Raw genomic sequence first — 144,179 nt, 5'->3', positions numbered from 1 at the left:
TCTGCCTGAGCATCACTGAATAACACCAGAGTGTTTGTATAATGGCAGGAAGGGAAGCTAAAAACTGAAACCTAAGATGAAATTTGAAGAGATAATTATGGTTGAAGAATTTGTGTTTTATTACTGGGCTTACATCTGGGAGTGTCCTATTGCACTCTCATATTAATACAATCTTGACAATCTGAGAACAACTGGGGAAAAAAAAACCCCTATCATTCTGTACAAATGTGAATCAGCACAATTGTGTTTTCTCAACTGGCAAGTGGTTTAAACTTCCTCTTTCATCTCCTATTGTTTTTAGAAAATTGTCTTGTGATTGTTCTTCAGCTACACAAAATAAGCCACTCCCTGGATAGGCCCAGCATATGCTTTGATTTCATTAGCAATTTGAAACAAAAAGCAAGGGACCTAGCAGTAGGATTAGATATGTACCAGGAGATATGATACCATCTCCCTGGCACAAAGGGCCTTTTTCCATTTTAAGCAATGCTGAACTTTGATTAAATGCAGTTAGCCAAGACACAGTCTCTTGGCTCAAGGAGCAAGGCTTGTCCTCCATTCCTCCCTTGGCAGTACATACTTGGTACAAGATGAGACTGAGCCACCCTCTGCTACTTGCCTTGCAAATTCCATTGCAGTGAACTGGAGATGGTATCTGTGAGTTACGAGTCTCTGAGCAGATCCTGGGCCTCAGGTGTGCCTCAGATCCATGCACTCTGACACTGAGCCCCAGAGCAGGAGCTCCAAGTGTGAATGTGACAAAGAGAGCCTCCCAAGGAGCTCTGCTCACCCTGGTGCAGCTCCCACTCTGAAAGATGACACATATTGGTTGGTGCACCAATTGAAATGCCCACCACCACCACTCCCTCCATTCTCTTTCACTGATAAGTGGAACTAACTTAGAGAAAGAGATAAAAATTATATAGGAAGAAGTCTCTCATGTGGTCTGCTACCAGCACCAGCTTACAGTAACACCCTGCTTGAAGTTTTTTGCCTTATGACAAGCAAATGCATTCATCTTCATTTGATGACAGGGAATTGGTGCATTTTCAATTTTCTTCAGTAGTAGAAATGAGTTGGCTAAATACTTTAAATAAAAGAGAGATGAGCATTCAGATCATCTAGCTAGGATTTGTATCTCTACCATGCCTGGCAAGTCAGTCCAAGCAAGAAATGCCCCTCCTAACGGTCATCAGATTACACCAGGAAACTAGAAACATCCCAGGAGTAAATTCATGAGTGCTAACCAGATCAAGCTCATAAAATTACAGCTGACTCATTTGGGGTCACTAAAATTGTCCCGATACTGAAGATAATTCATAGGAAGGAGAGGGATGGAGCAGCACTAATTCTGCAGGGGAGGTCCCACAGGGGAGAATGGTGGAAGCAGCAAACAGTGGAGGCAGGAGGGGATCTGTGGGGTAGCACCTGTGCTTGGCTGCATTTTCTCTCTTCCCCCAGCATCTGCTTCTGGCCTTTGACAGAGACAGGACACAGGGAAGAGGGAGATGAGGAAAGAAACTGAGGCAGAATCTTCAGACACATCAGCAATCAGTAACTATCATGCAAATTACTTCTGTTGGTTTTGTTCCTGTTGAATTTAAAACTGTTAACTGGCTATAAATGGATCAAATATATCTATTACTTCTAAACTAGGGGGAAAAGGCTGAAAATTTAAAGCAGAAGAACTTCCCTTGAATAAGCTAAGGGAGAAGTGATTTCATGGCTATTAACATCAGAGTAGTCAACTGCACAGAATTCACATTTCATTGTGGAAAAAAAAAACAGATAAACAACCTCCTTCCATTGTTTGCAGTAATCACAGACTGCTAAATAATTTCATGTCATTATTTTAGTTGTGCAACAAATAAAGGAAATACCAAATGAAGTCTAAAGCTCCTTCTGAGAGTTTTGTTCTTGTATTTAAAAATCTATCCTTTTTAAAACCCATTTAAGGCAAATCCACGGTTTATACATGAGGTATGTGAAAAATGGACAGGCATATTTTGCCAGAAAAAAGTGTATCCCAAGTGCTTCCCATAGAAATGGTGCTCATTTATGAATTTGTTTTGAGACTCAATGCCATAGAGAAGTGAAGTTGTGTAAAATCTGTTGAATCAAATTGTATTCTGCTGGCCAGTAAAACTGAAACTTTCAAACATGTAAGACTGAGAAATCCTGGACAATTAAATCTGTATTATTTGGTAAAATTCTCACCTCAAGCTTGGTAATCTCATTTTAAATAGATTGGTGGTTAGGGTGCCTAGAAAGAAAAGAAAGTGAAACAAATTTTTAATTTGATTCATTCATTCTTATAACACATATTATAATATATATCCTAAAGTTCAGGTTCTGTTCAAATGCAAAAGAAAAATAATCTCAGCCTACAGGAGCTAATTAATGAAATGAACAGAGAAAGTCTAGCAGACCTGAGCTCTGCTTGCTCACCTTTAACATCCTCAATATATGCTGTGGCTGGGAGGGTATCACTATAGTTTATACATCTACAACAAGATAATGGCTCTGCTTGCTTTGTACAACTTGGTATTCATCCCTTACTGCTGACACAGATTAAATGAGAATATATTCAAATAGATCCTTTGTTGGTTTGGGGTTTTTTTTCCAAAACCACATAGAAACTGTGAGGTTAAAATAGATGTTTTACCCTTGATCTCCTACGCCCAAATTTAGAACCAATTTTAAAGCAACACTTTAAAGATAATCCAGAAAATTCTTGGAAAGTCTCATATGATGTTGATGCCAACTGGTGGCAAACATCTCATGGTTCATGAGTGCAGCACCTGAGCACAGTGAAGTGCAGCATGGCTGCTGAGCTGTGTGTTTCTCAGTGTGTGTGTAGGGAATGAGCAGGCAGAAGAGAGAATGTATCTCTTAAAGCTGCTTAGGTCCTATGTGTTCATCCTTCATCCTCTGCAATGTCACAAGATGTCCTGCACACACTGTGGAAATTCACAGAATCACTGGGTTGGAAGAGACCTTCAAGGTCACTGAGTCCAACCCAGCCCCAACACCCCAACTAAACCCTGGCACTGAGTGCCACATCCAGGCTTTGTTAAACACACCCAGGGATGGGGACTTCACCATCTCCATGGGCAAACCATTCCAGAACTTTATCACCTTTCCATGAAAAACTTTTACCTAATATCCAACCTAAATTTCCCTTGATGCAGCTTGAGCCAGCTTGAGTTCAGACAATAGTGTAAAACACCTGAAGCAGAGATAGGTCTGGGCAACCCGAACATTTGCAGTTTGATGGGATAACCCTGTGGTACCTTTGCCTTGTTCTTACTGAAATCGTGTGACTGCATTCCCCAAGAACCACTCTGAGAAGACAAGGGAAGGAATTACATGTCAAGCTGTGTCTTCCCCACAGATTCCATGTCTAAGTAGAACACTGAAGAGCCACTGAGTGCACAATTACTACACGACCATCACAGAGCCAGGCAGACAGGATGCTAAATGCAGAACAGTGCAGCCTTGACAGGAAAATGCTCTTCCCAGCTGAATTTAACTAAGTGGCCTACAGAGCATGTTTCCCATCACTAAAGTCACTCATTTGGTGATCTCTCAGGTATAATGAAGAGCTGTGTGTCTCAGTGACTTGAGCCATGGAAGTGGGAACTTCAAAGAAAAGAGTCACACTGGAAAGAAGGGGTGTAAGGCAACTCAAAAGACACATAAATGGGGAAGAATGTAGCCAGGAAAAGGGAATATACAATGGAGGAAGAAAGAATTGAGAGATATGATAAAGAAACAAGATACACCAAAGAGCGAGCTCAGCAGTAGAGGGGAGGAGGGTGACTGAGAAATGCTGCTTTAGTCATTCCGAAACTGTCAAGTGGTCATCTGGCTTCATCTGGAGAGAACCAGCAGGGCCACGGGGGAGCAGATTCACAAAACTGCCTGAGGAAGTGGTAGTGTCAATCCCCTATCACCCAAAATTTGGCTGTCAGCATACTCGCTCTGGTTGTGTGGGAGCTGTTGCCTTTTCTGGCTGATGATATCTGAACCAACATTTCTGGAAGTGCCTTGCCCTGGAGCATTCGGGGGTGTACCGGGCAGGGAGGGAAGGAGGGAGGGATGCAGCAGCCTCTCACACAGTGCTATTTCACTCTGTAAGAAATACATTCATTCAGCATGGGTGACAGATGAGGGAGTAAGGGGAAAATTACTCCATTACCTGATGCTGACAAGATGGATGTTGAAGTTGCTGAATAGTAGGTATTCAAGAATTTCTGCAAAGTGACAGAGCAACAAAAGGATAGACTGATGACAATCAAAGGAGCCCAGGCTCCATCCCATTTCTCTTAGAAGGTGCTGTTTCTCATTAGACAGAATGGGAAAGAAACTTCTGTAATCCAGAGCAACTTACTTAACTACAGGGTTACTGAATAAAAAATGCTTACAGAAAAATAGTTTGAAATGCTTGGAACAAAATGAGAATATCACCCGACAAATGTTGGTAAAGATAAACTGTAATTTAATAATTTCCAGGATTTTTTCTTATTATTCCCATCATTATAATTTTTATTGTCTAGCTTTATGAACAAACCAAAAATAGATTTATTGTGCAGATCCAAAAAAGAGAAAGGAACAGAAACAGTGGTCTTCAGCTGTGAGATACTGGAATTTCCTGGAGAATTTGGTTATCAGCAAAGAGCAGCCAAAATCAAAGGCAAGAAAGCTGAAAAAAAAGGAAAAAATAGATGCAAAGAGGAAGAGCTAACCCCACCCTCTTCTTTCTAGCACCACAGGCATACAGAGTCCGTGACATGTGATTTCCTCTACTCTGTTATGGGAGTAGGAGGATTCACTTGATTTCTACCACACCTGCTTCTTATCTACCATCTTCCAACTACATTTAAGACTTAGAATTACCAGAATTCAGATTTTCTCTTTTGGCAACATTCTCTTGTCCCTCCCTCATTTCACTCTGAATGTGCTGGGGTTACAGGGTTTGCTTTGATCCCTAACCAGATCTGAAAATATCTGCACAAGGACTGTTCAAGCTGTGAGCATGCCCCTAGGTTAAGCAGGTTCTTCAGCACTGCTCAGTTATTCCCTCTATTTCTCCCACAAAATAAAACCAAACTCACTCGGCAGATGCAATCATGATGTCATTCATTCATCTCAGTCTTCATCCATACATAAGTTCAAAATCATTCAGCCTAAGAAACTGTAATAGTAAAACCATTCAAAGACTTTGCAGTGAAATATCACTCAGAAAATACCTCAGTTGTTAACTTTAGGATCTTCTTTGCAGTTTTCAGTTTCTAATGTGGTTAAGACTACATCAATATTTCTAAACACAGTTTGGTCTTGAGCTGCACTGACATACAGGAGTTCTGTTGAGTTTTTATACACTTTAGTTTACCTGAAATGTACTCAAATTCTGTTGAGCCAGTCATGACTCTTAAAGTTCTCTGTCTAATAACCAAGAACACTTCAACGAAGCGACAGATGAACATGTTGAGGACCCAACCCCATTCAGACTTATGCTCATGAGCAGCCCAAGAGGGCTGTGTGAGAGTGTGGATCTTTACATCTTTAATACTGTGAAGCTTCTGTGTGCAACTTAAAAACAGCTCTGTTTCTGAATATAGCAAATATAAACTATATTACCTATTGCTTTAAATAACTGCTTGGTTCTTTTACACCACCAGCAGAAAATGGGTATTTTTCTAGTTATTTATCCTTAATATGTTTTAATGTCCTCTCTTGAAACATATCCCAGGGTGGTTTAACAGCACATTGTTGGTGTGATCAGTAACAATTACACAGCTGAGGATTGCTTTGAGCCCCTTGCAGTGTCCTATATTAGTGTTTCTTTCGTGGTGACCACTTAGGAAACATGACATTCATGTTGAGTTTTCAGCATAGCTCAAATAAGTCTTTATGATTCCTTAAATTTAAATTAAAATTCAGTTAATTATGCCTATGAAATCTTATGGTATCTGCACAGTTTTGCTTATGAATTGCATAATTAACCTGTAGGTAGGTAGGTAGATAAATGATAGATAAATAGATAGATAGATAGATAGATAGAGCATTTATCCACAATCACCACACACTATCACAATCTTAATTATTAATCTTTTACATTTGCATGGTACTTTCCATCCATAAGCACCTTGAAAGCTGTATACAAAGAAATTCAGTGAAAGCTCTAGGATCCTGAGGCAAGAGCTGCCCATCACAGGAATCATTCTGCAGATCAGGAGAAAAACCCTTGGCCACTTGCACCAAGACAAGCCCTGCCACAGAGGGCAAGAACCACAGGCTGACTGGAATTCTTAGAGAAGCAGACAGGAACTCTAACACTGAGAAAGCTGAAACTTCTGCATTTGTCTTACTTGGAAGAATGCAGTATTGAGATATCCTACAAATATTTTTCATACAGAATAACAGACATCTCATTTCATGCCTCAATTTGGTTTAAGAACACAGAAATCTTTAAATTGGTTGCACACCTTTCCCAGTCTTTGCCATGTCACTTCCACACTGCCCCCTTTATGCTAAGAATAGTTTTATTTTCCTGGTCTCTCTTATCTGTGCTGTTCTGCCATCTTTTGCTCATTCAAATCCTTCCTTACAAAGACTTAAGCAGCACTAAAAACAATGGTAAAATATATGTGGCTCACTATTTACTTTTGAATAAGTTCTCTCCCACTTCCCCAGAAGACAAATTGTAAAACAAGTTTTGTTCCTTTTTTTTTTTTACTGCATTGGGCCAAGTAGTTTGTCATCTTCTAATAAATGCATTTTTAGGCTTGTGTAACAGCTAAAATATACATATCTATTTGGTATCCAGAAACATCAGCTATTAGTCAATTAAATCAAAGTAACTTTAAAGTGGTCAACTTGATAGGAACTCACCCAGTCATTTACAAAACATGTTCTTCAGCCTCTCCATTGTAATAAATTCTTCAAAATACCACAATAGATACCACAATAATAGAATGGTTCTAATTTTAATACAGAGACATATCATAATCAGAAGACAGGTCCTGCTCAAGCACAGAGATGTTACACTCTGCTGACATTCACTTCCTTTGAGGCAGTCAGCAGAAAACTGCCCAAAACTCCCACTTTCATGTCATAGCCATGACATTGTAGCATAATCAGACAATAGCAAAAAAATTATACATAAATACATAAATAATTATTGTCATTGCTGTCTCCTCACTCTTGTTTACATTTTAATGAACTCTTCTAGTAATAACAGTTTCCTCCATTTCCAGAAAGCCAGCACTCCATAAATATTGAGTTGTACTCAATCTGCTGATGTACCAATTTTCTATAAACAAAGAAAATCCAAACTTATCACTAGGCCTAGCTGTTGAAAAAGGTTAGTGTAACTAAATAACAAAACAGGAGTGTTGTTTACTTGTTAATGCTCCACTAATGAAAAGAAGCTGTTATGGCTTTGATTAATATAGACCATACTGGACAATTCTGGCATAACTTTCCTTGAAGAGTGACTATTGATTTCCTTTTCATTCTACACTTGGATACCACATATCTGGAATCCAGCCCAGGTTTCATAACTGCTACTATCTCCACATTAACAGCCTGTGCAAGATTAGAAATAGCTTTTGAAGATATATGCAGGGGTGAGGCAATCCAAGAATTTTCTCCATTTCCACAGGTTGAGCTTTTCCATCTGTCTTTGCAACAACTTTTAAGGAATTAAAGGTGTTTGTAGGCATGACCAAATTCATCAATTGCAATTAAGGAGTTATTGTTAATGAGTTACCATTGTTTAATCTTTTAACATTGCTTTGTTTTTTCTCTTCTCTTTCTAATATCTGGTGTAGACAGGGTAATTACCAGATACTAAGGGATCATGACTCAAATAGATGCCAGTAAAAATCTTTGTAGTACTCCCCTCTCTCTCATGGTCTCCCTAATGATACTCCCTATCATTATTCTGTGTTCTTTGTGCATCTTCCTTGCTGATCTATACACACAAGGCACACAGCTTGTCCAAGATGTGTGGGTTAGGTAAGCAGCTTTCAACTATGAACATGAATGTGTTCAAAAGAGGCCACAGGAATTTGCAAACAAGACAAATTACTTTTAAATAAACATTTTTTTAATTCAGTGTAGTGTATTTATTGCCTGGCACATGTGAGACAGCAAAATGTATTCTGGTCATTTCTAGAAACATGGAGCATAGTAAGTGACATGGTATTTATGTCTCAGACAAGTCTTCTTTGAGAACTGGTTTATTTTTCCATTTTACTTTCTTAAGTCACAGAATAGGTACTTTAAAATCCTGTGTCTGGAACTCATAAGAGGCCCAGCCATGTGGTACCAGGTTAATAACCAAAGAACTGCAAAAAAATTAGGAGTTTATCTGAACTAGGGGTTCATCAATTGCAACAACTAAGATTAGGACCTGGCTCATAGAATTATTATGGAACAATAACATAGTGCCAAAATTAAAGAGACAATTGTACTGTCAAAATTGATCAGAAAATATTCTTTCAGCCATTAGGAAATATTAATGCCGTGTAAAAAACTCCAGTCTAATTTATCAATGGAAGAAAATGAAAGCCCTTCCTTTTCTGTCAACTGTCAGCAACTGGCACAGTCAAAGGCAATGAGATGGCCATTCTTATAGAAATCTAGATATGGATCCCCTTTTAATAAACATAATACTGTTAATGTTTCTTTAAGTCTAAATAAATGTAGAAGTCAAATGACCCAATACATTAATAATAAGTTGCTCAGGACAAAAACAATGTTATGTAATTTTTTTACACCTGTTGCTACCACAGTCTGCTAGGTACTCAATGCCATGAGAAAACTTTTTCTCATTCTGTTGGATGAAAACACGAGAAAGTTAAGGCATTATTCAAAAGACAGACTGTTACACAGCATCTTTATTGTTTTGCTATTGTCATGAACTCCAGAAGGACAAGATGGTTGACATGGGACAATGACAAACAGAAGAAAAGCCTGGCAAGTGACAGGCTGAAGGGGAATCTGAAGAGTGATCTGCTGTTGTAAAGTGAGCAATCATCAGTTTGAGAAGCCAGAAGGAACATTATGCAAAGAAAAGAAAGTTACTTCCCCTCCACCCACCCCCCCAGGGCTACTGGTCCTCTGTGCTACAGCTCTCTGCTCAGATGTGGAGCAAGGTGGGAATTCAACAACCATAACACTCAGGGACCTGGAAATTGTGATTTGTGCATATAAAATGAAAGAACTAAAGCTGTCACCGAATAACAGAAAATCAAGTACAAGGTAAGGAAATTTCAGGTCCATAAAAAATTCCTGCTTGGAAAAGTATCAAGAAAACTTTGCAGCTCACTATTAGAAAATGTTCTCCAACACAGAGCAGGAGTGGAATGGAGTGACCTGCAGGCACTGGAGCTCCTTTGGGACCATTTACACAACTCTCTGTCTGAAAGGAGGAGAAATAGAAACAAAAGGTCCTTGCCTTTCCTTTGCTTTTTCCCCCAAGTAGTAATGATCTTAGTGCATACAGGTTTTCTACTCTCATTATTCAAGGTGCAGAAAAAGAGAGAAACAGAAGCAAAGGCCCACTCCCAGCTTCCAGTGACACTGGATAAAACAAGTAGCAGTATTTGCTTCATAGTCCTGGAAACACCAAGCCACAGTCTAGATTTGGTTTCTCCCAAAGTTCTTTACATAAATATAAAACATATCAGCCTAGTGGGACTATGGACCAGGCTTTTCTTTCTCTAATCCATTTTCAGGAAAAACTAAGAAAACTTGCTGAACTGAGTTACTGAGATGTTTTCTAGTGTGGAAATCAAAGGTCACAGGAATGGGCTGTATTTTATTGAAAATGCACCCTGTTAATAATGAGATCCAATCTCTATGCACAAACTAGATTATGATGTTCTTGATGACCAGTTACATCCACTTGAAAGATTGGAAAATTTGGTTCTTGTATTTGCACTGGATATTACAGTGAGCACTACAGACAAACAAATAATAGGATGCTTAGACAGCATATGTTTTAGACAGGCAAAACCCATGCCATGCATTTTCAATAGTGCTTAGTGATTAACCAAGTCGTTAGGGTTGTGGTATTAAAGTCTTTACATCAACGTTGGATATCTTAGCATGTAACTAGAGGATAGTGCTTTCCTGCAGGTATTGCTTGATGAAAGCCTTGGCCTTTGCCGTGCAGGTCAGAGCATTCCTGCCAGCCCAAAGAATGTGCATAACAAGGGCAGTAACAGAATACTTAAAGGACAGAACAAAGATGGCCACTGGCAAAAGCAGCAATTAATAAATAATAGTTTGCAACACTTTAACGTAGCCCTTCACATGTCCAGTGTGATAACTAATTAATCATAGCAACAACTTTGTACTCCACGTGCCTTTCATCCAGCACCTCAAAGTGCCTTGCAAATGTTAATTAAGACATAAGCTGCACTTTGAGGAATAGCACCATGGCACTGGCCCCAGTCAAGGTTAATTCGCTCTTCAACAGCAGAGCTTGTGAAATCTGGTCGACTTTCCCAATGAAACATAAAATGTGCAAATCTTCCTGGCACAAATCTGAAGATGTTTCTCCATTCAAATATAAGCTATTCCATTGTATTGCTGACAATATGGCATTCTCCACTCCTCCATGTTTTACTCCAGTATAACCTCACATAACACAGCATGCTTTAAATGGAAGAGAAGATTAACTTTTCACAAGAAAATTAGATAACTGGTATTTTAGCCTGAACATCTGGCACATTTTTAGCTAAACTGTTTCTTTCAAAAGCTGTAGGGGTTTGGGGTTTGGGTTTTTTTCAGTGTATTCACTTACTACAAGCATTTGACTAACTTTAGCTCAACAGCTGAGATGAAAGTTAATTTCTTTGCTGCAACGACTAGACTCAGGCTGCCCAAAATGACTGGAGGTCTGCATATTTTGGAGTTATTCTAATTCCTCTATTTAGCATTGTGACTTTACATGACATTTTGTATACATTCAACCATTCTTTGCTCATACAATCAATCTTCTGGATTCAGAGGGGTGTGTGCTTGAATAAGATAGACAGGATTTATTCAACATCCCCTTTTGAAAATCATAATAGATTGCTCTTTAAATTCTTTGAGTGTGCTCATACTGTTGCACACATCCTGACCACAGAGCTGCTGAGTTTGGGCCCCAAAACTTTTGGGCCCCTATGATAAGAGTTTGAAAAAGCCAGCTAGTTTCCCTCTGTTACACGGGTTAAGCAGAAATCAATTAACAGCTGGAAAGCTTTTTACCAACTGTCACAACTTCTTTTTTCTGGTCTTAAAATTTCATAATATCATATCCAGAAAACCTTAAATTTACCCTAGAAATCTCTATTTAACCTCTAGAATAATAAAGGAAGGACACCTTCCATCATTCAGGTTTTGAATCAAAAACATCTTTCTAGAGATATTTTAAATCCACATGCACACATTTAACTTGATAGAAGGAAACACTGAGGAGAAGCAATACCAAACTAATCTAATCACTAACACATTAACATCACAAAATGGGATCCCTACTGTTCTGCCTTTAAACATTTACCACTTATTTTGGGAACCACTGCCCATCTTCATGCCCTAGAAAAATACTAGCAGTGCAGGACAGAAAGACAACAAATAATCCTTACTTTTATAATGAAAAATATGCACAACAGAGTCAAGTTTCACCTTTAAGGCTGAAGAAGGGAAAAAAGAAAGAAAGGAGGGGAAAAAAGGGTGTGAGAGAGAAAAGTACAAGAGCTATCATTGAACAGGTGTCTGCATAATAACAACATGAGTAGAACTAATAAAGTTAATTTCAGTGAGCCTTGAAGCCAGTTGCAGGCTATTAAGAAAAACAGTGGGTTAGCATTTCTGGGAGCAGGTTTACTAATAGTATTACACAAATAAGAAGTAATTTCTTTACATCTTGAATGGTCATAATAAGCTAGGGCTTACAGCTTTATTTTATCAATTAAGTGATTAAGACAATCCCAACAGCAACGTAAACTGACACACTTTGACTCTGTGTGTGTGTCTATACATGTGTAGCAAATGCTTATTAATTATGCAAAACATCTACCTGTGTTACCCTAATTGGTCCAGGACTATAAAAGGAAGATGATGTAAACTGGAAAAAGATTAAAAACCTTTGCCTAATGACCAGTATCATGTTTCAATCCATCTGAGGAATCGGAGGGATACCCTTACTGCTAAGAAAGAGGAAAGAGTTGACAAATCAAACTGTTGCTGGGATCATGAAACGAGCAGAATTCTGCTGCTCTTTAATCAAGATATATTTCAACTTCTCATTATTTCTCCCATCCAGGGACCTGAGAAGGAATTCTCTAGCTACCACTTGTCTTAGAAGAGAAGGAGGGCAGGTTCCAAGGGCACAGAGAACCTTTTGACACCATTTTCTTTTGGGAGTTCACACGTGATTTTTACTAAAAGTAAGAGCAATACTTTTAGCTTTGAGATATTAAGAAACTTATGAATGAATGCAACTTCCATCTAAACACATTTGGTGTGCTGGTACAGTATTTCTTTGAATTCTTAAGGGTACACAAACAGCAGCCTCCTGACTTCAGCAAAATGCTGCCTTTACTCCATTGAATTCAATGTTTTCTTCCATACCTACATAATTCAGATTCTTTTAGACTAAACATAAAGACTGTACTCTCCAAAACTTACTGTAGCTGGAGATAGTAAATGTTTGTATTAAAACAACCTATTCTTCCATATATCTTTCATTTCACCAGAAACTCTGAAACTCAACAAAGAACCATGACTACATCAGTTTGTGACACACTGCTTTTGTAGCTACAATTTTTTCTTTTAAACCCATACTAGATACCCATTGTCAAGGTCAGGGATATTAAAAGTGATTTGTTAGATGCAAAATACTGTTTATTATAGTCTAAAGAGCAAGCCAGCATGAAGTAATAAATTAGCGCCAGATGAAAAATTGCCAGAATTCTCTATTATACATACGTTTCCCTGGAAAGGATCCCAGATTTTTTTTCCTGATAGGCTCTTTTACCAAAGACTCCCTGACTTATGGAGTGTGAGCAAAAGTTATAGCTCATAAAAGGGTCAGTGAGGAGCACTAAGGGGCTCTGAAAACAACAACAACAAACAAAACTCCTGTATAAACTGAGTGTGGTTACAGCCTAAATAGTACAAACTGATGAACTGCAATAAAATGCTAAGAAAAACTTACGGAGTTTACCCACATAATTGCACTGGGTCAGATACTTGTAGCATCATCAGAAATCTGAAATCTGCATGAAGGAAAAAACCTGAATTATTCTCCTCTTCCCCACAGTTCTGCTCCGTGTTGTTTTACAGACAGGAGTCATCTCAAAGAAACAGGTAAATTGTTGAATTATGCATTTCATTCTTAACATGAACTGTAGTGATTTGGGAAGTACATAACTTGATACTATGAAAAAAAAAGCACTATTGATACCAGCAGGAAGGCTGGACTGCAATAGCAGATTGTTTCCAGTGCCAAGGTAAATGTTGCCAGGTATACTGCAAACTGTTATCTGTTATTTTCTTCAAAGGAAAATAACATATTTCAATTTTTATCTTTTTTTTTTTGTAACTGTGAGAACAAGAGAAATGGAAACGTCAACCTCTTTCTCGCTCTCCCATGCATGATTATTGATTTCACCACAATATGCTGAGAAAGCAGGGTGGGACCATTGATCATGGAAGGGAGCATTAACAGCAGGGGCATAAGGAAGTGCTTAAACCAAGCAGCTGGCTGTGGCTGGGAATCTGGAGAGAGAAAAGGATGACTGGAAGTTTTCATTGTTCAGGTTGCAAATGCCATGCAGGTCCAGGTCTGTTGGCTAGCTGCATCATCACAAATAAGCCAAAAGGTGCCTTCAAAAGCAGTCTGCCAGCAATAAAGCAACAAAGAGACCCCCACCAGAATGGTCAATGCTGAAAATAAAAGTCATGTTATAAATGTTTACATGATGTAAGTTTGGAGTGCAGAGTCCAATAATTCTATCTGGCTCTTCTCTCTCACTTCCGTTCTTGGCAGCTAGATAACAAGTTCAGCCAAGCAACTCACTTAAAATGTACTGACATGAATCCCCATAGTGTAAATAACATATCTTACCTATGAAGGGTGATTATGTTCCTTTTATTCTTGAAAATACTATCTTCCTAGTCTTTTCATGGAAATTGTTTGCATTCCTCATACAGTTTATAGTCTATAATCACAATACTGACTATTGCTGTTAATGACTAGAATGACATGGGTGCAAATCTAAGCCATGGGGCTGACACCCCAGAGCAGAGAGGAAGTTTGAATCTGAACATTTCATCTCCAGTCTGTCTCTATGGGAAATGAATTCACAAAGCAATAATAATACCATAAACAGCACTTAACGTGTTAGGGCTGATCCTGTCAACCCCAACTCCTCCAGCACAAAAACTCTTGGCAGATCTCACACACTGCTAAAGCCTCACTGAAACTCTCTAAATGGACCTTATGTGGGATTTAAAATCACATCACTGCCAAAGGGTGACATTAACCACTGCAGTTACCACTGGAATCAGTCACCGTGCTGGCACAATCAATACATGTGCTGCACAAGCAGATCTGCACATCACCTCTGCAAGCACACTAGTCATCAGATTTTTGTCATCCTCCCTTTGGGGATTTTATCACTAAGGCAGGTAAATCTCATGAGCACAGAAGCCATGAAACAGATTTGGGTCATCTTCTGCAGCAGAACAACTGCTGTTGTTTGTTCTGCAGGATCGAGCCCTTCTTATGGACCCTTTGTGCAGCTGACAGTCCTGCTCAGGCTGGCTGTACGTCTGTCAGGGACTGGCCTGGAGGGTACAAACTGAGAAGGAAGCCAGCAAAGGCAAGTGCTGTGTTACTGCAGGAGCTGCAGACACGCTGAACAAGTTGGAACAGCACAGCTCAGCTAGCTGAGATCTGTCCCCTGTCCTCACACTGCTGGCACTGGCTGCAGTTTCATTCTCCAGCTGGCTACATGTGTGTCTTCCACAAGAGACCAGCATTATCCTCCTGAATACACTTACTTCGTGACCTCAGGATTTCTCTGCTGAGGTTTTCTTTTCTCTTAACACATCACAGAAATTCAAGTTTTGTCTGTATCTTAATGCATTTTCTGAATATTAATTTCTGCAGCAATTCTTTACCTTTTGCTCTTCTACAATCTCCAATGAAAACATTAAAAATAAGAGCATAATGTACAAATCTTCCAAAGAGTGAAGAATGCTTTCTGTGCATAGAACAAATTGGCATATGCAAATACCACATATGGATAAGATTACCTGCAGGGACGGGTACCATAAAGGTACTTGCATAGACAAGTATACAAACACATATACTGTACCAAATTCTGTCACACAAGGTTTGCACAAGAAATTCAGAGGTATGTCTGCTTTAATTTATTTATTGCAGTTACTATTAAACTACTGAATTTTTAATGTGTTTCTTCCCTCTATTTTTAAACTGAGCTTCCAGAGTTCTGCCATGAAAGGAAAATGACTGTTTAAAACTGTGGAAATTGCCTTAACGACACTTAGTTATTATCACCTTTCAATCTAGGCAAGAATTAAAAGCTTAAAAATTAAAAACAAAGAAAAAATCTAAACACTGAGACATTCTTTTCAAGTTGAAGGTGAAGAATGCCAAAAAGTAATACTCAATTGCAGCTGCCCTAGGAAACTTAGTTGAAGACAAGTCAGACTGAGTTGGTGTGGATTCTTTTCAGTGTGTCGAAGGAAAATCAGCAGTAAACATTGAGACCAACAGTGTGTGTGGTTCAGTAGTGTGGTTCTCAAAGGATCCTTGTCTCACACTGGTCCTCAACTGGAGCTTCAATAGCTGCATGCCCTGTTGGAAGTTATGGGAAATCATCATGGGCAGAGGAAGATAAAGAGCTCTCAGATGGAACCTCCTTGGCAGCCACAGGGTGGATGTGACACCAGCTGCTGAGGAAGAACTGCTCTCTTTGTCATACTTACCTGTTCTTTGTCACACTTAGCCCCTTATCTGCTCCAGGATACCAAGCAGAAAACTTGTAACTGCAAGACAACAAAGTTGACAGGAAGGAGAAATTAGTTTCTACATGTGAATGCTCATATACAAACACTCACAGCTGATCTCTTTCCTCCTGATATACTCCCAATGGAGATTTGGAGCATACATTACAGAATCCATATAATATGGGATGTATTTACTTGCTGCCTTAAGGCTTTCCTTAAGGTAACTTGAGAATAAAAGACTTTAAAGCTAACAAACTATACCATGAAAAAACCCAAACATCTCAAATGGGATAACCCATGTCAGCAAAGAGAGTAACAGCTGACTGTAAAGCACAAGTAATGCATATCATTGAGGATAATATACAGAAGATGTACTTACTAAAACATAACTTCATGCTGTCTATATAATTTGAACAGTTGGAAGCCTTTCCTAGCAGAACCATAGCAGACAGCCATTGAAACTGCTGCTGGAACACAGCAATACAGAAGATCAGCTTGGAACTCATCCTCTCACACACTGAGTGTTAAATGTGGCCTTTGTTTCCACAATCAGACAAACTCTCAGAAAAGCACCATTTGAACTGGCTGCTGAGCCATTACACTTTCCCTTCCCATCCCTCAGCAAAAAAGCAACACAGCTCAGGATAAATACATAAGTACTAGTTGTACAATCATATTGCCCATTACTTTTAATAATGCTACCTCCATTATTTGTAATAATGTTTTCATTTGTTTCTGCTGTCTGGCAACCTCTGGCAATTTTCAAAATTAAGTCCTCTCTTCATACAATGATGGAGAAACTGAAACACTGCAGCACTATAATATTGTTATAACTTCACTGCATCTGAAATGAATTCACCTAAACAGTGAAGATTTTTTTGGATGTATTTTCAGAGCTTGTATGTGAAGTGAGGTGGTTCCACAGTATGAACAGCAATTTATAAAATTTGCTTAGCTTTTCGTCCACAAATGTTTTGCCTCAAAGCAGGGTCAAATCTTCTAGCTTTATTTCACAGACAAGGGAAAAGACAGCAAACAAGTACCAACTCTGCAGAAGTGCTTGTACATGCACCCAGTACATGGAACCCTGTTCCATGACTTACTCACTGGGAATATATTCCTCCCATTCTCTGGGCATCTCTCCACCTTTTCAATAATTTCCTGGAATTTCTAAAGAAAGGGAAGCTGAAGGTCACCTGTGGTTTTGAGGAGATGGGCTAGAGGCTCACAAACAATCTGGTATCAGCTCACTGCTGGAAGGGAGCACTGCCACATGGTTCTTTCAAATCTTCTCTGGCAGCAGGAAGATACTGAAATGCAGAATACAGCCAGGAGTCATGAAGTCTAATGAAGAGCCAAAATGAATTCCTAGCCTTTTTCCACCTCAGTTCTCCAGATAGAATGAAGTGATTCCCAACAAGGAGCACAATCATTCCGAGTGTCAGAGCATGAATCAGCACATCAGTCCTCTCTGACCAAGGATCCTCCAATGGTTATCACACTATTCTCCAAGGCCTTTGCTCTGCTCATATTTTCCTTTGCCAACAAAATGAAAGCTTCCATGTTTCATTTGTAGGATCTGTCATAGCACCTCATTCAGGGCAAAGAAGTCTTGCACTAACTTATACTGCATATTTCAGTCCTGTACAGGCTCAAATTAGTTCAGACACTACAAGAAATCCTATAAAACTTATCCTTAAGCACCACTGGAACAACGTTAATATGCTGCCAGGTACAGTAACTGGGCACATGCTTCTCTCATGTTTCTGACAGTCAGTGTTCAGGACCATACTATCATACCATCTTGTGTTTTTTCATACATCCTTTTTGTCATTTTACAACTCTACCAAGAACCTGTCACTCAAGGCTTTGCAATAACTAAGTATAAGGTATTTTGTGACCTGTGTATCTTCTAAAGGACCTGAAGTAAATTAAAGCAGTAGATACAAGCATTTTGTAAATTAAAGATGCCACTTTAATTTACAAAAACATGTACGGATCTAAGGGTTAACTTGCATGAGGCTTGGGCAGCCTCAGCTTGAACATTGTGTGCAGTTCTGGCCACTGCAATATAAAAAAAAGACCAAACTATTAGAGAGCATCAAAAGATGGAGAAGGGCCTTGAGGGGAAGCCATATGAGGAGTGGCTGGGACCACTTGGTGTGTCCAGCCTGGAGAGGAGGAGACTGAGGGGGGACCTCATTGCAACCTACATCTTGCTCATGAGGGGAAGAGGAGGTGTAGACACTGATCTCTCCTCTCTGGTGACCAGTGACAGGACAAGGGAAAAGCCTGAAGTTGAGTCAAGGGAGTGTTAGGTTGGATATTAAATAAACGTTCTTGCCCCAGGGGGTGGTTGGGCTCTGGAACAGGCTCCCCAGGTCAGTGGTCACAGCACCAAGCCTGACAGAGCTCAAGGAGCATTTAGACAATACTCTTGGGCACCAGGAGTGACTCATGGGGATGGTCCTCTGCAGGGCCAGGAACTGGACTTGATAGTCCTTGTAGGCCCCTTACAACTCAGCTTATTCTCTAATTTTGTGATATACCCTAATTCCAGAGGAACCCTTAACTTTTACAATATTGTCTTGTTCCTTGAGCTCTGCTCAGCATGTACACTATTGCTAACATGAATCAGGATGCAAGAATTCCATGCCTGCCCGTCAAAGTCTCTTGACTTGGCAGATGTTCTCATGCATGACAGCAATCAGAAGATGCCATTCTTTCAAAATGCAGTCAGAGAGTATCCTCTGTTAAAGTGCTCATGTGAAAGAAGGAATTCAGAATTCACTGGACCAGAAAAGAAAGAGAAGCAAACAGAAGCTCACCTCCCTAGTCAGGTGGCCAAAGAGCTCACCTGGGAACTGTTTTGAACCGGGATGAAACCCTGACTTCTGGTGAATTCTTCAGTCACTAACTGATAGATTCATTCCCTTCCTTGCACTCCCTCCCACACTAAGTTGTATTCCTTAGAGGCAGTCGACACAGCTCTCCCAGGAGAAGATGACTGAAGACACTCCTGCTTGAGGAGGCTCTGAATATTGACTTCCTCATTAAACTGCTGGATTATTATATACAAAAGTGGCTAAAATCACTTTAAAAACCATATTATTTCTACTTAATTTTTAGAAAGAGTTGCAGCTTTAGAAAGTATTGCATCTTTAGAAAGAAAGCATCTATCCTTGGGAAGGTTGTTTAAACAATGAATCCACAGCTCCTGCCTTATATAGGCCCAGTGAACCACTTGCCTACATATCTCCAGATAAAGGTTCAGTGCCCTGCACTGTTCCTGAAGGTTATTACACTGTTTTCCATGTCCAAACTAGCTTGTGCAGCCTTGGTACCACTGTACAGCCCTGTGCTGCTGCACACAGGCACTGAGCCACCACTGCCTAGGAACCAGACTCCTACCTGATCTGCCCTCCAAGTCTGAAAGCTCTTGACAAAGGACACCAATCAACAGTTTCTCCCGTCTCACTAAGCACCCACATGGACACCAAACCCTGCATTTCCCTTCCAAATTGATCTGGCCATGATCCTCTGCACACTAATCAATTCCTCGATTCTGCCCGCTAGGCTGAAAAGATGACATGGCTGAATTTCAGTGAGCACATGGAAGAACTGGAAGGATCAAGCCTAGAATAAGAAAGTGTCTACCTGAAGAGTGTCTAGAGTTGGCTGAGAGGAGAGGGGGGCAGACAAACTCATCTCTCTTTAAGGTCAAACACAGCTTCATCACCCATCCATACAAACTGGGAACTCCTTTACCTCCTCAGAGCTGCAGTGCAGCATCTTGTAGAAGAAACCTGAGCCTTTCAGGGATGCAATACAACTCAAGTAGACTAAAAAACATGAAACCTTTCTGTGTGTGTAATGTGCAGCAGTCAAAGTCAGCTGTTAGGAAACCAGCATCCTTTTACAATCACAAATCAACTCTGTACAAAAGCTAGCACAAAGCTACCTGAGTCCAGCTGTGACTGACCAATGTGAAAACCTGGCACTGCTAGCTTTCATTTTTTTCAAATGTTGTGCTCCTGTAATGAAAAGATTAGGTATCTCTTTTAAAATAAACATAAAATTTTCACTAAAATTATGTGAATGGGGTGAAAAAACTTTGACAGAGAGAGCCAGAATTCTGCAAGAATAACTGGCAGACATTTTGCAGTTTTACAGTGGTTGTAGCCAGCACTTCTGCAACAAAGGGGAGTTTCAATTACTCTGGGGCACCAGGCACAGATTGAAACTCATATTTTCTTATCTATTTAAAGTTGCTCAAATAAGCATAAAGCAGTGGTGTAATCAGAGAAGCTATTTCCATTAATCTTTATTTAGATTTTTTTTTAAATAGGCCATAAAGTTAGTTTATAGAGATGATCTTTCTTTGCACGCAATCTCACAATGCACACAATACCTGTGGGTTTACCCAGGCAGTATTCCCACTGAATCCATAGGGATTTTTTTCCTGATTATAGAGTACAGATTATTGTCCAGTATTTTATATTAGTTATCTCTGAGATGAGTATTGCCAGCACTGGAGCAACTTTAAAGAGAGAAGCAAGACTATAGTAGCTTTCGCCTGAATTTTGCTAACTATGACATTTTAGAAGTCCAGAACCAACTGTTATTAAGGTCCCTGGGTACATGTTAGGGCAGCACAACTTTTGATATTCTACATTTAATTAGAACTTTAGCTGAAATGTATTGAGACAATAGTCAGGATAAAAGGTCTCCCTCTCCTTCATTCAAAAGAAATTATACTCTCCAACACATGTTAAAGAGAAAGTTATATTGTTGCAAATTCTAATTAGGGAAAAAATAGAAAAACAATTCAATTACCTCACAAGTATTCCTGTAAGTTACTCACACAGAGCCCATGAACGCTGTATCTTTATTACAAATAGTACAGACAGGCATTTATTCCTAGTATACTAACAATTGCAGTAGATGATGTAATGTACATAAAGCAGACTGCTAAGAGGAGACTCATTTGGGTGGTTTACCTGGAAATAGGAAAAAAAATTGCACTAACCCCAGATTCTCCCATTAACTTCAGCAGGTTTGGATCAGGCTCTGCTTGCCTGCCTGATTAGGGCTCCTCTGGCCTCCTGGCAGCCCACTTGCAGCTGGCCACCCTGCCAGGAGCTCTCCTGGCTGCTGACTCTGCTGCTCTGCCCCCAAGGAGGTGGGGGCTCTACCGCACAGAAACCAAGCACACCCTTTACTAAACAAAACACGTGTGACTCCACATGTGCAATCCAAAACGCCGTTCGGCTTTAGCAGTGTTTCCTTCGCCGTGTGGAAATGACTGCACGTTCCAGTCCAAGGCAAGCACAGATCTCCCGAAGCTGCAGCCCCGCGCCGGCCCTTGGCACAGGCCGGGAGCGGGAGCAGCCCTTTGTCCGGCGGGCTGGAATTGCCATCTAGCGGGAACCATGAGCAACTCTCCGCTTTCCTCACGGTGCAGCCTTTCGCAGCCAAGTCCTGCCCTCCCCATCCCACAAGAACTTGTGTTTTGGCAGGACAGAACTACCCAGAAGGTGTTTTCACTGCTTGACTCACCTGCACAGAGACCTATTTTTTCTGGGCCAGGGGGTGTCTATCACAACACAGCAGTGGTGATGCCCTTCTGTCCTCACAGACAAAGCTGTTCCTAATCTGAATAACCCTCACACTTTTCTGAGGTCTGAGAAACAAGCTATTCCTGTATGTCATTCCTAATGTGTGGTTTTCAAAACTCTGGAAAGACTTTAAAATACCCAAAGCCGAGACTGAGGCACTGGTAAGAAGATACTGCAGTGCTTGGGAATCATCATTAAATCTCAAGTACTTATAGGGAAAGAAAAAGCACAATTTTTCACTTATGAGTTATTAAATCTTTAGGACTAGCTCAACAAGTAGGCTAACCCCAATTTACAAACATATAATCAAAAAAATTTTCTTATTTTCCAAGTGTAAAGCACTGAGCCTACCAGCAAACTCATTAAGCAAAAGCAATTTCCATTTATAAGCGCTTAGATTCAGCTTTCCAAATACCTCATTTCTATTCTTCCAATTAGCATGCCACATATGGAAGATATTATACCAGCTACCCTTCACCTTTTGTCCTCAAAGCTATGAGAAGAACCAAGTGTTCCTTATTTCCTGATGAATCCTTAATTACCTGCAATATGACATATTCCTCCTTTTCCCTTTTTGATCTCCTAAAATCTAAAAGGCAAAGCCAACAAGGCACAATGTCTTACTCTGACCCTTCCATTTTATATATTTGCAGTAAGTGACTTTAAATAATAAACATTTGGGAACACATATTACCCATCTGCATTTCCTTTCAGTCTGTCAGTGTCTTCACAGACCTGCTGGTCTCTTTGCTAAGGGCTCAGCTGGGTTCATGTCCATGACCAGTTATTCTTCAAAGGGCAACAGAGATGTGCCAGACAGCAAACTGCTGACTGCCCATGTGATGCCAGACCCATCAGGTCCCAGACATCCAAGTGGTCACCAGGCACTGGAGCACAATCAGCACTTAGCTTGTGCCATGATTTCAGGTCTCACATCCCACGTGTTAACGTGGGCATCACAGGCTGACACACACAGGAGGGGAGGCACAAGGAAGTGCTGGAGTCATCAAATGGACCTGTGCCTAATCCCTGTTCTGAGAATGTTCCAGTACCACAACACTCCTGATAATAGCAAAGTATGTCAAATGACTTTTTTTATCTAACCAGCCCTACAAAATGCATATGCTGTTCATTCAGCATTGTATCCTACATCTACACAAGTTGCCAGATAAATCCAAGAAAAGATGCCTACTTGCAAAAGAAAAGCCATCTAGATGTGGCCTTTAGCTGTCAGCCTGGAGTTCCCATGTCAGTGTAGCTTAATCAGGGCTGAATTAGCATTTAAGATACACATTTTCTGTAAGTTTGGGATCTTGAAGTTACTATCTGGTCTATGCTGGCAAAGAACTCTTGCATAAAGTTGACAAAGCTCACATTTGTCTCTACATCTGTCAGGATTATCAAATGCTACTTTATACTTAGGACAGTGGGGACAATGGCACCAGTAAGACTTCACTCTGAAGGGCTTTGCTTCATAGTGGCTTTATTAAAGCAGAATAAAAATGCAGCCTCAGTGGATGAGTTGGGTCTGCATTTTGCTTAGGTAGTATTGTGGTATGCATCTGCCTGCTAGATTTAGAAAGTGTAAGAATACCATAAAGAGATTCATTTCCTCTTGATTTTTTGCTCTAACCTACTCTGGAATAGGATGCCACCAAAGCAGCTCAAGCAGATTCCCAGTAAGTGTGTCTATGGGCAAGGTAAATTGGTTATATCAGTGGCCTTGACTGCCAGGGACTGTCTCTCCAGACACACTTCTCTAAGTGCAATTAACACAGAAGTCCTGTGTGTTAAAGTCATACTTTATAGACGTGGCAAGTGAGGACAAAAAGAATGTGACCTGCTGATAAAACAATAACCTTATTGAAAGAAGTTCATTATCCCCAGATGATCTGACCTTATTTGTTAGTACTGCCTTTCTACTTCAGGCTCCTGAGCTCTCAGCTACAAGAAAAGCCCAATCACATGCTCAAATCCATGTTAAAGTATAAGAACAGTTAATAACTCAACACTTTCTGAATTATTATGTCCTTGGGGTGTGGAGTTGCTGCTTCAGTCAGTATTTTTATTTCTGTAGCTGTGATTCCATCTGGAAACAACACAGTTATCTCATATCCACCAAGACAGCGAGCTTCCACCTGCTTCCTGTCACCCTCCGGTATCTTGGATTTCCCTGAACTTCAGTGCTACAATTGAGAGGAAAAAAAAGAGAAACAGGAGTGGCCTGTTGCATAAGGGGTGCTCAGCTCCCCACAGGACTGGCAAGGGCTAGGGTGGCACCAGGCACCAATTGCCAGGACAATTTTGTGAACGATTGCTCCACAAGGCAGCTCTCAGCTGAGACTCTCCAGGCTGCCCTTGCTGGGCTAATTCACTACATTTACAGGCAATATGGCCATCCCACACCTAAGTGAGTGATGTGTGGTGCTCAAAGGATCCAGCCAGACATTTTGTGACAATCTGCTAATAGTTGTTAACATTCTCAAATAAAACAACCTCACATCTCAATGCCAATATTAGTTTAATTATTTACTGTGCTCATAGGGACTAACTTTATGCCATACAAACCAAACTGAAAAGCAGTACATACAGTGGTTGGGGGTTTTTTTCCAAAACATGGTTAATAAAATAGTAATAATGTATCAGAAAAACACAGACGCAACATAATAATTATCCTTCACGCTTGAATAGCACGTTTCATCTGAGAAACACAAGGTACTTGAAAGACTAAAATTAATTCTAATTAAACCTCGCAGCATCCTGTGTAGTTATATGACATTTACAGAGTGGTAGGTGAGACTCAGAGGTTTGGTAGGTTGCGCAGGATGATACAGTTTGTTATTGGTGAAGTGAGAAAAAAATCAAGATCCTGGCTCTGAGTTCTATTTTAACTGCTAAGCTACCTTTCCTCTTCTGTCCAGCACCAGATTTTCTGCTGTAGTAAAATGACAGGTGAGGCAAAGGGAGGAGAAACCTATTTATATTCCAAAATCTGAGATTTAATGACGAGCTAAATTGTTTTAATAACTGACTATTTTCTTCAGGCTCTATATATGCTTCTCCATTCCCTGGGTTTTAATCTCATACATAGTCTAAGCATGTTGAATCAAGCACTGTAAGGATAGAAATTACCTCTGGAAGGGAAAGAGGTTTTTGTCTGTCCACACAAGATGCATTTTCCAAATCTAGAAAAATTTCAAAATACACATAATAGCAGCAGCCATCACAAGTAGTGCTTTCCATTAGAAACACTTGCTAAAACATACATATTTAACTAACTATATTTTAATCAGAATTTTTCTTTTAATAATTATTCAGTTCTCAGGAAAGAAAGAGAGAAACTGAAGAATCCAGACAATAGAAAAGATAGTGGGAAATGAAAAAGAAAGAAGGTGCCAATCAGATAATTGCTTAGACTAAAGATAAACACTTCCTAAAGCATAAGAATAACATTTCACATTACAAGAGATGTAACATCTGCAAAAGAGAAGATTTTTTTGTCTAATTTCTTAGCTTATATTGTCATTAGTTATTTATACAATATAGTTATTATTTATACTCTATAGTTATTTAAAATATAAGGTAGGAAAAAAGATATTTTTTCAACTAGTGAATCTTGTTGAATATCCCTCAAATCTATTATTTGAAAAATATCAGCAAACTTAATAGTTACAGCAATTATTTGAAGGTCATCAAGGAAGAGATTTCATCTGCAAGAACCAACTACTCTGGATGTTTAGTTTCATCAATGTAATTCAAAATGTCATTGATTTTCACTAAGAATATTATACATAATGTGGATATTTGGGAAACGGGGAGAAAACTATTACTAACTTCCAAAGAAAATTCAATTTTCATGGTCCTATATCCTACATAATTCCCACTGGCCAAACAACTGAAGCTGACAGCATTTTCATGCAGTTTAACACTACTGGTCCTTTCTACATGAAGGAAAGCAAGACAGAAAATTACAAATCTGATTGGAACTACCCATAAAATGACAAGATCAAGGAAATTACAATAGACAGGACAAATCATTATGCTTAAAATTACTAAAATACATAATACAGTCTTAAGTCTACTTAAAAGTGTGTCTGCTGAATTTGCCTTTTTTCATAGAAAAATTACGTGTTCTGACGAGTTGGAAACCATCTATTATTTTTGTGTCACAGTATTTAAAAATCTGGTCTATAATAAGTCATTTCTGGAACTAAGATACACAGAATGAGGTACAGATCACAGAACAGCTGAGGCTGGAGGCAGTTTTGGAGCCCCCAGTCCAACGTCCTTGCTCAGCACAAATCTAGCTACAGCAGGCTGGTCAAGGCTCAGCTTTTGAACAGCCCAAGAGCAGTGAGTGCCATCTCTTTGGGTAGCCTGTTCCAGTGCTGGACCACCACCCTAGTGAATAAAAAATTCTCACATCTGGTTGAAACATCAGTTGTTATAATATGTGACCACTGACCTTGTGTTTTGTTGAGTCCCTCTGAGCAGAAAGAGGAATTAAACAATTCCTTGCTGAGGCTCTTTTTCACAATGACGTTATTAGTGTTTGGTATCTGAGCTCCTGCATCTTGTCCATGTAACCCACAAAAGTAAGGATGTTGTTTTTTTCTTTTTTCTTAAACTTCTTTGAGTTGCAGACTGGGTATTTCATGTGGCTTAGGAGCAAACTGTAATCAATTAAACTGAATAGCTGAAATGACCAACAGAAAAACCTTAGCATGCATTCTGGAATGAACAGGTCAACTAATGCACAAAAAAACCAGGTGGCAAAGTACTGCACCAAGAAGGGGTCACTGATATCAAATACCTTGCTGCTACAGAGCCCTCAGCTGCCACCCAGACCATCTTATAGGATTTCATTCTTTGCTGCTGTTGTTTGGGTGCCAGGTACCTGAGGTACACAGCAAAACTGTGACCCTGGAAGAACTCTGTGCTGGGATGGGGGAGGTGGGAGATGGAAGCTGCTCTATTGCAGCAGCAGATCACCTTGCTCACATCTACCAATCTTTTCCTGAGGAAAAAGTCTCTCAGATGAACTTCTACTTCCTAATTTAGCAATAAAACCTTCCTCTTTCTTTTACTCTACCAGCAATGTTCCCTGTTTGAAATATATTTTGCAATTTTGCCGAGTCTTTACATCACATGGGAGGGGGGGTGGGGATGTATTTATTTTTTGAAGTGTAGAGTTTTTAAGTCAAATCGTAGTGTTATGATGGTACAAGACACCATAAGGAGTAGGATAGGATACCATTCTACAAAGGTGAGAAAATTGCTTGTTTTCTGCCTGTGCTTGCTATGCCTGAACCCTTGCATGACAGAGCTAATCCTATTTAATAAGCAGACACTCATTTTATGAGAGTTCTGCTTCTACAATCCTCAGCTTCTCAGAGTCTATAATCCAATTTTTATTCACTTCAATCTACAAAATAATTGAAACTTCCACACACTGGTTTTTGGTTTGCTTTGTTTTTTTTTTTAATGGAGAGACAAGGAAAAAGAAGCACAAAAATTGAGTTAATTCCATTTGAAATATCCTAGTTTCACTGGCCAATGTTTCTTTTTCTTTTCAGTGTCAAAACTCAGAGGATCAGAAAGGAAATTGTGTGATAAGGTTCTGTTTTGTCACAAGGGCCTGCTTTATTACTTTCCATGTAGCCATTAACCTCTGAAGCAATGGATTGGCATGTCAATCATTTAATTGGAACAACAGGAGAAAAATGACTCTATGGTTAGCACAGAGCACTGAAAGGCAAAGAGAAAAGTTCCTGTTCATGTCTGACACATCAACAGACTATAAAAATCCAGGGTAAATTTCATCAGGGTGAGGCTAAGATCCACACAAGTTTTAATTCACGGAATCCTGCCCAAGACATCTAAACTCTCAGAGCTTCTAGGCACCAATAGTTCCTGTGAAGAAGACTGTGTTCCTGATTGTCCATATTGGCCATCATCATCCAAAGCCAGGCATTCAAATTTTCAAGATTTTCTTTGCAAATATAAAGGCCTCAGTCTTTAGGACTCAAAATGTGGGCTCAAAATATTTACCTGACTCTGGAGTGACTCTGGAGTCACTGTGATGCTAGGGTGCAAAATGTGTGACAGGATCAGGGGCCATTGGATAAGTAATCCAGCAATACAGGTAAATATGCTTCCTATAAACACCTGCTTGGCTCTCAGATGCTTTCAAATGAAAAACAAACAAGCAAACAAACAAACAAAACCAAAAACCCCCATGATAGTGTTATGAAATAAAAATAACCAAAGGCTCAATACAATAGGCATTTATAGATTCTATTTATGAAACAATACAATGTGAGGCCCAAGGAATACACTGAAGAGAGCAAGGTATATATTTATATAATCACATGTCTGCAACTTAGAATATTGTGCAAGAAAACATCTAGGAGGTTTTGATCTTTGTGCTGGTTTGGGCGGGGGCAGAGTTAATTTTCTCCACAGTGGTGTGGGGCTGTGTTTCAGGTGTGTGCTGAACACAGTGTGGACAATAGAGAGATGTTTTTCTTACTGCTGAGCAGGGCTTGCACAGAGCCAAGGACATTTCTGATTTCTGTACTGCCACACTAGCAAGTACTTTGCAGGTGCACAGGAGGAGACGCAGCTGGGACAGATGACCCAAACTGACCAAAGGGATATTCCAGACCATCTGACACCATGCTCAGTGTATAAAATGGGGGTAAAAGGAGGAAAGGGGGATGTTTGGGTGATGGAGTTTGTCTTCCCAAATCACAGTTGTGCAGGATGTGGCCCTGCTCACCTGGAGGTGGCTGAACACCTGTCTCCCATGGGAATCTGTCAATCAATTCCTTGTTTTGTTTTGCTTTTGTGTGCAGTTTTTGCTTTCCCTCTTAAACTGTCTTTACCTCAACCCAAAGTTTTCCAGCTCCCACTGTTCCAATCCTCTCTCAGATCCCTCTGGTAGGAGAGTGAGCGAGTGGCTGCATGGGCCTTGGCTGCTGGCTGGAGTTAAACCACAACCACCTTCTATTTTAACTGCTAGCATTTTACAAACAGCCACAGATCATCTGTTTCTAGTCGCTTTTGTACCAATTTCCACTTTCCTACTGTGTAAAACACTCTTCATTTAGTGTATTTCTTACAGCTACACCAACCTCAGATCAATGAGCTCTCAAATACTCTTGTAGTATCAAACACTGAGTTGTTGCCCATCCCTCCACACACCTACACACTGCATGGCCAAGAGTGTCTCATTTCTGCTGCAGGGCACAGTGGAGCAGTGGATAGAGAGACATAGTTACTCAGGGACTTACAAGACTTTTTTTCCAAGCCACCAAGGTGTTTAAAAACAACACTCCTGCTTAGAGGACAAAAAGCAAGAGGATGAACACAAGCAGACAAAGATGAAGCTCCACTAACAAATTGCCCAGGATTTGAAAAAATGATTGCCCTGTCCAGGCTGCTTGGATAGGAGCTCTCCCATTCTTTACAGGCCTAGACTCTTACTGTTATTTTTTTTTAATTCAGTGACAATGCAAAAAGACTTTTTGCTGGAGTTGAATTAGCATAAGTAGATTTGGGTTGGAGTTTTTTTAACATGAAAACCATTTGTTGCCCATTAAGATATCCAACAGCTTGTTTCTTTTTCAGCTTTTCTTAAAGCCAGATTTTGCAGCTTAATAGGATATCTCTGAATAAATGCCACAAACCTTAGTGCAGGGTTAGAGCACCCAGACACTGCAGCAACAAAGCACTCACTGTTGAAAAGCCTCCACTAGATTCCAAGAACTAGCTATCTAATATTACAATTTTGTTTTCAAATACTTAGTCTCACAGATCTGCTCTCCATATTTCCCAGCATAGCAACAGTTTTCCTTCAGAAAGTTCCAGTTTCAATTTATTTCTTCCCTTATCACAAGTCTGTCTAACTCTCCACTCTTGCCAGTGTTTCACCTTAGAAAATGTACTAGACAAGAACTATTTCAGCTCTTGAGTTCAGAACACTCCATGGTCCGCACAGGTCTTTTTAGAATCCCATCTTTGTTCACATCCTCTCCACTAGAACAGAAAAATGGTACATGCAATTTCCACACAAGATCATAATTTCCCGCCTAACTCATCAGATGACTCACTAGAATTTATTAGCACTTTACTGATACCAAGCTGGAAATATTTACAGGTGGCAAGAAAAAAATTGCAAGAGCACTAGGCATTAAGCTTAGTTTCACATTTAAGATATGGGATAATCTGGGATTACAAACTCAGAACCATCTTGTTGATCTTGTTTAGAAAGCTCATTGTCAGATCCTAGAGCAGACTTACCTGTTGGACCTTGAAGAAGACACTTCTGAAAACAAACAAATCTGGCACTGTTGCTGATCCCCTCTATCCCATCAATTCAGTGCACTGAAAATTTATGTGCAATGTAAGACATGTCACATGTACCCCAGCCCGTGTGAGGGCCTGAGCTAGAAATGCCTTCACAGGCATAAGGTCCATTACATTCCACTGGACAGTCACAATATGATGCACCAGAAACAGAGAATGAACCCTTAGCCCGTGGGTGCAGCATTTAATTGTCAAGAACAGCAAACTGAGCAATTTCAGTAAAAGAAACCAGCAGTGACAATGACAGTGTGTCCCTGGCAAGGCAGGCAGGAGAGCACTGCTGAGCACACTGCCCTTGCAGAGTCCCCCAGCCCTTCCACAGGGGCAGGGCCCCAATGTGTAGGGCAGGGTTTGGGGTTTCCAGCACAGGCACTGTAGGAGGAGCTGCCTTGGATTATGGTTATGCACAGAACCACAGGTGTGCAGAGGCCTTTCCCCTGCTGTCAGTACAGGTTTCACATCACATCAAGGCCAGGCACCCCGCCCCACGTCCTGCAGCAGCCCTGATTCACTGAGTGCAGTGAATTTACTGAGTGCAGTGAATTTACTAAGTGCAGTGAATTTATTGAGTGCAGTAAATCTCAGCTGCCATGCAGAACCAGCCACAGCATATCACAGGCAATGGTCCCCAGTTACACATAGAGAGTAGTTTTGCAGACTTCATTCCCAGATCCTGAAACACTGAATTAGGTTCAATGTGTGAGCTCCTGGATCTGAACTTTTATTCAGAAGCATTCCAACTCTGTCAGTTCTGTCTGTGTACCATAAGTTCACTGGTCATGCCTTGTCAGCCAAAAGTAGCTGATGGTTAAATATCTAGCATATAGAATACCAGAATGGATCCTGTCATTCAAAAATATTGCTACTTGTCCTCTTCATCTCTGTTCTGCTGGTTGTTTTTTGCCCTAGAATAGAACTGAACAGAAATGTAAAGAAAACCAGATAATTTGAGAATTTCACAGAGAAACCTGACATGTGTTTATAAGTGCCAGAGTGATCTTCTTTATCCTTGGAGGCATAGGAGAAAATGAGTTCTTATTTTCTTCTGGTGCTGGCCTCCCTGATTCATGTTACCTTTTCACCCCAGTTAACATTCTTGTTGCGAGGAGCATGCAAAAATCAAAGAAACAACCATGTACAACTAGGGCTAGTGCCCTGTTTTACAACACAAAGGAGACGGCTGTAGGCATTCTTCAGAAATTGAAAGGCTAGGAAAAATGGGTGTGTTGGGGTATATGAATTTTAACTTCATAATTACCCTGTTATTTAAAGCTAATGAATAATTACTACAGCAACTTTGCTGTCATACAGCATACACCTACTCACCCACAGCTCAAGATGAAACCAGAGAATCACATTTGGGGCCCCAATCCTCCAAACACATCTTACTGAGTTTAACGCCTGGTTTGCCAGCATCTCATGGCATTACTCTGCATTTACCCAATCAGGTCCTTCAGTGGCATTCACTGGTCTCAAAACAGTTTCAGATCAGAAATCACATCAGGGGTGTTATACTTCCAAATTATTTGCATTCATGTTTACATTCATCTTTCACTTCTTCCTTGGAATTACTTCTAGCACTTTTAAGTGCTGCTGACAAGGAAAGAACAAACCCGAATCCCTTCATTTAGCACATGTGATCCACAATAACTGAGGAATCCCAAAAATGAAAGTAAATCCAAGCAAGCTGTGATGAGAACTTTTACAGCTCTTGAAACACTAGAACTTAGAAAAATTAAGGCAGTAGAGGTCTATACTCTCCTCTGGACATCCTACAATAGAGCCAGAACTAAGAAAATTAAATAGGTCTCCTATAAGCAAGCTTTATCTGCATTTGCCATTAAGTAAAACAGATTTTCTGACTGCTGTGGGCTCCTGTATGGGGATCAGAGTAAAAACAATGTTTCAACAAAACAAAAACAAAAACAAAAACAAAAACAAAAATAAAAACAAAAAAAATATAGAAAATACTAACCTTTCTAATGCTTTCCCCCCTATTATCCCCTCTCCATGGAAAATACAGGAGAAAGGCTGATTCTGGCAAAGAGTGGTGCAAAAGCAGATGAAATCCCACTACAGCTCTGGGTTACCATGAAGAAATAAATGTTGTATTACCCTAATGGAAATCAGGTAGACTTTATTCAGCTGCCTTATCAACAGTGAAATCACTGTTTCATACACCACAAAACCAGAAACAGGCCTGCTTTAGGCAAATCTGGGGTTTTGTAGGGGGAAGGGTTGGGTTTTTGTTTCAGGTTGGTTGGTTTTTTTGTTTGTTTGAAAGTCAACCATGGAGGAGTGCAGGAGAAGAATGCAAGCTGTCTGATATAGCAAAGTGCTGAGCCTAGCTCACTTCTGAGTAGAGGGAATAGAATGTGGGCAGTGTCTCTCTTGTCAGAAGAGAGGAATAGGCCAGCCCTTCTCTTACCAGCACGGAAGAGGTGCAGAGAGACATCCCAAGGAGCAGAACCCAGCACACAGACCTAAATTCATCCCATCTCTTGTGGTTCCTGTCATAACAATTCCAGAGTTCTGGCAAAATATGCCTATTTGTACATTATCACACAAGATAATCAGGGTGATCTATTGTTATTACCACTAAAATTGAAATGTGGATATTAACTAGGACAACCTATACTATACAATTAGGACTAATTTCTAACGTCCACCATTTAAAATCTGTGTCCAGTACTCATCCTTCTCCTCATCAGTACTGATTTGATGATACTTTTCAGCTAGAGTTACTATCTGTTGGTACAATGTAAAAGAAAAATGATCAGCAATATATACACTGTACCAACATAATGCAGAGTCAGTTAAAAAATACGAGATTATATCGTGTTCCCAGTCAATCTCAGAAGTATTTTGATATTTCTAATGTAACAAGCGCTACAGAAGAGTTGCACAAAATAGCCATTATGGACCTCAAAGCAGCCTGCATCACCTGCAGGCCATCATTTCCAAGGTGGTTCACTCATTTTTAGCAATATTTCTAGAATCACCTTGACACAGATGTCAAATTTTACACAAAAAATAATGACATATGATCCCCATTTTAACACTGAGAAAGAGACCTGAGATTTCCAATGACCAGAAAGAGAATAAACAAAAACTGGGCAAAGTTCCTGGACTACATTACTGCCATTAACACAATTCCCTTCAACAACCAAATGTAGATCCAAACCTCCTCAGCTCTATTTCTCTAACAATGTAAAGTACAGGCTAAATGCATGTAAATGTGTGCCATCTTTGGAACTAAAACCAAGCATGATTTGCTTTGGACATTGAATTTATTTGGTTCTCATACAACCCCAGCCATAAGAAAACTTTACCCTCAGAAGTAATTTCTTACCTGAAAGGGAAACTTACTATTATTTTGAACACCAGAAGTACGTTTCACACTAAACAGAGTACATGAAGACAGGAAATACATGCATAATGTTAGTTCAACTGTCTGTTGAAATCTTTATTTTCTTAACCTCTGTGAGGTTAAGTTCTCCACAATAACCTGACTGTTCACTGCTTTGCAGGTCTGAGCCCCAGGACAGGATTAGCCAGAATCAGCTGGACAGACACAGGCCTAAACCACTAAGGAATTATATGTATATGGTATTTCCAGAATGCACAGCAATAATTCTAAGTGGAAACATTTGTTCTAGCTGTCCTCCCCTGACAGCTTCAGAAAGAGCATGAGCTGTACCTCATCATCAGTTCCCAGCTATACAGACTAAAATAAACCAAATCCCCTCTTTGTGGGGAACCAAGCAACTGAAAATTCAGGAAAGGATTGAAGTCCCAGCCCTTTAAATAATATCACTTGTGATATGCTGAGGACGGCAGACAAGTGCTAGCATGGAGATAGGCAAGAAGTCAGCCTAAGCCAAGCAACTTCACGTGTAGGTAGCAAAAAAGAACCAAAGCTTCCAGCTAGGCATCGGACACTGCTCCAGTCAGGCTTCCTGAGTCACAGAACAGAAATTCATGGTTATGAACACAGTAGAATACATAGGCCACCAAAAAAAAAAAAAATCCACAGGAGGAGAGGTCAGGGTGTTTTCTCAGGGGAACACGGCAAGGGAAGTTTACCACTCCAAGCTGTTTCAGAGAGCAAAGAGTAAAATAAGTCATTATTAGGGTGGAAACTGTTCTGCTCTTGGCCTCCTTTTAGGACTGCTTTTCCCCCTAGTCTAGGCATCATGCAGATGTGCAACAGGTCCAAATAAGAGTCTATCACACCACAGAGCTTCTCTGCTGTGCTCTGTGCTACCTCTGCCCTGGGAACTGTTGCAAAAAATGCTTGTTGTTCTGCAGCAGGATAGTGGAGTAACAAAAGAAAAACCCTGACAGCTGTCCCACTTCAGGAGGGGAAACACTATGGATCTCTTCACAGGCAACCTGATTTATTGTGGTGTTAGTCACCTCTGGGTTTCACCACCTCCTCCTCCCTTCCTTGTCAGGGAGAGGATGGAAATTACAAAGAAGAGAATAATGAATGTAAGTCACAAAGACAACAAGAGAACCTTTTCCACTGAAAAGGGTGGAGGAGGAGGAAGAACAGCCTGGGGGTGTAGGGAGCAGTCCAGAGCTTGTTTGCAGGGGAAGAAGGGTGAACTAAATGGGGAGAGTGAGCACAGCTACCAGGGACCATCAAATGCCTCTGGGAGGTGCTGTCTCAGGAATAAAACAGCTCTGGTGTTTGCCACCTTACAACACACATTTGGCTGCCTTGCTTCCATCTGCTTTGGGCCCTGGCACTCTTTGCCTGTCTGACTCCCAGTGTTAGTTGCCCTACACACCAGGCTCTCCTGAGATACCCTGTGGAGGCATGGGGAAAGGGAGGCAAAGAAAGACCTGGCAACTGAAGACAGTGATTGTGCATCACAAGCTCTGGTTCTCAATTCACTTACAAGGGAAAAAATAGACAGCTGGATAGCACAAATATTGCTGAATCTTTGCTATTGAATGAAAATAACTTTCATTATTTCTGCACCTGCCTTGTAATTGTGACAAGCAGGGTAAATGCAAGTGTATTCTAGTTAATATTAGTTTTCTGAAACCACATAAAAATGAAACAAAATTTGGATTTGGAATATCCTCCATGTTCAAACAAAGCTTTATAACACCTTTTGCAACAGCTATAAAGTTGTTGCTGCATATCAAAACAATAAAAAGACAGCCTGGTTTGTGTTAATGTGGCAGTATTACAATACATTACACCTCTTAGCTATTTTTATAGATTTATAAGAACTGAATTTCCCAGTTATTCTATCTTCCCACAGGCCCCACTGTCATGGATATAAGTCATTCATCCATTTACCGCATGCAAAATGTTAGATACTGAGTGCCCAAGACCAGACCAACTACTCACCCAAAGAAAAGGACCATGACCAGCTTCCCTGTGGATAAACACCCAGATTCAAAGCTATTATTTACTTCCCTTAATTCACTTCTTTTCAGAAAGGGAGAAGCTCTGACAAACCACAGGAACAGAAAGAATGAAGCAGCCAGTATTTCAGTTTCATAGCATATCCTACAATAACTGAGTACCAAAAGAGGTGGGCATTGGAACTTGGATGAACAGTGCCAGTGAGTGAAAGGGGCCTGCAAGAAGCCTTATGTTTGTACAGTGAGCAAATCCATTATTCCATATCCTCCATAGAATACCTAGATCTCATGGGTTAGGAGTTTTTATGAAGTCTTTGTAATGTGTTTCCCTCAGCTCTATTTCTGTTACTAGTTTTTGTTTCCATGGGAGCTCTCCAGACATTAGCAATAGAAAAATCACCTGAATTACTGAGAAACAGGGAATAAAATACCTGCAGGGATTTCACAACTGTGTCCAGAGATTTAAACCATTGTGTACATTATTTTTAGATGACTCTCAGTTTCCAGGAATTTGGTCTACATGGAGGTATCCTGTTGATCTAATGTGTCTTTCAAGAGCTAGTTCCTTGGTGTGTTGGGTTTTTTAATTACCTGACAGGAACTTCTATTTATTTCTTAGCTGTGAAGCAGAAGACATCTCATGATTTAATGAGTCTATGGGTAAAATAATTTTAAAATACATGCTATCCTTGGAGATCAAGTAGACTTGGCACAGTTTAAGATCCTGCATGGTTTATTAAGCAGAGAATAATATATGTCTAAAAAGACATTCAGTAAAATAGAAGAATGTTATTTAAATGATTTGTGGATGGTCCATCAGGGAACATGCATTTCTGATGATGGAGCATTATTTAATCCATATTCAAAACCAGACAAAAGTAGGTATATAAAAAATCTACCGGGAAGTCATCCACCACAAGTCCTCACCACCAGAGAATTGTTGGGTGTTCTATGAATGGAAAGTTTGGTGGCACCAGAATTTTAGAGTAACAGAAGCCTACATCATAAAAATACCTTTTTGAGTAGTGCCTCTATGAGAAAATTCAGGGGAAAAGCTACAGCAAATCTGTAATGAAGATTTCAGCATCCACTCCCCATAGAGCAAACAGGAAGCCACTGGCTGCATCAGACCTTCAGGCTGTAGTCTCTGAAGCACCTGTTCTTTAGAAAGGCAAAAGAAATTAAGATGACCTGGATGAATGTGTGACAGGAATGGCAGAAAATCCTGCAACAGAGGCAGATCTTGAATATCAGACTATTCCTAGAGCACAGGCTAAGGCTTGTGCTATTGCCTGAGAAAAAGAAAAGGAAAGGGAAAAGGAAAAGGAAAAGAAAAAGAAAAAGAAAAAGAAAAAGAAAAAGAAAAAGAAAAAGAAAAAGAAAAAGAAAAAGAAAAAGAAAAAGAAAAAGAAAAAGAAAAAGAAAAAGAAAAAGAAAAAGAAAAAGAAGGGGTTGGGGGGCGGGGGGGGGGGAAGTTGGAAACTGGAGCCAGAGGTGCACAAAAGAATTTTTTTGGTATGATGCCAGGCTCCAGTGGAGTATTGGGTCAGGATTCAGTTTCTGTACATTCAGCTCCATCCTAGGGTGAGAGAAAATGGCACAGATTATGTGCTGTATTTTGAACAAGAAATCCTGGTACTGGTCTGATCAACAAGTACGAGCTAAAATTGAACATGAAAAAGAATTTCTCAAGCTTCAGTCAAGATACAAATACTTTAATTTACAAAGCCCAAGAAAGAAAAGGGCTCCACCCATTTCCCCAATCTACAGAGCCCAAATACTTAACAAAAACATGATTTTGTAGGATATTCCTTTTTAAATGGAAACAACTCACTTTTCTAATTAGTAAATATAAACAACTCTTTTGCCTTTTATTTTCTTTTTCTTTCTCCCTCTCCAATCTCATCTTCCACCTTTTTGTGACTGAGCAAAACTTCTCACTTTGCTGGGGCAAAGCTGAAAACTGCTGAAATTTGCTTGAAAAAGGACAGTAGCTGTATAAGGAGTACCTGGAAAAACAGGCCAGAAGCTGGATATGGGACTTAAAGAGAATATGATCTGCCCCCATCTTCTGGGTTGTCTTCTGCAAACTTGCCCTGTCAATCCTCCCTGTAACCCAGCCTGCCCCAGAAGGCTCTTGTACAGCAGCTGTGGTAAAGACTGAGGAATACTGAGGACAAGGGAATGGATGCCAGCAAGGAACTGTTCTGTCTGTGCACTCTGTTCCTTTCCCTTCAAGTTAATAGGGACTAGAGCAAGCCCTTTTGTAATGAACATAACAAAAGATGATGAGTTAGCCTCAAAGCAGTAATAAAAAAAAAAGAACTCTTATAATAAAAAATGCATTCATATAACTGGGTTTTATTATTTCCCACAGTTTTATTTTAATATATGACTCAGGGTGTGGAGATGAAGGTGTGATTCAGAGCAATAATGGGACTTTAAAAGCTTGTGCCACAGGGGTGGGCTAGGCCCTCTGGTTGCCATTTACAGGAACCCTCTAGTCAAACAAAACTACTACCCAGCTCCACTTATACTTTGTCCATGTAAGATAAAATGCACATAAGGCATGGTGGGTAGGAGCAGACACAGATATGTGACTAGAAACTAGCAGAAATGAAAGCACTAGCCTTTAGATGTTGTTAAGTATTGGTAGCACTTAACATCAGATATCAGAAAGAACACCTAGGTGCATGCTGGTTCTTAGACCTTGCAAAGTGTTTAACCATGCCTGTTAGATTCTAAGAACCAAGCAGCCTGCAATCCTGCACCACATGGTGCCATCAGCAGCCATGCTGGGTAACCAAAGAGAAGTGGGTAAAGCATGCAGGTGTTCATCTTGGCTCTGGCCTTCTCCACACACCTGTGATTGCTCCACTGAGAATCACCAGCACAGCAGAAAATTATGCTTGCTCCCTTCCTTTCAAGAGGTCATCTTAGGAATTTTCTGTGGAAAGAAGCAGATGTTTTTGTGAATTAAAGGAATATATCAAGCCTGAGAAACAAGTGCAGCATTCAGCTACAACCAATTTAAACAAGATTCTTTGACTTGTCACTGGCTTCCCCAAAGCCCCAAAGATCTGGTGTGAGCTCACTTTGAAGGGCCAACAGCTCAGGTAGAAAAACACCATTTTGTCTGAGCTGTCAGCAGCTTCCTGAGCTATTCCTGAAACACTACAGGACTTGACTCAACAATTTGAGACTGTCCAGCTGAATAGGTTCCATGTGCCACAGTACGGACCATGGCTCCAGCTCAACAAAGCACTTAGGCACATTTCATTAACAGCACTTGCTGAACAGTCTGTTGTCCTATAGTTCCACAGGTAATTCAAGGTCTAAATTATCAATATTTCCAACACTATGCCTCATGTAGTGCCAGATTCCTGCACCTCAGTACTTTAGGACTAGCTGCTCTTGAATACTTTTGAGCAAGACTTCCCAAGAAAATGAGAATTTGCTATGTACATGCCTGTCTGTCCACATCTTCCAAGTTTGAAAGGAGTATGAAGATGGTCAGGAGGCATGTAAGCATGTATGCAGGATATCAAGAAAGGAGTACTAAAGGCAGAATAGTGAAGAAAGGCAGAAAGAAGCCACTGAAATTGCAGTGAAAAAGCAGCAGTCTTTGCTCTGTTAACATACAGAATACTGGAAGACAGATCAGTGAGATTACCATTAAAGGAAGATCTCCAGATTCTGGTCCTCCTTTCTGTTAGGGACACAACCTTTCATAGTTTACAAACTCCCCTTCCAGTTCCTTACTCTGACATACTAACACCATGTGAATTCCAGCACCCAGCTGAAACTGCACATTTCCATGAGACTGATGTGCTCACATGAAGGATCATTGGCCAAATGCACACACACAGAGAATAGCCCAGCTGCTTCCAGCACAATCTTCTTCTCTATTGGTGAGTTGCTCCAGAAAGAAGAAATGTGTTGCCTTGGAGAATCTTCTGATTCTACTTACATTTACTCAGACTGCTCCCTATTTGGATTGAGGGTGCTCTGCACACTCAGTAACTCTAAAGAGAGGTGCTGCCAGAAAATCTTATTGCACGCATCCACCTCCCAAACTTCATCAGGCAACACCCAAAGAGCCTAACCTCTTCCAAAGGAAAAGGGCAAGAAGGAGAAAACTGATGCTATCATCAAATGTTTGTGATTATGAACTCCACAGAAAATCCCCTACCCCTCCAATGATGCTGTCAAAGCCTAACACAAAGAAAAGGTGTCCTGTGCCTCCTCTTCTTGAAAAGGTCCACCACTGATAATACCAAAGGATAATGTAATGCATACAACTCTCCAGGCAGATTGCAACAGGAAGGAAACATCTTCTTTAGAGGTAGGCAACCAAGTCCAGAGAGTAAGAAACTAGATGACATTATGCAGCAGTATCTGACCTTCATTCACTGTTTTGTGGCCTGGTGCACATAGCAGATGTGTGTGAATGGGCTCACAGGCAATCCTACCTAAACACAGCATCCCTGCTCCCATGCAGCTTGTCCTTAAACACAAACTGTTTTACTGGGAAGCACTGGCACTCAAGACTGACATTTAAAAATGATCCCCCAGAACTGACAGAAAACCAACAGTGCTGCAGCACTCTTGCAGTCCATACTCTTCAAGTACTGTGAGGGAAAAAAGGTCTGGTGCACTTGAACAGGACAGGTGTATTGCATTGTCTACATGTCGCTCCTGCTCTGCTTTGTGTTAGCAAAAAAAAAGCAACAAAAAAGCTCAAAAGCAGCCCCAGTCCTTTTTGTCTGAGTGCACCTGTACCCTGCAGCAACCAGAAAGGAGGGGTGGGTGGATGACCCAATGTACTTGCGAGAGCCTGTCATCTCTGTCTCAGCAAATTTTGGGGCCTGACTTTGTCATTAGTGGGGAAGCCAAGCCCAGGTTTTAACTTCCTTGCAGCTCTGTTTTCCCTCTTTGCCAGAGAAAATTATTTCATAAAAATTATTCCAGCAGGTTCACAGTGTAGTTTCTGTGAACTCATTTAATAAGTAAGTACTGGAGGGGACATGTGTGAACTCTAAGTACAATGCACTTGTTAAATGCACTTGTTACGAACTGATTTAAACCCAGAGGAACAAAGAAAACTAAGTCTCCATGTATAAACCACAAAGAACTTTGAAGGTTCTAAATATTCCCAAAAAATGAGATTAAAACCAAATAAGATTAAATGTTGATGCCAAAAAATTAATATATTTTTATTTAACAGTAAGGGAAGCAAAGAGAAACAAAGAGAAAAGTAGAGACAAGTTTAGAAAAAGCCAAGGTTACTTTAAAAAGCAGAGGATAGGTCACCACCACACTGTACTACCTGTGGTGCTGCTGGGAAAGGATGGGGGGAGCAGAGCAGCTTTTCTATTTTTTGTTCTTTTTTTTTTTTTTTTTCCTTTTCCCTGCTGTTTGAAGAGTCTTATCTGCCGTCTCGGATCTCTGGAGCCGTTTGGAGCCGCAGGAGCGGTGCCAGATCGCTGCCGCCGAAGCTCGGGCAGCTCCCACCGCCGGAGCAGGGCGGGGGCTCCGCAGCCCCTCTTCTCTTCGGTCCCGGGCTGCGGGACCGGGGTTCTCCTCGGGCGGGCGGCGTCGGCTCCCGGAGCCTCAGCTGGGAGGGCAGAGGTCAGGGATTCTGCCCCTCGCTTTCCCCTCCATGTTTTGCACCAGTTTTCCTTCCTTTTCACGAGCCTCAAGGCGAGCTACCCACAGTCCACACCACACACAGTTTTCAGGTGTTCAAGAGTGGGGATGATAAGCAGACATAATGATGAAGCATTTTTTGGAAGAATCACTTCTTGGGGATTTTCTCTTATTATTAGGTTCTTACATCACTTAAACCAAATATAGATTTCTGTCTGTAAGACAACTCTTCATCTTGCAGACAGATTTGCTCCTGGACAACAGGGGGATCTACTTTATTTGTGGTTCTCTGTGCACATATTCACCAATATTCACATTAAGTGAAGAGTTCTAACTTTGTTTTTCTTCTCAAAAATTATAATGTACAGATAAAAAGTGTTATAATTTCCTTACTATCCCATAATCCAATAGATGCACCAGCTTATTAACAGAAGTGGGAACAAAAAGCACTTTTGTATCTCAGAGGCTGTTAAAAAACTAGTGTGCCAAACTGTCTTCCCCATTCTCTGAAGTACACAGCAAAATAAGGTTCTACAACAGAGCTTCCACTGCAAGCAGCCTTGTAAAGCACATTGTGTGGCTCCACTGGACACCTCGGGTACAGGAATGTCACCTGTGCTGCGCAGGTAAAGAACACACCTTTGAGGAAAGGTACATGAGACATGACAGCTTTTTATTGAGCTCCTCTGGTAGAACACAGGACACACACCTTATCTCTCCCAGGGAAAATGAACAGGCTAATAGAAAGCCTCTCACCCAGGGCACACAGTTCACAGGCCTTTTAAAAAGCTGCTCCTTTCTGTTTCTCTGCTGTTAACATCTTACAGCTGAGTCCCAGTAACTGGCTGTGTAAGCACTTCTAGTCAGTTCTAGGGCAAAATCAAACAAGTTCATTCAAACCACTGTCAGGTGGCTCAGCTAACTTGTTTTATTTTGTCCTGGAAGACTCAGGAGTGTTCACAGGTCAGGAAGAGTTGAGAGGGAGCTCTAAAATCCTAGATGAATGAAGTTAACTTGGCATCCTAAGCATTGCCCTTTGAAGGTAAAGCCAAACCAGAGTAAGTTAAGCACCGCTGACTTTGCCTTAACAAAATCAACTATCAGGACACAGTATTCAAAAAGGCAGGAGACAGCAGTGTAGCCCATCGTGTCTCAGTGGTAAATCACTGAAGTAGCAGTCTGGAGATTTCCTCTGGCAGCTGAGCTGGCCTACATGCAGAAAGCTGCCCCACCTTGATTACAGGCCCACAGCACAGCCACACAGCCATGCCTTGAGCCCTGGAGAAAGCAGGGTCCAGACTCCACTTCCAAAACCATTGTAGGAGCCCACAGAGCACCCAGCAGGAGCAGAGTCAATGGGTCCAAGCTGTGGTCACATAATGCTAGCAAAATGAAGTAGTAGGGATGTTTTCAGGCAACATAAATACAAGCAGAAACAGAATTCCAGAGCTAATGCCAATAGCAAAACTAATGTTACTTAAAGTCCTCAGCATAGACTATACCTTTTCTATGGATTCTGGCTATATATATATATACACACATATATATGTATATATATACCTATGGATCATGGTAACAATGGCTGGTCTCATCAACCTTCATGCCTTCATTCAAATTATATCTGAGCCATATCCAGACTGGGAGAACACATGGCAGAATGATCCCCATCCTCTGCTCCTCCTATTTTGCTTCTTCATGCATCAAACATGGATCTACAAGTGCACAGCCAACACTGGAACATGTCCCAGCTGCCCTCACAGAGCTGGATTTCTCCCTCAGTGGCATACATAAAATTGTGCTTTAGAAATATAGAGATAGAAATATATGCTGAAGGATTACTGGGGGGGAGGGGGGAGAAGTTGATGACAATATGAACTCAAACCCACTTACACAAGACCTTATTGCTACAGTAATTTTAATCTTAAACTTAGATGCCAAACTTCAGAAAGGAAGTACTTACAAGAATCATCAGGGGAGGCAATTGAGATCACATTTAGTGTGAAATACAGATCCAGAGTGCCATCTAGTGCACTTCTGTGACAAGAGTTCGCAGAGAGGGCATTACATGAGTCGTGGTTTTCACGTCTGATGAGGAACTTCTTTCAGTAGATAAACAGGAAGTGGTAGAGATGAACTAGCCTCCTTTAAACTAGAGCTTTAACTCTACCAAATGTGTTATGTCCATAAGCAAGAAGATATGAAATAAGAGCCAAGTTTTAATTTTCATGTTACCTGTGTAACTGTTTTTTTAAAAATAATAAAAATCCCTGCCCCTCTTGATTTAATTATTCAAAATGCACTGGCAGACCAGAAAGAAATTTCTGAGTGATTCACCTGGAATCTATCCAGGGACCAATATAATTCACTTTGAGTGACAAAACAGACACTAAAAATTCATGGGTTCACCAAATGCAGAAGTGAGGGATAAAATTCAGGACAATCTCAGCTGACTGGTGAAATGGTGTAAAGTTAGGATGCTGATGTGCAGCTGAAAAAATGGTGCAAGAAGAAAAAGGATCTACCATACCTATGCAGAGCAGGGAAGGGCAGGGTAGGTAGCAATGAAGAGGAAAAGGACCTGGTGGTTCTCTTCCTTCTGTAAAGGATATGAAAAGTTCCAGTGAACCTCAAGCTAAATGCCTGAGTCAACATGATTTATATTGGTGATTTAAGACAATTTTTTTGCTTTTTATAGTGGTGAAATGTTGAAATACTACAGTGTTGTCAGAGAGCTTTAAAAAGATGCATAAAACAAGTGCTTATTCTGAAATTGATCATCCTTTCATTCCCCTTCACCCTGCACTTCAAGGGACTCTCATAACACACCAAATGAACCAATGCTTAATTCAAACTAGGTTCTTTCAATAACTCTGCCTCCAGAAACCTCATTCATCAACAACCCACAAATAGCTCTTCACATAATTTACTTACACTCATCTACTTATGATTTATCATGAAATGTCTTTGAAGAGAGCATAGAATGATAGAATTTGAACATTAAATGACCCATTTCATGTAGATGGAAATTTAGAAATAGATTTTTTGCACAGATATCTGTGTATCTAATGGTTTCTAAGTATCTAGCAGTTCATACCTGATGAACTTTATCTACCTAAAAGACACAAACACTCCAGTCACCAGAATCTACAGATAAAAGTGTGCTGTTCAAAGGATGTGAAGCAGCTGGCCCTGAATTTTCTGTACATTGTCAAAATACTGTCCTTTATAGAAGCTATGGAGTTACCAAAACCAGGCAGGGCCCTGCTGTGCACAAGCTCAACACTCCTGCTAGAGGAGCACAAAGCAGGGTGACACTACCTATAGAACCTCCTGAGATTCCTAAATGATGGCATTAAAGTTCCCAGATCCTGCAGAGGGTCATGGAACCATTGCATCAGTCAGTGCAAACAGTCAGCCTTACCTGTGCCTCTTCTCAAAGAAATGCAGTACCCAGCAGAATTCAGAAGGCATACACCATTCCCTGCCATTTGGACAATGCTTCAGGCAGCTGGTGTGATTCTTGGAGGTGTTCTGTGCAAGGCCAGGAGTTGGACTTCAATGATCCTTTGGAGTCCCTTCCAACTCAGCACAGTCTGTGATCCCATGAGCCTCTTTAACATAATGCCACAACAGTTCCACTATTGAAAGAACCTCTCTCCTGTTCCCCTTACTACAGAGAAGAGTAGCTACCCACAATAAAAGCTACTCTGGACATTTTCCTACTTCACTGAGTTAGAGAAAAAGATTCTGCCTTTCCTTTTCAAACATACATCCCCATTTTCTTGTGGCATTGGGGAGTCACACAGGAGTCACATACTCATGTGCCTTCTTCTTCTACAGCTTTCTGAAAACAGATGTACAATAGAAAATAGTACCAGAAATACAAAGGTCACTGTTTTCCACCTTTGGCTTAGAGACTGAACACAATAGAGAAAGGTGATGGAGAGTAGGATGCTTTCAACTAGGAACTGATCCACCTGCACCTGGGCTTCATTTAGAGTTACCTGCTGGGACTCAGCCACACTGAAGTGGAAAGGCTTCCTGAGTCCCTCCCACTGATGTCACTTCCCACTAATGGGTGGCCTTCTCCTGTTTGTGTTCTTGTTTAATCCTAATGCTCTACAAGTTTCTGTCCTGCTACAGAAGTGTGATAAAACACAGAGTAACAGCAATCCCATTGCAGTGTCAGCTGCAGGGGTGGCCAAACCCCTCTAACAGGCACTTGTGCAGGGCACATCCAGAGGACAGTTAACATCAGACTCCCACATTTTGTATGAGATTTCCACAGACACAACATGGAAAGCCTTACTCACAAGTTTATTAGCAATTAAGAAACACTTTACAATCCCATTACTCTCCAAATTTCCCTTTGCTAAGACACCCAGCCCACTGTTTTATTTAACAATATACAACAAACAGGTTATTCTTCCAAGTAACTGTTTCCCAGTTGCTGTTCATGGACCCCATTAAGTTCAAAGTTGAATTATGTTTTAATAACTCTTGTAAGTTTTGGTTTTGTAAGGTTGGTCATATTTTAGAAAAACAGAAATTTGTGTAGATAGATACAAAAATGGAGTGAGACAGGGGGAAAATATCTGCTATCATGGAGAATCTTTACATTTCTTTAACCTTGCTTTCCATATATCAAAGATCACATTCATTTCAAATCTCAGTCACAGCATCCCTTCACGAATAGCATATTAAATTTCATTTTTTCTTCCCAAAATACAAAACTGAAATTGCCGTTATTTGCTTCTCTCTTTTTTAGAGGATAAGTAGCAATGAATGAAACTCATTCCAACAACTTAAAGAATTTCTGTACATTTCAGAACATGAAGAAAATAAGGACAAAAATAGCAACAAAGGAGAATACATGCAAGCTTCACTGCATCCCCTCTATGCAGTTGCTATGCAGCAATTGCCTTCCGACAAAGAACTTTGGCTTTTTTGCTTTCTAGCGTTTTGTCACTCAAGTAGATACAGTATGTTCAAATCCAAAACAATTTCAATGAGTTTTCTGCTCTAAGAGTTGCCTCAGATAACTACTAATTAGAACCTACATGCCCTCTGACTTGCTCATTTTGAAACTATATTAACAACAGGAAGGACAAAATACACAACCTAAATAAGCCAACACTACCACAAACAGAGAAGAGTCCTCTCTTCACCCTCATGCAAAAACCGCAGTGTAGCAGGCAGGCACTCAGCCTGAAAAAAAAATAGGAAGAAAATAAAGAAAGAGCAGTTTTTGGCAGTTAATGTGAGCAACCTTTGTCACTGCTGTCTTTTCCAACAGGTTTCTGGCTCACTGCTGTTCTACACTCCAGTGTTCTGCTATGGATGTGGGCATGTTGAAAACTTGTGTCGTAAACAGCCACCTGCTTAATCCTTCACCAGTAGTAAAACACTCAAAACTTTGAAAAGGAAAGTAAATTATTATGCACACCCTGGGAAAAGAATCAGTAAATCAGCGTTCTTTATATGGATTTAGGGAAAGAATTTGTCCCGGGACAAATGAGAAAAATTAAATTCTCTACAGTGGTCGAGGAATACAATTCTAAATTAAATTACTAGCACAGATTTCTTGGCTGCACCCCCTTGCCCTTTAATCCATAGGGCATGAATTCAGTCTCATGTGGCAGGAAGGGGCTGTGCTGCTGCTGCACAGCCACCATCCTCCTTCATCACCAGCACCCACAACCCCACGTGCCCACCAAGAACCAGGCTGAGCTGCCCACAGGGCTCTGACCTGCACCAGGAAGTGCATTCTGGCAGGGATGCCACAAAGAGGCACCTATGAAATTAATGCCAAGCATCTCGAGAAAAAGGCAAGTGTATAATTTTAATGTCATCTCTCAGGGCAAGGTCCCCTCAGACTGACATTTTTAAGGTCCCTGCTTGGGCAGGCAGCTGAGCGTTGGGGTCTGCTGTGCCAGAAGCCCCTGGCAGCACAGCTGCCCAGGAACAAAGGCGCCTGTTCCTCCTGGGAGCAGCCCCACGCAAAGGCAAGGGCACAGTGCTGCCCTCAGGGATCGAGCTGACAAACCAGGATCGGTGCTGGAACTGTGAGGTGTAACAGACAATATCCTGCCATTCTCAGCCACAGTGAGATGTGGCCGTTCATTGACGTCTTTGCTGCAAAAGGTTTCGCTGGGATGAAGCTGAGATTTCCCTCCATGGTTCTCCAGTGCCAGCTCTTTCAGTCTTGTTCAAAATACACCCGAGGTGAAACTGGATAGCAACACAAAATGCTTTAAGGTTCCTCTGCTTTTCACAGCTTTAATGGTTTGTTGACTGCCTCTCCTAAGGAGAGATTTCTGGTGGTTTTCTGTTAGGTTTTTCCTTCTTATTACCTGTTAAATCGGCATAGTAACTTAGCTGTTCCTCTTGGCTTAAAGAACAATTACAGAACAAAATATTCCTATCAGCAGGCAGAGTACACACAGGCACAAATATCCAGCATTTTCCCTGGCAAAGCCCTCTAAACTGGCCAGATTATTAAAATAAAAAAAAAATTTAAAAAATTAAAAAATCCTGCAGCTACTGATCAGTTGAAGATTATTAGAGTTAATTGAATTCTAGTATTTGTTTCCATGATCCCATAGCCAGCATGCTCTGTTGCTCACTAATCAGTAAAGAGGGCTGGCTGGCATTTCTATCTTCCTCACAATACCACAAAGATCATACACATATTCAGAGCAAAGCAACACTTACCACAGCCAAAGAAAGCAAGGGCAGTGTTATCCTTCAAAGTGTCATTCACTTAACAGATTGTGTGGTTTTTCTGTAAAGGTTAATTAAGACTAAATTTCATTAGGTTATTGAAACTCTATTGAGTTAGAAACACCATTCATTCACATTTCTTAACTTTTGTACTTTTTAAAATGGTGTTGAAACTAATTTTTTTTAGCTTTTACAAAAGACATAGACTATCATAGAAAACTTTCCCAAAATATATTATAACGCCTGTACAAGGCTAACATGTAGAGACTTTCAGAGGTACTTACTAGACTATACACGAGTTACTAAGAAACAAAGCTGGGAAGCAATCAATTAGGGTAGCGTGAAGAAACACCTAATACATCAGGTTACTTTTGAATACCTGAAACTTTGTTTCCAGTCTTTGCATATATTTCGTAGTCTTTAAAAGGAGAAGAGTAGTACTGTTCATACAGTTCAAAAAGTAACTCTTCTTGTAAACTTTCTTGTCACATAGTAATTCAATAAAAGGACATTTTAGAAGTGGTTAGTGAGGCAGCTCGTTCAGAAACAGAGCAGTAGATCCACTTAGGAAACAAGCCTCAGCCTCTGAAAATCAGTAAGCCTTTCTATAAAAGCAGCAGAATAAAGCAGCAGTATAAAGTAAAATCACTTACAATTATCAGCTTTCTAAGAATAATCCACGGATTTTCTCAAAAGGCTTACCAGTTGTTAGGTCATACTTTTCATTGTGAAGACAAAGAAAATCAGATTGGTGTCACCACAGAAACCTCCCAACTTCCTTGACTGAGGTGAAAAGCCAGACATTCCCTGTCCCACCCCGCCACAACCAGCTCCCACTGCCTCACTGTTCGCAGCTGGTGCACGCTGTCAGTCACCACAAAATCTTGGGAAATTTTCTAACCTGTGCACTTTCAGAATAGGTCACCCACACGGGGGTCTTCTCTGAACACAGAAATGCTCTCAGGGAGGTGTTCCTCTTACAAACATGTGACGAACTGGGCATTGCCATCAATAAACCCTCGGCTGTTACAGCTTGAGGGAAGAGCCCAGGTCCCCAAGCTATGATTTAGCTTTTTGATATCATATGAGAGCAGACCTCATTCACTGACATTCCTGTGAAGGCAGTTTGTTCACAGAGCAAAGATTTGCCGAACGCACATCCCAACATTCATTCTTTCCTGTGTGAGGAAAGAAAACATTTCTTTCCTTGCGCTCCGCGGCAGACACCCGCAGCTCGTCAGCAGCCGCTGCCGGCCCGGCGAGCCCCGCGGGGCTGTGGGGGACGGAGGAGGGAGCCCGGCAGCCCCTCAGAGCTGTGGGGGACGGAGGAGGGAGCCCGGCAGCCCCTCAGTCCCGCGGGGCTGTGGGGGACGGAGGAGGGAGCCCCGGCAGCCCCTCAGCCCCGCGGGGCTGTGGGGGACGGAGGAGGGAGCCCGGCAGCCCCTCAGCCCCGGCAGCCCCTCAGGAGCCAGGGAGCTGGGGCGGGATCCCGTCAGAAGCGTCAAACAACGGGGGAAGAAAGAGCCGAGAAACTAAAGTAAAAATTACGGAAACCAGCCAACCCTGGGCATTGCCGTCTTGGTTTTAACTCTGGCGGTACCGATGACAAGCAATGAAACGTTTGTTCTTTCCGCTATCGCACTACCTCAACTAACGGAGCCCAAGAGGAGACGGTCGCCAGGGGGCCCGGGCACGGCGCCGGGCTGGCTCGTGGCGCCGGGCAGGACCCGCTGCCCGGCACGCCGAGTGTCCGAGCCCGGCGCTCGGCCTTGAGCCCTCCCCGCAGAGCGCTGGCTCTGCCGTCCCCGCGGCCCCTCGAGCCGCAGGTGCGGAGGGCGGTGCAGCCTCAGGCGCCGCCGCCCTCAGGGGTCCCGCGCGGGGCGGCGCATGCGCGCGGGGCCGCGGGGCAGAGCAGCGATGGCCGGCGGGGAGCAGCGGGCGCCCGGCGGCCCCGCGCGGGTGGCGCTGAAGAAGGAGATCGGGCTGGTGAGCGCCTGTGCCATCATCATCGGTAAGGGCAGCGCGGGCCGCAGCGCTCGCAGCCCCGCGGCTCGGGACCGGCCGGCGCGGGGCCAGGCGGCGGTGCGGGGATGCGCGGGCAGGTGCGCGGCACCGGCGGGGGGACAGCGCGGGGCTGCACCGAGCGGCTCGGGGCTGACACACGGCGTGTGCTGAGCTGCCGGCTGCGGCCAGCCCCTCGGCACACTCCGCAGCCGGGCGCCGCACCGGGAGGTTTCCTGCGGGCTCTTCCTGATGCCCGGTGAGCTGCTGAGGCTTCTGCGGCGCTAAACCAGGCTAAACCAGGTTGATTCGTCTATCTGCCTGAGATCGGGGCTCTGCCAAGCGCAGGTGGCAGCGTGGGCTCTCGGAAGGCGCTGCCGGGGTGTCCGGAGCCGCGGTGGGGCAGTGCCGGCTTCAGCGGGGCTGTCCCGAGCCATGGGCACACAGCGGGGCTGTCCCGAGCCATGGGCACACAGCGGGGCTGTCCCGAGCCATGGGCACACAGCGGGGCTGTCCCGAGCCATGGGCACACAGCGGGGCTGTCCCGAGCCATGGGCACAGCGGGCTGTCCCGAGCCATGGGCACACCGCGGGGCTGTCCCGAGCCATGGGCACACCGCGGGGCTGTCCCGAGCCATGGGCACACCGCGGGGCTGTCCCGAGCCATGGGCACACCGCGGGATGTCCCGAGCCATGGGCACAGCGGGGCTGTCCCGAGCCATGGGCACACCGCGGGATGTCCCGAGCCATGGGCACAGCGGGGCTGTCCCGAGCCATGGGCACACAGCAGGGCTGTCCCGAGCCATGGGCACACCGCGGGATGTCCCGAGCCATGGGCACACCACGGGGCTGTCCCGAGCCATGGGCACAGCGGGGCTGTCCCGAGCCATGGGCACACCGCGGGATGTCCCGAGCCATGGGCACACCGCGGGATGTCCCGAGCCATGGGCACACCGCGGGATGTCCCGAGCCATGGGCACACCGCGGGGCTGTCCCGCAGCAGACACCGCTCACACCGCGGGCAGAGCTGCTGCTCCCGAAATAGAGTCAGGAGTGGGAAATTGGGGCACGGTGTCCTCAGCTCTGTCCCTCCGTGCGCTCCATCGGTGCTGGAGGTGTGGGGCCAGGCGTGGGGCAGGAAGATTGGTGAATAAAAGCAGCCTGCACTAACCCAGTCAGCCTCAAAACCCCGTAGAGGGTTTTTGAGCCCCAGTCGTTCCTGTCGCCAGGACCTGGGGACAGGGCTCGCAGTGACACTCACAAGGTCCACGGCAGCCCAGGGAGGTAACAGCGGGCACAGCAGGACCTGCCACATCCGTGGGAATGCACGGCTCCGTGGCAGAGCTGGCTGGGACGCCCCGATGTGACTCTGTGGTTGATGTCACCGAGCTTGAGGAAGAGGACTTCACTGCATGCTTCCTATAGGTGATCACAGTGCAGATCACTGCAGTTTATGCTCTTAGTCATGTATGCCTCTATGTCCAATGTAGGTGGATATGGTCTTGCAAAAAAAAAAAAAAAATCACTGCCATTGAATGTGATCATTGTGGTCAAGGCTTTTACATGCAAGGAGAATATTTCAGTCCATTCCCATAGTGAAACACTGAAATCTGAATCTGTGTCTGCAGTTTTTGGGGAGATGTGTTCTACATATCCAAATATACCTTTATTTTGAATCTCTCAGCATATTTAATGGGAAAATCTTGGTTCTGGATCTCAGAGGAGCACAGATGACCTTGTGTTAGAGCAAAGTATTGGTGCTGCACGTTGCTGTAGGCAAGGCACTTCCAGGGTTAGGTATCCCCCGAGTTGCTGTTGGCCATAGGGAAGATTTATGGCATCTCTATTGTTTGCTAGGTATTAGAGAATGGTACCTTGAGACTGCTACCCTTCTCTCCCAGTCAACTTTTCATCAAGCTTGCAATATCCTGCAAGCAGAATTCATATATGTCATGCCTGTCCAAAATAAATCTTGTGAAACAGCCTCTCATCTAATCAGGGACATTTGAGCAGAGAACAGCACTGACATTTTTGATAAACTGTAGTACTCTCAAGTGGACTAAGTATTAGAGAAGGTTATCTGCTTTGCCACATAGAGCCTAAAAATTCTTCTGCAAATTTCTCCATATTTTCATAGAAAACGTTTGAAACACAACCATAGGATCCTATTTTTTAGTTTGATTTGTTTGTGTGCAGATGCATGAAATTACATCACATATCAAAGTCTTCTGTAACAAAGTGGTATGTGGTAGGAATATTGTCTGGCTTTGTAGGTGCCACTGCATAAAACATGACAGCCTCAAATCAGAGGACACTGTTAATTACATCAGATTGGCTTGCAAGCCATTACTGCAGTTAACTCAATGAAATCTTATTTAAAATTCCTTCATAAAATAAAATAAACTAGTTGATCCCAGTTGATATTAGGCAACCAATTAACTCACAAATTTTCTGTTTGATAGAATTTAACATTGCCGTAAGATTTATTCCCAAGTGATTCAATGGCATGGAAAAAGCAGATGCAGTCAGTGTGTCAGAGCCAGTGGGGAACAGACCAAAGGACAGACCTGGACTTTTACATCAGCCATCATATTGGATTTTCTGGTTTTGAGTGGAGGAGGGAAACCCAATTCAAGGGTTTAGACATCAGATTCTGATGCATCCCACAGCAAAGTCATACTGAGAACATACTTCAGAATACCAAGAAAACCAGAAATTGCTTTTGAAAAAAAACTCTCCTTGCTCTGTATGGACATAAGGATTATGCTTTCTTAATTGTCTTTAAATGTTCTTGCAGGTACTGAAAATATATGAGCATATTTTTATGTTATCAAGTAGAAGTTTGAGGCTGTGATCTGCCAGCATTACTCTAAATGTTCTGGTTTAGCTGACTGTTCTACAATTCTAATCAGCTGCAGGATGGATATAGAGAATTATAATCTTCTAGTAATTAAGAAGAGGAAACATGAGGCAGTATTTGAAAAATACTCTAAATATGAGTTCATAAATACGTGATTGATAAGTTTGTGGTTGCCTTCTAATTCTGCTTGTTTAAAATAAGGTGTTATATGAGTAGCAGAGCTGGGGAGTCACACAGTGCTAGGGAGCACTCGGAAAGCAGTGACACGAGTGAAAGAGAAGCCTTGGGGGTGGGAGCACACTGCATTTGAGAGTATTCTCCTAATGGCAGGATGTAGTCTGTAGAATTTGCAGTCTGTTAGTAGCACTCCATCAGGGTTGAACCAAGAGAATAAAAACGACGTCTCAGGGTAGATCCAGGTTAAACATGCCATGGCTGTTGGGGCTCAGCCTGCCCTGTGGGTGTGGGGCACATCCTGGTTCAGGGAGCAGGGAGGGCACAGGCAGCCTGCATCCTGCCAGTTGTCCTGAAGCTGCCATACCCTGTGCTAATTCCCTGGAAAACAGATCTTCCTTTTCAATCTTCTTGACATGCTTTGAATTGTAGGGCAATTTTCTTACTACTTTTACAACAGAGGTATTTATCAACACAATAAATTGCTATGATGTCTTAATGCACTCACAAAACTCATCCTTTCAAATTTTTATCCACCTTTTATAGAGGTTTGAGAGGTTTTGCCATAAGAAGTACCATTCATCTAACAAAAAAACATGCAAAAAACCCCATAATAAACTACATCAAATTAGAAATGTGTCTTTCCTATATCCACCCCATAGAACAGTTCCTGATCTCTTCCAGCAGCCTAGCTTTTGCACAACAGAAGTCTTTCATTATTTATATTTTTTACTTGTTTACAAACAAGCCTGATTAGAGAAGAAGGCTATTTCCAAAGTTTATTTCACAGTGAGGCAGAGGACAGCTCTTCTGAGTATCCTGATGTAAATATAAGTACTGAATACAAAACCTTTTAACTCTAAATAGAGACTGGTAGTTAATGACTGTAAAACTGAAGAGTGTTTAGTAGTAGCAGCAAATCTTTCTGGCAATTCATCTCTGTCACAGAAAGAGCACTTTTGCAAAGTGCCTGAGACATGCTGGAGAAGCACCCAAACTGCTCTGTCTCAAACATGGTTATATACAGTGGAAACAAATCTCTCACGGGCTCCAGACATTAATGACCTAATGCACTCACATGCACTGCAAATCTAGCTTGCCAATACTTAAATGAAGTGATACAGCTTAAAAAGTGGTGACATACATTATGTGTTATTATGTCCTAGATAGTAACATATAGATAGTAATTGTTTGAAATCCACACTAGATTTTATTTAGCAGACACAGAAATCAATGCTGTATTTAACTGAACAGTTATTTCATGTACACACACATAGCTGGCTTTACATCTCATTTGTAGAACTGTGTGTGTAATTAAGATTATTGTATGTGCATTTTCTTTAAGCACAGGATCCTTAGCTATACAGTGCCTTCCTTGGAGTCTTGCCTGTGTAGATAAAAAGCTAAGTAAGAAGTTCCATGACTTGATGTAATTTCTACGAAATTCCATTGTTCTTTAGAAAAGTACAAGTACTAGAAAACGCAGCTGATTAATGTTTTATACCAGCCTGGTTCTTTGGGTCTGAACAACAAAATTCACCATTCCTACACAGAAATATATATTTAACTGTATTCACAGATTGCATATATAACACATGTAAAAAGGGTTGTTTGACTGTTAAATACAGGTCAAGTAACATTATATAAAACAAACAGTTAAACATCTCTTAAAACCTTTATTTGTGTGGTTGTAAAACTGCAAGAAAGTAGCCACAGGATCATACTAGCATTATGATGAAATCTGTTCTATACTTGTGAATGATTTAATACCAGGTTATATGAGACCTACTAGAAGGCTTACAAATTGAACTACAATGAAATATGTCAGCGAAAACTAAATACATCTCATTTTGCTGAGCACAGGCTCAAGTTATCTGCATCAGCTGACTTGGCATTGCTTAAAAAATGCTTGTGGTACTTACCCTGCTCACACATGAATTTGATGTAAGATCCCTTATAAACTGGGTCCTGATTCAGGTCCAGGGACAGTACCAAGACTGTGTTCAGCTGACCAGTGAGCAGTATGTTCAGTTTTTGCTAGTTCTGAAAGTACCTTTCTGGAATTTATCTGTCCAATTTCCCAGAGAGCAGCAGAGGCTTACTTCCATGCCAGCTGACCTCAGTCAGCTGCCCAGTGGATGGTCTCAGCAGAATGCCCACAAGCTGAGAGAGCTCCTTCCATCAGAGATGCTTCCTTAGGCAGAGTTGTCCTAGGGTGTAGTGCAATTTACTGCCCACACCATGATAATCCATCAAGAGAACAGCTTGGTTGTGATTATATCTGCTTGTCATCATGCTTATACATAAATAATTGCATATGTATGTACATGGAAGTTTTTATTTGCATAAATATCACTTCCAACTGCAGCACTCCAATGTGACTTTTTCAGTAACAAAGAACCATTTGCCAGCCTTCCTGTGTGTCAATTAGCTGTCTCCTTACTGCTGTGCCTCCTGCCCTTCTGACACCCCTTAAAATCCCACAGATAGTCCTTGTTGGCCTAAACCTAGGCAGGAACAGGATTCAGCAAGCTGCTAGCTTAGCACTGGGGAGAGAGAACACGTGGAACTGGGAATAGCCTTCATATTCCTCTTTTTCAAGTGGAAGTGGATAGGTGTTGATGCACACTGCTTGCTGTATCCTCTCTGCTCATGTTTCATGTGCCCCCATTGCTCAAGTGGACTGGGTTTTGGTCATTGAATCAGACCCATCTGTTAATCAAGTAACATCTCAAATCATTAGGAGATCATTGCTAGTCAGACCCAATGGACTTCACTGGAGTAGTACCCCAGTTACAGGACTGCAGCAGAAAGAAAGATGTATGAAATAAAAGCAGAGAACCACCATCCACATTATTGGATGATTTTTCCTGATTTTTTGATCCTACCTGGAGTCACAGAAAACAGTGTTGTTGCAGCAAGAATTTTCTCCCTCTCTGAATCCATGAGAGAGCATTTCACTTTTATAGCTAGCTGAAGTTTCAGGACACACTTTTGTTTGGTGTCTTGTGAGAGTAATACAGATTACACTTCAATGCTTCTCTCTCTCAAAAAAAAATTGTTTCTAGACACTTCAGAAAGGAGTCAGCCTTCCTTATCTGTTACATACCTTGCTAATTAATATTTTGAGCATTTAGTTCCACATGGCACTTACTGATGGAATGCACAAAGTATTTACAAATGCACAACTGTTGGAGTTTTTTTTCAGGGCAATAGTTCAGGATCTAGCTCTGGACTGTAGACAACTGCAATTCAGTGTCTTGTCCTGTCATAAATGCAAATTATGGTTTAGTAAAGTCAGCAGTCAATCTTTGTTTAAGATTGGCATGTATTCCTTATTAGTGAGAAACCACAAAGACACTTTTGAGGGACTTGTGAATGTTTTTTTCCATATAGCCCAGAGGCTTAGGCTCAGATTCAAAGCTACGGAAAATTACATGTCCACGTTCCATATGTACATTTAATATGATAAATATCCATAATTTGGTATGGTACCCAATAGGAAAAAAGGTTCATACTGCTGAGAAAGATCTGATCCTGCAGCTGATAAAAAAGAAAGCTGGAGATCACAGAATCATCAGGTTGGAAGAGACCTTCAAGATCATGGAGTCCAACCCAGCCCCAACACCTCAACTGGCACCCAGTGCCACATCCAGGCTTTGTGAAAGACACCCAGGGATGGTGACTGCACCACCTCCCCAGGCAGCCATTCCAGAACTTTATCACTCTTTCCATGAAAAACTTTTTCCTGATATCCAACCTATATTTCTCTTGGCCCAGCAGATGCTCATCCAAAATGCAATTTACATTTATCACCCTTAAAATATCATAGCATGATATTTTAAGGGTGATACCATTCCCATGTTCTTCAAGACTGTTCCAACATACTTCTCCATCAGAATTGTTTGGGGTAGCCTTTCGTTTGAGTTTAGGGAGCTGAAAACAAGCTGTAGTTTCACTTGAAAGTAAAAACCATGGCAAAGTTCAAATTAAGGCTGATAAAAATTCAGGGAGATTCTGCAGCTTCTCTGGACTAGCAGCTTACCTCTGAGACTAAACTGACTTACAGAGGAAGCCTAAAAAGGAGCAGTAATTAGAAATTCCTGCAGGGGGGGAAGAGCCCTAAAAGCCTTAACTTTATATTTTTTCTTTAGTGAATATTTCTGGAAAAAGAAAAGAATTTTATTTGTCCACAGATGTGCCTTTCTGCTGCAGTCTACATCCAGGAGAATTCAGCATGTGAAGTCTCACATGTACAATATGAAGAGAGAAAAAAATAAAACCTGAATTTGTATTTTTCTGCAACTATTGCCACACAATTTTGGTTTGAGTGGATTTCGTTTGGGTGAGTTTTGCTAGTTTAAGGGGGTTTGTACCTTCCTACCTTCTAAAAAAAAAGTAGGAAATTCTGATTGAGACACAGCGACTCTGATCACAAGGCTGAAGCAATGAGCTCTCTGCAGTGAATGCCAGGAGCTCAGATACCCTGCAACAGAAACTCCTTCCTTGACAGATGAACTAACAAAGGTAGCATCCTTTGGTAAGTGTCTCACTCCTGATCTGGCAGGACAGTGCCTGCTTTCAGCAGTGCCATAAATCTCCACTCGTGTTCCCTTTTCCTGTGCCTTGCAGCTCATTTCCTTCTAGCATAATGTAGCCTTTTCTGTTGAGAAAGTCTGCTCTACTTTGGCAGGCTCACAACAAGCAGAAATGGTTTGGTGGAGGTTTAGCTTTTTTTTGTTTGCAGCTTTTCATGTGCCAAACTTTTCCTTTTGAGACCCTGTTTTTTGTTGTACTGTGGGGGGAGTTTCTACTAGCTGCCACACTTTTTTGTCATCTTAATTGCAGCATGATAAAATGAGAAGGCATTTGTCAGTACTGAAGTGCCCCAAATATAAAACGTCCTAACAGTGTTGTGTTATTCTGCTGGTCCTTAAAAACCCAGAACTCTCCCAAAGAGTTCTTTAGCAGATGTTCCATGGCAAAGAGCAGGGAGCCAGCAATCCAACATTGACTGAGCATCTCAACACCCTAATTCCTTTTAAAATGCTTGTAGCCCTCTCTGTACAGTGAGAGAGCATAGAGAATATGCAAGCCCTGTTGTCCTGCAGAGGAAAGATATGTGTAGTAGTAAATACATTTATTCATGTCAGCCTCCACAAAATCTCTTTATGCAGTATTAGTTTATTCTCCTCATGTTTTCTTCTGGCACTGGCCTTTGCAAGTCAGGAGGGAAAAGCAAGATTTGAAGAGTGATTGTCTATAGGCTGTTCCCATCTTCAGGAACGTGCAGATGCTGGTTTTCTGATTGCAGGGTAATGTACAAACCAGTGTAGTGTTAGGGTGAACTGTTTAAATTCTTCCTTCTAGACATGGTTCATCATCTCTTTCAGGCAATAGAGACAAATTCCACTGGATCCCAGAGCAAGGAAAGTGGTGAGGATTATACTGCTGATGTTTAAGCCTGGGGAATTTCAGTATCACTGGGTAATGGAATAACCCCTGGAGCTGAATTGCTCTGATTCATTTAACACTTTCTTTAGAAACACTTTCTTTAGTACCAAAGCATACAAAAAAATAAAATCTTTTTGCATCTGAAAACCAAGTTGAATTATTTTGTATCTGATCCTTAAATAATGGCGTAGTCACACTTCAGATGTGGGACCAAAATAACAATAGTGTAAAACGTGCCATTTAAAATCAGTAAAACTTTACAAAGTCTACCTCTAACTCCAAGAAATAGGTCAGTGATCTGGATGAGGGGCAGTTTTTCTGCTGTGAAATACAATAGCTCTTTCATCAGTTATATGAAGCTGCTTAATCTAGATCAGGCCAAACATCTTAAAATAGTGTACCACAAAAAATTATGTTTGAAGAATATAAGGGCCTTATTTACATCCACAAATACCAGGAGAAATCAAGTTAAGGAAGAATCTCATTCTGTTGATTTCACTGGGTCAGAGAGCTAAAATCCACAGTATTAATGTGATCTGTGGCAATGAAAGTCACAAGGCTGCCCATCAGAAAATTTCTAATTCACATGAAGCACTGGTCAACACACAGGCAGGCTAATTATTGTACATTAACTCTGGGCTAGAAAATCACACAGTCAGTATAAAAAGTTGCTCTCTTATAGAGATGCATCCAGACAGTGGAAGGCAAAAGCTGAGGTCTGAATATTGAAACACTTTCTCTGTAAGACAAGGAGTTTTCTGAAAAGGCCATTGCACTTGTGTACACGTATGTGACATTATCAGCTACAGGTGTGACAAGAAAAAACATCCTTGCTTGACTAGCCTCCCAGTTCCTCAGTGTCTTGCATATTTTTGCTGTTAAATTGTGTAACTATCCTGAAAGAAGGAGAGAAAGCTATTAACAGGTGCCATATATTCCAGGTTTTTAATGGTATTGTGCTGTGAGATTGCTCCTGGTCAGGCCCCACGGAGAAGGCTGATGAATCCAGAAGAGTTTCTTGCCTCCCTGCCCACCTGTGCCTTGGAAAGGATCAATATGTGTTTCTCCATAAACCTGAAGATAATGACTGCCAAGGAATGAGGACTTACAGCTTTAAAGTGTGTGCTTTTATATCATAAAAATTCATTCTTTTGTACAAAACACACAAGGGATCATTTTTTCTTCGGGAGTTGCAAGAAAAGGACTGACAAGAATGAAAATGTGGGGTTGAGTTCCTTGTCTGGATTATTTCAAAATTCTTTAGCAGCTCTCCTGAGAGCTTAATAGGACAGGATTTACTTGTTTGTTTTAAGGGAGGTCACCTCAGACTATATTTCATTTTGATTTCCCCATGGCTTACTTTTTTCTCTACTCAGATTTTGTCCTGTTTTGACAGCAGACTTACTCTGTGGTATCTGGGGTTTCAAGCCTTGTTTTATCACTAATGTAAAACAACTCAGGCAGTTCTGATGTCCTGAAAGGGATAAGAAACTGTATCAGAAATGTCATTCTAGGCCTCCATAAATACAGAATTCTTTTTTCTGATGCTTTTAAATGCAGTCTGAAAACTTGAAAAACCATACATTTTGGAAACATAATAATCAAGTGTTTTTATAAGAGTCTTGAAAATAGTAATAGCCTTAGTTAGTACAAAAGAGCAGAGAGTATCCAAGCTTGTTAAGCTTGCAAACTCTGTACTTTGACTCAAGTAAACTTAAAAATAGCTGAATCAGTATTTTGAAGAATAAAGGAAAGAAGTGTTTGATTCTGGTGCTGTCTTCACATGCCTAGCCTTTAGCTTGAAAGGGATTTCCATGTGTGTGATAGAATTAAAATATTTGTAATTTTAAAACAAGCTGACAAAAAAGCTGGCAAATCACATTTTTTGTACTCCTGCTAGTAGATCTTGTTGCAATTAAGCCATTTCTTATGGTAAACTCTGCCAGAAACCAGTAGGACACAATGTCTCCATGTTTTTTGGTTGTGGACAGGGCCAGTTCCCTAGCAACACAGCAAGATTTAAGCAGACTTTACAAAAGGTGCCCAATCCTGTACATATTACAAGTGCATGCAGAAGGAATAGCTCTCCTTCACATGCTTGTGCTCCTGACAGAAAATTAAAGTCCCTTTTCTTAACTGGTCCCTCAAATCCTACTGAAGGCAACAGGAGTGGAGGACTTCATTGTCTCACAGGATCAGGTTTTAAATTAAATGAAAGCAGCTAGATGCAAAACTGATTAATCCTTTATTGCCCACATACCTGGGTGAGGTTGGCAGCCAGAGAATGAACCTTGCTGTGTCCAGCTTGCACTGCAGAGAGAGCAAAGCCCACAAGTGTCATCTGTTCTCATTAACTGAACTTACAGGGGCCAGTCCCACTCACTCATTTTGCCACAAATCCAAAAATGAACACTCTTGTCACTGACCAAACATAGCCAGGGACAGGAGCAGCATCCTGGCTGCCCTTTGCAGCAGGGGGGATCATCCTCTGTATTTCAGACAGGGAAAGGGGCACACAAAGGGCACAAGGAGCAAATTCACTTTGAGCCACCACCTCACAGATCCTCCCTGAAGAGAGGGCTGTGAAGATGCCATCTATTGAAATGTGTTTGTTTCCTTTTGAGGCCCTCTGAAACAGTCTGAGGAACTCTTGGCTGAGATTTAGCTGCTCAGAAGGATAGAACTGAAAAACCAAAAACCAAGGAGAAAACTTCTGTAAAGTGACATTTGTAAAGAATATGCTTCAAACATAAGTCTGATACTTTAGGAAACCAGGAAAGAAGAAAACAAGACAGATCTCCAGTCTCTTACAAAACTGTAACAGAAGGTGTGGATTATAAGCAGGGTCCCATACACTGTGATGGCAGGGATGTTCAAGTCTGTGTTAACATCTATTTTGCAGGATTAGCTAATTTAATTCCATGTTTCTGTGTACTCAGATTATTCTATGAACAAGTTTTTCTGTTCAGGGGGCAGGAGTGACATTCTTTTGATGAATTTTTTATACAGCTGGTCAACTGCTTAGATAAAACTGTTACATAAAGACACCAGTGAGCAACATGAAGTCTCATAATTCTGAAGATACTTAATTTCAAAAGATACTTGTGATATATGCAAATACAAGATTCATACATGCATAATAATATTATATAGCAATGTTGCTAACTCCTGATCTTATTACAACAGGTCCTTAAATTCCCAGATCAAAGATATTTAAGGACTGCAAGAAAAGCTGCCATTTCTTTTGGAAATCCAGGAGCTTCTAGTTCTCTGCAGTAAAATTGTCTAAACTTTTTCTTTAAAATAAATTATATATTTAAAAATAAAGTCAAGATACAAGTCCGCACTGGCTCTAGATACATGAGGACAGCAACACAGCATCCTAAGTGGTGTCTGTTAAGTGTATACTGGGCTGATAGGTGTTTGTAATCTCATTTAAACTCAGGCTGAGCTGTTTACCAAAGTGCATTTTGAGTGCTGTGCTGCACACCCCAGGAAGCATAAATACAGAAATACCTTTTTTTTTTTTTTTTGCTTTTAAATTCCACCTCAGTTCATTGACCATTGCCTATCTTTGTATTCCCTGATAAAACAGAGATAAAGCCACTTAGAGATGTAAATGCTGAGATTACCGTGCTAAGAGGTAAAACTAACACAGATTTACAGCCAGAAGAATGTAAACTCCAGAGACTGAATTATTTCCGTTTAAGGAGGTGTGAAACCTGCAACAACCCCAAGCTTTGCTAAATTCATGTCTTGTTTACATCTGCATCCAAAATAAGGTTGTGTAAGATCCCAGGCAATGGCAGCAGACCTTACAGGAGACTCTGAATCAATCTTTCTTCTCAATAACATGAGCTACAACACGACAGTTGATGTATTTGGGTGATTTGTTACTGCCATTTTCATATAGCTTTGTTTTAAATATGTATTGCCAGGAATTTCAATTCAGGAAGGCACTTTGAACATTTTAGCCTTTTAATATTCAGGGTAATATTGAAGAATAAGCTTTACCTGAAAAGTTTGGCATACTGAAGTTCCCATTATACCCCTTCAGAAATCAAGGATTAAGTGATGCCTGGTTTAGAGATGCTCTTAATGGATCCCAAGTTTGCAGAAGCTGTGTAAGCACAGTCAAAAATCCACCAGCTAGCCTGAGTCTGAGGACACTTCTGCAGGGCTCATCTTTGTGGGATCAGAGCTGAAGGCATAAAACCCAGTAAATCAGAGGCAAGAGTGGGAATTAGGTTTTGCTTTATTTGCAGTTGAGCAATCAAATTCAAGCTGTGTTTTTTCTCCAGACCTCTCATTCCTGTAAAGCTGCCCCATAAATCCCCACACTGTCCCTTGGCTGGTGCAGAGCACATGTGGGTTTTTGGCAGCCATAGCTGAGGGCTGCAAGGACACCAATACAACAAATAAAGTTTTTACTTTGCAAGGAGGAACACTTCTCACAGCAGAAAGCTGCAGAGGTGAGCAGGGAGTGTGGAGCAATGGGGGGGTCAGAGAGATGTGCCAGCTTCCAGGCTGGTTTCTTCCTCTAGAGCCTAGACTTGTGTAAGAAAAAAATCCTTCTGTGTGCTGTGTAACTCTCCAAATTGCATCCTGATGTTTTATTTAATCTTTCTGATTTGGCCAATGACACATCCATGAGGACTGACAGCTTTCAGGAATGAACAAGCAAGCAAGAGGCTTTCCCACTGGGCAGCAGCTGCTGATGGATTTTCCAGACTGAATAATCCGTTCACCGTGATCAATCACAATGAGAAAAAAAAATAGAGTAAGGGGGAGAAAAACAGGAAAAAATCCTGTTTTCCATAAAACAAATTTTGGTTCAAAGGTGGTGCAGGGGACTTTACCAGTGGCCTGGTAAAGAGCTGTATGCGTCATATTGTCCTTGTCTGAGCCACAGCACTCCCCAGCACAGCTGAACTCTTTGGCTGTTTTTACAGCTGAGTTGGTGAGCTTTACAGCAGCATTTTGGAACTGCTTTTCTTCTTGATAAATACCAAAAATCACTGCAAGTGTAGAGGGCCCTGTCAGAGTGCTCCCAGAGATGCAGCTGTCACTTGTGGGATTTCTCAGCGGAGGGACAAACATGAAATCAGCTGAATGGGCTGGCATCTGTCCCTTCAGCCACCACAGAAGGACCAATCTCCACTGTCAGGTGCTTTCCTTAAAACCAGAATTTATCAGAATTTATCAGTCACACAGTGTCCTAGAGAATGTCCTCCAGCATGCTTGCAGGGCAGAGCTTTACACACTGCCCATTTCCCCATCAGGGAATTTAACAACACATTTCTGCCATTTGCAGGTAAAATTCCCAGTCAGGATCATGAGATCCAGAGAGCACAGAAACCAGATGTTGGACAGATACCAAGGGCCAAAACAACACAAAGCTGCAGTGTTTATAGGGACAGATACCAAAGGCCAAAGCAACATAAAGGTGCAGTGTTTATAGGGAGCAGTCAGTGGGCACGTTCTTACCAGGGCAGTCCAGGCATTGGCACAGGGGTTTCCTCCATATCCCTCTCACAACACCAAGGTAGTCTTGGCATTCAGTTTCTCTTTGGAAACTAGTAGGAGGGTTGAGCCTCTCTCCTTTGCTTCGAGGGTCACAGTAGCTCCTTTATGTGTCACAGTCAGGGGGAAGTTTGAGCCTCTGTTCCCCATAGACCCAGGTGCCACTGCCAGTGGGGATGCAGTGGGAGCCACCAAAAAGAACTGCTCTGCAGCTGTCTGTGAGCTTCCCTCATCCTCACCTGGCAGCACTGCCCTGCAACAAACCCTGCCAAGGTCCCCGATGGCAAGGAATAAGGCAAAGGAGGAAGGTGCAATATGGAGCTCAGCAAAAGCAGCAGGGTGTAATCCCCTCCTGGCACAGCTGCCCTGTGGGAGCTCACAGTGGGAATATCCCACTGAAAAAGTCACCCAGTCCCCAGGAGAAGGCTTTTCCTGATGTTTCTGCCTTATCGTTGCAGCTACGGAGAAGGGCAAGGGAGGCTGAGGTTTCCTCCTCATGGTAATGAAATGCAGCCCACATACCCCAACGCTGGCAAGAGAAGAGGAGAGCAAGTCAGAAGTTAAGGAAGTAGAGAAGTCAGACCAAGTACAAGAGTCAGAACAGAGGAGCAGGAAATAAAGCAGTGGACTGTGTGCCTGAAAAGAGGAGACAGAGCCTGCAGCCTGTGAAAGGATTAGCAGAATAAAAGGAGTTTCAGTTTAGAGCAACAACAAAATCCTATCATAGAGGCTTTAACTTCTTCTTTGAAATAAACACACTGTAACAGTGTTACTCAAATAAAACCAAATAAAACCATGTACTAGCAGACATCTGTCATCTTTATTATTTCACGTGCTCCTAAGAGGCCTGATCCCAGCACCTCTGGCCATTCAGCTGCCTCAGTGCAGATCTGTGCTCTGCACACATCACCTGAATGTTCAGTCTCCAGCAGGCCAGGACTGGCTCTGACTGATGGGGACAACCAGGTTTCCCTCTCAGTTGTAGGCCCTGCAATTTTGGACCAAAGGACAAAAGGATTTGTAAATTCCTCTATCAAACCTAGTGTATGCCCACATACATACTCAGGAGAGCATGATGCTTGCAAGCCAGAGAACTGGATCAGAGGTTCCAGTGCTGATTTTGCCTATTGGAACATCTGCATTTGACTCAAGTACTATAATGAGAATATCCCCACATGGTATCTCCTTTAGTGAGGTCTTTATGGTACAGCTGTGCCCTTCCTACAAGCAGTCAACACATACCAAAGGAACCTCCTTTGAAAGCTGCTGTATTTTGTGAATACCATGTTACTAAAACAGAGGTTGGAAAGCTTTCTTGGTGAAGTTTCTCTCAGTTAACCTGCTCCTGTTGAAGAAAAGTAATTGACAAATTATCACTAATTTTACAAAAAGGTAGACATTTTAAACCACCACAGTTTTGTGGGTTTAAGCTGCTGGGTACTTTGGCAGAGGTTGGATTACTAATGGCCTGACATGGTCAGTCTCCTGTGGCAAGCAGCAGGCTTTGCTGAATAGCAAAGCACTGCAGTGCCATAAATGCATCTTGCAGGATTAGAGTACTGCATTCCTTTAGGGCTGCCTTCCACTGCCAGTGGAAAGGGAACCCAAACAAACCATCAACATTAAGCAGTTTATATACCTTAAGCCAGAGCCAAATGTGCAGCTTACTACTTTTAAAGAACCATTCAAATGGGCCCAGATATATTAAAGGTCCTGTGAAGACTGAGGTTAGCACAAATTTACCTTGATTGCTCTTCTCTAGATTGTGATTTTTTCATCTAATTGCAGCACAGCTGCCTAACACACTCCTAAAACCACAACAATGCAGCTGCCATGCACAAGGTGTGTCCACTTGCTAGTTCTGTTTATCAGTGGTCTTTGCAATTTAATAAGTCCTATATTTTCTTAAAATAACAGATGAGAAGGCAGAGGTTGTTCTCTCTCTGGGGAAGGATACATGCCATCATCCTGCAGACTGGTTGAGAACAGAAACACAAAAATTTGGCACCCACAGTAACATTCGCTAAAATTCAGGGTAAGAATGATATTCCATCCTTGCCACAGCTCTTCAGGTTCTCCAGATAACAAATATTTCCAGCCCATTTCCCCCCAGATGGGCAAGTCAGTTTTTCCCTGTCCTTCGTGCAGCTGGGCAGGGCACAGCTGTGCCTTGCTGAGCAGATATTGATTTTTAATATATAGAAATTTAAATTATTTACAGCTCTCCACAGTACCTCATGCAATAGCAAAATCTAGCCCTAATCACTGGAACAGACTGTTGCACACCTTGTAAGGCTGCATCAGGTACCATTAGTGAATCTATGCCTGAAATATTTACTTTCCTTAACTCAGTTTTCTGTTCTATCCACACCTTCATTGTTAGAAAATTTTGGTTGTTCAGGCCCTCATGGACTAAACCTGCATATTGGTGCTCAGAAGGTAAATGATCATCTTTATACATCTAATAGAAGTTAAGGAAAACTCTCCTTTCAGTATTAGAAGCAGCCTGATTTTTAAAATCTTTAAAGTTGTGTGTAGTATAATCAGATTATAAATTCTTAACACAGTAAAATCCAGTTGGAATGCTGGAACAGCAGTTTATAATGGCTGGTCATGTTCTGGCTTGCTAGGAATTTTAACATAAATATTTGAAGTCAGGTGTTAAGTTTAATTTTGTTAAATACTAATCCCTGTAGACATTAAATTATCGCTGTTATTTTTACAGACATTTTTGAGGGGGTTTTTTTGCAAGCATATTAGCAGAGCAGCCATAATTCATTTTCCACTGATACAGAAGTTCCATTTTTTTACTTGCATATAAAATTAAATGGCTATTATTTTAATACCAGGATTTATAGATCCTTTCATTCTTTATCTGTTTTTCATTAAGAGTTTTCTGAATGTTATTTAAAAACAAAGAACTCCAAGAAATTGCATCCAATCCCTTAACTGCCACATAGCCTAAATTCATGTTTGACTAGAGGTTAAGAAAACTCACTTGAAGTGTTTGATGACTTTAATTCCATCGAGTCCCTACAGCCTAGCAATTTTTTAGACCTGTTGTCATGATTCAGAATTTCATTTAGTTTTTGTATTTCAGTGGGGCAGGAGGGGACACTTCAGTCCTTGCATTGGATGTGCACTTGTGTGGTGCATGGCAGCCTCCTCTCCCAGCACGAGCTGAGCCACAGCTCCAGCTCAGCCAGGGCAGAGAGCAGCAAGTTTATTTACTGTGAATAAACAGAGCCATTGGGACTGTCTGTGCTGCCACAGAACTTCCAGTTTGCACCAAAATTATGAGCTGCTCATTTTACTTCTTGACTGGTTTTGTATCTGTGTCATGCCCTGAGTTCACAAAGGGGCCGTGGCAGTCAAAACCGGTCACTGACATCCTCAGCTGGGAGTGTTTAACTCCTGGCAGCCAATTAACTGGCAATTAGCTGCACCAGAAGCTGCTTCATTTAGCAGATTTCTGCTAAATACGTACATAAATAAATATCATGATGAGTTACATCGTCACCATTATTGATATAATCCACCTCATATTTAATTTGGATTTAAACAGTTTGCAAAGCACAATTCCTTTTGATTAAGCTTCTTTGTTGCTGTTGCCAAACAGGATTCTCAGTTCTTTACAATATTTTCTACTGAAAAAGATATATTTATTTATAATTCCTAGGCAGGATGCAAAGCTTCAGCATTTGTTGATAAGAGAACTTTTTTAAGCAGTGACACAGACTGTCATCCTGTTGGCCTGCGCAATGTCTACCTAGATGTGGGAGTCCTGAGAGAATGGGAGAAGTTTTTGATTGTTATTCTATTCTCAGTGAAAACTGCCTGTTGAGGATACAGTATACCAATATATCAAGAGAGAGCTGTACCTGAATGAGGTTGGTCACAACATTTACTTTAAAGAAAAAACCAATTCCATTTTCTACAGCTTGCACACACTGACACCGAGTAATGGGTGCCAGACTTGCCCTTCACAGTAAATATACCCAGACACACACTCAGACCATCTGTCACAGCTGCAGCAGTCAAACACCCACTCTACAGCTGGGATATCATCTCTCACCATGCTCATACTGACTGAGCTGTCTCACTGGCTCCTCTTGTGGTTCAGTAACCAGGGGATGCACCTGCACACCAGCGCTGAGGGCAGCAGGACACCCAGGCTTTGAGTCTGCTAACCCAGCACTGCCTTTGGGCATCACCCTGCCCACCTGAGCCCTCTGGGTGCTGTGTGCCCACCCCGAGTGTGGAGTGCCATCCCCTGAGGACACTCCATGGAATGTGAGTGACTGCTGCAGCAGTCTGGCAGGATTCTGCTCATGAACCGTGCTCAGTTCTTCAGCCTGCTGTAATCCCTCACTGAACAACTAGGCACAAACTGATTTACCTCATTGTGCCCAGAACAAAATAAAAAGGCACAGAATTTCTTTGCTGTTAATACTTCACTTTGAAGGGGAAAGAGCTGCTTAGACAAATTACTGGTCCACTCAGAATTTCAGATGTACAACAGATCTTTACAGAAATGTGCATGCAATAAAAAGGCATGAGTGATATTTTTCTTTGCTAGCTATACAGGAAATTGTTTGGTTTTATCCAAGGAAGACCAAATATGGCCCCTACATATAATAAATATAATTAATATATTTTATATATTAATATAATAAATCCATTCTTACAGAACTGATGGATACTTTCAACAGGCTGCAAGATCCACTGTTTTTATAGTCTGTGTGTATTGTGTGCTGCAGATAAATAAAAGATGCCTTAAGGATTTTGCATACTAAGTGAATATACCAAGTATTGCCAAGCTCCTTTATTTTCTTACAAGCACAGGGATACTGTTTTCCTTCAAAGTGAAGTTCTTGAAGTGTCTTGGTGAGAATTCAGCTTTTGTTTAAGAAATGAGTTTCAGTTCTCATAGTTATATGAAAAGACATCAAAACCCCATACCTGACCCCAAATGCACTCCCATAGTTCAAAAGCCAAAGGCAAAATGAAAACACCGGATTTTCCAATAAGCCCAATGTCCCAATGTTCACATCACTACCACAGTTCCCAAATGGTTTAGCTCTACATGAGGTGCTGACCTCAGAACAAAACTACACACTGCATGTGTGTGACTGGTGTGGGAAACCCACTACAGGGCCAGGTCACAAAAGATCCTAAACAGAATTAGATAAACAACTGGAGATTTGAAAGGATGAGGGGGTTTGGCATTCTCTTCACAGAAAACCAGGTTTGGGACCCACTTGCACTGAGTGAGAAATGGAGCATGGCTGATGGCAGAGGCTGGATCCCTTCACAGCCGTGTGGCAGAGCTGGGTTGGCTTCACCCCACCCAGGAGCCACAAGCTGGGCTGCTTGGGCTGAGCAAGCAGCTCACAGAGGACAGGCTGGGCTCCCCATCTGCAGCTTTGTCTGAGCAGGAAACTGCCAGAACTTTCTTTGTTTGAGGGGAATAATTTCTGGGTGCAACTTTCTGCAGGAGCAGGACAAGGATCAGACAGATTTCTGGATGGTTCTTCCATGCAAACATTCTACTAATTTTACTACCAGCACTGCTGGATATGTTACTTGACTGGAGAGATAAAAAGACACAGACATTTTTTCCTTTTTTTTTTTTCTTTTTTATTCCCCTCCCCCATTTCCTATTTTTCTAGGATGTGGAAACTGCTCTCAACATTGTCCCAAAAAAAAATAATAATAATCATGACACTGGATAAGATCTCAGAAGTGATATATATATATTTCAGGATATTTTGCTTGCCTTCTGACTCATAAGGGTTGGTAACATAATTTTTAAACAAAAGCTGAGGTTGTCATGGTATTCCATATTATTGTGAAAAGGAGGAAAAAAGGCAACAAACACCAAGAAACAAGAGATGACAAAATACCATGGTATGTATGGGAAAGAGTGCATATTGCATTTTCTCACCCCTAAAGCTGCTGACCAAATTCCCTCCAGTTCCTGCTGACCAAGACCTCCTGAAAACTGCTTCTCATCAGGCAGTTTCTGACACCTTAATTTCTGGAGTATTTCAGTATCTCCACCACACATATTTTTAAACATGTCCTACACCAAGTGAAGTGAAGCTACTTTTGGGGCACATTTACCACATTCATGGCAGATTTTCATGAGAACATTTTGTTATCAGAAGGGGTGTAGCACTTCCACTCCTACTGATATGGATTTTGCACATGTTGTGAGTGCAAAGTAATATGAAATACATAAAGACTTTGGAAGGTAATTTTGCCTTATTCTTTATTCAGTCATGAAGAATATTGCATTTTTTAATAATATGATTCACTACTTAATTTACAAAAAAAAATTAGTAGAATGTTTGTATGAAAGAACTATCCAGAAATCTGTCTGGTCCTTGTCCTGCTCCTGCAGATAGTTACACCCAGAATGTATTCTCCTTAAACAAAGAAAGTTCTGGCAGTTTCCAGCTCAGAGCTGCAGATGAGGAGGACTGCTTTGGCAGTCTTACCATAACCTGCTCCCTGCAGTTACACCTCCCCAGGAGCCAGCTCTCTTCCCTGGGCTCATCACAGCATGGCCAGGTCACACTGCTTCCATGGTGCTGCTGATGCTTGTGTCTCCATTCCCCACCCTGCTGCAGGTCTGTCCATCCCCACAGCAGCTGAGTGGGTACAGAGAGCCCAGCTCAGCCCCTGCCAGCACAGCTCTGCAGACACCCTGAAATGTTGGGTTTCTTGTCCATTACCAGTTTGAGGGATGCCAGGCTGTGTTTGGATTGCATCCTTTCCTTGTGTATGGACAACATGGAAAGGTGACCCAAGGGATAGGGGTGGAAAGTGAGAGCCTGCTGAAGGGTGAGCATTTGCATCTGCTCTTTGCTGCCAAAAATAGCAGCAAACCTGAGCTAAAGTGAACAAGAGCAGGAGGAGATGGCATGAAAGGAGCCAGTGGACCCATTTAGGGGTTATTCTGTCTTTGGGCATTTGGTCAGTGCTGGAGTGGCCAAAAGGAATGTGACTCCATCCCAAGGAGGCAATGGAAACCTACAGATCTATCTTGGTAAAAAACACTATGTCTGAACTTCAGCATGCTCCCCAGAATACCAGCAGCTCCTCCCAGCAGTGCAGTGTTTTCAGGCACGTTGATCTGTGGAAAATGCAGGTAGACAGGTATGTATGCTGGCAGGTAGCAGATCATTAAGGGGATTTTATCATTTAAGGTCTTTCTCCATATGCATGAGCATAGCCATGATAATTTCTGAAAAATCCTTTTGCCAGGATTTTCTCCCGAGGAGCTGAGGAGCCTCAGGAAAGAAATGTAAACAATAACTATCTGCTGCTGTGGAATGCAACAGGTGCATCTGTGATTGGGGCATGTTGGCTGTTTCTAATTAATGACCAATCACAGTCAGCAGGCTCAGACTCTCTGAGCATCACAAGCTTTTGTTATCATTCCTCTCCTGTTATTTCCAGCCTTCTGATGGATCCTTTCTCTCTATTCTTTTTAGTATAGTTTTAATATAGCATTTTAATATAATATATATCATAATATAATAAATCAGCCTTCTGAAACATGGAGCCAAGAGTCTCATGTCTTCCCTCGTCCTGGCACCCTCGAGCACCACCAAAGCATGAGTACAGCTGTTAAACTGTGGCACACAGCAGTACCAGACTCAAAAGGTTTCCCCTGCAGACCCTTCCCCATCCCGTGGCCTCCTCTGGGCACTCTCCAATGGCTTCATGCCTTCCCCATGCTCGGAGCCCAGGCTGCCCCAGCACTGACGGCGAGGCCGGGCCAGCCTGGAGCAGAGCAGGACAATCCCCCCTGGCCTGGCAGGGCCGGGCCCGCTGCCCCGGGACAGGGATGTCCCTCTGGCTGCCAGGGCACCGCTGGCTCAGCCCCGGCTGGCACTGCCAGGAGCCCCAGGGCCCTCTGCAGCTGCTCTCCAGCCTCTCACTGCCCAGTGCCCCCAGCCAGGGCTGCCCGTGCCAGGGCAGAGCCAGCACTGGCCTGAGCTGAGCCTGCCATGGCTGGGGATTGCCCTTCTCTCCCCTGGGCTGGGTCTCTCTGCAGGGCCCCTCTGCCCTCAGAGGCGTCAGCAGCTCCTCCTCATTCAGTGTCACCAGCAAACTTCCCGAGGGCTCCTTTGGGGCCTGGGTCCAAATCATGAACGTGGTGCTGAGCACGGGGCTGGGGGGGAGCCCTGCAGAGCCCCACTGGTGACAGACCCCAGCCTGGTGTCACCCCGGCCACTGCCACCCTCTGTGCCCGACCCTGAGCCAGCTGCTCACCCACCATGTAACACATGCTGGCCCCACATGGAAAAAGAGCACCTGGAGGTTTCCAGCACTCCTTTTCTATACCCAGCACTGCTTCAGCTCACATCATCTCAACTGTCTCATATTGTCCAATATTTTAGCCATGCCACATTATAACTTTAAATTTCATGGCTGATCACTAAGCAGCACAGGTATTGGAAGTACAAAATGCTTTATGGATTTTTAATATTTTAGACTTTGGGTTTACTTTTTCAAGCACAATCTTAAATCCATCCTTGGTGACAAACACACCCTTTGGGCTCATCGTTATAGATAATACTACTCTCTTCTTTTTTGACCTTCCAAACTCCCTGGAAATGGACCTTAACTTGTTCAAATTCCTCACAGGAGTGGATGAAAAGTCTTCAGTACAAAGTCACTTCTAACTCTTTGTAGTAATACGCTTGGGCATGGCAGGTGAGGGTTATGCAAGCTGAGGAAGTTGATGCCAGAAAACTCATGGATCCTCAGCTGAGACTTCAGCAGAGGTGGGCATAAATTTACCACCTTTCATTGCTGGCAACACTTCTGTCAGGGCATAATCAGAAAAAACTGCAGTCATGCAAAATCTGAAAGAGGAGCACGGGGGTGGCATGGCTCTGGGCTTGTTTGTCCTGTTCGGAATAAATAAAAGCCAGCTATTTCCTTTCTTTGCCCTGACTGCTGAATTGTTGTCCCTTGCAGGTAACATCATAGGCTCTGGGATCTTCATCTCCCCGAAGGGAGTTCTGGAGCACGCGGGCTCGGTGGGCCTGGCTCTCATCATCTGGGTGCTCGGTGGAGGCGTGGCTGCCCTGGGCTCGCTCTGCTACGCTGAGCTGGGGGTCACCATCCCCAAGTCGGGAGGGGATTATTCCTATGTCACAGAGATTTTTGGTGGGTTAGCTGGGTAAGTACCCTGTCTCTATAAAGTCATTTGAAAGCACATTTCTGTCGTGTGTTTGGTGTGGGAAAGCCATCGGACTTGGAAGAGACAACTTTTGTCAATAAAAATGCTTCAGCAAAATCAATCTTTCTGTTCTCTGTTAGAAATACCAAATTGTCCCTACACAGACCTCCCAGTGCTGTTTTTCAAGAGAAGGTGACAGATCCTTTCACTTCCCTCACTGCCCCAAAGTCCATGGCAGAAGAGGGTGATGCTGTGTCCGAGTGATCCTCCTGTGTGCAAGCCATCAATGATCAGTGCCTGGTGCTGAGGAGCTTTACCCATCCCAGGCCAGGCTGCAGCTACTCCCCACAAATAAAGCAAAGCTGCTTGACTTGCTGTCCAGAATAACCAAGAGTTGTAAACACAGAGAGGGGGGATTGCTAACTCAGGGAAGGATTTCTCTTTGAAAATAGTACTGAGGGAGTAGTGTGGCCAGGTGAGGAAGGGACAAGTGAGAGGAGGTTATCTTTTTTATTTCATTGTACGCTTTTTGATGTATTCCACACAATAAATTAAGCTGTCAGCCTGTACTCAAAGACTACTAGAGTAGCACCAGAATGTTCTTAGCAGCTCTCTCATTGTGAGTAGAGAGGCCATAACATGTGCTGGTGGTTTAGTTAAGAAAAATAAGCACCAGTACAGAAAATAGAGAAAGAGTAAGGAAAAAAAAAACAAAACAAAACAGAGAATTCCTTCTCATGTGAGATGAAAAATGAGCTTATAACAGTTTTGCTGGCTGCTGAGCAAGGACAAATCAGAACAGGCATAACACAGGCAGTGTGTCACCCTGTCCCAAAGGCTGTCCTCTCATGCCTGCCTCAGCCCAGTGTCACACAGGCACAGGGCACAGCCAGCACTGCAGACATGCCTGCTCACAAGGTGCATTTCTGATGCTTGTCAAGCTTCAGCCATTGCCTTCTGCTGGTTCATGAAGTCTGTGTTTCTTTAGTGGATGGAGTCTCTGACTGCTGTCCTGCTTTGCACAGAAAATTACACTGAGATCACAGAGCAGCAACAACAGCATTGGCTTGGCTAACCAAATCTCAGCTCCACTCAGGTGTGTTCCCTCCTGGGGCAGGAGCTTCACAGCAGAGCTCCTGCTCTCCAGGGCACTGCCTGCTGACAGGAGCAGTGTCTGCAAGCTGGGACAGGGGGCTGAGAGCACAGAACCACACAAACTGCCACAAGTCCCATCCCTGGAACACCACTGTGAAGGAGGCCAGCCACATGAGGTCCACAAAACCACAGGAATTGTGCTTCTTAGGGAGGAAAATGAAACTACTTAGAAATCAAGTGCAACTAAAATTAAATGTAATTTAATTAAAATGAATTTAAATTGCTCCTCAGCTCCCTCTGCCACATTCAGAGATGAGTGATCCCTGATCCCTGCAAACACCAAGCTGTGCAGCTGCTGTAACAAACCACACACCCTCTGATTGATCACTCCCCAGCATGTCCCTGGGGACAGTCTCACCCCCCAAGGCAGGAAATTCTGCTTGGGCAGCACTTGTTTGGTGTCCAGGCTTGTAATGCACAAGCAATATCAAAAAAGCACAACCTGTCACCTGAAGGGAAGTAGTGCTCCCATCCTTCCAGTGTAGAGATGTGAGCTCTTCTCTCAAGAAACTAAATAGTTCCACTACTATGACAAAGGGTTGCATTAGGCAAAAGCCATCAGGTAGGTTTTGGTATAAAAAGGGGAATTTGGGTCATATTTTCCAGTAAAGCCAAGCTGGGATTCTGCCCTGCTGCCCTTTTCTGAGCCACCACCTGAAGGCTGCAGCTTTGGGGAGCTCCAGCACCTCCAGGTTCCCACCTGGGAGTGCCCATCCAGCACTGGCAGGTCACAGGCAGTCTGAGCTTCCAGGGGCCTGCACTGTGCCTGCCTGGGATAAAAACCTCTGCTGCTCTCTTTTGATGTAATCCTTCTACAGCTGAGTACATCAAACTCAGCACACAAAGTTTTGGTGCCCCTGCCATTCCTGTGCATCTGCTTTTCCCAGTGACCAGCTGGATGTTTTGGTCTATTCATAAAAAGGTGTTTGTTGTAAGAGCACACGCTGTACCCACCCAGACCACAGCAACTCCATTTCTGTTGTCTTGTTCCTGTCTCCCAAAATCCTCCCATTTATTATTTTTTTTTTATATATCTATGCAGGTTTTCCTGCATAGATACAAGGCACAAAGAAATACTATTTGATTGTGACAGCCACTGGAGTACTTCATGCCCCAGCTTCTGTGTCTGGCAGTACTGATAGCTGGATGCATAACTTTTTATTGAAAAGTTCATCACACACATGGCTAGGTGTGATGTAAGGAGGTGAATGCAACAGCAGAGGCAGGACGGAGCCATCTGCTGAGCTGGCAGGAGCTGTGGCTGCAGAGCAGCAGCCCTGGCTAGCTCGAGGACAGCCTGAAACACTGCTGAGCAGTGGTGGTGGTGGTGGCAAACCTTGGCTGGGGACAGCCCTGAGCAGAGACACTGCCCAGCTCCTGTGGCCAAGGGAGAAGGAAGAGGTGAGGAAGGGTTCCAGTGTTACCAGAGAAAGAGTCTGCTTTCCTCTCTATTTAGGAATTATTGTGGTTTTAAATAACATTTGTGTGAGAGCACAAACTGCAGGGAATGCCCACAGCCTGTGCTGCAGGAGCCCTCTGAGCACAGCTCTCCTTGCATGCATGTGGGCCTGCAAGCCTGAGCAAAAAGAACATTACCCCAAATAATAAATAAAGGCCTAACAGGTATTCTTAATAAATCCAGCTTCATGAAAAACCCTCCAGAGAGCTTCTGATCAATACAACTCCTCCTGAAAGCTCAGCAGTAATGCTGCAGCTAACACAGCTGCTTCACCAGCACAGCCTGCTGACTGCATGTGTCCTTACCAAAATCAGTCAGTGGAGAGTTTGCAGCCAAAGCTTTGATAAGTGCCACTCTAAACTGCAAGTGTAACATGCTTCAAATATACTTTTATGGTTCTTTTTCGTTATTGCAAAATTTTGAATTTTCCAAAGGCAGTAAGTAGGATGGCATTAATAGTGTTCAAACTGGCTCCAGCTTAAACCAGCTCAGTTTTCCTGAACTGTACTGACGTGAGTTGTACTATAACACCTGTTTCAAGCCCTTTTCTTTTGCTAGTGATGCACAGGTGGGGTACACAGGAATTTTGTATTTTCACAGGCTGCTTTGAATCCATAACGTATCTAATTCGAGATCCTCAGGGGAATATAGCAAATCCCAAATAGATATTTGAGAACCAATTTCAGCAAGTCCACTATATTATTTAGGACCCATGTTGTTTATTTCTTTCCACAGGTGAGGGAATTACTATGCAGAGGTATCTACAAAAAAATTCCGTTTTGGTCCAGGGATGAGTGGCACTCCACATGAATGTCACACTCCCCAGGAGCAGCTGCTGGCACCACTCACTCTGGGCTGTTTCTAAGGCAGGGGCATGGGCTCTGAGTAGAGAGGATCTCACTCATATACACACTGGTGGGACTGTGGGCCATTAGCTTCAGTGAACTTTGGATCAGGCTCAACGACCAAACACAGCACAGGCCATCCAGCCAGTGCTAGAATACAGGCACAGAGGTTATTTCACCAGCTCCTTCACCACCAGCACATGCAGGAGCTCAGATTTCTCCTGCAAACTCCAGTGTTCAGGAAAAAAAAAACCCACCCAAACAAACAAAACCAACCAAACCCAAGCAAAACCAACCAAAGAGCTGCATCTTCTTTTTTCTTTACATTCAGCTGTCTCAAACCTGTTATAAAGATCTGATCACTTCTCAGTCAGCAACAAGAGAAGGTTTAGCTTCTCTTATTTTTTTAATCACAGCTACTGAGTAACAGTGAAAGGCTGTAGAGTGGAGTTCCATCTCCATCCCCATCTCCAGTGCTGTAGCTCAGCCCTCAGGACAATAATTCTGCCACTTTCCCTCTGAAGAACCAAGTCATTCCAGGTGTGCCAACCTCATTCCAGGTGTGTTATGCTGTGTCATCTCCCGCATCATCTCCCCACCATCTCTCCATTTTCCCAGGAAAGCCATTCCCAGCCAGCTCCAGGTCCTCATGCTGCCCTGGCAGCTGCTGGCACTGTGAGCACATGGCAGCACTGCCCCTGGCCCCCACAGCTGCTTGTCTGGGGATGGGATGTGATCTCAGTCACCAGCGTGGAGATCTTTTCCTCAGAAATAGGTTTTGATTAAAACTTATTGTAGAAACACCATAAAAGCAGGCCTACACCTTAGGCAAAGCTTCCTTCTTGCTTTGCTGCCATCTCTCTTTTGAGCTTCACCTTTGACAGCGCAATTTTGTCCCCCCTCTGCTAAATAATGCATTTGCTTTAATTTGTGTTATCAATCCTGCATTTCAATTGCATGACTGTCATTAATCCATTCCCTTCTAAACCATGCTCTTCCCAATACCAGCTACATTACACTCCATATTACAGCACAGAAACAAGGGCAAATTTTGCCTGAAATAGTCTTTTCAGAGTCATTCCCCCCACTGAATATTTTACACAATTCTCAGCCTACATGTATAGGCTAAAAATTTGTATAAAATTTGTATGGGTGAAGATAAACATGACAGGGAAAAACTGGTAGCCTCTGCCTGGGCCCTGCCAGTCAACAGCCACACAAAACAGCTTGAGCCCAGACAGCACCATCAGTATCCTAATCATATTCAGCTAATTGTTATTGTAGTCTTTGGGTCCTGTTTATTCTTCAGTGTGGACCAGCTGAGTTAACTCAGCAAGCAGGATCTGCAGAGCTGTACCAAGCTGGGTACATCATCAACACCACCAAATAGCACAGAGCAATCACTGGAGAAAACTGCTCTGAACCACGATGAAAAACTTTAGAAATTTAGGAGGGTAAAAAACCAAAAACTGATTCACATAACAAAATAAAGAGAAAGTAAAAAACTGCTGAGTTTATTGTAAAAAAATCATAGTGGCAGCTGGGAAGGTACCCATCTGTTACTTTGATCTGGCTTACCAAATTAACTGTGGTAGTTAATTAATTGCCCCATCCTTCTCAGGAACAGGAAGGCAAAGTGAAGGATGGGACTGAGAGACATTCTCCACCTCAGCTGAGGAGCACCCAGCCAGCAGCACTCCCTCCAGGCTGATGGCACAGAGAGAGGCTCCCTCAGCTGTGCCACATTTCAGGGCTGGAAGCAGGGAGCACGCTGGGTGGGTGCAGCCCCTAACGAGCTACCCATGTGATATAGAAATTGTACTGTCTTATTGGAAATATCATTTCAAATCCTCGTTTGTGTCATGCATCCCTGCACATTATATTTGTGCACGTATGTGAACTGTGTGTGTCTGTGTGTGCATATGCATGGCAAGAAAAACTTCACTGCCTGCAATGACTACTCACTATATAAATAATAATATTTCAAATATTTTTAAATACTAACCTCATCCACTGCTGCCTTTTTAGCTTTTTTTTTCTCTTTGAACAGAATGAAAAACCAAAATATCTCACACTTTATATTTGCACAATACCTTGTTGGGTGCAATCACCTTAAGCCACAGCTGGAGGCGGGCAGCCAGCCCAGCTGTGAGATCCATCACAAAATACTGCAGCACATCTGCCCTGGCCTGGGTCACAGAGCCAACAGCAGTGGTGACAAGAAAGCCCCCAGTGACCAGCAGGGAGCTGGTAGCAGCCCCAAAAGTACAGCTGCTGCCTATGGCTGCAGCCAAAACCCTTCAGAGGTGCCCTCAGTGTGGGGACTACTGTTTGCTGTGGTGACATGTCAGCCCAGGAGCAGCAGAGCTCCTTTCTAGACACAGAGTTAAACCAAAACATGCCTGCTGGTCAGAATCCTCGCTCTTCCACACGTTCCTAAACCATGCTTTGCTTTACAAGGTTTCATTTAAAATACAGATTGTGCTGAGAACACGGGAGAAGGGCTGAGGGGAGTCACTCTGGTGTGTGTGACCAGGATGGAGGTGCTCAGCCCTGACACCTTGTGCACAGCTGGCTGTGTGTGCCCTCCTCCAGCACAGCACCAGCACTGCTCTCTTGTGCTTTTCCTTGTCTTTCCAGGTTTCTGCTGCTGTGGAGCGCAGTGCTTATCATGTACCCAACTAGTCTGGCTGTCATTGCACTGACCTTCTCAAACTATGTCCTGCAGCCTGTCTTCCCTAACTGTATTCCCCCCTACAATGCCTCCAGGATCCTCTCCATGGTGTGTTTACGTAAGTATTTGCTTCTTGCACACACAAATCTTGCCCTGGTTTTACAAGGGACCACTGGAGGGGCCACTGCAGCCAGGCTGGGGTCAGGGCCCCAGCTCCAAAGGCCTGTGGGGAGCTCCCAGGAGAGGCACTGTGACAGGATGGGGCAATTCTGTCCCTTTCCATGTGCCCGCAGCAAGTGCAGTGCCTGGAGGGAGCCACAAAGGCACCCAAACCCCTGTGGGTCCAGGGAAAGCGGTGCCAGGTGAGCACGTGGGATGGGCAGTGCTGCAGAACCATGGGCACCTGGCACAGGTGACCTTTGAGCCCTTCCCATCTTCTCTCACATCACACAGGTGAGGGTGCAGCAGGCAGTGTGCAGCCAGCTCTGCAGCAGCCACTGCTGGGGCTGGCAGAAGCAAACCTGAGCTGCAGGGCTGAACACTTTCCCTGTTCCTGTGAGGAGACAATGATCCTGGCACGCTGGGCACGGCTCAGGCACAGTTACTGAGCTGGGGAGAGCCCCTCTGGCAGCACCCACAGGGCTGGTCACTGCCAGGGTGCCCTGCAGCTTGGGAAAGGCAATGCTCCTCCTCACCCTCGTTACTGGCCACGCTAGAGCTCCCTGCAGGAACATGAGTGTGTTTGTCACTACTTTGACTGTATGTTCTTAGATAAACAAAATTTCATTTCACTGAATTCAGTATTTTGCTCTGCAGTCCTCCTGACGTGGGTGAACAGCTCCAGCGTGCGATGGGCGACGCGCATTCAGGATATATTCACAGCAGGAAAACTCCTAGCCCTGACCCTAATCATTATTGTGGGCTTCATACAGATCTTTAAAGGTACTCTGTGAGACAGCTCTAGCATTGGTATGGTGCTGTTCATAGACTTGACTTTTCCCCCTCACTGCAATGTTTCCTCCTTACAAACTGACCTGAAGGTGTGCTGGGTTTTGCCAGGCTGTGGGATTGCACACTGACACAGCTGGGGAAGTATGACACAAGGGAGAAATCAGCTGTATCCCCTTAAAAAAGTCCCTTTCCAGCCCACCTTGTAGGTTTTTGACAGAATAAAGGAGAGCAGCTCACAATGTTTTGGAATAGTTACTTAATATTTTTAATCTGTTGTGCATTCCTTGAATTTGAGGTGTTCTGGATGTAAAATGAATAAGCAATGCCTTGCCTAGGGCAGGAAGATATCTGCTTCATTTCAGGCACTAGTCCAATTTCCTAAAAAAATTCACTTATAAGATTCACTTATAAGATAGGTGAAAAATGTCTCACTGATTGACCAGTCATTGGAAAGCCAAAAGTTCAAAAGACTTATAATATTTTTATCATGTATATGATGAGTTATATAAAGGACGAAGAAATGTGACATTTACAGAGAACAGAAAACTTGTTTTCCTAGTGGTGCTAGTCCTACAGTCTTGACAAATCTTTCAGGCGCATAGACATTTTATTTTCAAGGATATCTACTAAACAACACCAAACTCTTGTAAAAGAGATTGGCATTAAGGGCAGGTAGGAATTTGCACTGCCAAGGATCCACCCTCAGCCAGTGCAGGTTGCCAAAGGGTCTCATGAGCTGCTGTGGCACAGATGTGGTGGAGGGTGCCAGGAGAGCCTGAGCTGCCTGATCAGGACCCTGTCCTGCAGAAAGCACTGCAGCTGCTGTGTCAGCCCATGGTGGCATGAGCAGCATGAAGTCTCAGTTCTAATAAAGAATAAAAAGCAAATCTTACCTATTTTGAAGCCTGTGAGGTAGGTAGGTGTGACCTAACATCTGGCTTGCACTCTCTATGCAGGAAACTACAAAGAGTTGACACCAAGCAATGCATTCAGATTTTGGATGACTCCATCTGTGGGACATTTAGCATTAGCTTTTCTTCAAGGGTCCTTTGCATTCAGTGGCTGGAACTTCTTGAACTATGTCACAGAGGAGCTGGTTGATCCCCGCAGGCAAGTATCCACTCCTTGATGCTCTCCCTGGAGGGCTGAGACTTTGGAGCTGTCTGGTAGCATTGCTCATTTCATAAGAGGCTGCAATGGCATTCCATGTCCCTGGGACTGGTCCTTCTAAAGGAGAGAGAGTTTTGTTCAGAACAGATAGCAGGACTTTACAGAAACATGGAATTAGGTATGAACTGAATGGAAGCAGCCCACAGACAAGGCAGTACCTTTATGTCACTATTCAATCATATTCAACCTTCCATAGCAGAAAATTAACCATGGGTGAGGTGCCACACAAGTATCTGCAGCAAGAATCTTCTTTGTCTTAAAAAAGTTGAATAATCCTGGAAGTTGCTTTGCTTTTTCACCCAAAGCTTCCCACAGACACCTGAAAGGGATGATTGGCTGTGCAGTGAAAGTGGCACTCTGTGCCCCTCCTGCCAAGGCAGCTTACCCTGGGTCACTGCTGATCCTGGCTGTGGGAAGGGCTTGCAAAGGATTTATCACAAGCAGGCTGAGAGGGCTGGAGGGAAAGGGAATTTTAGTTCAGCAAAGCTTAAATGTTTCAGCATTTCTGAGTTAATAAAGTGGAATGGCAAATGTCAGGAGCAGCTCTTGGAGCATTAGTTACTTCTGAGCATCCAGTGCACACAGCAATTAAACAACAAGAAATGTAAACTGTTACAGCTTGGATGGGAAGGAATTAAAGCTACAGCCTTATGAACATCTCTGCACACCAGCAAGTGGCAAAGTGTGTGTCCAGAAATCTTGGCAGGAATAAAGAAAATGTGGTAATTATTAAACAACAATATTTTAATGGGCCACCATGATTTCAAAGCTGGATAATAAAAAAGTTATTATTTAAATAAGGTAAATATGGCCTTAGTTGAGAAATAAAGAGAGAATGGAGCAAATGGCTTTTTTTTAATTATTATTATTGTTGCAGCCTTAGTGGAGAAATTAAAGTATTAAAAAAATTGGACAAACAAAACTACTTCCTACTAAATCTATTCAAATTCACAAGGTTAAACATGCTTTCTAAAAACTTTATTCCCAAATCTGACACAGAGAGAAAAATGCATTCTGTTAGCCACAGACCAGCTCAGGTGTGCACCTCTAGGAAGGCTCTGGGCTGGAGATAAGTGCATCTGTTCTACTGTAAGCTGTATGTCCTGACCAGGTTCAGGGCACACAATGGGCCAGGGCAGCAGCTGAACAGCAGGATCCCCTTCCTTTTCAGAGCAGGTGAAGGTAAAGCAAAGCAAGACATTTTATTCCCCAGGGTGCTGTCCCCAGGGCTTTTGGGTGTTCCATTTTTCAGTACCGCTCTGTGCCAGTCCCAGTCAGAGTCCCAAGGGAGCTCCTGCTATCTGTCCCCCGGAGCTCCCTGCAGACACAGCATTCCATTGTGGCCTTCCCTAACCTGCAGTGGTCAGAGAGCTGGGGGAAGCTCTGCTTCCCTCAGAAAACACCAAGGAACCACCCAAATGCATGACTGCCCCAGGCCCCACACAGTTGTCGTGGTCTCGCTGTGCATGACTGTAATTTCTTATCTACCCTCCTCATTCTTTTACTAGGAACCTGCCTCGTGCCATATTCATATCCATCCCATTGGTGACATTTGTGTACACGTTCACCAACATTGCATATTTCACTGCCATGTCTCCCCAAGAGCTCTTGTCCTCCAACGCTGTGGCGGTAGTAAGTAAAACCATTCCCTGGATGTGTCAAACACACTTTGATTTCAGTGCTCTGCTTTGCAGTGTGTTTCAGTTTCTCTGCCTTCTGTTGCTTTAGACATTTGGTGAAAAGTTACTGGGCTATTTTTCCTGGGTTATGCCAGTCTCAGTGGCCCTATCTACATTTGGAGGAATAAATGGATACCTTTTTACCTCATCAAGGTTAGATGGAGTACAATTTTATGAACATTATCTGATTTGGGGAGGGGCTGTTTTAATTGCATTTGCTAGAGAAATGCTAGCTAGACATTTTGGATGTTGTAGAGCATGAGTTTGTTGTTGGGTGTGTTGGATACAATCAGTTGTGAATTATTCTGTTTCAAATCAGCAAATGTAATATTGAATCATGAAATTTCTTGCAAATTAACCCTCATGAGTTATTGAAAGTGTTTGCAGATGTGGAATAATTCACAGAAAGAGCCAAACACAGCTTTGGCATGGAACCAAAGTAATTTTATGTCAATAAAGTTCCAGTAGCTCACAGCTAAACTGTGCTTTGCTCAAGGAGGAGTTTTAGGGCCTGGTGCTGTACTCAGTTACAGGCATTTTAATGCTGGAAAATCACCTTTCAAGCAAGATGCTTTGCATGCATACTGCTGATATTTGGGCCAGAATCTGTAAAGTCTGTAAGAGTGTAATCAATAAAGTCTGTTTATAATAACTGACCTGTCTTAATTTAATTTAGAAGTTACAAAGTTTTTTGAGAAAACAGCTGAAGTACCTTGGGAAAATTATTTTTCCCAACCATTTCATGGGTATGATGAAATGCAACAAATTGGAGTGCATATGTAACAGGCTATACACTAAAAAGTGAAAACTAAGGCATGTTAAACCTTATCCAAACCCCTTTTGACACTGTAAATACCCACACAACCTTCAGAGCATTCACCCCTCACTGGGTAAAGAGACAGCTCTGGCCAGCAGATAGTCCTTGGAGGTATTCTGGCATCTCAGAGCAGGTCTGTTCCCAGGTGACATTAGCTGTTAAAGGCCTTGTACCCTGCAGGGTTTAGTTTAAATACCCTTCCCCAGGGACACAGCTGCTGTCTCTGCAGCCACAGCTCCTTTCCATGAGAAAACCAGAGCAGTGGTTGAGATAAGAGGTGTTGTGTGGCTAGGGACTGGAGAGGCTGTTGCACACCCAGTGGATTCATCATTACCCTTCTTATTTCCAGGCTGTGTTTCTCTGGTGCTCGGGAAGGCCACTTGCCAAGTTTGCTGGCCATGATCCACGTCAAGAACTGCACTCCCATCCCTGCCCTTCTCATCTGTGTAAGTTACTGTCCCCCTCTGTCACCATGCAACCTGCTTTTAGAAACACCAAACCCCCAAGAGGAGCTGGAAAAACCCTTGAGAGGTGGCTTTACCCCTGAATCAGTGTGTCACCCTGAATGGCAGCTGGCAGGTGCCAGCTGAGCAGCTCCATCTGCCCCAGAGCCTTCAGCCTCAGAAATAACTCCTCCTCCTCCTCCCAGTCCCCTCGGCACCTGAAGAGTTTCCCTCATAACCTGAGCTGCAGTGTAAGCTCATTAATTCTTGTCCTGCAGCAAGAGACAGGGACTGGCTTTTGAAACAGAGATACTTCATTTAAGAAAAGACAAGTTCCTTAGACCAACGTTGCCTGCTTTCCACCAGAATCTGGAAACCTCCATGGTCACTGATCCCACTCCAGCAAGGCAGCTTTAGGTCCTGGCACCACAGCCAGAGATATGGGGAGCCCCAGGAAAAGGACAAAGTGCTCCAAAAATTACTTTCAACAACCAAGACACCTTGTGAGGGATAGCCAGGCAGTTCTCTGAGAGCCACAGGTATTTCATTCCACAGGCCAAAAAATGAAGTAGTGACAATGATTATTGTAGGGAATCTGCTGAATGGCACACCAGGCAGACAAGAGGTCACCTGCAAAGCCCAGACACCAAGGGGCCAGCTGTGAGGAGTGCTGGGGATCCAGTTCCTGCTGTGCTCCCATGGGAAAAAGATTCCCCTCACTTTTCAGACAGTACAAATTTCCACAAAACTAATGACTTAGGGAAGTTATTATTCAAAACAGATTTGTATGCTTTTATTGATAGTGCAGCTGGAATGTGTGAAGGGTTTTACAGGGGCATAGAAAATGACAAAGAGAAAAATTATTTGTGCTGCTGCTGTCCATGGCCACAGGACCCAAGCAAAGGAATTCCCCAAAGGCCATTTCCTTGAAATCTTGGCTGCATCAACAGCTGCCAACTGCAGATTTGCCACTGATATCAAAACCACGAGGGTTTGACCCCAGATACTCTAGAAAGATGCATGTTTACATGTCTCCTGGCTCTAACAGCAATTCTGGCACAATACACCCATTATTTCACCAAATAAGATTTTTTTTTTCCACCATAAAAGCTCATTCTGCTTTTATGACAAAATATGCATTTTATTGAGGTTTTATGGCATTCCTGGGGCTTAATGCCCCATCACAAACATCTTGTGTATTGCCCATTGAAGGTTTGGGGTAAACTGCCCTGGGCAGACATCATGGGATGGGATCCTGTGTTCTGCAGGGGCAGAGCTCCTTTGTCCTTAAAAATACACCAGCTGAAACAACAGCTGAGTGTCAGGGGCTGTTTCTCTGTGGAGCAGCCCCAAGAAGAGCAGGCTGCCTGTGGGGTTGGCTGATCCATGCCATGCTAACCCCCTTGAACCACGGTGCAAATCACAGAACCAGCATGGCACATTAATTCATCGTTTGAAGGTGTTTTAATGCAGCTCAGTGCACATCAAATGCTGTTAGGAAATAGTTATTTCTTAACAAATAGAAGGATACTACTAGTGTAGTGTAAGCAGCTACAGCAGCAAACAGGGCTACAATTTAGGCAAACCAAATTAATACATCAGGTTCCTTGTCTCTTCCATGGAATCATACCTAGCTCTCTGCATGGAGAGCAGTTTTTTTGTACATCAAGAATGCCTATTTCAACACTACCAATGAGACCTTTATTTTCACTGATTTACTTTTTTAGTTCCAAAAATCAAGGGGCCAAGCTAAATGTAACACTTGGACTGCAGTTTTTTTGCAGGATGGTGGGGAGTGATTCAATGGAAGATTCAGCTAGGTGTGATTCAATGGAAGAGACAAGAAACCTGATGTATTAATTAGGCTTGCCTAAATTGTGGCCCTGTTTGCTGTTGTAGCTGCCTACACTCTACTATTAGTATCTATTTGTTCAGAAATAACTATTTCCTAGCAGCATTTTCTGCAGGATGGTGGGGAGTGGCAGCACTCACCTTCAGCCACGGGGGGATGGCACCCACACTGTGAGTGGATCTGACACCTCAGGGTCACCCACACATGGATCTTGCCACTCAAGAGCCATCACTGCAAAGCCCTCAGTGGCAGCAGGGAGTTGCACACGTGTGACACAGTGACACTGCAGGGGAGAGCAGAGACTGTGTTGTATGACAGTCAGATATGAGATGGTGCCCAATTTTAAATCCATTTTGTGGTCAGACAGTTCACGGTGTTGAAATCCCCCTGCCAAGCCTGCAAGTCTTTAAATATGGGAACAGAGGGACCAACAGGGTGTGTGGCTGTGGTGGTGCTCAGTTCCTTTGCTGGAGGTGCAGAAACCTTCCCTCCTGGGAGGAATTTACTGTGGAAAGAGCTAATTGAGAAAAAAGAGACAGAAGCACAAAGGGAGTCTGGATCAACACAAACCAAATCTTGAGCACTCTCTGGAAGGATCTGGATATTTAGTTTCCCTGAGGCTCTGGGCCCCAGTGTTCACTGGGCTGGTATTTTGTGCAGGTGAGTGCTCAGCCCCTGTGGTAGCCAAGAGTGGGTGGGGGGCTCGAGGAGCAGTGCCCTGGCCCCCAAATCAGCTCTCCTGGGCTTACAGTATTGGTGCCTTTTTGCTGGTCCCAAAATCACAAGCTAGACACAGGTGCTAAAAAGGAGTTACCTTCACAAGGACCCCCAGGTGCACAACTCACTCGGTTGAAGGCGACGAAGATGCACACGTAACATCAAGTGCATACAATTTCCATATGTTTAGCAAATTACCATAACTGACAAGAAACCCCATAAATGATGAGGCAATCCCCCTCAGGTCAACCCTTTCTGAATCTCCCCCCCAATTAGATAGGACCTAAACTTTGTTAATGAAAATGTGTCTCAGAGAGATGGTTTTAACCTTGGCTTTCCAGAAAATCTAAACTTGGACCCCCAGCTTGGAGCCACTGGGGAATTTATTTTGTCTTTCTGTCTAATAGAGTAGGTAAAAAGCTAGCTATCAATACTATAATAGTGTATATAATATAAAGCACTACAAATGTATGTGTACAGAATATAGAGAGAATATAAAAACAAAAAAGGTGAAAATCAATTCCCTATCAGCATTGGGCAGACATAGAGTTCAAAAAAGCAAGCAAAAGCAAGGAAATGTCCACCACCCATCTGCCAGTTTCCAAACATTAGTACTGCTCATAAGATTGATGATGCTGATCAGCTGTGACATGAGGCAGCAAGAGAAAGGGCAAACCTCTAATTCTTTATAATACACAGAGCACCTGCAACAGCACAGTGCCTGAAACACAAAATGTAAAGTCTAAAGAACCCTTTCACCTGGAGTCCTCACCACAAAGTTCAACAGCTTTTAAGACACTTCGCAGAAAAAGGTGGAGTGGGAGGTTTGCCAGCCTTCCCATCCCTTCCTGCCTACTCATGGGCAGCAGAGACACCTGTGCCAGCACCCCAGGGTGTTTTTAAACAGACCCTCTAGCCTCTGGCTTCAGCATGCCCCAAATCACCCCAAATACCCATTTAGCCCCAGCCCTGGTGGCACAGCCCTGGGGTAAGGAACAGAGCCCCAGGAAGCAGCACACACTCAGCAGGTGCCACAAACAAAGGGATTTTTTAATGCTTTAATGGGATTTCTGCTTTGTTTTGCTGCTTTTAAGCTGCCTTTTGCAATAATGGCTGAAGAAGGCTGTGCTTCCTCTCTTTGCAGTGTCTGGCCACGCTCATCATCATGCTGGTTGGAGACACATACACGCTCATCAACTACGTGTCGTTCATTAACTACCTCTGCTATGGAGTGACCATTATAGGCCTGATTGTTTTACGCTGGAAGAAACCCAAAATCTTCAGACCTATCAAGGTGACACTGTTACAGCTACATTTCTGGGTTGTAATAGTCGTGCAAAGGGTGGGATGGGGACACCTCCCAGACCATGTCCCAGGCAGGTCTCTTGTGAACTTGTTGGGATGGGCAGAGGGGAGAACGGTGGTGGAGGGAAGGGGACACAGCCTGGGGGGCCTGGAGCCTGCCCTGCCTGCAGCCCCCCACCCCACAGCCACTGCTCTGCACAGTCCTGCTCTGCTCTGCTCTCTCCTGGTAGGTGAACCTCCTCATCCCCATCACCTACCTGGCGTTCTGGGCCTTTCTGCTGGTCTTCAGCTTGTACTCCGAGCCCATCGTCTGTGGGGTTGGACTCATTATCATTTTAACTGGAGTGCCAGTGTTTTTCCTTGGAGTCTACTGGAGAAATAAACCAAAGTGTGTAAATAGGCTAATAGGTAAGCCAGCACTGTCTGCCTCCCTGCTTAAATTCTGTCTTCTGTGTTTTGGTTGTGCTTGGTTTTTAATCACTTTGCTCCGAGGTGAGGACTTTCAAACAGGACGCTGCAGCCCTCTGCTCTCACTGGAGGGTTTCTGCCAGCTGCACTTGGCTCCACTGCCAGCAGCTCCCCATGGCCAGTGGTCACTGCAGCTGGGCTGACACAGTGCCAGGAGGGCAGCCATGCCGTGCCATGCCATGCCATGCCATGCCATGCCATGCCATGCCATGCCATGCCATGCCATGCCATGCCATGGATGCCATCCCACGGATGCCATCCCATCCCATCAGCCTGCCAAGGCAGCACTGGCAGCGCTGTGAGGGGCTGGGGAAAGGTGTCCCTAAAGCTGTCCCACCTTCACTTGCCCTGCTTCAGGAACACTTGGCTGACTGAGCTGGAGAGAGAAGGGTTGGAGGGGGCACTCAGGGCTGGGCAGATCCTTCCCACGTGGCTCCAGCATCACATTTTTGTGTAGAAGACCCCACTAACCACCCAGTAACGCTGGTGATTTGCTCCTTGCAGAGTCCCTGACGTGCTGGGGGCAGAAGCTGTGCTTTGTGGTGTACCCTCAGTGTGGAAGTGCAGAGGAGGACACCTCCTCAGCCCACTCCTGGCGGCTGGTGAGCGAGACAGCAGGGAGGAAATCACAGCAGCGTGGCCTGTGAGGCTGAAGTGGCTTCTTGTTTACATGCTGATTTTTGAAAAAAAAGCTTTTCTGGAAAAAAAAATTGTTTTAGAGCACCAGTAGTGAAGCCCATAAAATGAGCTACATCCTTTATGGCCTCTGTAGCTTTTAGTTATTCCCTAAGGAAAAAAAAAAAAAAAAGAAAAGAAAAAAAGAAAATAAATAAAATGTAAAATAAGGAGCTGGTTGGTTGTTTTTTTTTTTTTTTTTTTTCCTGGCAGCGTTCTTGCTCAGCAGGGGAAAGCAGCACAGACACAGCTCTGGAATACTGATTTTAGTCACCATGAGGGTCCACCAGAGACACACAAATTTAGGCATTTTAAAACTAGGGCAGTTCCCAACACAAAATCAAAGTACAGAAATCAAGAGAAAGCAAGGAGACCTCTTGCTGTCCCTGGGTGGGGGGAGTGCCAGGAAGGCACAACCCAAAGGATCAGCCCTCCACACAGCTGGAGCACATCCCCAGCCCAGCTCCAAAGAGCCAGGGCTGCGCTAGGCATGGACTGCAGAGTAAAAGCCACAGCACCAACAACCACCTGCAGCACCCCAGCAGCATCCTGGGACACAGCAAAAAGCACACAGAGGTAGGGATCTAAATCTCAGGTATCTCAGCTTTGCAGTGATCTAAATCTGAAGTGTCTCAGTTTTGTAGTGATCTAAATCTCAAGAAGCTCAGTTTTGCAGAGATCTAAACCTCAAGTATCTCAGCTTTGTACAGATCTAAATATTAAGTTTCTCAGCATTGCAGTGATCTAAATCTCATGTATCTCAGCTTTGCAGAGATCTAAATCTCAAGTATCTCAGCTTTGTACTGATCTAAATCTCCAGTGTCTCAGTTTTGTAGTGATGTAAATCTCCAGTGTCTCAGCTTAGCAGTGATCTAAATCCCAAGTGTCTCAGCTTTGCAGAGATGTAAATCTCAAGGCAGTGTTGTAGAGGTGGAGGGGGTTCCTGCAGCACCCAGGAACTCCTGCGGGAAGCTCCAGGTGCCAGCTGGGGAGGATGGAGATGGAGAGGTTTGCAGCAGGCTCAGCATGGAGCTCAAGGGAAACCCAGGAGAGGACCCTGCTGCTCCTCCTGTCTCTGGACGTGTCACCTTGCTCCAAGGACCAATTCCCCTTTTCAGCTGGGCTCAACCAAGTAACCAGCCTAAACCACTCACACATCAGATGCTCCTTAGAAAGTGTTTTGCATATTTTATTTGTGCCATACACCAGGAAAAAAAATCTCATTCATGCACCTAATTAATATATAGAGATTTGCTGCTGTAGCAGTATGGCCACTTCCACACCAAGGAATCTTCTAAAAATGCAAAATGTGAGAACAGCTCTGAGCTACTATTCTTTCACACTATTTGAAAACAAAACCTATCACATTCAGTAGCCTTGGTAACAGCCATCTGAATGTAATTTTAAAAGTATCTTTTCACGGCCCTGGCACAAAAATTACGGATTCATTATCTTAGTTAATTATTCAGAAAGACTTTTGTAAAATAGTAATAATAGTAGTAGTAGTAATAATAATAATATTATCTATATATTAAAATTTTATTCATCTCCATCTTCCAGATAGTAGATACTAAAAAGAAACACAGCTTACATTCTTCTCTTTGTATAAAGCTGTTAACTATGAGAGATTAAAATACATATTTAGCAAGAAAAAAGGTGTGGTTTTGTGTGTATATATGCACACCTGTAAAGAAAGATTCTACATTTTAAATAATAATATGAATATATAGTTTGTTAATGGGTATCATAAATATTCAAATTCATTCTTTCAATGCCTTTGCTAGTTTTCCCAGCTAGTGGAAAAATGAAATGTATTACAGCATCAGAAATACTGATTGCTTTCAGAACTGCTAAGTTTTGGCATGGGTTTATTTTTGTTTGTTTAAACAACTAAGGTAAGGAAATCAGCCAGCAAGGAAACTTTGCAGCTCTTGAGACAAATCTGTATGGTAATAAGAAAAGTAATAATAATAGTAATAGTATAATGCTGCAACAGCTACCAGGGCTTTTCTTGGCTGTTATTTAAGGAAATCAAAAGCAGAAATAAAGAACAAATTCATCATAATTGTTAGCTGAGTTTGGCTCAAGTCTTCCCTGGTTATAATGACATGCTTTCAAAGTAACAACATTTGGCCTTAAATCAGAAGGCTTAATTTAGAACAGGATGATTTACTAGACCTCATCTTTGAATTACATGCCAATCCCCAAAAAGTGTTCCATGATGTTTCATTTTTAGGAACAGCTTCATCTCTGCTCCCAGCATCACATACATTAAAGGCTTTGCAAAGGTTAGTGCCTAATGTGCAGAATTTCTAACCATAGAAATCAATGTACAAAATTAGAAATAGAAATTCATACGCTAAATGAAATTTAGCAGCACATTCAATCCATATAAGAGAGATTTTTCCTAAAGACAAAGCAACTAACCCCAAAGGAGGCATAATTACCAGTATTTTAAAGCCCACTGAACAAAAAGCCTTGAAACAGCTGACACTATCAGCATGTGGAGAGTACTGTGATACTTGATACAGAAAGGCAAGCTGCTTCCAACAGAAATGAGTTTAAATAAAGCTTGAATAGCAATGCAATGCTATGTAAGCCTATATATTTATGTAGCATAAAACACTAGGGGCTGTAATGCAGAAAATACTCCGGGGAGTACCACCTGTAAGTCAGCCTAAGGTAAAGTCAATAAAAATGTATTGGATTATTCTTACCGGATTTATCACAGGACTGAAAAAAGTGGTAACAGATACATCATCACTGTGCTACAAGCTTTGCAAGACAGAAGGGGAGAAGATAAAATTCCAGGAGCTGAGTGGGCACTGTTGGGCACACAGGGAGAAGGAGGCAGAGCTTCTGCTGGCTTGGCCACCCTCAAGCATTTTCAAAAACTTCATAAAGGATTTCAATGGCTTCCATTCCCATTAGTACATAAACCATAAGAGTTTGATCTCAGAAGGATCAAGGGACGAGACTCACAGAATATCCTGGGTTGGAAGGGGCCCACAAGGAACATGGAACCCAGCTCTGAGGGAACAGGCCCACATGGGATTGGGCTCAGCACCGTGCTGCTCCAGCCCAGAGCCTTCCTCCAGCCCAAGGACACGAGTTTAGTAATACATCTGACTTGGGAGCACCTTTCCAAAACATGGATCCAAAAACACGCAGAGCAGATTTCATCAGCCAGGCTCCACCAGCTCTGAAAGCACAAGCCCTGAGGCCGCTGTCAGCCCAGGGGAGGCGCTGGGCTGGGCAGGACAGAGCCACGGCCACAGCCCAGCTCCAAACAAGATAATTCTGTGGGAGAAACGTGCTGAGAGCTGAGTCAAACAAAATAATTCACCTTCAAAGGAAAGACAACGAATGAACAACCAACCAGCCCCCAACAGACGTGCTGTCCCACACTTCATAGGCAGAGGCCTTTGTCAAGGGATTTCTCACATTTCACTTACTGCTAAATCTTGGGGGAAAAAAATTGTTTGGTTTCCAGCCCCTCTGCACCAAGAACCAAATCAGAAACTGCTCACAGTTATTCCCCTGCTGAGGAGTTCTATGAGAGATATTGAAAGAAAAATGAAGGGTAAACTTCGCTTAGAATTTGTCTTTTCCTAAAGCTTTAGAGTTCAGAGAGTTGTGTCCTCTCTCCACCTCCAGCTGTGACTACAGGCAAACCAAACTCTGTTTTTAAACCTGTCCTTGGTTCTTGACTTCTCACCAGTGCTCTGTCTTCAATGAGAAACTTCTGCCCTTGGAAAATGGAAAAGGAAAATCCAAGAAGAAGGATTAGAAAGTGCGTAAGAAGATGCTGAGAGGCCAAAACCACATTTGTCTTAAAGTCCTACAGTAAAACAGAGGGATAGAAGGGAGGGAGATCCAGAGGGCATCATAAAGCAGGGAACACATGGAATGAAAGGGAATGAAATGTAAATCTCAGCCTCACCTCAGCCTTGGTAAGAACACAAGAGCCAGCATCTGAAGAGGGAAGAACAGCCCACTGAACTGTTTGCTAGGGTGACAGACTGACAAAGGACAGGACACGAGGTGTGCTGCCTGCAAGGCTCAGGTTCAGACAGCTGCTTGTACCAATTTTAAATCCTGGCACTTACCTGGGAGATTAAAACTCAACTTCCAGCCAGGTCCAAAAGTCTTGAATAAGCAAAAGCAGTTCTTCCTCTCAGAGAAAGGTCTGATTAAAAAGCACCCAATTTCCTTCAGGCTTCTCTTGTTTGTCCCTTGGTTTGCTGCAAGATATATCTATTGTACTGCACAGGCTGTCAAAACACTCAAGTATCATTTACAACTCAATTTCCATCTCATGGGTTATTCTCATTTCAGCCTCACATCAGGGTATGACGGTAAGGTTTGAAACATTAATGCTTCTGCCACGGTAGCTGAATGAGCATTTCATGGCAAAACAAAACCAAAGCCAAGCCAAGCCAAGCCTTTCTGCTGGGCTAGAAGGTGGTATCCCTCTGCATCAAGCTGCATCCTTGCATCCTTCCATCTGGGATCATCACCAAGTCTGTCCAATTCTCTTCATTACAGATAAAGATTTCCAAGTCTGTGGAACACAGTCAACACAAAATAACTCAGCCTTCACCTTCTTCTGACAAAGAGCAGGACAGAGCCAGCCTAGCTCTATGACATGAGAAACATCAGCAAAACAAGCATTGACCTCACAAAAGGGAGAGGCTGTACTTCAGAAATTTTTTTTAACCACCCTAAGAGTCGTACACTTCAGGCCTTCTTTTTTTTTTTTTTTTTTTTTAACTTGGGCTATATAAATACATACACACCAAACGCAGCTGTATACAACAGTGAATTTCCTAGAACCAAGATTTCACATGTATTATTTAAAAAGTGACATCCCTTTGACCAGCTTCAGCTACCAGAAATAGCAGATGATAAAAAATCCCCAGAGGTACCAAAAACCAAACCAAAATACACCCTCCCCCACCAAATTCATGTCCACACATGGAGTCATGGGTCAAGCTAAGACATGGGAACAGTTCAGGAATCCCCAGGCTTAGTCGTTAAGAGTGACAGTCAGGAACCCACAGGCTCTGGGCATGTAAAATTTTATTAAAAATTAAGAGATCCAAAGCAAGGCAAAGCACAGAGATGCCCAGCACCTTTCTTGCTTAGTGTCTTGCTCAGTAGTGCAGGAAGCAGCAGTAGACACTGACAAACATGATGCCATACCTGAATCATATGCCTGCACACATGCTATGGTAAAATTAAAACCCAAATAAAAAACAAACAAAAAAGACAAAAAGCAGAGAACAGAAATAGAGAACAAGTATGCTTAAGGGATGTTGCAGAGTAATAGACAAGCAGGAAAGTATCAGAATTTCTAACAGAAATATTCCCTGCTTTAACAGCAGTAGAGGAAATATTAAGAGAATCATTTTTCCCCTTTATGCTGCCTATGAGCTTGCATTCTTTTTATACCAGTAGCTATTCTCAATTCAGAGGGGTTTTTTAGAAGGGTTGTTTGGGGTTTTTTTTTGCTTGCTTAGACAGGGGAATTTTATATCTTAAAAAACCAAAACTAACCCAACAACTTAAACACTTTGTTTCCTGTCTACAAAAATCTTTAAAGAGTGCAGAAAAACACTGTTGAAGTAACAAAAATTTTAACATATTTACTCGCTGATTAACTTAAGGTTGTATAGTCTTTAAAATGTGGTATTTCCACTTTTTTTCTACTTTTAGGAAGTTCTGAATACCAGGAGGCAGTTTATATGAACCAGAACTGAGGTGCCTTCAAGGATGGTAGATTCCCTGTTTAACCCTTACAAGAGAAGGGCAGACACACACTAAGGCAGACTTTGTGATTTTCACAGGTATTGACATTCCAGGGCACTGCAGTGCACCTCTCTGTGCTCACAGTGCCAACAGAGAGATTTCTTCTGTGAAATTAATACTGAATTTGTGGCTCCTGCCTTCAGGGGGTGGGCCAGGAGAGAAAACTGCCCTGCAGCACACAGGAGTCAGAGCTTACACAGAGCACCAGGCTTGCACTTCTCATTAATGCAAACTATAGTCCAGTAATGGGGGCTGTGAACACTTCTGTATGGTTCAACATCAAATTTTCACTAACCTGGATTTTTTTAAGTTTCTAAAAGTAAAGCCTTCTCAGTAAAATTTTCACTGAGTTACCAAATGAATCAATACACAAAATATGTATGATACATGTAAGAAATAATGTGAAGTTACCCATCTTAGCTGTTCAGGGTTGCTCCCAAAATACAGCAGTACTCTGAAGTACATATTTCAATCTTATGAGCCTTATGGTAGTGCTGGTGTAAGGTATGGCATGATCAGCATTATTTTATTAGAGAAATATTTTTCTCTTACAGAAATAAATATACATGTATTTCTTCATACCTACACAAAATAAACCTTTAATCTTCCTCCTAGGTGTACTTAACCACCTTACACTTACAAGGTTCTGGATTTAAAATTACCTCTAGACAAAAAAAAAGTAAAAACAAAGACACTAAAACCTGTAGCCTCTGATGGAAACAACTACTCTGGCAGTGCAAAAACTACAGTACATGGCCTTGCAAAAGTGGAATGTACCCAAAATGTTTACAAATGCTAGAAAAGCAAGATCTCTTTCAAAACTATATTTTCTTTGATGAAATGAGTTCTGATCACAGAAGAACCTGGAAAAAAGTACTGAGCAGTATTTATTTAATGCAGCCACAACTCTTGTTATGCATTTTGCCACAAGCCCTTCCTGGTATTAATGCCCTTAAGAATTTGAATCTTCTAACTCTGGAATGCACAGTATGAAACCAATTTGCAATAGAAGAGGGAAAAAAGAAACCACTTCTATTTAATTCTTCTGTATTACATTTCAGTAGGCCAAAGTCCTATTCCTTGCTTGTTTCAAGGCAGTCTCCTAAAGAGTCCTAATGAAAGATCCAGGGCAAAATATAGCCCATTTAAAGGAAAAAATCGTTGACACTGATGTAAACTGTTCACTGCAGGAGTCTGTTTGCCTTTACAGCCAGGAAAGTTCTGTGAGCAGCAGAACTCAGGCCCACAGATGCCCAAGTTCAGTTAATAACTCTGGACAACTTGAATTCCTATAACAGCAAACAGGTTTTGGAGCACTTGGATGTTTCCAGAGCAGCAGCATCAACTTCCTTGTTAGCTCCCTTATAAAGCATTTCTGTGTGTCACTGTGTCATGGGGGAATTGAAGCAGAGCTCTTGTCAGAGCAGGGAGAGTCTGGCCACCACAGCAGGACCAAGCCACCACACAGCAGAGTTCTGTCATTCTGCAGGGACTCCTCGTCAAGCAATGCCTCCTTCTTACAAGTAAATCACTTCCTTACTATTAATTACACTCTGAAAAACAAAAAGGCACCAGTTTACATTTAAGTGTGTACAATCTACAGTGTCAGCTTTAAAAATGGCACTGATGTAATTCAGTTCTTCCAAAAAAAAAAGCAAAATAACATTCTGTAAAAATAAATAAAACCACTGGCTTATACATCTGCACTTAGGCAGCAGATTTACAAAGTTGTGAGAGATTTTATTTCAAAATAAACCAGCAGTCTGATCCTGATCAAGTGCTCAGTGCTTCCCAGTGCAGCCCCAAATGCTGTAAAGCCTCAGTGTGCTGCAGGCACTCTCGAAGTGGTACCAGCAGACTCAAAGAGCTCCTGGAAACACAGGAGAGGAGAGGACAAAGGGTAGAGAAGGAGGAAACAATTCTGCAACACTCACAACATCACCATGAAGAAAATGCAACACATGACAATGCAAAAAATAAATATTGCTGCAACTAAGACTCAGTGCACTTATACCAAACACTGCTACACTCTCCTCACAAAGCTTTAGTAGCTAATACAGCTGGTTTCATTCTGGGTATTCCACACAGAAAATTTGGATTTAGTGGACACTTTAAGGAACATATGGCCATCAAAACATTTCTGAAGGGAGCAAAAGAAGTGAGCAGTTTCTGTAAAAGAGGAAGCTATAAGGGATTTTAATTCCTCCTAAGCATGTTTAATTAAAATTATTAAGTTTTAATTAAATTATTATGCCTAAAAAAGATAATGTTATTTGTAGCTTAGTACTCAGAGTTGCAATGACTGGTGTCTGCCCCAGGTTCCAAGAGAGTTCTCTAGTCCAGTAAGACCACTGAAAGGCAAAAAAACACTGAATGCAGAGCGAGTAAAAGTACAAAAGAAATACCAGAGGATGGAGATGCCTCCAAACTGCAGTGACACATTCCTGTTCTGCTATTCACTAACATCACATACCGGCCTCCTTCTGCCCCATGCAGTTCAGGAACAGCAACAGTGACATAAACATGTCCCATTTAGCCTTGTACTGCACCCACTGTGGCATTAAAGCACACCCATTTTTAGTGAGGAAGTTGGGAGCACAGACATACCACCTATCATTGAAGTGCTCTGCCACAAAAACAATGAAGCTACAAAATTTACGTGGACAAAACAAAAATTTTTATTAGCAAACAAGTAAAGATTCATCATCACTGGTATTGTTTTCAGAGAGGGAAGTAGATGACTGTAACATTGGCACTTCCACAGAATGGCAACAAGCTGCATGAACACCCAAAGGCTCCTCCTGGTACGAGTCAGGGCAACATTGGTTTTGTCCATTCACTTGGATATGAACATTCACAGGGCTGTCTGGATAACCAGACTCCCACTTTTTTAAGGGTAATCTACATGGATCTTCACTCAGTGGATGGCTTCCACTTAAACTACTGTCCTCTGGGACAGTCCTCCTGGATACTGACCCTCCATGGATCGTTTCTGTAACACTTTCAGACAAAGGATCTCTGAAAGCCTTTCCTGTATCTGCTTTACTGGACTGCTTAAGCTCTCTGTCAGAGTCAGCACTTAAAGATTTATTGGTGTGTCCAGCCTCAGGCTCTGCATGTGCTGCTGTGCAAGTATTTGGCTGGAAGATGTTGGAAGGCGATGGCTCTGTAATTTCAGTCTCTGGCTGCAAGCTGCTACATCCAGCTTCTTGTGGGCCCCTGGCTTGGCCATTTGCCTCTGAACCGGGTCCTTCTGGGGACGGCGGGGGACCCCCAACAGCCCCATCAGCACTGCTGATGATGCCATCTCCCAGCGTGGTCTGCGAGGTGCGGGCAGGTGTCAGCAGGGGGATCTGGCCTCTCACCCGAGGCCTGTGGAAGAGTCTGCTCCAGAGCCTGCCCAGGCGGCGCCGCGACGAGCCGCGCCGGGACGAGTGGCGCCGCATCTGCCTGCGCATGGCTGTCCGGAGGTTCTGCAGCACCGAGGCCTGCAACACAGGCAGAAAACCAGCATTGCACTTACTACAAACACTTCTAAACCCTGTTCTCCCCACGAATATCTCCACTTTGCCACGATACTTAGAGTCGATCCCTGTGCTTGCTTCTTAAATACGTATTATCTAACTATTTGATAGTTAGATATCAACTATTTGAGAACACTAAATGTGCATTCACATTCTCTCAACAGAGAGAGATATTCTCTCTCCCAGGGTTTTCCCTGGAGAAGCTCAGAGAGAAGAAGAGAAAACAAGTCTTGCTACTCTACTTGCTGCTCCTGTTGTTTTTGCACATGTGGAATGTGTTAGGAAGATCGTTTACCTGAAGGGATTTGGATTCTGGTGATGGTTGTTTATATTAAGTAACCAAGCACTTGAAGCTGTGTTCTGGCTGTCCTGAGACACAGGTTTTCCTTTAGTATTCCTTGTAGTATAGTATCTCTTTAATATAATATAGTATTCATGTAATAGAATAAGCATTTAACTAAGCAATTGTTCAGCCTTCTGAATCAATGGAGTCAGATGCCAATCATTCCCTGCATACTACAACCAAAGACAGCTCTGCCTGTACCAGAAGGCTCTCATGATTCACAGAATGGCTTGGCTTGCAAGGGACCTTAAAGATCATCTAATTCCAAATTCCCTGCTGTGAACACCTCCCACTAGACCAGGCTGGTCAATGCCCCATCCAACCTGGCCTTGAACACTGCCAGTGAGGGCAGCCACAACTTCTGTCCCTTACAGTGTTTCCTTTGAGTTTCAGCTCTGCTTGTCTGTCCAGGGAGTTAATTTTCCACTGGAGTAACAAACTACAAGCGCTTTATTACATTAGGAACTGCACCTCAGATGGATACTTCTGACACCCTAAAGGAGTTTTATGAGTACTTCGCAATGAAATAGAATGACTTAGTGGCTTGCCAGTGTAATTTATCTGTAAATGAAAAACAATCATTTTGGAAAATTAAGAATTTTCCAAAACTCCTGATAGAGACTTTATTTTCTTATAATTTCTGGACTATTTAGTTTCAGCTTGAAAAGCCTTTTTCTTCTATCTACTTTGTGACCTTTCTCTCTGTCTCTATTCATTCTGTCTTGACATATAGCAAAAGTGCTTACATCACTGCTGTCCCCCAACAGACACATTAAATGTATTTAATTTTAAATAACGTATTAATAAATGTGTTTAATTTTAAATAAATCTATTTAATTTTAAAACTACCCACAGCAGGAACTGTGGCTCTTCAGCTCCATGTAACACATACACATTTTTATATTACTTCCGTATAATTAGCACAGCCACTGAAACACAGTTCCAGATTGATTGTATCTAACTTATAGCAGTTTGGCTGCTGAAATATTTACTGGCATGTGTCTGCATACTTGTGATGCATTGTACACAGGGAAGTCTTCCACTGGGGGGATGAGTCCTTGTGCAATCAGCTGTCCGTAGGAGGGTGGAGCTTCCCGCCGCACAAACTCTGCCTCCAGCCGCGTCATCTGCGTCTCAAATGCTCTGGGAACAGAAGCAGAGAGAAAACATGGAACAGAAGTAACAGCTTGTCCTGCCTCCCCGACACTAATGTATAAAAGCACTGCCAAAGGGCTCCTGCTAGGAGTAAAACCACAGAGCTTTCACTAAGCACCGTGAAAATCTTATCAGGGTGCAAAAATAAACAAAAGGACTAAGGGTACAGGGTATAAACACAAATTAATCAAACCAGCAAACTCTCTAGTGCAGTCTCAGGTTGGACACTGTACAAACTGAAGTTTTTTCAACCAGCCAGTAATTGTTGTGCCAGTAACAGCAGCAACTTGTTCAGCAATGGCCCAAAGGTTATTTTTGGAAAAGACATTAAGAACTGGAAACAATCGCACAACAGGGGCAGCTTGCAGTTGCAGAGAGGTTTGCCAGTCAGACCAGAACAGAGGCACTGAAGTTCCCACCTCAGCAGAGCAGCTCTTTTGCAGGTCCTTAATCATGCAGATTTGATCAGGAGAGAATGTAAAGCACACTGTTTAAAACACAGTGCCAGCAGCATAGCACAGAGCTGGTGCACACGATGAGATGGGACCCACAAAGTCCCTTACGACTCCTACAAGGCAGACAGACCCCCACTTCTCATAGGCAAAGAAACACACACACTCTACACCCAGAATGAGGCATACAGAACCAGAGGAAAGGGGCACTGCTTACACCATGGACAACTCCCACTGAGAATAGGCCCCACCACAGCAGGACACCACTTTAAGAGAACTGAGAACTGCAGTTTTTGGGAAGGGATGAAGGGTTGTTCAATTCAGATTCAGTGAAGATTTCACTGTAGCAATTCAGCATTGAGTTTTTGGAAGGGGCAATGGGTTTTTGTTGCAAGGGGATGAGAAGAAAAAGGCAGATTAGGTTACAAACAGATTCTGCCATACTGCACAATAACCATGTACTTCTCACAGACCACAGAAGAGCTGCTATTTCCACTCACTACTCCCAGAAATCTTCTCTAAGCCTAATGCAGTGACTACTATTTAGCTGTCATCAGGTCCTTGGATTTGATTTCACAGTATTTTGCAAATTCTCTGGTTAAGAATCAACTTTCTTTTCCATTTAACAAAACGGAAAAAACCACCACAGCTATGAAAACACCAAAAAAGCAAGACACTTACCTGTACTCCCTGGTCCTCAGAGAATATAGTTTAAATGCACAACCCAGTGCTATCACTAGCAGCAAGCCACACACGAGACTCCCAATCAGAGCAGCTGTGATGACCTTCCTGGGAACAATCACCAGGCAGTTCCGTTCATCACTTCCATCCTGGCAGTCTTCTTGGCCATCACAGCGCCAAGTCTCAAAGATGCACAGATTTGTCCCACAATGGAAATTTCCTGGCTGGCAAGTAAAGCAGTTTTTTTCATCTGAGCCATCTGGACAGTTCTTCTGGTTATTACAGCGGTCAAGTATTGAGTAACAAAGCCCACTGTTTCCTTCACATGGGTACTCATTCTTCTGGCAAGCAGGACAGTTCTCCTCATCCTTGCCGTTTGGACAATGCCACCAGCCATCACAATGCTGCTTATCTGTGAAACACTCCTCATCACTTCCACAAGGGTGCTCCCAAGGAAGGCAGTAGCCTTTCACCTGATACGTTGCATTGAATCCATGGCCAGTGCTCTTGGAGCGGGCATGGTACGAGACAGTGAGCTGGCCCTTGGATGACTCCACACTCACAGAGTGCCTGTTGTTGTGGTGTGAAAACGTCTGCATTAATTTATCACCTCTCTCTCCGATGCCATCGTACACCTTTACATAGTCATTGTAGCCTAACTGCAAATCCAGCTGCAGCAGAACGTGCCGATTGTCCTGTGTGTCCACATACCACGTGCAACGCAGGTCAGACCTGCTGTGGTCAGCACGGAATAGGTCTGGGGAAGCAAAGGATCCATAGAAATTCCCCAGCCTTTTGCCACAGGAAAGATCAGGACAATTATCTTCATCAGAACCGTCACCACAGTCTTTAACTGAATTACATCTGAGCTCGTTCAGCAAGCATTTGGTGGAGTGCCCTGTGCTGCACTGAAACATTCCTGAGGGACAGATGCTGGAGGGAGGGTCTGTTGGAGGGATAGTGCAATTCTTCTCATCTGAGTTATCACCACACTCATCCATGGAATTACACTTCCAGGTACTGGGAATACACTTCCCGTTTGCACAGTGAAATTCATCTGACTGGCACACAGACTGACCTATCTTTCCTGTGAAAGAGGGCAAGGAGAAAAAAATTAGTTACAAAAGTTCTGGAACTATCTGACACTTTTCAACACCTACTACCATGCACGTCAGAAGCTAATTAGTCAGGCCAGTACACTTCAGCAATACAGTTAAAAAGCCACATGCAAATAATATCAGTGTTACCACACCAACACTTGACAGTCATCAGTGACCCAAGACATTTGCCAAAAAAAACTACTCCTGTCTTCCAAGAGTATGAAGTGAAGGCAACAAACCCCCAAGATTTTACCTCTAATATAAGAAAGGCGAAATCCCTGAGCCTGTCCTGAGCTTGATGCATCTGAGTGAAAAAAGATCCACACATGGTCCCTTGCAGAGATGAAAGATGGAGGTATGGAAGATCCACACACTTTGTACTCCTCCCTCTTGGAAGACGGGCCAATCATCAGCCAGTCTACTGCACACTTCTGAGAGTCTTCCAAATCAAAGTTCTTAAAACTACAGAGAACAAAAGAAAGCACAAGTTACAAAGAGGACATAAGAGGACAAAACCTAACAGAGAAAGAACAAACTCCAATGGCTGACTTTCTGCATCAAGCAGTGCTGACATAAAGGTACCACATTCAAAGATAATGAAACATCTACCTCCTATATACCACCTTGAGTATATACTATATACCACAGGAACAAAGCACCTCCCCTAATTTGGAAAAGTACCCATCTCACAAGTATAAACATCACACCAAAGAAGCTCCAAAAGCTGAAAGAATGAGTCCTCTTGTACTCATTCCTTAAATAAAACTGCTTCCTAAAATACAGATATGAGGAAAAGCAAAATTCCAGAACACATTATACAGAAAGTAGATTAATTTCAGCAGTCATTTCCAACTGTAAAAAAGCTATAAAACTAGGGATGACAGGGTTGACCACTGTCTTGGAAAAAGAACAATAGAAAGCAGTACAAAGAATCCTAAAGGGCTAAATATGAAATACAAATCCACTCCTCAAGCCATGGATGAGAAGGAGAGACCAAGAGAATAGGGGTGAAAATGAAACCAAAAATCTAACACCATTATCTTTTAATTCAAAGATTAAAATATTCCCTTTCTGGGAATGCAAATGCAGAGCAAACAAGACTATAACAGAGTCAAATTTCTAGCCCTTCTGCTGACACAAGCCAAGTGATTATTCAACAGCAGCTTATCTGGTACAAAGAGGAGCCATGACTGTTTGCAGAACACTGAACACAACTGGATAATAATCCCTAACCTGTGGCTCAGGAACCATATGTGCTATTTGTCCTCTGATGATGAAACAGATTGCATTTCTATTCAGCAATCTGCAATGACAATAGCAGATTGCAGACTGCACAGAAAAGCATACTCATTAGGAAAGGGCACACTGTTCAGAACACTTAGAAATTAATTTTGGTCCTTTTTTATGTAACTCAGCTACACCAAATTAACTTGGCAAAAGTTGTGCATACTCCATGCAAATATCTAGACAGAATTTTCAGAAAGGCAGAAAAGCTGTTGCAAAACACAGATCTCCTGCCCTAAAGGATTTTTCACAAACATCAACGACAAATTATTTGAAAAAGATAAATGGAAAGATAATTTTTCTGATATCAATGTGTATTTACAAAAGGCTGTCAATGCCTGCCAGATCTTGACCTTTGAAGCTGAAAGGGAAAGAACAGCAACCATGTAAACTAGCTAATTCATTTAGGCAGGAGACCCAGCCTACCCACACCTCTAGGTCCTGCCAAACACATTGGCTTAATAACTCTCAAAAAAATGTTATCAGCAAGAGCATGAGAAGTAACAGAACACTGAAAGTGATAAGTTAAAATGGAAATTAAGAGATGACAAACAAACATGTGCAAGGACATTCCACTCAGAAATGTCCTTCCTCTTCTCACCCTTTCTCCCACCAACCTCTGTGTCTTCCCAGCTGTGAAGAACTATTCCCACAGCACTCAATTCTTTGCTACAAGAAATCTCCTCAAGCTTCCGAAACCAGCACATTTTGCAAGGAAGTTTTAGATGACTGTGCAGCCAAAATAAAAAGATTTAAGTACTCAGCCATTCAAAGATAAACCAGAGTATTTCTGTTACAGGTGTTCTGCATAAAATGTTCTTAATGACCAAGAAGTGAACAGCCACTGCACCATGAAAAGGAATTATCCAAAGCATCAGGGAAGCTTTAGTTACTCACAAAGTTGTTTGTTACATGAGATGTGAGACAGCATTACTGAGCTACCACATCAGTTTTGCTCTCTGTAACTTATTTTGGCATCACACATCATTTAGGATTTCTCTTGTCTACTTGAAGGATTGTTAATAGGAATTTTTTAATGAAAACTTTTTGACTAAATGTTAGAAATACCCATCTGCCCCACAGCAGAAGTATCTAAGAAAAGGGAACAGTCACTAAATCAAGAAATGGAAACTCAAAACTGGGAAGGGTGGGGGGGAATGACTAAAAAATTTCTTTTTGTATGTTACAACTTCATTTACTACATCTTCTGGTGCTTTATTTTGTAGTTATTTTAGATGTACCATGATGAACCTTTCAGATGCAAACAAATTGTTCTCCTATCTTACCCAGTTCCCAGCACTCCAGCTGGGTCCCACAGCCAGTGGCACTGGCACTCATTTTCCTTGCTCTGCTAGAAATAGATAGAAAAGAGCCACTTTTGTCTATCAAGTAAATAATTTAGCCATAGCATGGCTGCACAACACAGACTGCACAACCCAAGGGGAAAATTTGCCTATACAATAACCTGTCTATAATTTTAAAAAGCATTTCTTTCTAGGAAAAAAAGAAAAAAAAAGAAAAAAAAGAAAAATATTTAACACTCTCAATATTCATACAAAGGAAGAGTACAGAAAATCAGCCACATGCACATACCTTGTTTACAAACTCCTTTGCAGATGACAGCAATACCTCTCAAGAGCCTGCATTCATGTACAATTAATATCTTTTAAGTCTAGTATTGTACATTGCTAATAAACAGTTTTTTTGGTTGTGGAAAAGGAACAACCTTTAGTTCCAGCTTCCAATGCAGAAGCCCAGGCATACAGAGGATAAATTATTTTCCTGAGTGTCACTTGTGGATCTCGGACAGACTCAGAGCAGAATCCCACATTTCTTCACTAACAAATCCAAACTTCAGCCACAGAGTACAAGGGTGATGAGGCAGAACAGACTTGCAAGGAAACACTGTGTTTAACAGATTCCCTAAGAACACCATGCCTCTCAGAGACACACATCCTACTGAAAAAAATGCCTTGGTATTCAAAAAGGGCAATACAGAATATTCACAAGAACAAACTCTGTTACAAAAACAAATCTCTTAATCCCAAGTGCCTAGAACTTTCAAACACAATTTCTCTGTGTATGTTCTAGTTCTAATGTGAAGTTTTATGTGTAATAGATACCACAGCATTTATAAAATTTTTTCTGCTAAGAGACAAAGTCAAAGCAATTAAGTTCTCCCTTATGCAAACTAATCAACAGATGTATTTTCAACAAACTTTCCTTTGATTAAGGCATTGTCACTATTTCAGCACCCTTTTAAGGTATATTGCCCCTACTAGAAGCAATTTTTTCCTCGTCTACATTGATGGTGATTTTACAAGACCAAAAGCATTATACACACCACAATTAACACTACCTTCTCAAGAAATATGAAAACAACATGAATACATATGTTTGCACTTGTAAGTATATAAAATTTGGCTCTACTTCATAATGCATTTGTGACAAGATTTTGTGTTAGCAGTTTCTGCCATTCTACTCTAAGTAGCCCAATGATTTATTTTAGCCAAGACTCCTGAATACTGCACTCAGCCTCTACTGCTTTACTTCTTTCATCATCTCTAATTAGATCTAGAGCTGCTCTGTTATAGTCCTCTGAAGAATAACTTAATCCTGCTACCCACAAAACATTTATTTATTCAGTTGAGCTTTCTCAAACTGGAATGCAAATTTTTCTGTCAAAAGGGTTGAATGAGTATTGGTATACAGTGGAAATGCAGGACAAAGACTTGTGCTTGTTCTGCTTGTAGGACTACACAGCCACTGTACAGTCTTTGGAAAAGTACTGAAGTCTGTAGCTACTGATCTTGAGGGAAGTCTCAGACCTTTTGTATCAAAAAACTACATTTTTTGTGACTGAAACAAGAAGCAGGAGCCATACTGAAACAGAAAGTTCTTACATGTAACATCATCCATATCTCAGCAGCACCAGTCAGTACCACAGTGTTTTTAAACACCTTGGGCTGGGAAGCACAGGATTTGAGAGGAAAAACGAAGTTTGTTGGTTTTTTTTGAGAGGAAAAGCAAAGCTCTGCTCAGTCACTAAACCTCTCCAGCAAAGCCCTCTGACAGGACTGGACCAGGGACCCAGGGGTCCATCCTACCATGCAAGCTGCAGGGCACAGCAGGGTTAAACCCCAGCCCTTGCACTCCTAATTACAGCCTTACCCCCTGCACCAGACACCCCCCTCCACCCAAGAGTTTCACTTGCAGAGCAAGGCTCCCCTGCCCTGGCATCCTGGCACTTGGGGATAAAGGGAAGGAGAAACTGGCTTTCCTCCAGGTTGTGTTTCCTCTCCACAAGCAGAGCACACAGCCCTAGTTCACAGGGCAGGGAGAGGAAAAGCAGTAAAACATTGGCATTTCCAGCACCAGAACCACAACATAAACAAAATACAACACCACCACAGAACATCCTTTAAAATGGCCTGACCTTGGGCTGTTCTCACTGCTACCTGTGGATCTCCAAAACAATAAAGGAATGTAGAAGGAGACTGGTGTACAAGATCAAAATTATTGGACCAAAATTTGCAGGTTTTGTTTCTCCTGAAAGATGCTTTTGTCTTGCTCTTGGAATGTCTCTTCCACATTTTTATAGAGAAGTACAACAGTAACCAATTAAACACTGAAAGTATTCAGAATCTGAGGATCAGAACAACTCAATATGAACTGAGAATTGCAGCACTAAGTCTTGTTTTTACTGAATTCTGCAGAAATCAGTAACTCATCTGATTCCTTTTCCAGTGGCATGATACTAAAAAAGAGTTTACCTCCAACAGTGAGCAGACCTCCAGGAGTACACAGGAAATTACAATATTAGTCATATATATCAGTTTTTGCCTATGTACTCATACAAAGTAACAGCATACAATGCTATCTTCCTATTATCTATTTTTACATTGCTGGAAAGTACTTCATCAAACCAGACTACCATAAACACACATTAATAATCTATATATATGAGAAGAATGTGCTTCCTGCAAAACTAATGCTTAGGAGAGTTTTGTTTTTTGCCATCTGCACTGAAAGGAACAGTAGCAGCTAGGGGAAAAAAAAGTACTTCTATAAATAATGTAGGGAATTCTCTACAACCCTTTCAGTAATTTAGGCACGAGGGACTACAGATTAAAGAGAAGAAAGCTTTCTTAGTAACTGGGAAAGGACAAACATGGGATGCAAAATCTGAATGAAAGCAATTAGCAAATAAATAAAAAAGTAAATGTCCAATTTGGCCCTCTAAACTAATTTTAAAATTGGAGAATAAATATTATGGATAGGTCAGTAAAGCACAGTCCCAAAATAAAACCAACCAATTAAGCAAGAAAAGTTACTTCTATTTGCCAACTTCTCACAGAAAGTGTAGACTGTGAACAACTGATGACTTAATTGGCTCATTAAAACCTTCTGCTTAACCACTGAAGCACAAGGACCTGAAGTCAGGAAAGCTCTGCTCCACTCCCAGCTCCCAAGCAGCAGCTAACTGCATAACCTTAGACAAGAGACACTCCCAAGCAGGGGCTGTTTCTAGTAGGGGCTATTTCTTCAAGGGCTGAGCAAGTAAATGGCTATTGTGAGGTTTTCTCCAATTAATGTCAAGTTCTGAAACACTATGAGTTTGGTAAATAGACCAAAGCAGTGAAGCAGTCCCTTTAACTCTTCACACAATTACAGACCAGCAAGAATATATGAATAGACCTCAATTTTATGCAGAAAGTGAAACTCAAATGGTATCTGACAGTTTCTTTTTTCAAAGCCAGTGTTATGAATCACTGAAGTGAAAGCCAATGAAGGTGATCCCCTCACCTCAGTTAATAAGAGACAGCTTGAATGGGTCACTGAGTAAATCACTTTTCAATACTCTTGTCTTGAATTCTGAACATGGAGAACATTTTACTTGCAGTCCCTAAATTCCAGTACTAAAATAATAAATTTATACTCCACCCACACCAGGGTTAATTCCAACCAAGTAACAGTGACTGCTAAACAAATTTTTTTTCATCTTTTTCTTGATATGAGGAAACATAACCCTATAAAGCCTGTAAATGATGGTACAAAGGCAGTTACTGCATACAACATCTTTATATGATCTTACATGGATTTATATAATCCTCTGTGAAAAGAAGTACAAAAATAGAGAAAATGGGTGGAAAAATCAAGTCGTTTCCAAAACAATAACTAGCAACTGATCACGCAAATTTAAAGAGACATAATATAGTCCTGGAAACAGTGGCTACAGGCTTGTTCACAGGTCTCAATAGAACTATTCCATCAGACACATGAATTTGAAAGAAAGCATTGAAATATGCATATAAAGTGGGATAAGCACAAAGAACATATACTTTCTGTTCATGGGAGAGCTCCCACAAGGATTTCTAAAAAGTAAACTATAAAGCAAAAAAATAACCATGGAAATGTGAAGGTATGAAGAAAATCAATATACACATGAAAGACAGACATTAAGACATAGCTTCTAAAGGAGAAGGCCACAGAAGCCAGCATCTTACATACACACGTAGATCTGACCACTGCTCTACTGAAAGCTGCTGAAAAATGGGTTTATAAAAAATAACCACCAAGTGCAAACAGTTTAGAAATAAAAACTACTTTCAATTGCAATTTTATCCCTTAATGACTCCTGCTGTATCTCTTTATATATATCTCTTACATAACACTGCTGCCTTGTTGTCAACAAGAATTCAAGATCAAAGGAAGTGCATACTGTGTAACAACACAAAGGAGATGGGCTTTTTTGAAACCTTTCAAAATTCAGATGTTAGCACAAGAACTGTGTTTGATTTTCCTAGGAAAATCTAAAAAGCTACTCTTATGCCCTTACCAACACATTGTTAGAATAAGAAGCATATCCAACTGGAAAGCAGAAAACATGTTTGCATTTGAAACCTCCTAGCCTAGGCAAGGCAGCTCCTTCTTTTACATCCTTGCCACTGCAAGGGCAACAGCCTTGTACAGAAATCCTCAGATGCTGTAACATTTTGCATTTCATACATGGGAGTGAGTCATTCCAAGCACATTTACAGTCACAAACATAACACCACAACACTAATCCCTGGGATGTAAACACGTAGTTTCTATTGTTTGCATGTGCAGAGGAGGGCAGGATACGGCTGAGCATTCAGTGAGAGAAAACAAAGCCATTCAGAAATCTTTCAAGGCATGCTGCTGTGCCTTGTGGCAATAATGTGTGTACATCTCAATTGTACACACATTATTGCCACACCTCACCTAGACTCTGTTACACTCACACTGGCAGAAGAGACTCCTAATTCTAACTGGAGCTCTGAGACATTTTCATAGCCTAAACTGCAGCATTATTCTCCAGAGTCAAGTCCTGTGTCTCACACTTTCTCAGTTTCCAACAGTCTCTGCTTTGAAACAAATTCCCCACATCCAATGTAATGTAATGGGGTTTAAAAGCATATTTCTATTTATGAATTTCAAATGCTGGCAGGTATTTACTTCATTACTTTTGGTGAGTAGTTCCTATTTTGAACTACGGATGGTGGAGCCTTCCTATTATTCCATCTGTGGCAGATTTGTTTCAATTTCTGAGCATCTGCAGTTGAAGAGATTTTGCAGCCCTTTTAAGCAAAGAATGAGCAGATGGTGTCAAATGTAACAGTACTAAAGCCCCCAAAAAACTTTTCCTAGGTTTTAATTTTTAAGTAAGAAATTCTTGTCTCATGAAGGATCCTACTACTAGCCCAGAGAAATTAGGCACATCCACAGTATGCTCACATTATACCCTAAATATTCTTAACAAACCATTTGCAGTACATTTTGGTCTTTATTGAACAGCATTTTTCTAGAATTGAGCTGAAATTGTATCACAAATGCTAACTATTATTTGATTTGTTGGAAATAAATATTAAGCAGAAAAGCATGTGTCTTTTGGTAAACAAGTAACAATAAGCAATAATTATCTTCAACTGTCTATATAAACATAGCACCATTTTAAGATATTAATGAAAATGCTATGTTTTCTCTAACAATTTTACATGTCCACTGAAGCTGTTGCAGATTTTATAGCCTTCACCTACTCCTATTTATAAGCAATGAAAGGAATATAATGTGAGTAGATATATTGCTGTTTCCCACTCCCTCAAGCATCAGGGGTATATGAAATCTCACATGGGCATTGCGAGGATAAATACATAAAAGACCACAAGTGACTTGTGTAATCACAGATGTCAGAAGTAGCCCACAGAAACAAGCCATGGTGAAGCATTTTTAAATGGAGAGAGGTGCCCAACCTGGAACCATGTTCCAGTGTAACCAATTTCAGCAATCTTTGATCATCCAGTGGCTCTGAAGACAGCCTCTCATTGGTGTATCAGTTAAACTCACATTTTGATTTGTTTCAGCAAATCAATCCTTTACCTCCACGAATATCCAACCATACCTAATTGTTATCATATCTCCATGATCTCCTTGGATGTACCAGCTGCAGTTTATGGCTGGAGGATAGTTGGATGGCCAAGAAGGACTATAGATGACTCCCCGTCTCTCCGTGTGCTGTTCCAGTTCTCCACTGCAAGCAGCTGTCAATAAGGGGAGACAAATAATATTGTTAATGCTTTGCCTAATCAACAATTCATATTAGTTTCAAGAGCTTTCATCAGTTTCTGGAGACTGCAGACATATGAGAGTCAACAGTTTTATCCTCTCACTGCTCTGTTCCCTGCCCTGGTTTTTAATTAAGACACTCACACCAAGTGTAGGTAGGCAGAACCTGCATTGCAATGCAGGACAAATCCATAATCTTGTATGAATCCACCATGGGCTACAATCAATATTACTGCAAGGGGATGTAATACAGAAATCCTTACACCAGCTTCCCAAAGCCTAGGAAGGTCACCCAGCAAGTGAATTGTATTAACTGTAAAGTAGCTAGTAGCTCATTTTGCTGTGACATGTTCCTGGACATGCTGTTTATTCTCTTAACCACATGAAGAGTTTGTAAGGGTTAAAAAAATACCACCACCCACCACACCCCCACCCCTCCCACAAAAAAGTAAACTGCAGTCCAATGTTAAATGTTTTCACTGAACATTACTAAAGTACTCTAAATTCCTTCTGAACCCACATAGATGGGAAAAAATTTCAAGACAGGAAAGGAGCAAACAAGGCCACATAAAGCTCAGCATTTTCAAAGCACATTTAGTTCTTCCTATGGAAAACAGCAGGCTATATCAAATACTTATAATTTGTAATTAAGCAATTCAAAAATGAAAATTAAACGTTCTGAGAACAAGCTGAAAAGCTGTTCTGATAAGAAAACATACTTCAAGCAGATTACAAGAGGGAAAATTCTCTGCAATGCAACAGCTATTCTGAACATTCTCCAAAAATATTATTTAAACTATTTTTAAAACAAATTACTATCTAGAGCATGACTTGTGGACTGCAGCTGAATATTTCAGTTTTTGACAGAAGCTTACATTATTTTAGTTGAAAAATACAGCAAGGAAAAAAAAAAGGTTGCTTATACCTTGTCACCTCATACACATACACATCCAAATACACTGCATTATAAATGAGAGATTTACAGCATTGCTTGAAATCCAGCCACACAAATACACCACTTTCAATTCCCAGTTGGGATCGGATTTAGCTGCACGGGAGGGATGGATGGAAGGAAGGAAGGAAGGAGTACCAGCAAAGCTGCAGTGGAGTCAGGTGGCCGGGCTGCCTGCAGGGCTCCTGGTGGGGCTGGGCTGCACCACCTCCCCTCCAGGAAACCTGGGCCTGCCACTATTCTGTTTGTTCACAGCAAGCACTTCTGAAGTGAGAGCCACAGGAATACAAAAAGCATCAGGTGAGTAACTTACCTGAGGCAAAACATAAAAATGCTATTATTTTTACTCTCCAGGTAGAGCATTCCACTGAAATACATGTATATAATTCCTACTAGTTTCTAAGGCCACAAAAACATACAGAATACACAAATATATGAAAGCATCTATTTACAAACAAATATTTTGCAGTAATGAAGACACAAAATCAAGAACATTTTTGCTATCACATTTCTAAAACCAGAACTGCCCCATGCCACATGCTGGCAAATACTGAGATGCAGATGCAATTACAGAAACATAAAAGCAAATGTAAGACTTTTCAACTCCAGTTCTCGGTTTCTTTAGGGCTATAATTGTGCTCCTCCACATACTGTTACTGCATCAACATATCACCGTAGCAGAAGAGGATCAAGAGCTAGCAAACACATAAAGGAGCTGGAAAGGCTGCATTTCCTAACTGCAGCTTAGTAACATTTCAAAATGGGAAGGAAACAGAATCCACAAAGTGAGAGAACAAGTACAAGCAGACAGCACTATCGAGAGGCTTCCAGTAACACCTGTGCAAATATTTCTGCTGCCCTTGTACCGTATTATGTTCTGGATAAATATCCCTTACTCATAGTACCTGCAATAAAACAGAGTTAAGATTACACAAAACTTATTTAGTTTCCATTCTGAATCCCACCAACAGGCTGATGGCTGGGCACTTCCATTCACACATCCATCAGTGTAGTTAGGGGAGCTATTATTCTCCCAAATACTTGTTTCTCAGTTTTAGGAAGTAATTACAAGGACTCTCAGTAATAGTTACTTAAGTATCCCAGCTCTTTTGATGTAATATCACTACATATTTTTCTTTTGGAATAACATTGTTTCCTAATGTAGAGGATCCACTGTAACATCACAGTTCAGGTCTTCAGTGAGAAATGCTTTTTCTTACTAACACTGCACATCTGATATAAATGTGAGGCAAGAAAAAAAAAAAACAAGTGACAAAAGAAACAGATTCTTCCCTTCAACAGAAGAACTGTAGCTGTGCAAATCTAAGAACATAGCAAGGAAAGGGCTGCACTGACACTAAATGCCATTTTTGGCAGTTCATCTGACAATGGCTATTGTTGCCAATACTTTACCATGGCCTTATCCCCACTGACACATATCAAGCTTTTCAGACTTGTCCTACTCAAAATCAAAAGGACAATTGCTTTGCTCTTGCAAAGCTCTTGATTTGAATGGACCACAAATCTGAATTAATATCTGTTTTAGTTTAAGAGAATTTGAAGGAGAAGTTTTTGGATCTAGCTATCTCCCTCAGGGGTCCAAGTAAGTAATGAATGTAAGTAGATTAAGTGAAAAAATAACCCTTTTTTTTTTTACTAAAAAGCAGAATAGCAAGTCAGAAACTGTGGATGACACAGTTTAGTCAGAAAGAGAGAAACAGATAGCTTTCCCAGGCATTGTCATGGAGAAGTTGTGGGAAGCTCAAAGAAAAGAATTAAAACAATTCTTATCTCAAGTGTGTACACGTGGTGTTTGTGAACATGTGGAATGTTGTGATGTTTATGGACAAGAAGGTGTTGTTCCTAATTAAACCAACTTGTGAAGGGTGTTGTTTGAGAACCAAGGAGGTTCTGGGTGAACGATCCTGCCTATAAATATCTGAAGTTCCTAATAAAGTTTCACATCATGCCTCCCGAGTTTTAAAGTCAATGTCGCTGCTCCTCACTGTTCCTAATCCAAGGATGACAAGAAACAACAGCAAGTAACGACTGAAATACAAAACTGCTCAACCCTGTGGACTCCCCAAAACAAAAAGAGACCCCAAACAAAAATTGCCAGGCACAGCCCCCAGGGTGGTGCCCTGGATTTCGAGCATGGGGATCACAGGCAAAGGGGGAAGTGTTGTCAGTATTTCTCCACTGTCCCCACTCCGCTCTCCTGCCTTTCCCTTGGCTTATCTCCTGACAGCTGGAGCCCCGACTGAAGTTCTTTGGATTCGGGGGGCTGCAAGCTCACGGAGGGCACTTGTCTTGCTAGAGGCAGGGGCAGTCAGGAGAGGGCGGCAGGGCAGATCCTCTCGGCTGGGAGCGGCTGGAAGCGGAGCGGGCTGCAGCGAGCTTTCCTCCCGGCGGTGTCCCCAGCGCCCGAAACCGCGGGGAGCGGACAGAGCGGCACAGGGCTGGAAATGGCTTCAGCTGCTGCTTCCTCTCGAACGGCCAGACAGGACACCGGGCCTGGGCCATAAACGGCATCGCTGCCGCTCCCCCTCCGTTATCTCCGAGCCGCCACCACGAGGCACAGAGAGGCTGCTGGGGGGGCAGCTTTGGAACAACATGCACCACAGCAAACACACACGGCATTCACACACACACTGCTCAGAGACACACAAACTCACACACAGCACTCACAGACACACCACTCAGAGACACACAAACTCACACACAGCACTCAGAGACACCGTTCAGAGACACACAAACTCACACACAGCACTCACAGACACACCGCTCAGAGAACACAAACACACACACAGCACTCACACACACTGCTCAGAGACACACAAACACACACAGCACTCACACACAGCACTCACAGACACACAAACTCACACACAGCACTCACACACAGCACTCACAGACACACAAACACACACAGCACTCACACACAGCACTCACAGACACACAAACTCACACACAGCACTCACACACAGCACTCACAGACACACAAACTCACACACAGCACTCACAGACACACAAACTCACACACAGCACTCAGAGACACACAAACTCACACACAGCACTCACACACACTGCTCAGAGACACACAAACTCACTGACACACACACAGCACTCACACACGCCGCTCAGAGAGACACAAACACACACAGCACTCACACACACTGCTCAGAGACACACAAACACACACACAGCACTCACACACACCGCTCAGAGACACACAAACTCACTGACACACACACAGCACTCACACACGCCGCTCAGAGAGACACAAACACACACAGCACTCACACACACTGCTCAGAGACACAAACTCACTGATACACAAACTCACACACACCGCTCAGAGACACACAAACTCACAGACACACAAACTCACACACAGCACTCACAGACACACACAGCACTCACAGACACACACACACATCACTCCTGACCAGGGAACTTCAGAGATACAGGAACGATTTTTGGGCACAGATGATTATGAGTACACTATCATTGTGCATGACACCAAGACACTATTGCCAGAATTTAATTACACTGTTTTAATATATGTCCACGGTCCCCTAAACCTGTTGGAGCACACTGGGGACACACACACACATACACCCCTTCCAAACCTACTGCAGTGTTTACCCGAACCTCACTTAATTCCCTCATGTTTTTGATGCCTTTTTTTCCCCAATCTTTTTTTTCCTCATTACTACAGGCTTTGCAAACATCCATCAACCTCCTCCCTAAAGCAGTCGCCTGCCCCTCCACTCCTTGTGCACTGCAAGGAAGAAAAGGTGAAATACCCCAGCACAGCTTTCAGCAGCTCTTTTTTCACACATATAAATTTTGAAAGAAATACTTTTACTACACAGCCTTCAGTGCTGACAACAAAATGGTAAAACCACACAAGGGCAGAATTTTATACTGCTGGGGCTTCAATATTAATAAAAGGGTCCCAATTCCCTCCTCAGCTCCTGGCCATGAAGTCTGCAAAATCACACACATGCCTAAGTATTGTGTTAATAAGTACTTAGGGCTTCACACTGTGATTCCTTAAGGAAAATAAACAAAAGCCTGTTCAAACTGCCAAAACATCTAAAGGAAAGGGAAGTTCCTAAATAAAAAGGCACAGTCCTGGATTCTGAAGACCTTATCATCAGTGACAACACAAAAGAATAGCAATGATAACACTTTTTCAACAATTCAGTGTCTTTCCACAGCCTTTCTGCACAAACCTAGAAGGAAAGTGAAATCCCAATTCACTAAAAACTCCAAACTTTCTCACATTTAGCATTACTGAAAAAACATAAAAATACCAATTCCTGGTTTGGCCAACCAACCCACCAAAAATCTTACTGAGGTGGTGCTTTTAAAGAAAAGATAAATTATAAAGACAGACAATAATCTTCCACAGTTAAAAAAAACAAAACAACAAAACAACAACAAGCAAAAAAAAAAAAACCCCACCAAGCAAAGAAAAAGAAAACCCCAAACTTTAAACAAATGCCAGAAGAGATCTGAGTTCAGAGTTTCTGTCAAGAAGGCATAAATCTTAATGAGGCTTTCTGTAACGATCAAATTGATTTCTTCTACTGTAAACAGCAGTGGATTCCCTCTGCCAGTTAAATATGCCACAAATACGTGCAATGACGTTTCCAAAACCTTTACATTAATAATATTACTTTTACTTTTGCAAGAGTAACTGTAATAAAACATACATTAAGCTTCACCAAAGGACAGCACTGAGGGTACTATGCTGTGCTGGAATACATTTTCAGACAATCCCAGACAAAAATAAATCCTGTAGCTTCACATTATTCTGGACCAGGGCCTGTCCCAGTCACAAGGAACACATCCCTACCATCTGCTCCAGGGTAAAAGATGTTTTGCACTTGCCACAAGGAAGCTCCTCTCAAACCCAAATACCTGGCAATACACATTTCCTCAAGTAGCTCTCTCAGAGTCAGGACACTCTCCCCAAGTTCTCACAACACTCCCTCAAGGAGAGCTTGCACACATGGTTTAATGCAGATCCCTTATGCCTGTGGAAAAAGAAGACTTTTAAGGCTCCCCTTGGCTTTGCCCAGTCTCCAGGCTTCTGCTCTTGATCAGAGCCAGTGAAGGGAGAGTCCAAGGGTTCCACCTAGAGATGTGACAAAACCTGAGCTCACACTGCTCGACCAACAGGCTGACCCAGCTTGGTGTGGGCACAGGTACGAGAAGCTGCACATGGATGGATCGCTCTGTTGCAATGACCTGTGTTGATCATTTTCACCCCAAGCTCCAGTTACACCAACAGGAGACAAGGTTACTCTTGAAAGTGTATGAAGACAGGAAAACATGAAGACTACAATACTCTGAGGTTTTCAGCATACTTGCAGAATAAAAGCCAGATGTTACAACTCTATTTCTAGTGAAAAAAAGTGTTAAAAAGCAGCACAGCCAACTGGAAGAAGCTCTATATATTTTAGGCTGGGGCAGTATCACCAGTATAAGTAAGCAACTGTGTAATTACTTAATTTACACTCTGTAAACTCATGCATCATACACCAAACAGATGCCAAACTCCATCAAAAGCTGAAGAACCATCCAGGCAGAACATACTAGGACATAAATGACACTCTGTACCTTTCCACTGAAAGAATGGAAAATACTATGTTGCAAACAACACATCCTGCATGGTTTATCCACACTTCCTCTAAGCTCAATTTAGGCAGGTTACCTAATCATAAAATTACTACCTTCTCCTGATTTAAACCTTCTCTCAACCTCCAACTTTGACTTGAACACTCAAGCTCCCACATTATTTTATGTTTTGTCCTAGAATTATTTTTCTGTTTTCCAATATACTTTCCTCCCATCTCCCTTATTTGCTGTTTTCTGTTTTAATATAAGTTGCAGCCTCTCTGGGAATAAAGTACATCTACACGTATGACAGTGGATTGACAGTCACAAGAGGGTCCTTATCACTAAGAGGACCCTGAATGCAATATTCCCATAATGTCAGTACATCACTGCTAGAGAGAAGGAAATTACACTAAGTGCTGTGATTCTGGTTGAATTTCCACACTGACATTCATCAGACATTTTTAATATTCTTGGTTTAGCTTCTTCAGGAATGAGCCACTCTCCCTGACTTGGTTCTCCCAGGCACACTTCCTAAACACAGAGTTTTCCTCTCAACATACCCAGCACTACAACCTTAGCCTCAAGCTTACAATTTTGATCCATCACAATGACAATGATGCAGTCTATAATCCTGTTGTGGTTTAAGCCCCAATGGAAAATAAGCCCCATGCAGCCACTCCTGTCCCACAGCCCTCAGGTGAGAGCCGAAATGCAGACTGGGGCTGAGAGAACAATTTACTGTTACTGGAACCATTTACAATTGAACAGCACCAGATGAGAAAACAACCAGTGACAGCAGCGTGTGACAGAGGGTGATGGCCAAAGCACTCAGAGCAGGACAGGGACAGGAGTGACCAGAACACAGGGACAGGGCCAGGAGTGATGTGAACACAGGGACAGGAGTGATGGGAACACAGGGCCAGGAGTGACCAGAACACAGGGACAGGGACAGGAGTGATGTGAACACAGGGCCAGGAGTGACCAGAACACAAGAACAGGGACAGGAGTGATGGGAACACAGGGACAGGAGTGATGGGAACACAGGGACAGGAGTGATGGGAACACAGGGACAGGAGTGACGGGAACACAAGAACAGGGACAGGAGTGATGGGAACACAGGGACAGGAGTGATGGGAACACAGGGACAGGGCCAGGAGTGACCAGAACACAGGGACAGGAGTGACGGGAACACAGAGACAGGAGTGATGGGAACACAGAGACAGGAGTGATGGGAACACAGAGACAGGGACAGGAGTGACCAGAACACAGGGACAGGAGTGACGGGAACACAGAGACAGGAGTGATGGGAACACAGGGACAGGAGTGATGGAACAGGAGTGACCAGAACACAGGGACAGGGCCAGGAGTGACCGGAGTGGCGGCGCAGCCTCTGCACAGCACCTTGGCCTTGTCCCCGCTGGGCACACACAGCTCCAGCCCTGGCACGGGGACAGCCACCCTGGCCATGGGGACAGCAGGACAGCTACCCTGCCCTTGGGGACAGCAGGACAAGGACCCCTGGCCTTGGGGACAACGGGACAGCAATCCCTTGCCCCTGGGGACAGCAGGACAGCAATCCCTCGCCCTCCGGGACACCGCGACAAAGCCCAGGAAGACTTAAAAGTCCTAAACTTCCTAAGATGTCATTGTTAGTCTGTCTTAAACAAATGTCATTTCAAAAGTCACTCTTTCATTAGAACATCTCTCTGCATGGGGAAGAAACAGTAACAGCTCAAAAGAACAGTAAATAGAGGTAAGAAAAGTTATGTCTTACCTAATGAGGTAACAGCACTTTCTATCTTCCCAGTCAGGAGGAGATTCACTGTGTAAAGACAGAAAAACAATGTTCAGACAAATTCTAGCAGTACAGGGCGGCAGTCAATAGTTAACCATTCCTAGGTGTTTGCTGGGGTGTTAGCACAAATGCATTGCAGTTTCCCAACAGAACTTTGCTTATCTGCACAGGCAGGTCGTGTAATCAACTATTATCCTTCACTGGAGCTAAAACAAGTCAATACACAGTGGATGTTTAGTATTTCTGAAACACACTATCAAAAGAAACAACTGCCAATCTATTTTAAATTATCTTCCATAGGATTAATTTTAATTATGGAGCACAGAAGAACAATCACATTAAAACGCAACTATTATCCTTAAATACTTCTCTGAATAAAGCAAAGTTTGTTCCCCTCAGGTAAATGTCACCTTGAAAATCAGCTGCTAAAGCTAACATGATTGCCTTGACTAAGCAAAAGCAATGAAGTTTTCAACAAGGTCCACTAATACAATCAAAACAGGATGAGGCAGTACTTGCAACATATATTTGACTTGCAAATTAAGTTCCAAAGACTCTTCACTTTCTCAAAAGTCTCCTCTCACAGTGTATACCATTAAAGTGATCTGGAAAGAGTAGTTATTGCCAAAGAAAATTTGTCCTATGTCACTGTTCCTCCAGAAGTCAGCATTAACATGTAGTTCCCTATTAGTTTCCCCACACATTCTTTAAAAATTACAGTGTGTCCCACTGACCATTCCCATTTCAACAATCTGTAATATACAAAGAGAGCCTATTAGTAAAATGACAAATGTTTTTAAAAATTAGGTTTAAAATGTCACCAAAAACTTAATTTACAATATCCCAGCCCAAGCACTCACTTTGGCTTTATTTTGCATATGTTAAGTCCTAAATCTTTTAATAGGTAATCTCTTGGCAAGAATTTAGTTAAAAACATCATTTAAAGATCAACAATAGGAGAAGAGAGGAAGAGAAACCGTCCCTGTTCCCAACAGTCACTTAGGAAGCAGCTGACAATTAACACTATTTATGGCTCAGAGCGTGGGCCCCCATTGTCTTCTACACTGTCTAAACACATCCCTAAACAATGACCCTTGCCCTGACTACCTTCTGTTACAACTTAAACCAGCACAAGAGGTACAAAAAGTACTAAAGGGGTGGAAATAAAAAACAATCCCTCAGCTTTCCAGTTCAGCCCCAGTCATGTTTTTCAGTCACCAAACTGCAGCAGCCCAGGTGCCTACAGCGGTCCCTCCATGACTTGTATCTGGCTGTCTACAGTTCAGTTTTCTCCTTTTGGGAGGACTGCTACACACCCCAGGCTGAGGCCAGGCCCTGCAAAACAGAGAGAAAACTGCTCCTGGGGTCACTTATCACAGACCTCAGGGACAAGGACAGTGACTTCCCCCTCTTACTAAGCACTTGGGACTGAGCTTTTAGGAATACACAAAACAAGGAGGGCAACTAAATGGCAGCGTATGGAATGCTCCAGCTTGAGGAGAAACACACCTGAGCCACAGATTTGTGTTAATGAACTTTATTATGATGTTCAAAGGACCCTAACAGCACTGATTTTATTACATAATTAGCTAACATTTGTTATATGATAATAACAATGTGCCATGTAATTATTTCTTCTTTCACAGTGCTAGTTTGCTCTGTTAGGTGAGAGTACCTAGGAGCAAAAATACTATTGTGTACCAGGAAACAACAGGGCCCTGTTAACTCTGGCAAAGCAGCACATCCGTTTGTGACAAACTCTGGATCCAGCAGTAACAGCAACACAACATTTCCTCATCCAATATTAAAGTGCCACTATTCCTGTAACCATAGTAATACAGTCCTAAAGACTGAGATGAAATTAATCCATGATTATGTCACAAATTTATATTCATGAGAAGTAAAATACTTGGTTTTGCTCCAAAGAAAGTACATGAATATACTCTGCATAACTAGTATCAGCACAACTGAAAGCACTGTTTGAAGATCCATTGTATGGAACAGTCTGGGTCTGTACTACCATTGCAATCTTTCTTTATGTTTCCTACCTGAACACTCCCAACAGCCCTAAGAGAAACAAGCTCTGAAGCAGAGGTTTCCTCACACGGCTTAAAAGAGGCCCCAATACCCTTTAAATGGAAATAAGTAGGATGAAGACAAGGAACACAATAGAGTGGAATTAGCCAACTCAGAGCTACATTACTGAGGACAGTTAAACATTTACTACACAAATGCAGTTATAGGCAGCCTTGCACACCACACCTGGCAGATACCTAAGAAAGAGAGCCCCAAAAATACTCATTTATCTCTGCAAAAAAGCTGTTATTGGTTGCCATCCCGCGCCCCCCCATCCACGGTCACTTCCTGCAAGTTCTTCACTCTCATTTTCAAACCTTTTTATACCAAGAAATCAGCAGAAATAGCTCTTTAAAATAAAATCTAAGTCTCAAACCAGATATTTTCTCAAGCAACTCAATAAGCTTACAGTTTCCAATACCCATTTTGCTCACTCACGACCATCAAATCAAACCACCAGCACCCAACTCTCAAAACTAGCAGAGGCTCACAAGAAAGAACAGCCATTCCCTACTGATCTTCTTGTATCTTGCCAAAATAAAAACAGGTGAGAGACTAGAGTATTAGAAAGTTTCCTAGATGCTCTTTTTCTTAACTGTTGAGCAGGTATGGGAAAGCCAGAAAAAAATCCCTGAAGTGGTTCAGTTGGCTTGAACTCCATGTGGGAAACTTACTGTGCCACTCATTTGGATTGCTAAATAATGCTCAGGGTGAGGTTTTCAGCTTGGAAAGGGGCTATTTGGATCAAAAGGGAAATTTACATCTTGGCACCTCCAAACCAAATGACAGGCTTTCCCCACAGCCAGAAGGAGACATCAGCTTCACTGATACCTTCTTATGTGATAACTTTCTATGTCCTCCAGAATTTCTCCAGAATGATAAACAAAATGGCTTCACAAAAGAACAGCTGAAACAAACCCAATTCCAGCCTTTGGAGCAGCAGTTTACAGATGAGGTCACACAGCAATGGTCAGTGGCAGTACATTGATACAGACACCAAACACCCACACACAGGCCATGGGAAAACAAGGAGAGAATGGCCAGAAGCAAGAACCAAAAACAAGGATAAAAGGAAAGGAGAGACAAGCAGGAAGTAAAACACAAAAAATAGTTAAAGTAGCAGCATTAAATTCTTATGGGTTCACTGAAGCAAAATACCTTACAAGCTTCCCACCTCTCATGTTTCTCAACTTCCACTACTGTCAGTTGTGCAAGGAATAGGAATAAAACATTCCAGCTGAAAAGAAGAGCCAGACAGTGAAATTCTAGAAGTCATAGAAAGCAGAAATCTACTAAACTTTCAGCCTGACATCACCCACACCTAAACTTCCCTCTCTGAGGTGTTCTCACTTCAGCTCTGGAGTTTACATAAGCTTTTATTATCTCATTAGTCATTTTAACAATAACCATGCTATTTATGACACCTAATAACAGGTTTAACAAAGGTCTGACTGGGCCACCAAAAAAAAAAAAAAAACCAAAAACAACTAAACAAAATTTTAAAAACCCAAAACACCCCCCAAAGAAGATGAAATTCAGAGATACAGGGAAAATATGTATCTTTCTCTAACTTTAAATAAGCAGCACAGCAGACATTATCCTCATGCTGCGCACATCTCTGGAATCCCGTTAAGATTCTGCAGAAAAGAAGAGTTGTATGACCTGGATGTTCAAACTGCTTGTAGTTTAGCTAACTTTTTACATTGTACTTACATTAATTAAAATAGATACGTCCACAGCAACCTTTAAACTTCAACTTCCTACATGTTTCTAGGTAAGCACTGATGTTGAGGAAGCACTGTTACAAAAACAAGCAGTCTGGCCACAAGATATCCCTTTCTGATCGTTTGCATAACGAACAGCAACTGCCACTTGGGATTATTAAAAATTAACTCTAATCCACTTCATCAGCAAAGAGACGTGGGTTAAAGCACTCCGGACCAAGGAGCGGTGACAGTTTACCGAGTGTGTGTCTGCAGGGCTCAGCGCAGCCCAGCAGTGCCCAGCCGCTCCTGACTGCTCTGCCCCGGCAGGATCCTCTGGCAGGGAGCAGAGCGGAGCAGAGCGGAGCAGAGCGGAGCAGAGCGGAGCAGAGCGGAGCAGAGCGGAGCAGGCAGCTCCAGCAGCTCCAGCAGCCCCGAACTCCACGTGCCGCTGTCACACACCGGGCCTGCCCTTCGCTCCTCTAGTCACAGCCAGGCGCCAGCGCTTCTGCCTAACAACAGCCTGACTGAACGGGCTGACAGACTGGAAACCAGCACCACGCTTCATCACGTTGCCATAAATTAACACCTGCCGAGAAGCAGAGCGGAAAGCAACGGCTTCAGGCAGACGGGAGGGAACAGAGCAGAATATGGCAGAGACACGGAGGGCGAGAAAATGTTTCTTCCCGCTGCCGCTCAAGAGAAGCGCCGGGCAGCCCGCAAGCGAGCCCCGGCGCCGCTGCCCGCACCGCACTCCGCACAAGCTCACAGCCCACGCAAGAACCGCTGATGCCTCCTGAACTTTTTTTTTTTTTTTCCTGGGCCACGCGAGGTTACGGCAGCGCTTCCAGAGCCAAGGGCAAGGCGATGGGTCCCGCTGGATCCGGCTCTGCGCGGCCCCACACCGCCGGGCACGGCAGCCCGAGCGGTGCCTGAGCGAGCCGCGGCCGCGCCGGCCCTCGGCCCCTTCGGAAGCGGGGTGACGGGAGGGGGCTCCGCCGGCACGATCCGGTGTGCTGCAGCCTCGTCCCATCCCGCGCCCCCCACCCACGGTCACTTCCCGCAGGGAGGAAGGGTCCCCACAGCCGCTGCCCGCCGTGCCCCGCCGCCAGGGAGCGGCCGGGCCGCACTCACCCAGGCAGATGGCAGTGAGCGGCGCCAGCGCGCCCTGACGGAGCTCCGCGCCCGCTGCCTTCTCCATGGCGGGTCGCTGTCGCCTGCCCTTCAGCGCGGGGGGAAGCGCGGCGGCTCCGCACCCGCCGAGCCGCTACGCCGAGCCGCAGGAGTCGCCGGCGGCGCCGCCGGCCCGCGGTGCCCCCGCCCGCCGGGGAGCCGGGAGTGGAGCGGGCGCCCGGCGCGGCGGCGGCCCCATGGCCGGCCCGGGCTGCCGCTCCGGGGCAGGTGGCGGAGAACAGACCGCAGCGCCACTGCCCCACGTGACAGGCCCGCCGAGCAGCTGCGGCGGCCGGGCCGGGCGGCGAGGGGAGCGCAGCGCCGCCCCGCTCCGCGCCGCGCACACCTGAGGGGCCGCCGCCAGCGGCCGGGCGGCGCGGGCGGAGCGCGGCCGGGGGCGGAAGGGACGGCGAGGGCCGAGCCCGCCCGCGCAGCGCCGGCCGCCGCGCTTCCTGTCAGGCACGGGTCCCCCCGCTCCCGCCATGGCGCGGGCAGCCGCCGGGCCGGGCCGGGCCCAGCGCAGCGCCCGCGGGGCCGCTCCTGCGCCGGGCGGCAGCGCGGAGCCGCGGGCCCGTGCCGGGAGGCCGCGCCCAGTGCTCCCCCCAGCCGGGAGCCGCCTCGGCCCAGCGGGTCACCCGGATGCCTTTTCCCGGCAGTTTCCTCCGGAGCTGCGCTGAGCTGGCTCCGCTGCAGCTCCCGAGAGCGAGCGCTGTGACCGGTGATGGGAAAAGCCTCCCCGGGAGCCCGGCTGTCCTTGGAGCTCACAGCGCCTTCACCGTACCAGTGCGGAGCCAGGCCCGAGCCCTTCCAGGCCCTGCCGACCGTGAAACAACACAGGTAACGTACCCACAGCAAGGCAGCCGGTTCGGATTGCTACAATCGACTAAATCCATCCTCCCCCACTGAAAATGGGCAAAGCTCGATGTGCTCACGAGCAGGAACACGACAGAAGTTAACTGGGAACTTCATGAAGAGAATCGCAAACAGTGCAAGGGACAGGTACCCCTGCCCAGGCTGCCCTAAACAGCTGCAGTGAGCCAGCTGCACCTCACGTTTGCTGAACTCTTCCTTGTTTTCCTATCTGCAGATGCTCACATACTGCCCCTGAGAACCACTACCAGTGCTTTAGGCCTTTTATTTCAGCAATATCAAGTGTGGCTGTAGCCGTGCGTCAGGTTGAGATCCTTACCCTCGCTGAGCTACAGACCTGTGCTTTACCTTTTCTTTATCAATTCCTTCGTTGGAATTATTATAATTGTAATTTGCATTTGCCTATCACTCTGGCTCCTTAATGAATGCCTAATGGATGATTGGCCTGAGGATCAATAATAGTATGTCGGGTGTACCTGGAATGAGAGAAATGGATGTCATAATAAATACTTCTAGTGTGCTAGAGACACAGAAATAATAAGTGTGTCAGTCCAAAGTTTACCTGTGGGTGAGAAGGCCCCGCACTCAGCACAGCAGTGAGCTGCCTGTTCTACAGATACGTGTCTATGCAATTTTAAATAGCACAATGAATCACACATTATTTTCACAACTAAATTCTTTGTAATCTAACCAGACAATTCCTAAACCTTTAATGGACCCATGATTGTAAAATCATTTCATCTGGGTTTTTGAGCAGTAATCCTCAAATTATGGGTCTGTAAAAGCAATAATGGAATGTTTCATAGAAGAATTTTTCCTTGGTGAGTCTATTATTGTAATTTGAAAAACATATACAGTCACTTCTACATTCTGCATTAACCCTTTTTATGAAAATTGTGAGTAAATTATATCTCTCATTTCCATTAAATAACACCCTTGCATCTCACCAAAAGAGTACATTGTATAGCATTGAAAGCAAAAGGTGGATGCAGACTCCTTTTTTCACAGATTGTGTCCATGCCACCAACTTGTTAAGATAAAATCCACTCAGTTTGGAGTTATACTTTGATGTTCACATAGGACTAATTTAAAATGTTGACACCTGATTTTTAGTCACACACTTTGTGTGTTCACATAAATCTATGTAAATTTCAGAAAACTATATATGAAGGTACATATGTGTATACTCCAGCATCTGCTGGCCTAGGGGAATTAATTATCACATCACAACATCCACCTTGAAAACACAACCAGCAGAGCCCATCATAGGTGCTCTACTTTAGGGCAATTTGCAAATTATTTTAAAATCACTTTAAAAGAGTTGTGCCAAACTGAATCATTGCTCAAGCCAAGTGTCAAGCCTTCACATCCCATTTCAAAACATGATACAGAGATGGCTCTAGGAGTAGATGTTATACATTATGTATGCTGGAGCATCATTTAATGCTTTTGACAGAACTGGATCACAAAAAATCATGTAACACCACCAAAATAAAGTTTTGATAAAGGTTTACTGAGCATAATCAAAATATATTACAATTTTTTTAAATATGCAGTAGAAAAATGAAGACATAGAATGATACAAAGATTATGGACTCCATCAATATTAGTACTAAAACCATTACAATAACTTGGAACCTTAGCCTGTCCATGTGTGTAATTCCTATCTTACTCTCATTACATGCCATTTGTTTACTTTATTCACATCAGTTCCCCTTGTCTCTAGTTTTTGTAACTAATAAAAGCTTATGCTTCTTTTACAAGCGTCTCTGTCTATGGATTCATTTGGTTGAGATTTCTTTAAACTACAAGTAATTGATATGCATTTATCTCCTTTCCAGCACATATCAGTTTCATTGCATGTACAGATTTGTGCAGGTCAGCAAGACTGTGATCCCATGGAATCATCACTGTTCTCTTTTGACAGCTGGCATTAAAGAAAGGTTGAGTAGGAAACATTAGGTGTGGTAAGACATTATTTGTCTCAGGCTCCCACTGTTCATCTCTGGTTTTATTGCATCACTGCACAGCACTATCTAGCTGCATTTAATAAGGTTTACATTTAGTGACAACTACACTCTCCCTGGAAGAGAAGAAAATTCTCAAGGGTACTTTGCTGCACCAACTTTAACACTATTTCTGCCTTGATCCATTATAGATCATTACTAAACTTCACAGTGATCTATTTTCCTTCCTCTTCTTCAGGAATTTGTTATTCATGAATTCTGTGTAGAGTTGAAAAAACCCTGTTATAATTCACATCCATTTTATAAAATGTGATAGGAATACATAGGAGCAATTTGGTATCACAGAAAGGCAAATACAAGCTGTTTGATGGAGAAATACTGTAAGAACATCACCAATGTCTAGGCCTTTTCCAAAGAGAGTGCAAAGCTGTGATATTCCTCTATGACACTCTGAGCATTCTATGAACTCCCGAGTTTGTCAAGCAGACCAGATTATGAGCAGCAATTACATTAGGGTAATTGCTTGAAAAAACAAAATAAAATTATTCTCTCTTGAAAGGGTTCAGTTGTCTCTGTAACTACTATCAAGGCAGCATTAATTGCACATTAGGTTTTTTTTTATACTCGTAACTTAGCTCTCTTAACAAAACTGAAGGTCCACACAACCTCTCCATTAATTAAATTATGTCTCATTTGTGTTTAATTGCGTTACTAAGATCAGATTTTTGAAACATGCAGCATAATTACAGAGGAGGATTAGAATTGTCTGCGTTTCAAATACTTACAGAAATAATTGGAGGGAGTTTATCAAGGTTCCTTAACACATTTTTTACGCTGCACTTTATCAATGAGCTGCACTGGACAACAAGCCATTCCAGACACCTGAAAGAAAAAGCCAGGCCACAACCAGCACTGTTTTATTTCTCTCTTCTTTGTGGCTTTAAATATTTCAGGGTGATTGGGTTTTTAAAGTATAATCTCAAGTTGCTGCTTCATGTCAGGAATTGTGTCGGCTGTTCCAGGAGGCTGCCGTCCATCCCAGCCCAACGCACCCCCTCATTCCCTGCAGCACTCAGCTCTGTGCCCTGCAGTCCCCTGAGCTCCTGCCCAGTGCCACTGCACAGCTCTGGCACTCTGCAGCTCTCACAAGGACTGCAGGGAGTTCCTACACGTGGATTTCATGTGTGAAAGGCTACTTGAACATCCCACCTCATCTCCTACCTCCCTGTGACTTTATCTTTTCATAACTGGATCTGGATTGATTTAAACTGTGGTGATGCTGGGGTTTATTATCTACTCAGTAGAAAAGCACTGCAAGACAATAGTGAGACCCCAGATCTACTAAAGATGCTAAACTGATTTCTCTCTACTGCCAGTTCCTTCATATCTACTGATGAGAGAGTTTGGATGATTTAGTTTAGTTTATGATAAATCCTTCTGTGCTTTGGTTATATTAGGGGCTTACTCTCTCTGGTAACTGGAGTCTTAAAGGATTTACTATTTTCCTTTACATACAAAATGCTTGGTAAATGAGGGCTAAAGTAATTCAAAAAGTCTCTTCTGCTTGTAAATGATAGAAGAGCAATACCAAAGTAAGGCTGAATCACATTTTAGGTGAATTAATGTGTTTTCAGATTCCCCTTCACCTACAAAGATTCACAGAAATAACAAGCTCAGCGGGGCCTGAGGTTGTCTTTATTACTTTACTTCTTTTCTACAAAGGAAATGGAACAAACTATCAATACATTCTTAGCCAACATATACTAGGTGCATGAGTTACTAGACTTATTTTAGAATTTAAGTAGGAGATCAAACAGATTGGAATTAGAAGCATGAAAGCTCCTCTAACTCACAGAATGAATGCACATTAAAGCTATCTCCTAGGGAGAGAACAAATATCTTTGCTCAGAATAAATATTGTTATCAGAACAGATGAAAATAGCCACCTGAGGTTGCTCTGCAATGTGCTCCCAGCCTCCAGTGCTGTTAAAATGAAAGAAAAAAAATTAGAAATTAATTAAAGTGTTACATACAATCAAGCTTATCTAAAATGGAGCGTGCTCTGAAAAGCAAAACATATAATTAGGACTGAACAGACACTTCAAATCAGTTCAGTGACTGGTTTTTGTACTGTGGAGAAGGGTTGTAAAGCACTGCAGTGCAGATGCAGAGGCTGCAGAGCAGCTCCCCTGCCACACCACCCTGTAGTGTTCCCCTACCAGCCCAGAAAATGCTCTCGGGTGTAATGGCAACCATTAGCTGGGAACACCAGTAATTTTTAGACCTGTCTTCCATCCATTCTTACAACTGGGAAACTTGTGCAAGGACTTATAAGTTAGCCAGAGCACACTGTTCAGCAAGCTGCTGTCTGAGGAGAGGTGCAGCGAGTAACTCAGAGCTGCTGCTCTGCCCTTTCACCATGAAGCTCAGGGTTAAAAACCACAGCAATACTGACAGAACAGTTCTGAACCAGACTACAAGCACTGCAGCAATTCCACTGTAAACTGAATAACAGCTGCAGTCTATACTGCACTTATTACAGACTGCCATTTTATTTGCACCCAATTTCCAGTTGAACAGGAAAAGCACACTAGGGAATAAGGATAACCAGGCTTCTGCTGTTTCATTGACAAATATTTTCCTTTTTTTCCCTACTACTTGTGTTACCAATAAGTAAAATTTAGCATCTCTGGCTAGTCTTCATTAAAATTTGGCCCAGATACTTCCTTAAAGGGTTTATTTATCCTAGAAAATGCAATTTGTGTTTCACCTGTCTCAGGGGTTGTCACTAAGACTGATGTATGGCTCTGTTTCCCTTATTGTCTACTATAGTTACATTTTTAAAGTTCCAACGGTGTGTTTTCAAGTACAGATTTCTCTTACACCCATTCTGTATGAAGTGTGCACTTCTTATTCACTGCAATACCCCACACAGTTTTAAAAGTCCTAATGATTTTGAAGTATGAAAGTATCCTTGAAATCAACTAGAGTAATTATTACTGAGAACTCTAAATTTTCTTCTCGATCTTCTCAATACATATTCATAGCACAGTGGTTTTGGTGTTCATAAAAGAGCAAATTACATCTTATTTCCTAAAGCTCTTCTTAACATGAGTGGACTGATAACACAGCAAGAATTTGGAGCTGTGCCTCAGTGAAACTGTTACACAGAGAGAGTGAAAAGGGATATAAATGGAAATATTAGGCAATAAATAGGAAATAAAAGGAAATACAATGTATTAGTGTATCAGGACAATCATCTCTTTAGCTAATTTCGCTGAAAGATAAAATAAGTTTAAAGCACTAGGAAGGAAGAAATGCCAACCTGTGTCTGATCTTTACACAGGCAGTGAGCCAGCACCTGCCAAGGAGAGGACACAGAACATGTCAAGTCCATCACTACTAAGTCATGAGGTGGATTTCCATGACACAAAATGCTCTGCTCTCTTTGGTTTGTCCACTGCATCAACAAACACTGTCTGTCTGGATGCTCAGTGATCCTGCCAGCTATTGACAGTAACAGCTAGAGTAGTAAAAAAGTGGTAGCATGTCACCAAGGATGGTGGGCTCACAGCTAGGGATGGGAAATTATCCCCTCCCTGAAGGTGTAATGTTTTCATCTCTGTTCCATGCTGCCTAGGCTGTTTTTATTACTGCACATTGTACAAAATTTCTGAAAAGTAAAATCTATCTGAAGCATACAAGTGAAGTCTGATTAATATAAAACCCAGTAATGTTTTCACAAATCAGCATGCTAATTCAGACCACACTACAGAGAGGAGAAAAAAAAAAAGGGATAATCATAAACCATGGAACAAAACTACTGTCAGAGATTTGAAGAATAATCAAAGCTGGTTTAACATTCAATGAAGTTTAAAACCATGGAAAGTCAGATTTTCTTGTGCATAAAGAAAACCCTGTAATCCAATCTATCCTTTAACTATGACACAGTCTGTGCAGCAGAGCTGTGGATCCTGGTTGTATGTTCCAACCAAAGCATGAAAATAAAAGGAGAGCCTGTGATAAATGGGTTGAAGAATGAGAAGGGAAAATCATTTCAACAGCTGAACAATGAGTGAACAAGACTGGCAGCCCTGTGGATTCATACACACATAGGCTGTCAGTATGCCTAGAGAGAAGGAAAGAAAAAAAAAAGGCAATGAGTATGAGGATAATCAGTGATTTAGATGATCAAAACTTTTAAGAGAGCACTGGTACTAGTTTTAAACATACCTATTGTCAGGCTACAACATCATCTGTAAACCCGATGCCTGAGGCAGTGAGATACTTGTCAAAAACTGGAAGACAGAATCGAGAACAATTCTGCCTGTGCACTTCCATGTTTGTGAAGGTTGAGTCATCTGAGATCCCCTTTCATACACATCAGCCTCTCCCAGGGGATGAGTGGTGCTCCCTGAGCTGGCATTCATTCATTTATCCCCGAGGGCAGCAGGGCCACGGCTGCATGCAGAACTCCCCAAGAGGGCATCCCCTCCCCAGTATCCATGTAGCTGTCAAACATTCCAGCTATTTCCTCAGCTGAAAATAAAGGTGCCAGATAGGGCAGCCAACTAAATTAATGAAAAATATTATTTCATAAAAATTAGGACATAAAATCAAAGAAAACTGCAGTAAAACTGCTTAGGATAGTATCCACAAGTGCCTGTGGTGGCAGATGAACAGGAATGTTGCAAAAGGGTACCTATTTAAAATCAGAATAACCTGAAGGTAACTACAACTTTTCTAAATAAATAATTTCTGTGCAGAGTCCTCGCTCTGGGAAATCTCAGAACCAATTATATTTCAGAAGGCATAGAGGAGAATCCTGCAGCAGGCAACAATAACAAAATCAATCTATACAGACATTGCTCTATGTGTTGCCCAATATTTATATATTACATATTTATGAATTCTTTTAAACAGGAAGCAATCAAGCTGATAGAAGCACTGGTGTCACAAATCCTAAATTAAACAGAAAAGTTCTTTGATCTTGGACAGATTTGAGAGGACTCCAGGGTAACACAGTATACACAGCACAGAAAATCCCATGATCCCCAGACTGGTGTACACATCTCCAGTGATCAGTGTTCAAATACCCTTCATTAGGGCACTTCTTCCCATGGCAGCATAGTGATTGCTCTGTCCATGTCAGGGGAGGTGCTGGAAAGATTAAACCAGTTTTAAAACCTATTTGAGTAGAATACTGAAGTATTCATTTATATTTAAATTTGTAATCACATTGTCAGACTCACAGACTTTTGAGATGTTTGTAGATGTTTCAGTTACTATCTCACACAACCAGTTGTTCTGGGAGTTAATTGTAATTAGCTTTTATGAATCTATCATTATGCACAGACCCTCTTGGAACAAATGAACAAAAATATGTGTAAGCATTTGTTTTGTTGACTACCAAAAATATGGCAGCTCACATATAATTGTCATGTAACTTAGGAAAACCTACTCCTTTTAAACTATTCCTTTACTATAGTAATTTGCCAGCTTTAATAAATTACAGTAATTACAACAATTGTTGTTTTTTAATCTTACTTATTCCATGCTCTTCTGCTCTAACTACGAGAAAATAATAGTAGTTATGTCCAGGAAAATGGCATTGTACTAGCTTGAACAAGATAGTGATTCAAAGAGATAATATTTAATACCATTATTTCATTAGCCAGCATGGCACTGATCCTTTTCCACTGACACAGGTGCAGCGATCACAAACACAACTCTTCTTGGCTCCCCTGCTGTAAAGAACTGGTGTATAGTGATGAGTTAATTTGTTCTCAATCCTACGTTTGCTGAACTTAATGGCAAAGCAGTGTCCATTGATTACAGTGACACAGAAGGAAAAATCACAAAGCTTCCTACTTCTCAAAAGCAAGCCACACTAGCAAATATTTAAATGTCAATTAACATCAAGCAATTTTAAATATTTCATCCTCTGTCTATACATCTACTAAAAGTACACTAATCCCATTTGGAAACACAAATATTCATTGTAGTGCCCACATTTAGCTGGCACCAGTCTCACTGTTTTTGCTGGTAATTTACTTGATGCATCCCAGCACAGGGCTCAGATTTCTGCAAAGCCTCTCAAGGGCACAAAAAGTTAACACAAAACCCATCAGTGATACATAAATCTTGATCTGCAAGCAATCACCATCTTAATATTCCCACAATGTAACTTTGTTCAGAAATATTTGTATTTACTGTGTAACATATGCTCATCTTCCTTATGGGCAATTTTCACTCCCAAGGTCATTACTAATATTCCTCCTGAAGTTCTTCACAGGGAAGAGCAGATGCAGAGCAAATATGTGGATCAATTTCAAACTGTACAGACCCAACCAAGAGCTCTGCAGCCACATTAGCTGTGATCACTGCCAGGCAGGCCTAAAAGCAGTCATGCCAAGGCAGCCCCAAATCTATTTTTGTGCTCTCCTAAGGGCCCCACATTTAGAGCTGCTGAAACACAGAAACCAGCAGCAGCTGCATAATCAGTTTATGTGAAAACATTTGGAAACTATTAAGTCAGAGATTCAACAAGATAACATCAAAAAGTGACTAAATCCTGCTTTTACAGTCATGTGACACTGAATTTGGACCACAATACCTAAACAACAGTGTTACGGGTCCAAGTGATGCCTTAGGTTTTAGCACCTTTTTTGAGAGATGTGCCATCTCAGCCTTAGGCCCTAATAATTCCAAATTTGTGTTTGCAATTCATTCATTCTCCCTTAATCTTCTGGGTTTGTTTCCACAGACCACAGCCTGAGAGAATGCCAGAAGAGATGACAATTGACATCACAGGAATCAATGTTAAGGAGTACATGAGGTTCACCCAGTTCTCAGAAGGGCAGCAGGCTCTGGCCAGGGCCACCAAGGCAGTTGATTCATTTTGACCAGGTGTCCCAAGTTAGCTGTGACCCAATGCTTTAGTTTGCAAAGACAGTAGTCAAAGAACTGCAGACAGACACCTGCATATCTTTGCAGCTGGTTAGAGTTGAGAACTCTTGAGGGCTTTTATTCATTCCATATGCAAACTTTAGGACTCAGCCAGTATAGATAACATGGAATAAGGATTGGGTATAGTTTGCTTGAAGAGTAGAGAAATAATAGGATATTGGTACCCTGACCAATATCCTATTGGTCAGGATCAATACATATTTATTACATAAAGATAACTCAAACTACCTTGAGAAGCACATAATAAAAGAACATAACCCATAAGAAGGGAAAAAAAAAAGTGATTCTGTTCTGCCTGAAAATGACATGCAAAATAAAGTGTTAATTAAAAAAAATTAAGTCTAGTACTGAAAAAATAGCCAATCAGGGCCGGCCAAACAGACCTGAGTTAGCATATTATTTGACAATTTTTGTTACTGAAAGTAAGTATTTATTTTAATAGAGAAGCACTATATATAATATAATTAATCAGAAATAAACATGCAGAGGTTTATAGTTTATATCAGTAATTGTTTTAAATATTAAGCCATACTTATAGTAATTAGAGACACTATAATAAATTATTTCTGAGCTATGACCCTCTAGCATGTTCATTCAGCAAGATATGTCAAATGAAATAATATGTATAAATGGTCATATTATTTGCTCTTATGATAGTTATAACTCTTACGATATTTTTAACTATTATTTTATCACTGGACAAAAAGAAAGATTTCTGGTGGATATAGTATACGTACTAAAAACCACATTTGTTTCAAAAAACATCTACAGACAATACCTGGTCAACGCTTGTATAATTTTTAAAACACTGTAATTCAGACAATCTAAAAATATTTCTCATGTTAAAGTATTAACAAGGGGTTTTTCAGAAAAAGCCATCACTCAACAGTTTCCATAGACAACAAACAGCTAATTACAGGGACTAATTGTGTTTAGTCATTTGTAAGTAAAGAATAACCATAACTACTACAGGAGATAAGGACAGACCTTGTTGTTTTGATGGCATTGCACAGTTAACAGCACAGGAAAGAATCTACCCACACAGCTTGAATTGATTAATCCTTTCCTCCCTTCATTATGAATCAGATTCTTTATTGCCTATTTATTGAATGAAAACCTCACTACAGCCAGTCAGTGGGAGTTCTGCCATCGACGTCAAGTGAGGTCACTGCTTCATTACCTCTCCAAATAATATTAAAAATAACCTTGTGTATTTAAACCTTAATCATAGCTTAACTACAGTTTTCTGAAAGAAAGAAGAATCCTGTTGCAAAACCACAAAAGACAGATGCTTCCCCCTGGTGTCATCTTTCAAATGATGTTAAAGAGAGAAGCTGCTGGCTTTCTGATAGTTGCTGAATGCATGGAAACATGCCTGCCTCACAGGATGTGAAACAGAGCTTCCCACAACCCCTCACACATGTATGCCCATGCAATCTCTGCAATCTCACATCTCCAGGATCAGAAAAAAGCCCTAATTTTCAGCAGTTGTGCTGCAGGTTCCACAAGCCTGTCTGAACCTCTTGACCTTTATCATAATGAAAGAGATGTACAGAGACTGCAGAGAGACCACAGCCATTAATAAATGCCTTCAAAATACATTAAATTTAAACTCATTTGTGGATTGAAAGGTTCTTTGGCTAAACAGGAATACTACATGTAGGAGGCCCTATGTGATGGTTTAGGAATGATTTAGTGTTCCCAATGACACACCCCAGACCACATGGCACTCCTTCACTTCTCCCTCCGCATGCAGGGGGACAGAGAAAACAGACTGCAGGCACAGAAAAATCTGAGTTGAGATAAGAACTATTTACTAGAAAGAGCAATGAAATGAGAAAATTAACAGTAACAAGGAACACCAATAAGAGCATGTACAAAACAGATGAACTATTGACACACAGCCACCATGCAGAACCTTGTGCCACCAACCACACACTCCAGAAAACCAGAGAGACCCAACAGCACTGCAGGTGCTGTGAGGTGGAACTGGACAACCCCAGGGTCCTGGCCATGCCCCTCCTGGCTGTGCAAAAGCTAAGCCATCCTGGCTGGAACCAGGACATTTTCTAGAGCATCTACATCATGCCCAGATGCTGCACCTTCCAACTCTTTTGTGTGTGTGTGTGTGCAGTTAAACACTTCCATGCATATGTATGTGGGGGGAAAGAGAGAGGGAGGGGGATAGAGAGACATGTGCTGTCCAGTGGTTGGAAGTTGCACCAGGAGCTCACAACTGGTGCCTGAGCAATCCACACTCACTGTCTGTGGTAGCAATGGCACACAGTGACAGTGTCATTCAGCAACCAAATTATACAATTCAACATTACAAACTGTTCTCACCCAAAAATCAAATCCCCTCGAGGTGGATATCATGTTTCTCTATCCCTCTTCATCACCCACCAAGTGCACCCAGGTCCTTGAGAAAAAGCAGTCCAGCACATGAGTTTGGCTTTGCCTGAGGCAGGACAAATCCATATTGCCTTCCCCAACATATTTCTCATTTGCATCACGGGGATTTTATTTTACATGGAGCTTCTGACTGAGCAGGGCCAGCTCCACTGGCAGAGCTCCAGTGAAAACTGGTAGTGAAAACTACCCAGGTGGCCACTGCTAAATGTGGGTCCCAGTGTCCAAAGGTCCCACCACCCACTGCTCTCAGTGTGGCTTTGAGCAGCCCATTGCAGTGTTGGACTTTCCCAGAGGCAGCTCTGTGACAGGGAACATGAAACACCCACCCAGCCCTGGGCTCTCTGGCCAAGTGTCCATGAGTCCATTTCAGAAATGAGTCCTGCTGCCTGACTCGGCTCTTTCTGGGGTGCCATGTCACCACAGGACTTGTTTGTCAAGGACTGTGCCTCAGGCAGTGGTGTGAGGCAAAGGATCAATCTCCAGCATCCAGTGGTTGTTTCCACACTGTCAGCACACAGAGCTTGCCTTGGTGGGTCTGGCAGGAGCATGATGCCATCAATTTGCCAGGCCTCCCCTTATTTATATTTCTTCCATTGTCCCTCACACCACAGAGGCTTTACCCCTTTGGCCCTGCTTGCCTGCAGTGCACGTTTCAGTCATGGGTAACCTGGAGATGGAGTCTGTGGTTAAAGCCACCCCTCGACCACAAACCCATTTGGATGTTGCCTCTTTTCCCTGATGACCTGAGGTGTCATGGGCCCACCAAGCCAGAAATAACTCAGCCTTGCCAGTCCAGATCCCCCTCAGACCCTTTAACCTGGCAGCCCAATGCCCCTGTCTGCTGCTGTGTCTCCTTTGGCAGCCCTGCAGGGAGGACTTGGACAGCCACGGTCTCTGCCCAGCACTGATGTTCTGCCACAGCTCAGCAGCCCTGATGGGTTCCCCTCTGTGCTGCTCTTGTCCCACCAGTGCAGCCACCCCCACAGGCCATTTGCCACCACCCACGAGCCAGGGGAGAGGCAGTGTTGGCCATTTCTCTCTCTCAGTGATACCCAAGGCCATCTGGAGGCTTTCAGCTCTGCAACCTGACTTGATCCACCTCGTCCCTCAGGAGCTTTTGTGACTCACTGTGTAGGACTCCCTGCAGCAGCTTTCCATTTTCAGTGATCCCTGTGGTACAGCAGTGAAGGGAGCGTTATCGCTTTTCCTTTTCTGGTAGCTCATTACATGGTGGGGCCTCCTCAGCACTCACCTTCTCCTCCTCTTATGATGCTAATCCAAAATTTCCACCTTCAGGCCAGTTCCTGGTAACTTTCCAGATCCCTGGGCAATTGGGGCTCCCTATTCAAGGCATGACCAGAACCATCCCCTTACTCCACACGGCATCAGGGCCAGGATTGTGGAAGGGACTTCTCTGAACATCCAGCCCAGCACGGGCACTCAGGGTGCCAGGAGGAGCTGTGCTGTAGCTTTAGGACGAGCCAGGGCACGGGGCTGGAGCCTGAGAACCCTGGACAGGCTCTTTGAAAACCTGCTCACTCTGGGTGCTCTGGCAGCACGGATTGGGACACTACATTGTTCCTTTTCTTTCTTTTCTTTCTGTGCACGCCATCACTGCCAGTGAGCTGGCATATGGCAATGGTGCACTCTACAGAAACTGATGCCACATGAGTTGTGTACAGTGGACTTCATCTGCATCTACAGGGGTCTGCTTGTTATTTGAATCCCTACAGACTACTTCCCTGTTGGAACAAAAGTAGAACAATAAACTGAAAGTAAACTGAAGTTTAATGGCTTCTCCATTTAAAAAAATACTAACACAAATCACTAAGGCAAATAGACATTTAAAATATAAGAAGTGAAAACACCTGCACAAAGACAAAATTCTGCACATGAGCCTAGCAAAGCTAATGAAAAAACATTTTTCAAAGAGGTCAAAGAACACCTCCAAAACCACCTCACTTCTCCCATCAGTCCCACAGAACCTCATGTTTTGTTGCTATGAATTTCAGCCTTTTGGATGAAAAATTTTCTAATCTGTGGCAGGAAGGCACACAACTTCCAATTTATTAGCTAGCTATGCTCCCAGCTTGAACAAACTTGTGTTTCATTATGAACCAAAATACAGTCAAGCATTCAAAAATTCTTTATTTTAATCTGGTGCACTTATGAGCTAGGCTGCCTGGAGAATGGAGCAGCACAGGTCCTAAAGAATCTAAATTGCTCAGTGTCCTCTTGCTCTCTCTCTCTCTCCTCCTGGCCTCTGTTGCATTTTTTGTCTTTGAAGTGACACTGTGGGATATCTACCATATCTATCTCCAAGTTCACAGGCCAGTTTCATCTCTGTAAATGGCTAGGCTGTAAACAGCACCAAAATGCATCAGGGGCTTTTCTGCTGGGTGATGGAGGCAAGTCACTTTTTTCCCAGTAAGACACTCTGGTATCATTGTTTACTTTGTAAAAACAATGAAAACCATAAAACAAGCCTATAAGCAACAGGTATAAGTTCTGCAAATTACTTACAAATTAAACCATCCATATCAGTATTTTCTACAGGCAACAAAGGAATAATTGGGAAATGTCTTTGTTTTCCAATATGCAGACTGCAATATCCCAAACAGTTCTCCCTCTCCCCCAAAACCCAGAGCTGACACTGCGGCAAATCCTTCCACGATACAGACATCCCATTGTAGAGCCATGACACCATGGAGCTGAACATGCCCACTGAAGAATGACACATCACAGCACAGCACGTCAGGAAAGCCAAAAAGGCAGTCCTACAAACAGGGGCTAACAGGCAGTGTGGCTTCACTTGATGTTTTTGTCAAATGTTTTCACCCAAGCCTTTGTGAATAACGTGCAGGCGGCAATGGCAGCTCCCAGGCAAAGTGGAAATATCTTCCCCCAAGCCTATAGTCAGTGTTGCAATAAACAGCCACTAAACATTTGGCAGCCTCTAACTTCCCTTCTTTAGGCAACTGCCACTTTGATAAAATGTATCTCCAATAAGCAAATCTGCATGCAGGAGTCACTTCGCTTTCCCTATTCACAGACACGGAGGAATGAAAAATTAGATTTGATCAGATCTGTATTTGAAAGTTCAAGACCCCAAGCTGGAAATCACCAGAGGCTGGCAGGGTATTCTGGCAGAATATTGCTGCCTGTTTGCCCTGTGCTCATGTTCTGCCCTAGACGTGTGCTGCTGGCCATGGTTATTAGAGAGGACACTGGGCCAGATACACTGTCAGCCTGGTTCAGTTTGAGTCTAGACATTTTCTTATGTTAAGTAATACTTAACTACTATTGTGGTAAGTTCTGGATACAATTTCACAGAGCAAGCTACGAAATGCCTAAGAAAATTATTAATCACAACAGCATACGAGTTAAAGATTTTCTGCAGCAATTCTGACACTTTAAGAATTCTTTACATTTCCAGATACTGGTTTTCTATTTCACTACTTCATATTTTTATACAATTACTAAACTGCTAATATATTATTTCACATGCTATTCTTCCATAGCAGCTTGACAGAATCCCAAGAGCTGATTCTCAAAAACATTAGGGTTTTTTTTTAATAAAAAGGTTAGTTTTGTGTTCCTAATCCAGCTATTAATCAAAAACAGATACAGATCACATTCAAGTAACTGTCTAGGATAAAAGCTTATTAAAAATATACCTATCAGCATAACTTAAATTTATTCCCTACAGATCCCTAGAGATACTGCATAGGCTATGATTAAGTCAAACAAAGTATGGCAATATATCATCTTTTCCCACCACCTGTGTGCAACTTATTTATTAAGTGTTCAAACAGTGTGTCAGTTAGACGTCAGAAGAGAAAACCTGCATCAGCAGCAGCTGAAAACAAAGCTAGAATCTAAGTTGACACATTTCAAAATTTAATTTCTGGGCTTTAAAAGGCATTTGGCTCAATCCAGAACTCTATAAAGCAGTTTAGTCTCCAATTGAAAAAAATAAATATTCCCATTAGAACTCATTTTCCAGTGATGCAGCTGCTGTTAGACAACAAGAGGAAACACACAGGCAGGCAGTTTCCTTGCTCCTCTCTTTCTCATCTCAATAAATTTGCCACCATTAGGATAAATCACGAGAAGCTGCTAGAACACAAAATTCTCTTCCAATTACATACATTAAAAGATCTTTTATTTATTGTTCCCAAGTTAATTTGTAAGGCTTTCATGAAAGATTGGAATTATGGTCTTTTCCATTCCAGATGGAAAATGTTTTATTAGACTAATTCAAGACAAGAATTCACTTTCAACTCGTAACACATGAGGATGTCACATGAAAACCAGAAAGCAGATTCTGGCCAGAGCACTGGTTTGAACCTGCTTCAGGCTGGACTCCTGACCAGTTATTTTGGCAATGTATTTTGAGTGTCTTGCATTCAAACCATGCAAGAGCAATTCAAAGGCAGGCATCACAGAAATAGTTTCTAAATATATAAAGATAACATAGTTGACTGTAAAAACTGTGATTTTCTAAGCTGAAAATCTTTTTGCTGAGTTGAGACTGCACTGTATGACTGACATGAGGCTCTGGTCACAGATTATGCATGAACAATCCAGAACCTCCTGACTTCATGAATTTGTATCTTGTGTATTTTGTCCTTGCCCACACAAGCTAGAAAATTAAGGAAAATGTGCACAGTGATTAAGAAAACACACTGCAATTTAGGAAGCATTCAAGACAATCATAGTTAAATTACCTGTATTTTATATCTAGAGACGACCCAAACAATTGCTGCCGAATAACTTATACCATTAACTTTATCACAAATTTTCAAAGGCAGGTAGATTTGCTCTTCCTACTCAAATAATTTAACCAGCTTCTTGCTCTTGGCAATTAAATTGTTATTTGGTTCCACCTTAATATGATTGCAAAGATTCATTATAGCTCTAAAACTGTAGAACACTGCGTGCTTTGTGGATAAAAAGTCCAGGCAGACACATCCACAGCCTCCCCCTCATCTATTGGCAGGTCTCTTGGTCACAAAAGAAGATCAGACTTGCCCTTCCTAAAGCTGTGCCAGCTGTTTCTGATCCCCTGGCCATCCTGCAGGTTCTGTGGGATGGCACTCAGGATGATCTGTTCCATAATCTCGCCAGGCACTGAAGCCAGGTTGACAGGCCTGGAGTTTCCCAGACCTTCATTCCTGTTCTTCTTGGATTGGCATTACATTGGCACCTTCAGTCCTCGGGGACCTCCCTGGTGAGCCAGGACTGATAGATAATGGAGAGCCTTTTAAGCTTCCATTTGAAGGAGGCAGTTGTAATGGGAACATAAATTGGGTATTCACCTACTTTCTTTCAGACTGTGGCCACTTGATTTACATTTGGCATCAATAAATGTTGCAATTGGAAAGATTCTAAAGTGTTTCTTAAATACTAATCATAACCTACATATTACACAACTTTTTCAGGTAATAATAATCATATATTAATACCATAATCAAATATCTTCACGTAAAATTGCAGTATTTTGAGAGATTAAAGTAGAAGTAACTTGTCAGAAAAATACTGGCCCGTAAAAATACATATTACACATTTCTGTGGATAAACATAAAACAGTCTTAACAGTTAATAAACACCTTCAACGAGGCTAAAAAACAGTCCTACATTATAAATTTTCCATGAACTTCCCTATTTAATTATTTCCAAAGTTTTATTTGCAAGTTATTTTTCTGTCTCACCAATGAGATGAAGTCAGTCTTTTCTCAGAAACAGTCTAAATGCATCTGTGAATGCTGCCAGCATTACTGAAAAGGCTTGGTCCCAGCATGACCTGAACTCACTGAGGAGAAAAACAAAAACATGATTCTAATAACATTGATTTTATCTGAGAGCCCAGAGTGCTTCATACTACACTCATTAACTCTCCCAGCAGCTCTGTGAGAGCAGCAGGTATTACGGTAATTTTGCAGATGGCAAACAGATGAGAAGCTAAGAGCAGTGTGTGCAGAGCCAAAGCGCAGCTGAGGGACAGGACAGGTCTCACGATGCACTGTCTGCTCTGACCAGGTGCTCTTGCTCACTGGAAATTAAATGTATCACAGGTGAGCACATGTGGAGTGCAAATACAGCCTTGCAAACACCAGTAGAGTAAGGGCCAGGGGGCACAATACGTTGTATTTTACAGCACTTGATAATACAAATATACACAGAGTACAACTGCTTTACCTCTCTGGATAGTGATGTGATGACAAAACATTTGGGTGAAGGGTGGGAAACATAACCTTATTCAAGTCACATTAGAAATAAAAAACCAAATATTTATGCAAATACAGCTGTTACTGCCTGCCACCTTGTCTCAGTGTCCCTCCAAGCATCTGCTTGCAGTCACCCGCTGGTGCTGGCTCAGGCCCTGAGGGCGGCGGGGTCACCCTCCTGTTCCTCAGGAGGGCAACCGAGGCTTTCGCCTTGCAGAGTGGGACACGATGCAACGTCACTAGAAGTGGAAGAATGGACTTCAGTTAGGGGCAAAGTCCAGGTTTATTGAACAGCATCAAACCCAAAAGGACGAGCCAAGTGAAGACCCAGGGCTGGGCTGTGCAACATATTATAAAGTGGGGAGGAAACAGGGGCGGGGCTTTCCCATCCACCAATAGGACTGCAGGAGGGAGGGGAAATAGGGAGATTGACATTTAGGGAAACCAATGGGAGTAATTCAGGGGAGGGACCCCAGTGTCTGAACCAATCACTCGACACCCCTGGTAGAAGCTTCTGGAAGGAGGGGATGGGCTGCTGAGTGATGGACAGGGCACTGGGGCGGGATCAAGGGAACGACTCTGCACTTTTTGGGGAGTGGGGGGTGGAGGCAAGAAGATGGACACTGAGGAGGAGGAGATAACAGGGGCAGAACCATTATTACAGGGGAAAACTGGGACAAACCTAGGTATAACTCAAACATACAAAACCACAATACAGCACTACCTGGCACACCACTAATAAGCTTTATTGCAATTTTAACAACATTCACAAATCTGTTACTACAACCCTACTTTAGAGTTAAGCATCATTCTTCTGGTCTATTTCCACATATAAAAGCAAAAGAAAATAATCCCCATACACACTCAGTGTATACATTTAGCTTAACAGTTAGTTGATTTGTTTAGCAGTTTTAAACTACCTTAAAAAACTTTGTAGAGAGTCAAATTATAAGCAATACTGAATAATTTTTGCATGATTAGCATTTAGATGTTTTAACAGGTTTTTTAAATCAAACGCATTAAAGCACTTTACACAATACCCATTAGTATTTTCCTTGGGTTGCTTCCCCTACTCTCATCTTAAGAACTAAATATTACCTGTAACAGAGGGAGGACACCTGAAACCTTAATCCTGAGGGAAAAAAAAAAAAATTCTCAAGGAATAGTTTCACTGAGGTTGGCTGGATTGACTGAATAGTCCAGTTGCCCACTTTGGCAAGGAAAACAAGTGAGTGATGTAGTGCTCAGC

At 42.5% G+C, this 144,179-nt stretch overlaps 2 protein-coding genes and 5 long non-coding RNA genes across 12 annotated transcripts; 2 read left to right on the top strand and 5 right to left on the bottom strand.

Moving 5' to 3' along the window:
* Nucleotides 1–45,364: 45,364 nt before the first annotated feature.
* LOC135279465 (uncharacterized) lies at nt 45,365–49,484 on the bottom strand. Its single transcript, XR_010346688.1, has 2 exons — nt 49,352–49,484; nt 45,365–48,967 (listed from the first exon to the last, which is right to left on the bottom strand). It is a non-coding gene; the product is annotated as an uncharacterized LOC135279465 (long non-coding RNA).
* Nucleotides 49,485–49,529: 45 nt separating this feature from the next.
* Nucleotides 49,530–89,385, top strand: SLC7A10 (solute carrier family 7 member 10). 2 transcript variants are annotated; one of them, XM_064386883.1, is made up of 11 exons: nt 49,530–49,800; nt 72,798–73,002; nt 79,102–79,253; nt 79,952–80,077; nt 81,043–81,196; nt 82,765–82,888; nt 82,985–83,088; nt 84,102–84,198; nt 87,909–88,058; nt 88,300–88,477; nt 89,042–89,385. In XM_064386883.1, exons 1-11 carry the CDS (start codon nt 49,677–49,679, stop codon nt 89,182–89,184), a joined length of 1,557 nt encoding a protein of 518 aa, XP_064242953.1. In that variant the 5' UTR covers nt 49,530–49,676; the 3' UTR covers nt 89,185–89,385. The 2 variants fall into 2 exon arrangements, with proteins under 2 accessions (XP_064242953.1, XP_064242954.1); XM_064386884.1 differs by lacking the exons at nt 82,765–82,888; nt 82,985–83,088.
* Nucleotides 62,738–63,833, bottom strand: LOC135279470 (uncharacterized). Its single transcript, XR_010346696.1, has 2 exons — nt 63,765–63,833; nt 62,738–63,452 (listed from the first exon to the last, which is right to left on the bottom strand). It is a non-coding gene; the product is annotated as an uncharacterized LOC135279470 (long non-coding RNA).
* LOC135279468 (uncharacterized) lies at nt 63,942–64,606 on the top strand. The gene is made up of 2 exons (XR_010346694.1): nt 63,942–64,108; nt 64,259–64,606. It is a non-coding gene; the product is annotated as an uncharacterized LOC135279468 (long non-coding RNA).
* LOC135279467 (uncharacterized) lies at nt 80,328–93,841 on the bottom strand. Of its 4 annotated transcripts, none has more exons than XR_010346691.1 (5): nt 93,322–93,841; nt 93,156–93,187; nt 92,559–92,962; nt 88,327–88,439; nt 81,173–81,313 (listed from the first exon to the last, which is right to left on the bottom strand). It is a non-coding gene; the product is annotated as an uncharacterized LOC135279467 (long non-coding RNA). The 4 variants fall into 4 exon arrangements; XR_010346692.1 differs by having other exon boundaries at nt 92,559–92,957; XR_010346690.1 differs by lacking the exons at nt 93,156–93,187; nt 93,322–93,841 and adding an exon at nt 80,328–80,464 and having other exon boundaries at nt 80,980–81,313; nt 92,559–93,080.
* Nucleotides 93,842–97,677: 3,836 nt separating this feature from the next.
* LRP3 (LDL receptor related protein 3) lies at nt 97,678–125,238 on the bottom strand. 2 transcript variants are annotated; one of them, XM_064386881.1, is made up of 7 exons: nt 124,444–125,238; nt 119,510–119,557; nt 110,986–111,124; nt 102,532–102,740; nt 101,179–102,265; nt 99,883–100,033; nt 97,678–98,511 (listed from the first exon to the last, which is right to left on the bottom strand). In XM_064386881.1, the coding sequence occupies exons 1-7, from the start codon at nt 124,508–124,510 to the stop codon at nt 97,705–97,707; spliced, it is 2,508 nt and encodes an 835-aa protein (XP_064242951.1). In that variant the 5' UTR covers nt 124,511–125,238; the 3' UTR covers nt 97,678–97,704. The 2 variants fall into 2 exon arrangements, with proteins under 2 accessions (XP_064242951.1, XP_064242952.1); XM_064386882.1 differs by having other exon boundaries at nt 99,901–100,033; nt 124,444–125,237.
* A 7,057-nt stretch (nt 125,239–132,295) lies between these two features.
* LOC135279469 (uncharacterized) lies at nt 132,296–134,404 on the bottom strand. The gene is made up of 3 exons (XR_010346695.1): nt 133,533–134,404; nt 132,980–133,076; nt 132,296–132,479 (listed from the first exon to the last, which is right to left on the bottom strand). It is a non-coding gene; the product is annotated as an uncharacterized LOC135279469 (long non-coding RNA).
* Nucleotides 134,405–144,179: the final 9,775 nt, after the last annotated feature.

Source organism: Passer domesticus, chromosome 12 (genome assembly GCF_036417665.1).
Source record: "Passer domesticus isolate bPasDom1 chromosome 12, bPasDom1.hap1, whole genome shotgun sequence".
Taxonomy (NCBI): domain Eukaryota; kingdom Metazoa; phylum Chordata; class Aves; order Passeriformes; family Passeridae; genus Passer; species Passer domesticus.
The sequence above is the reverse complement of the archived record's forward strand: the minus strand, read 5'-3'. Positions and strand labels throughout refer to the sequence as shown.

Bases quoted from the DNA above. Each gene is read 5' to 3' on its own strand.
- SLC7A10 (XM_064386883.1), top strand. From the start codon at position 49,677: ATGCGCGCGGGGCCGCGGGGCAGAGCAGCGATGGCCGGCGGGGAGCAG. The intron at 80,078-81,042 runs GTACTCTGTGAG...CTCTCTATGCAG, and splicing joins CTTCATACAGATCTTTAAAG to GAAACTACAAAGAGTTGACA. The intron at 84,199-87,908 runs GTAAGTTACTGT...CTCTCTTTGCAG, and splicing joins TCCCTGCCCTTCTCATCTGT to TGTCTGGCCACGCTCATCAT.
- LRP3 (XM_064386881.1), bottom strand. From the start codon at position 124,510: ATGGAGAAGGCAGCGGGCGCGGAGCTCCGTCAGGGCGCGCTGGCGCCG. The intron at 111,125-119,509 runs GTAAGACATAAC...CCTTATTGACAG, and splicing joins AAGTGCTGTTACCTCATTAG to CTGCTTGCAGTGGAGAACTG. The intron at 102,266-102,531 runs GTAAAATCTTGG...CCTCTTTCACAG, and splicing joins TCGCCTTTCTTATATTAGAG to GAAAGATAGGTCAGTCTGTG.